Source organism: Ischnura elegans, chromosome 8 (assembly GCF_921293095.1).
Source record: "Ischnura elegans chromosome 8, ioIscEleg1.1, whole genome shotgun sequence".
Classification (NCBI taxonomy): Eukaryota; Metazoa; Arthropoda; class Insecta; order Odonata; family Coenagrionidae; genus Ischnura; species Ischnura elegans.
Window position 1 is genome coordinate 32,558,911 of NC_060253.1, and position 143,407 is coordinate 32,702,317.

The 143,407-nt window shown below is 37.7% G+C and overlaps 3 protein-coding genes and 2 long non-coding RNA genes across 11 annotated transcripts; 3 read left to right on the forward strand and 2 right to left on the reverse strand.

Moving 5' to 3' along the window:
* Positions 1-4,165: 4,165 nt before the first annotated feature.
* LOC124164298 (Golgi integral membrane protein 4-like) lies at positions 4,166-36,422 on the forward strand. Of its 4 annotated transcripts, none has more exons than XM_046541548.1 (11): positions 4,166-4,318; positions 4,523-4,737; positions 4,959-5,137; positions 5,309-5,467; positions 13,148-13,294; positions 15,697-15,900; positions 29,165-29,446; positions 31,041-31,262; positions 32,320-32,815; positions 34,933-35,027; positions 35,667-36,422. In XM_046541548.1, the coding sequence occupies exons 2-11, from the start codon at positions 4,557-4,559 to the stop codon at positions 35,703-35,705; spliced, it is 2,004 nt and encodes a 667-aa protein (XP_046397504.1). In that variant the 5' UTR covers positions 4,166-4,318; positions 4,523-4,556; the 3' UTR covers positions 35,706-36,422. The 4 variants fall into 4 exon arrangements, with proteins under 4 accessions (XP_046397504.1, XP_046397503.1, XP_046397506.1 ...); XM_046541547.1 differs by having other exon boundaries at positions 4,551-4,737; XM_046541550.1 differs by lacking the exon at positions 29,165-29,446 and having other exon boundaries at positions 4,551-4,737.
* On the reverse strand, positions 36,201-50,696 carry LOC124164300 (Y-box factor homolog). Of its 3 annotated transcripts, XM_046541551.1 has the most exons (9): positions 50,541-50,696; positions 49,547-49,610; positions 47,291-47,324; positions 46,970-47,192; positions 46,133-46,317; positions 45,178-45,519; positions 42,714-42,746; positions 42,344-42,403; positions 36,201-37,836 (listed from the first exon to the last, which is right to left on the reverse strand). In XM_046541551.1, exons 1-9 carry the CDS (start codon positions 50,599-50,601, stop codon positions 37,777-37,779), a joined length of 1,062 nt encoding a protein of 353 aa, XP_046397507.1. In that variant the 5' UTR covers positions 50,602-50,696; the 3' UTR covers positions 36,201-37,776. The 3 variants fall into 3 exon arrangements, with proteins under 3 accessions (XP_046397507.1, XP_046397508.1, XP_046397509.1); XM_046541552.1 differs by lacking the exon at positions 42,714-42,746; XM_046541553.1 differs by lacking the exon at positions 42,344-42,403.
* A 94-nt stretch (positions 50,697-50,790) lies between these two features.
* Positions 50,791-85,590, forward strand: LOC124164297 (mucin-17). Of its 2 annotated transcripts, XM_046541544.1 has the most exons (10): positions 50,791-52,264; positions 52,339-52,560; positions 52,898-52,997; positions 60,546-60,658; positions 60,924-61,054; positions 63,050-63,225; positions 64,458-64,803; positions 70,888-72,816; positions 80,934-81,047; positions 84,722-85,590. In XM_046541544.1, exons 1-10 carry the CDS (start codon positions 51,585-51,587, stop codon positions 84,820-84,822), a joined length of 3,912 nt encoding a protein of 1,303 aa, XP_046397500.1. In that variant the 5' UTR covers positions 50,791-51,584; the 3' UTR covers positions 84,823-85,590. The 2 variants fall into 2 exon arrangements, with proteins under 2 accessions (XP_046397500.1, XP_046397501.1); XM_046541545.1 differs by lacking the exon at positions 80,934-81,047.
* On the reverse strand, positions 54,212-55,468 carry LOC124164301. Its single transcript, XR_006866020.1, has 3 exons — positions 55,374-55,468; positions 55,053-55,275; positions 54,212-54,400 (listed from the first exon to the last, which is right to left on the reverse strand). It is a non-coding gene; the product is annotated as an uncharacterized LOC124164301 (long non-coding RNA).
* Positions 85,591-102,934: 17,344 nt separating the features above from the next.
* On the forward strand, positions 102,935-107,977 carry LOC124164225. The gene is made up of 3 exons (XR_006865987.1): positions 102,935-103,229; positions 106,328-106,751; positions 107,766-107,977. It is a non-coding gene; the product is annotated as an uncharacterized LOC124164225 (long non-coding RNA).
* The last annotated feature ends 35,430 nt before the right edge of the window (positions 107,978-143,407 follow it).

A 143,407-nucleotide genomic window follows, 5' to 3' on the forward strand; every position in this document is an offset into this window, starting at 1 on the left:
ACCAGACGAGTAGAAACACGATGAAAACCCGGAAATCGTGAGTGGATCTACTACTCATCGCGACATTGGTCTCATTCATCTCATAGTTTTTGTCCATGTAAATTTAAAATTTTACATTTAAACTTAACACTTTCTTCTTCCCTTATCGTACTCCGAAGTGATCAGTATCACAAGGCCATCTTAGAACGTCTGACAATCATTTATACGATTGCACACTTAAATAACGCAGCATAAGTTGCGGAAAAAAAACAACAAGAAACTGAAAGACACGGGTAGGATCGATGGCGGGGTTGTGGAGGAATGGCTAGCGAGAGGGGGTGGGAGTGACCCGGCGCATTAAAGAGGTGGGTTTTGCCCAGGCCATGGTGGGGATGTACCGTCAGTCTGAGAATCTACGAAAAATCGTAGGGATTTTCTTCTCCATTGGAAAAATTCTCCTTTCCTTAGAAACAACTAATTATGATCTCGCTAGCAGTGGCCCACGCCGCCCTAATGACGGCGCTGCGATTACCCTATCCTACTCCTTCCATCCCTATCCTCTCCCTGGAGGCGTCGTCGGACTCCCATCGCGGAGGCGCCTCCTATCTTTTTTCCTTCCTCTGTCCTTCCCCTCCACGCGAGCCCGCCCTGGCTACTCGTTTCCGCTGCCAGTCTGAGAATCTACGGAAAATCGTGGAGTTTTTCTTCTCCATAGGAAAATATTTCCTTGCCGTAGAAACATTAAATTATGGCTTTGCTATTAGTGGCCCAAGTCGCCCTAATGACGGCGTTGGTATTTTCCTATCCCCTTCCTTCCCACCCTACCCTCATCCCGGGGGCGCCGCGGGCCGCGGCGGGCTCCTAATCGCGGCGGCGCCTCTTTCCTTTTTCCTTCCCCTCCGAACCCCTCCCCGGGTGACTGGGGGTATCAGTTAAGGTACTGGATCCCAGCCCCGGTGGTCGTAACTTTCTAACGACCCACCCTGGGTTCTCATTCTTTACCAGTCTGAGAGATATCAGCAGAAAAATCTGTGGCGTATTTTTTTATTTGTAGAATATTCTTCCATTTCTGTTGGAACAGCAAAGCATGGTTTCGCTAATAGCAGCCCACCCCACCCTGATGACGCCGTGGCGTGGGGTTCCTTATCCCATGCCCTCCATCCCTATCCTATCCTTGGAGGCGTCGTAGGGCTCTCATCGCGGCGACGCTCCCTTTCCTTTTTTTCCTTCCTCTCCTGAGGGGTGCGAGTGAAAAGCGAAGGCTTACAGACCCGGCCCTCGAGAGAGTACCTAACCCCACGAGTCCGTCCAGGGTCCTCATTTCACCTGCCAGTCTGAGATTTCTCGGGAAGAATTGAAAGATTTTCCTTCTGCTTAGAAAAATCTGTCCCTTCCGTAGATACATCAAATCATGATTAGAGATGCGTGAAAATCGCAAATGCGACATAGATGCGATGACTGGACTTTTATGATATTTTTAATCAAATTTGCCTATTCGGTGGCAAAATTCGTGCATTTTGTGCCGAGCGCAGTTTAAATGCTCCGCCGACACTCAACGCTTGAAGCATGTGAGCGACTGGCCAGCTGCTAGTTTGCTGGCACCACTGGCACTATACGTGGCCGCGAACTACATGTGGGCGCGGGCAAGCTACACCTCCGCCACTATATGTCTTATTCCTTAATTTATTATTGTTCTACAACATAATTATTTAAAACATTCTGTATTTTGTCATACAACTGTGCTTCACTACATTTTATCGTCATCTACCTCATTATGAAAATAAAAAATAGACGCTACAAAATGAGGATGAACTGTTATTGAAAGTGCGATTTTCACGTATCTTTAATCATGATTACGATAGTAGTGGCCCTCGTCGCCCTAATGACGGTGAGGAATTTCCCTATCCCCAACCTTCCTACCCTATCCTCACCCCGGAGGCGTCGCGTCGGCGGGCTCCCTATCGCAGCAGCGCGGCGCTTCATTTCTTTCGTTCCTTTCTCTCCACACCCTTCCTCAGGATGATTACGCGTTTAAGTCTCGGACATAGATCCTGACCCTGGTGCGTTGTATCCTTCTAAGGATCCACCCTAGGTCCTCATCCGCTGCCAGTCTGAGAGGAGACCCGTGCTAATGCTTCTCCTCGAGCATTCGTGGGCGAAAGTAATGGGATATTGCTAAAGCTTTCAGCCTCTTAAGACGAATATGGCGTTGCCAAAATGTTTATTACAGATATAGCGTAGCCAGAAATTTCTTTCGGGAGGGGGTCCAAAACCAAGGGGAAATTTTTGAAAAACAGGGTAGAGGGTTTTAAACTAATTTTAACACAGTCACAATATATACACTAAAAGGTAAACCGTTTTTATCATTATGTATTAAGCAATATTAAGTAATGAGCATCATTCAAGTAATGGGTACATTCCTGCAGGGGCATTTAACATCAAATTTGGGGAGGGATTCATGACCTAGGTCCGGGGAGTATGGAATACTCCGCGGTAGAGAGGGAAGATCTTCAATGTAAAATATTTTTGCAGGGAGAGCTGTTCTCTATGATAAATGCACCTCAAATTTCTCTCTCGTTTGGGACTTGTAGCCATGTATTCGCATATGTACTCCTTCAAAATGATACAAAACTATTAAGCAATAAAAAATTAATAAATTTGATAAAATTTGGGGTGGGGTCATGACCTCTATGCCCAAAAATTGTTGCAACTAAGGTATTTTTATTTATTTAAAGTCTTAAATTTGTTCTACGCCAGAAGTGGCAATATGTAGATTGTAGCGTCCCGACATGAAATGGTAAAGCTAGCGCTTTTACTATATTGTTTCATGGCTGGCTGGAAAACTGTTACCTGTAAGTTCCCAATGTGTAGTAGCAAAATTTAGTTCGTCGTTAATATATTGATATTATAGTATATATAGTGTATATTTAGTGAAAGGGCAGTATCATGTTTAAAATTCCTATAAAATATGATAAATATCTAGAAAAGTGCCATTGAGTTCAGTTGAAGTTCGTCAAACATCTAAGGAAGTGAGCACCATTCCACTAATACAATGCGCCATTACGCGCCTACCAGCGTATGCACGCCCGCAAAACTTTCATGAAAAGCGGAGTTGCCCAACGGAGTTCGTAGGATAAATAAAATTGTTTTCTTTTCATTTATTGACGTACCCCGAGTAATTAGAGCAATGGACGACATTTTTCCGAAATAAAAACTGCCCCACGAAATAAGTATAGCATTAACTATTTTAATATCGCCATTTAATTATGCGGATTGTTCGCACACTTAAAAGTGAAGAACTATAATTGTTATACACTCAGAACTGTATGACAAGGGAATTAAATCTACTTAGATGAGGGATTCGCTGCATCTATGCAAAACTGATCAAAATGTTAATTACTAAAAAATCCTCATTGAGAAGGTTTCGATGCCTGGGCAGTTTCATGAAAAATGATTTCTCTACCGCAAACGTCTCCACATAAAAAGGATGAAGAGAAAACTTCGCTCGTGCAACAGTATAGTACACTCGACGAATCATATAGCAGTTTTTCAACATTTCAGATGCGAAAATGGCAATTGATATGATCGTAGTCGACTCTCTCAATATATGAGCATTGCCTTTGATATTCATATATTAGTACTAATAGGACATAGACTAGCAGCAACTATTCCAAGGAGTATTATTCTTTCATCTGTACTGTATCCATTGTTGGAGCCTGCGAGGGCAAAATGCAGTAAGTTTTTATAAAATATATTTCAACGTGCCTCATTACGACGACGTGCGGAACATACGCATTTGAAAATTAAAGACTTTCCAACTAGTACTGAAATGAGAGAGAGATACTTAGTCGTTACGACAAGAACTCACAACACGACTCAAGTGAAATAAAAATACAAAACTTGAGTAAACAAGGTTCATCTTCTGGATCTTCAGCGAGTCTATAATCTATACGTATTTGGATGAAGGTCGCAAACAAGGCAAATAATGGATGTAACATATGCATCGAAACGAAAACATGGCATGATATCTTTTAAGTAACTACCTCGTAGATTACACGCAACTAATGTATTCGTGGCAAGGTGAACGTCCCTCGTGCATTACCTCGATTCCTCGATTACCTCGATTACCTCCAATCTCCAAGCGACTGTCATCGGTGGTCATCGGTGAAAAAAATTGATTTCGCGGTGCGAAAGTCATTTGTTTACCCACCATTCCCGTATGACAACACATCGATATGTGAAACTGAGAGAGTTGTTAATTTTTTATTGCTGTGAGAAAAGTGTATTATTTGTGAACATCAATGCTGTATAACCTTAATGGAACCTTTGTCTTGACCACGTGAGTGTTTTATTAGTTAATTCTGTGGCTAATTTCTCTCACATACCTTTGTCCCAACTTCCATACTGTGTACATTTGTATAAACATCTTATTGCATTTACTATTCTTTGCTTTTGTAACGTAATGCTTACGGCGATGAATTTTGTATTTAAGCAAGTTTTTTATTTTAAATTGATATATTGTTTACTTCCTCTTATGCACCAGAATATGACATTTCTAGTTGCATTTTCAGGGCAAGATGAGCGCCCCTCGATTTGCCCGGGGCAGCAAGAGCCGAATTTTTCTTTACGTGGGCACAGTTTTAGCTTTCGTAGTTGGTGTGTGGGTAATTCATGAAACCCAAGTTCAACTGAGCGATAGTCGAAACGCAGCAATGAAATGCCAGCAGCAGCAAGAGTCATTGTCTGCGCAACTACAAGGTACATTTCATTGAATGAACTTCGTTTATTATAATTGAAGTCTCTGTAATATTATAATGTACGGCAAATTGGTGGTTGTAGAACCGTACTTTGAATTTCATTCACCATGCCAACGTGTCCAGCGGTCGAGTAAAGTTTGCCCAATTGTGTGCAATGTTCACCATGAACCTTTGATTGCTATTTTGATCCTTCTTTTCTCCTAATCTTTTCGTTTTTTTCAGTTATATTCGAATACAAGACGCGATTAGAGAAATCCCTGCAAGAGGAGAAAGCTCTCCATCGTAAGACAAGAGAAGAGTTAGAGTCACAAATAGACAATGAAAAGCAAGTGAGGGAAAAAGATGGAATTGAACAAGTTAACAAATTCACCTCTCTTCAACAGCAATATAAAATTCTTCAGGTAAATGCCCCTTCGAGAATACATTGTTGGTTACCATAGCCGGACCCTTGTCTTTTTATTGTAGAGGTAGACAAGTTATGTCACTAATATTGATCGTTCAGTAGTATATAGCATAACAAGTACACTGACATCGAGTATCGCCTAAGTTTTTGCGAAAATAATTGTTCATAGGGTCAGCATGAAGACTTGACGGAAGACTGCAATAAGGTTCGCCAAGCCCAAGTTGTTGCAGCCGGAGAACGTTCACGCCTTGAGTCAGAAGTGGCTGCTGCAAGGCAAGAACTGGAACAGGTGCAGGCTGTGCGTGACAAGGAAGTGGAAGCATTGAAGGTAATTTTAACGTCAATGCTTTGCGGTGGAACTTGTTCTTCATACACTAATTGGTTTTTGATTGAAAAAAAATACGGTGTGTATTTTGTGCATGTGCAATGCATCAAATTATTTTTAATTTTGAATGCAATTTCTTGTTGTATTAACGTAGGTGTAAATGAACTATTTACTAATAATGTTAGCACTGAGTGTATATTGTGTCATTTTTAATCAAGTAGTGGGCCACAAACTTATTTTGCAATGTATTAAATGAACTTTTTGATGGAATGAAAAGCTCTCAGGACTGCCCCCAGGTCAGAAGCTGTAATGCTACCAATGTTTCGATGTTGGATTTGCTTATCAAAATGTTGGTAGTGTTTGAGTTCGAAACCCTGTGGCTGTACCGTGAGCTTTTCGCACAGTCTCATTGTTGGGTAAGCACTCAACCCTTTTGGAATACGTAGCATAATTATTTTAAATTTTATTGTATAAGGAAAACTATGTAAAACTGGGCTTTGGTGATTTGCTTGCAAAATGAAAATGTAGATATGTCTGAGTTACTGTCACATTTGTATGACCTAGCTACCCTAGTTTGAGTAATTGTTAGTTATGATTACTTAGTTATGTCTACACATAATCCTGTGCATGAACTTGACGGGTTATTTAGGCTTTGTTAATGTCACTGCAAACTGTTTCATTTTTTAATTGTGAATTTAAAAAAAATGATGAAGCCCAAGGCAAAATAATTCTGTGTTATAGTTAAAATCATGCATATAAATCCAAACTGCTTGAAGTTAACTACAGTGGTCCTAATACATCATATAAGAAAGTACAAAAATCCTCAGAAGAAAAATTACTTGCCTAGAGCTGGACTTAAAACCAGTGGTCTTTGAATTGGAGCACTGTATGAAGTGGTTTAACCAGTTGAGTGACCCAAGTAATCTTCCTCACTGATAGAATTTTTGCATTTAATTTAAATCTGTGGGCTACTATGTAAAAGTACTACCCTAGTATATTTGCTGTCAGGTAGCACCCAACTCTTGTGTTTAAATCTCAGCATGTCACTGACACCATGGTTAATCTATAATCCTTGTAGTAACCTGTATTTCCTTGGAATCCCTTACCCCACACATGGAAAGCTAACATCCGTGCTCTCCTCCACCTCATTGAGACTTGCCCACACTAGACGTTTCACACCCACTTCTTCCAAAGTGATCAGCGATCATCCCCCTCACCTCATCTCTATGGGAAAACATGGTATTAATATGGAAACATCTACCCTTTCACAAATTACAAGTGAGGGATGATTTTCTCCAATTCCATTTTCATAGTATTACCCTTCTCACCATCTGTGGAGGATGAAGATACTGTCAACCCTTTACTGAGACCTTTCTATATTCATGCCCTTGCATTTTGATACCTACTCTGCACAAACGCTCATCAATCGCCCACTGAATCAAATCCACTTAACCTAGGAGCCCAACAATATGCATGCGCTCAGCTGGCAATAGCCGGAGCATTAACGCTCACCTCCGAATGAGCTCGCAGCATTGGAGGTGAGCGTTTATGCTATGGCTACTGCTAGGCGTTGGGCTCCTGGATGAACGGATTTGATTTGGTGGGCGATTGTTGAGCATTTGTGCAGTGGAGGTATCAATTTCCTTTTATATAATTGTCTCCTTGACCAAGACGAGAGAGCAGGAATCATTAAGTTTGCAATAAAATGGCAGTAACCTTAGGGATGGAGGCTTCATTCTCATTGCATGAAAGACATCCGAAGATGCTCCTTTCTAATTCTAACTTTGTGGACCACTCTTGATAACCAAGACAAAGTTCTTCGAGAAAATTATTAAGATTCCTTGTGAATTTTACCCATCATCTAATGAATAGGTACCCAGAACAGCAAGATAGCAAGCCCCTCCCTTAAATCTTACCAGCATTAGTGACTTAGAGGGATGGAAAATAACCTGTCTCACTATACCGCTTGTACGTTACCCAAAATACATATCATAAAATGATCTTTGATAGGGGAAATCAATGAGGAACAGTTAAAGAATCCAAGAATAATCCTGGAGAAGAGGATTAATTTTACTTGTGCTTGGGTTTAAGTGTGGAACTCAGGGTCACATATTTAGTTCTCTGCAGTAATATGGAGTCATTAAGAGTGGGTTTTCAGCTCCAGTTTTATGTCTGTTGGACGCATTCAGGGGGTAGTGAGCTCTCAGAGCTCTACCAAAACAGCTGTAAAAGCAATTCCCTCTGAGTGCAACTTCTATGTAGCTGTTTAGTGATAGCACTCACAAGGGGAGACCATGTACCTTGCTCCGCCTTTTTCAATGCCGTATTTTTTATGGCCTTCGGAATGGTGAACACATCTCTGAACTAGTAGTGGTTCTGTTGAGTGTGCCTTAGTTTGGCTGTAATTAATAAATTTTCATGCGGTACTTTTCACAAGCCGTATATATTTTCAAAATATCGCACCCCTGGCAGATGGGTCAGGTCAGTGGTAGCATTCGGTCCCACCCAGAGGGTCAGGATTCGGGACTTCGTCATGGCAGTATATTTTGTTGTCTTCATTAAGCATATTGGATGGACAAACATATTTTATAACAAACCCTTTTATATATCATGTGTATAGTTAATAATTTATATGCCTGATACTGTCATAAAGAAAAGAAGTTAATGGTTTTTATCACAACTAAATCATGAAATATAATCAGAACACCACTTGTAAATGGAAGGCTATGGAAATAACTTAACTTCACCTTCTCTCTAATCTACGTAGTTGCACTACAATTGGTATGCCATTAAATTGCTACTTGATGTGCTTGTCTGAAAACACTGAGTAACGATAATTAGGTGGGAAAATTGTGCTTAGTGTCAATATATTTAAGTTCATTTTTGGTGAATCATTTTGAAAATTTGCAATAGTCAAACACGGTTGATACCATCCTTGAATTATTCATCTTTAAATGAAAAAGATTTCTCAAATAAATATTTTGGCAAACATCTAACATGTTTCAAACAGACCAAAAAGCCAAGTTATACATAATACACTCCTTGCTACTTTTTTACTAATTTTAGTTGGTCACAACTTCAATTTGTTCAATCCTTGGGTTTCATAGGGTAAAAATAAAAATGTTTACGTCATAGACTCAAGTGGATTAAAAAGTTAAATTTCAATGCCTGATTCTTTAAATCCTCCTGTGTATCTTCAGATAGTAAATCTCTTAAGCAAGAGTTGCATTCTCTATATCACGAAGGGTTGCAAAGAGGAAAAGCAGTTTTAAGACTGATTTTCAAATGTTATTTGGTTTGCCTTCTGTTTATCTGGAAAAAAAGTGAATGAATTGATTTTGTTGAAAAATTTTCATAGATTTCAAATTTGCATTCACTACTTCCCTAAATTTTGCAAAAAAAATGTACAGGCTATAAATTGGAAAAAATGTGTATTTTTTATATTTTCATGAAAAACATTTCCCGAAAGAAATTTTGCTCTAAATTCTTTAAGTGGTATTCAGCAGCCAACAATACATATGTATAGGTATCAAAAATCATCTCTCCATCACAATTTCCCAGCTAAACCCAGTTTTTAGTCCTGTTGCTTGGAATACTTGTCATATGACTGTAGCAAAATGCCTTATGTGGCATACTATGTTTGGCATAATTTTCCATATATTCCTCCAAGGTCACCAAAAACCACAAAAAAAAGATGTCTTGGTAGCTTACCAGGATGAAATCTTCTTTTGAATTTTGGCTTCTCTGGTTCAAGTCTGTGCTAAAGTAAATGCGTTTTCCTCTGCAGAGTATAGCCACTTATAAATGTACTTTTTTTTACCTTACATTAATATTTGCATATAGGTATGGAAGTGAGAGACATTCTTAAAAGATAATTCAGTTTTAAATGTAGGTGTTTCCTCTGTTAGATGCCCTGGCAAAAGAAATATATGCTTATATTTATTTGTTTTTGGCATTATTTGTTATATAACACCTTTATGACCATAAGCCTCTGGATGATAAGTTTACCATGAAATTGGAATCTCTATTTGAAGTAGACATTGCTCTGTAATGTGTAGTAATGTGGTTTTGGGTGCTAAAGATTGGAAAGAGTAATGGAATTCAAAACCTGGAATCTAGTTGGCACTCAAGATAGCAATCAGGAAACTGGAGTTTGAGTATTGTGGGGATCTAGTGATAGCAAGGGATATTGGTTATAGCTGAAGTAGTTGCCTTTCTGTCCTAAAGATGTACTATATAAACTAGGGATGAGTCGATTCCACTTTTTTTCGATTCCGATTCCAATTTCGATTCCTTCAAATCGATTCCCGATTCTCGATTCCGATTCCATCGATTCTTACTCCTTATAGCAGGTGGGATTTTGATTTATCTGTGGTATTGCTGTCATTAAAATTTAAGAATTGAATGGAATAAAATAACTAGGGATGGACGGATCCAGGATTTTTGGAGCCAGATCTTTCGAATAGGATATTTTCGATTCCAAATGCATTTTCGAATTCCTGCCATTAAACAAAGTCATTATTCAAGTTTATTGTGGGTACATACAATCAATGGAATGCTTTTTAGATTTTCATACACATTTTTATATTTTTATAAATTAAAAATTATTTTATGGGCTTTCAAGTTGTTTTTTAAAAACATCTTTACATACTCAGAACCTAAACTGTTACGCTTGGGTTTGGAAATGAAAATAGGAAAAATCTTAGGATGAACCACTGACCAGTAGCGTAGTGAGAGGACCCCCCAAAATATAAAAACACAATTAATTTCCTTCATAAAAGGAAACAAAATATTAAAAATCATGAATTTACAAAAATGAAAAAAAATGAATCTCTGAAAAATGAAGTTTTTTCTATTATGAAGGGCGTTAAAATTAGTTTGAAAACCTCTCCTTTGTACCCTGTTGTTTAAAAATTTTCCCCCCTGGTTTTGGACCCCCCCTTAACAAAATTCCTGGCTACCCCCCTGCTATTGACTGAATTCAAATTTTCCTCACACGCGTTTCCCCCGAATTTTACTTTCTCATCGCATACGGACTTGTGTTTAATCCGAAAATGCTTTAGTATGGTGAGGTGGATTTAGCACATCCTCGCAATAATTTACGCCATAGTGCACGCACACTGCATTCATTGGTTTTCCTGTTAATGGAAATGTTTATACACAATGAAAGACATTTTTATTGGTGCATCATTAAATTAAATTGCAACTGCGCAATCAGCAACACAATTAAAAGTATTTAAAACGGTAATAACGTCACGTGCGACGAGGTGCTCAACCGCTCAGCATGAGGAAGGAGTGGGCAGCAAAAGCGTGTAAAGGAGAGGTGGAGGGGAAGGAGCAGTGGCGTAGCCAGGAATTTCAATTGGGGGGGGGGGGGATCCAAAACCATGGGGGAAAATTGTTGAAAAAACCGGGCACTAAATAATGGGTTTTAAACTAATTTTAACACTTTCCCAGAAAGTCACTCTCCTAGCATTTGTAGTCTAGAAACGGAGAATTGAAGCAGGTAGGCCAAAAAAGGTCAGTTGGTGAGACGAGGTAGGGATGAAACACGCTTCAATTGTTTTCGTGTGATTTGATATTTTCCTTAGAAGACAATGATTTTTGGTCCGTGTGATTTCGGATGCGAAAAAAAAACAACAGAGGCACGGGCTGATGGACGGCCGAGGGTGGTTTTCTGAAATCTGCGACATAGTTACTTTTGAAATGCTGAAAATCCTGGCCACGGCTGAAATTCTACTTGCAACCTCTGCGAGAGCTTTCAAACAAAACAGTTCATGAGTAGGACAAGAATCGCATGCGACGGCGCATTCGAAGAGAGAATCGGAAATCTTTCCACTCTTATGGGGCGTTACATTCACTGAAGCTATTATTTAAAATTTCCTATCCAGATCCGATGTCTTCCGCGACTTTGGATCCGATGAAGGGCAATATCCGCGGGTATTTGGATCCGAGGTATCCGATCCGACCATCCCTAAAAATAACAATAGCCGCGGTGGCTACATTCTCGTTTGGCCGCGGTGGCTAAACAATAATGTAGCGTTCATGGCGTCGATACATACCAGAGCAGCCTGGCGGGTGCGCGGTGGCGGCCGAACGCAACCTGTCGAGTCCGCCCGGAGGCCGCGGCGGCTTATGCCAAGCAAGTATAAACTTCCTCAAGGGTTGCATTGATGAAACTGGGCTATACAAACGCGAATGTGTCTAATTTTTTTATTATTGACGCAGGCGCGTGTTAGTCTAAAAAAGTTACGTATATAAAAAAACCGCTCTCAGCGCGTATTTATAAGAAACTTTTTTCACAGAAAAACTCGCTCTCTGCACGTTTTTATTATCATCAGACTTCAAATATCATTCGAAAGTAAAAAAATATATTTCGATCTATTATACTTTAAAATTGGTGGTCCAGATGAATTCTCCGAATGTGATTCATAATCGTAACAATTTGATTTGCCGTGACCAGCGGTTAATAAAAGAACGGGAAACGCATGCGTTGCTTCCCGATCCCGTGGTTCCCAATTTTTTTTCTCTGAGAGTTGCTCATGAACACGAGGTATTTCAGGGGTCGTCGGTTTGTCGCTCTTGGCGACATTTTCAGGTTTCCGAGGCCGCTTAGGTATGTTCGTCGCAGCACCCGCGTGCGGGGCGTATCCTTCGCGCGGGCAAGGCTGACACCGCGGCCGCTTAGGTGTGTGGCAGCATTTATGCCCCAAACTTATAGTCTATGCTCAAAACATTTGTCTTCCTGGAATCGATGGAATCGGAATCGACTTTAGGCGATCGATTCTCGATTCCGATTCCGTGCCCGAGAATCGGTGGAATCGAGAATCGACATTTGGAATCGACTCATCCCTAATATAAACACTTTCAATGTATTTATTGTACACAATTTTGATTAACCTTCTCATGTTGAATGGTGATCATAGTAGAGACAGTTTTCTTATGCCAAAGAGCAGATGTCAGCTGTAGTTGATAGAGGGGATGGGAAATGACCACTGCGTAATTGCAAACTTGGGTATGCCATTACCCCTTGAGAGCCTATGTAATGAGGGATTAGGCCCTTTCTTGGATGTTGGGGTCGCAGCCTCAACTCATTTTCTATAACTCTTGCACTATAAATTTTTGCTTAGTATTGAGTGTTTTTTATGAGTAGATATTTTACACATTAATTAAATATTTTAACAAAAAACTGACCTTTTTATTTTCTGGTGAGTTTCAAATTTAGAGAGTTAAAATATTAAGTAATGAAGCAAGGTAGAGCAGAGTTTAATTTTTACCCTTATTATCTGCTTGGGTCACAGTTTAGGACAGAAAAAAAACACCTGTTGGACCTGCTGTGAATGCACAAATTGGCATCCTGAATTTTGTGTCGGCTTCAATTGGCTACCTGAAGAATTCTTAGGCAACATTCCTTAAGTGTCCTCTATACATAAACACAGGGAAATATACCGACAGTTCACTGCTAGCCAGGATTAGGATAAATTATTTTTTAATTTAAGTCAGTTGTGTTCATCTCTTTTTGATCTTTTTTCAGATGTAACGCATGAAAATCTAGGCTCAGTACATTTACCATTAGATGTAAATAGTATCAATCATCTCTAGAAAATAAATATTCAGTCTTCTCTCCTAAATATCTGTCCTGTAATGAAGCTCTTCTATTTCTCTCTCCTTCTTTTTCAACAGACACAGTACCTTGAAGTTGTAACAGAGAATGACAGGTTGAGAAAGCAATACAGTGATATAGAATCGCAAGCGCAACATTCTGCTGCGGAAATGAACTACTTAAGAAAGCAGAATATTCAATTGCAAAGAGAATTGGGAGACGCACAAGTATGTAGATTAGGAGAATAGCTCAAATGTGTAACTTACTTGTGGAATATCTTGTTGTTACCAACTTGGCTGAATTGAGAAATAATTATTTATTATACTCTGTTTCATTCTATGTTCTCACTGTGATAAGAAATTTCGAATGGCAAAGAAAATTATCATATCTTGATTTCCAAAAACATTTTCCAAAAGCTTAATGACTCTTTTAATGCTTATGATGCAATGCTCATCATTAGGTATAAATAATTTTTGCATAAGATAATGTAATTTTTAATTGTTGGCTCCTTGAGCTGAGGCTTCTGTTGGCTCTTGTAGCTCATCCTAAGGTTTAATGATAATTCTTTGTTTTTTTTGTGTTGCATTCATCACACATACATATTACACTTTTTGGTCAAAATTAAAGTTGGCAATGGACTCAAATGTATGGTCTTTGGTAGTCATGCAGCAGTTGTTGAAGCCAATTTGGTAATTCTTTCCTTCATATTTTTTCTGTCTTGAATTTCTCATTTGAAATTCTGGGATTCCTGTGAAGTTTATTCCCTTCGTCTTTTTGTATCTCTTTTTTTGGAAATATTTTTGGTCAAACTTCTAACCTTAGAGTGTAATTAAAAACTGTAAATTATGTATTGTTAATAACGATGTCATGTCATTTATAACCTTACTAATCTATGCACATTAGCTTTTTATTGGCTTTAGTTCAGCTTCTATTTGCTCGAATTTACATTTAATAATAATGTCACTAAAAGAGTTCTAACTTAAAGCTATTGTTTGGTTTTATTTTGCGATCATAATTGAAGTGTTTTTATGGCATCACTGCATTTGCTTGAATGCACCCTGTGTGTTGGAGTTATGTATTATTACTATTTTATTAATTTGAAATAAACATTAATTTTATAAGTGACCTTACAATTAAAATATGTAAGGTTTCCATTTATGCTCTCTGAAAATTACATAAAAGTGTAATTATAGCCTGTTTTGGCGATAATTACCTTAGAATGAGATCAAAATTGATATGTACCCCTACCGAATGAATTTTTCTGAGCATTATTGTTCAGTTTATGTGCCTTATAAATGGTGTCACTTTTGATGCATTCTAGAATTATATGGTGTATTTTTCATAAAAAATAGAAAAATCATTTCGTTGGAAAAATGTCTTAGAAGAAGAAAGTGAATGTCATTGTATTGAGTGTTGTTTATTATCCATGTATATTTATGGAAAGTGTTGGCTGAAAAAGAAAGTATTTCTCTTGAAAATATGGAATTGAAAGTTAAATGTACAAAAACATTCCTGAAGGACCGAAATGCAAAGTAAACCAAGTATCCTGGCACTAATAAAAAGGGAAGGAAAGGAACAAGGAAATTAGGAATAGGAGAATTGAGAAATAGAAGTCTTGGCTAGTGTTTTTGGCATCCAAACTGGGTGGGCCAAAAATAAGTCGACGCGGCAATTACCCGAAACACAATTATCAATTTTTAAGTGTATTGTTTTTTTCTCTCTTTTTTGTTCATTTGTTTTGGTCAAGCTTGCAATGGTTTGGCACTGGGAATGGGATGGGTTCACCAACCCAGCAATGAGAGGGGATTTTTCATGTAATGTCAAGGTCTTTGTGCGTAGGGGACCTTGTCGTAAGCCGCAAAGATATTTTGTATTTAGTTTAGGAGCTTCTTTCTTTTGTGTTATTTTTGAAACATCAATGATTTTCCTTTCCTTCCTTATTCCTTGCCTTAATTGTTCTCTCTGACTAGAAGTGCCTTTAAATACTTATTGTGTCAGTAAGTTCTAAGAGAATCAGAAAAAAATAATTCCTTTCATTTCCTTCCAACTTCCCTGTCTAAGTATAAGTGGACCTCCACTTTCCTTTCACTGTATAGTTGCCCCCTTTAGTGTATCTCATTATCAAATTCAATCCACCCTGTGAGCTATTTTTTGCTATTTCATTCAGTGGGACTTACAGTACGAAACTGTTGAATGATGAGTTATAGCATCCTTTCTTGAGAATGGACATGTACTCTGCAGCTTCTGTTACACCTTATGAGATATCTGGAATATTCAAACAAAAGAGATCTACTATACCATTGTTTCAGGCCTTGGTTTTCTCTGCAAGCACATACTGTTATACTAATAGACAAGTACATTTAATCTCGCTTTTTCAGTGGCTAGAGTAACAGCTTGGACGAGCATAGTTTTGGTTTATCTATTAATTGAAGTAAAACGAGAGATTCCTCCCTCCCCACTGACTGCTATCAACTTTTGTGGCTGTGAAAGATGATGTGCTGAAGTATATGTTAGAAGAGTAAAATTTGTCCTACTTATTCTTATGACAATAAGCATATTTTAGTATTTTAAAATATTTTTATTTGTATGGTGACACAATATTATTATATTACATCCCTTTTCAATCTAGAGAGAGCTGGCTGCTCTCAAGAAGAAGACTGGAGATATGTCAGTGGGCATTGTGAACAAGAGGAATGTTGATGTCGTTGTGGTGGATGTCCCTTCCTCGAAGAAGGCAGTCAGCTCAAGTCCATCTGTGCCAGTTGCAGCTCCCAAGGCTGAAGAAGACATTGGCAAGAATGTTCTCCCCCAGCCAGGAGCTGCACCTCATCAGGTTGGTTAATGTGTTCGCATCAAACGGTGATTGTTTTTGTATGCCTCTGCATGTAAATGATTTTGTTCATGCATTGATTTTATTTTGACATTATTTATATTGTAACTACTATTGTTTTCTCTGGTTATATACTAAAACATGAAAGTTAAGAATGATTACTATCACTTATTTTGGCCTCTGTACTGTACTAATACTCCTTGCCTCATGGTTTTAAGTTTTCATTCGCCAAAACTTGTGCGTGTACCTTTGAACCTGCTGGCTAATGTGCCAAAGGCTGTTCTGTGAGAAAAAGAGCTCTTTTTTTAGGAAACTTAGGTGATATATTTATTGAAAATTTTGTATGGTCAACTTACGAAACTAGATGCATTTGTATGCCTTCTCAATGATAATAGATATGATTCCCAGCTTGGCTATGGTGCCCTCTTGAACTTTTGATTTGCTAATTCAGTACTTATCATATCTACACACTGTGTTGGTAAGTACATATATCAAACCAAGTGTAAACAGATTATTAGTGGTATCCCACTCATCTTGACGGATAAGGTTTTAATAGAAGTGCAATATTTTCCTCTGTCTTGGTCTTTTTTAGACTATCCAGACTTTTTTATTTGTATATTTAAATATTTTTATTCTCTTTTTTTTTACTTAAAATTAGTATGGGAACATTTTTTCTCATTTTTCTTTTGAAGAACAGGGGAATGTACTTGAGTATGGTAAACCATCTCTTCTGTCTATCAGTGTGCATGCTTGTACATAGTGGCTTGGGTGTCCTGGTTGCTTCATTAATTTTGTTTTTGCCATTGCTCAAGTTTTGTTGCCCCTGAGATGTTTTAATTGAACCCAAATCTAAGAAAACTTTGAACTGAGAGAATGTACCTGTTGTTTCCATTCCCTTTAATTTGTCTTGATATTTATGAAGTTTTTTACTTTTAGCTTTTGGGTTAAACTATTCAGTTGTACTTAAACTGTTGTTTTATGAATCTGTGGATGGAGGAATGAATGACTGTGAATTGATTAATTAGCAGTACTATAATATGCCTTATGCACTTTCAAGTTCCTGTGTGAATCCAGGATTTCATCATGGTGAGCTTTCAAATGTGGTGTCAGAAGGTGATTTTTTTTGAGGTCTTTGCTTGGAATTACTTCAGTAAATGCTTGAACTGAGCTAGCTTTTCCCTCATTAACAGCCTTGTCTGACCTACTGTGGTGCGTATGGTATCTTGCATATTTGCTGGAATCCCATCGCATGTGTTACTGGCCAAAACGTCCCACAGAGAGCATAAACCATCGAGACGATTCATCTCACCATCATACAGAGAATTAAAATTCTGAAGGCAAGCTGCATCCTCTTCTGAAAGAATTGGTGTTCTGCATTTGGGAGAGAGTTTTTTTATTTTCACTTCCTGAACATCTGGCGTAGTAAGAGACTTTTCAAATAATCGTTTCCCAAGAATAATGCGAAGGGCATCAGGAGTGCCTTTACTCAATTCAGCTGATTTCTTTAGTGGAGTTTTCTTCGTGCTGACTGGTTTTTCAACCAAACAAGTTGAGTGTGATTCTGACTCCCTACTTCCAAAGCTACCTTTACGTTTTGAAATCCAAGGACTGAGCTGAGCAGGGAAAATGATTGAATAGTCTGCATTCTGCACAGTTGCATTCTCATCGGGTGGTGTACCTTCCTCTTGAATCTTTGGTTGGAGATGAGGGTAGGAGTAACAGTAGATAAAGGACTACTATTTCCTTCCTGATAACCTAGGAGATGATCTTACACCAATACCTTGTTCAGGTAACAAAAATCTGGCACTCAACCTCACACTTGATCTGCTCCGGAGTGATTTTGGTGTGGCAATGGAATCCAAATAAAGTAGAGGTGAATTTGTTCTCTTGGGAGAATTTTAGTTCATTCTCAATTGTGCATTCTCTTTTGCCTCCTCAAGTTTTCTCCTTTGCTCTGCTAGGTATGCTTTGAAAGAAGATTTTCCTGCAGCTGGTTTCTTTGCTTTAACATTACTGCTCCCCACATTCCTTCTTCGAAATACTTCAGGCTGGACCTTCGCCTCTTTTGGCTCTTCACATACAATCCAATTATTCCATTCACAAATGATATATTGTAGCAGAGTTTGAAAGATAAGGGGACCAGTATTTTTCCAATTTTCTGATTTTGGAAAAAATAAGTGCAAAGTAGAGGAAATAGTGAGCATAAACTAGGCTATAATAGAAGCTATGTTATCTCCTTGATAATACAATTTTGTTATTATGTAATATTCCTTGGCTTTTTTTAGTATTACACATATGTATTGTTATTTAATTGGCCAATTGGAAGACTGAGCGATTGAAATACAAGTTTATGTTTAAGGAATTTGAATGAGACACTTGATTGAGAGGAATTGAGCTTTTAAAGAATGGGTGAGGAAGGGGTGGGAAGAGCCATGCCAATCACAAAGGCAAATCACAATCTACTGGTAAGGCAGGGAGGCACAAAAAGGGAATATCATGCGAAAAAATTCATCCACTTGAATGATCAGCCGCATGGAATATGGGGATGACAATCTACCGATGATGAGAGAGACAGAATACACCTGCTAGTAAAATGAAAACTAACCCTACCCTGGTGTCATGGTTCATAGTGTAGGCCACTGCCAGATCAGCCTATTTGCACTAAACCTCAACTGAATGATCTTTGGTTACCCCATAAAAGTCTTAACTCTCCCCATGTATTCACCCACACATCCAGTCTCACAGTTTTTCCGTCCCTCTCTCAGTCTAAGTAGTCTTTTTCTTTTCCAGTACGCACAATACCTCACTTAAATCCCATTAAGAAATTTAATGCTTGGTATTTGAAATTTTGATTGAATCACGTACAGCAGGCTCCCGATTATCCGGCTGCGGTTTATCCATGTTGCGGCTTGTCCGTGCGTGAGTTTTACACTTCTTCTAGGTTTTCCACGATCTTTATAAAACAATTAATTGGACGTAAAAGCACCAGAAGTTTTGCATTGTAATACAAGGCTACTCCAGGCTTATTATTTCCATTGGAATCCTCTCCGTAAAAGGAAATTTTTCTATTTACTTTTTGACAAGGAATGTTTAAAGTTTACTTGGACGTCTGCTCTTGCATGCGGACGACGATCAGCGGCGGCAAGAAACCCTTGATAGAATTTAGAGGACGAGCGTGCTGCGCCCGCTCCCAGTGGGCGTCCCCCGCTCTTTTCAATGCAGGTCAGGCACGTTTCTCATTTTAAAATGTAGAAAAAAAGGCAGGGTCTTATGTACAAATTTAATTGGAATTTTCATGTACAAATTGAGGTCAGAGGACCTCTTTAAACAAAACATTGGAAGTAATTACACTATCCTCTGTCAAACGCACATGATGACTCATACTTACGTGTCAACAGGAGACTTGAATGTGGAATCAGCCGCATTTTGATAAAAGTTATTTAAAGAATGCGAGATATTGTTGCAAATGAACAAATGTATCAGTTTGTCCGCCGTTAACATTAGAAAGATTTACTGTTTTTTGTTTTGTTTTTTTTAAATTATTTACAAACCAATTTTAGGAAATAAAAGCAATATTTAGGAAGTAAAATATGCCGTCGCATGTTCTCTGATGAATTCTGTGCATTTTGGTACCTCATTTGTAGAGTTTGGTTGCGTATAAGTTGAGAAAAAGGTATCTATACAGTAGAAATAATATAGAGGATTCTTCAATGGTTAAACAATTACTTAAATTAAGATAAATATTGTATACAGTCTATGATTCTATATTTCATATCGCAAATGCACAATTATTGCCGTGGCCTCGCATTCAGTTGAATACGGCCCAAAGGAACAGGATATTTCGTACCACTCAGACATATTAACGCCGTGACTAGTCAAGGTCAAACTGAAGAGAAAGGGAATAGCAGAAATGTAGGCAGCTGGGGAAGTGGAAGTAGAGATAGCATGATTCATAGCCAGGCACTCGCATGCGTAGACAAATTGCCAAAAGTCCTGGTTTTCTATAACTGCTGCTGTGCAATGAGGTGATCACGTACCCATTACCTACACGGAAGCTCCGCGTTCATGTTATATAAAAATCACGATGCACGATCGTGTTCAGTGATCACGGAATCGCGTCCCGCAACAGTTGCATACTGGGCAACTTGCGCGAGGCGCGACTACGCAGCGTGATGCCTGACATTGTAGTTTCCGACATCACACAGTGGTTTTGAAGCATTCGTGCAAACCAATTTTCTGAATCTATTATCTCACCGATATGGGTGCGTGGTTTTCGGAAACCAGGTATTACACGGCGCACTAGGAATACAAGTACAATCGCGTTATCACTGCTAAAAAGATTGCGGTCGGTAAAAGATAGTTGCGAATGATTCCTGAGAGCCACCTAAAACGACTGACAATATGTAAAAATAATAATAAATTGTTTGATTTAAATGGATTATGAAAATTTCATGAAATTACAGTGAAAGTTTGGATTATTTGTGTTTGCCAATTATTTGGGTCGCCTCTCCATATCATTAGCCCGCATAATCGGGAGTATGCTGTACCTCTAACTGGTGTGATAGTAATCCCTGGGACACCAAAGTGTGGCACTTCAAATACACTTATTCACCCGGCATAAACACTTGCTTTGCATTAGGCAATGTAGATTCATTGTAGTAGTTGTAACCTTCTGAATAAAAATCACCATGTAACCTAGGCATTATTATTTTATATAGTCTCTCAGCTTCATACTGATTCCAAAATTTTCTTTTAACGGAAACGTTGGAATGAGGATTTTACTTGTATTAGATCTTTCTAGCATTAGATTCACTTGAAATTTTCTTTGAAAAAGCAAGTGTTACACTGCAGAGAGCATCTATGACTCTAGCTTAAACAATATTTTGTCCAGGGACGGCAGTGGACATAATGTAAATCCGCTATAAACGATTGCCATTTACCTGAGTATAAATTCTTTCATGTGGACATTCTGGTACACCAATTATCTGATATTCAAGCAAACATCTTTGAATAAATAATATACACTAAATAATTCTTTAATGGCCCCTAGTCTGTCAGAAATTGGTGCTAAGATAATGAATTGCATTTTGCAAAAATTAGTTCATGCATTCAATTTTTCCATGACCCTCTCAAGTTGAACCTTTGATTTTCCTTTATTTGATTGAAACTGTAAGTTTTTTTACTCTGGTGAATATGTTTTTCTTAATATCTTCAATAAATCACAAAACTTTCATAGAGCAGGAATTTATACATACCATACGTTATAATAGCTGCAATCAAATAAAAATTCTACAATTTTTTGATTTTCAAGTTTCAGTTGACTGATTGGAATTCAACTTCATGTATTTTCTAAATAAATATCAATTATACTTCTTTAAATTTTACACTTTGGATATAATTTATGGAAACCTGTTTTCAGCTAATTAAATATACATGTATGTATATTTGTAATGTATTTTTTATGCTTCTGAAAGATCTCTGATTGAAAAATAAATCTTATTAATAGTAATGTTCAAGTCTGCCATGCTCCATAGTGTATTTTTTTAAAGATACACTCCCAGTTCTTCAGTTTATTCAAAATGTATGTTTAGTTGTTGTAGAAATATCTGAGTATGGACATCACTATAAGATTATATGATTAATGTGGAAATTGAGAATACCTACTCAGCCTCCTGAAAGAACAAATATTTCGTGGAATGTAGCATACTGTAATACGAAGGATCTTGCATTTGTTTCCTGCACAAAGTATACTCTGGATAATTAATCCTATTTCAGAAAATATCTTCAAAATGCAATTTCCATTTAGGCATTTAGGTATGTCAATACCTCCACTGCACAAAAGCTTAACAATCGCCCACTGAATGAAATCCACTTATCAAGGAGCCCAATAATATGCATATGCTCAGCTGGCAGTAGCCGGAGCACAAACGCTCACCTCCGAAGCTTGGAGCATTGGAGGTGAGCGTTTATACTCTGGCTTCTGCCAGCTGAGCAGATTCATATTGTCGAATGCCTAGATGAGCGGATTTGATTCGGTGAGCGATTGTTGAGCGTTTATGCAGTGGAGGTATCGATATATTACATAAGTTATGTAGTATTAATTGGGGTTCATGAAAATAGCAACTGATTGAACAATTTAATGTGAAGTGTAAATTGAAATATTTCTGCTCTTATTTGGTGCATTTTTGTGTTTCAATCTACAATTTTAACTACTTTTTGTATTTGAGTGGTGGTAAAGCTTGGAAACAACTTCTTTTGCTTTGGTATTTTGGACATATATGTTTGAGCATTTTACATTTTGTATTCAAAATATTGACTGTTATTGTTTCTTACATATTTTGATTTGAGTTTTTGCATGATTGCAATAACTGTGCAAATATTTTTAATGTCTTCCTCTTTGTGGTCAGTCATGGTGAGCTGTTGATCCACTGTTTTGCATGTTTGTTTCACGTAATGATGTCTCTGCTTGTTGTTTATGGGTCTGGCTTATCTTATTCACGTGCACAAACTTTACTGTATTTCCCACTGGTGGATAAATTAATGAATAAAAATTAATATAAAAATATTAAGGCAAGTATTTATTGCTACACTGTGGTCAATGTAATCCTTAATAAATTGAAAATGCATTACTGCAAAATGCACTGCTGTACTTCTATTTGTTTGTTAGCCTAAGTAGGATTGAATTTTTTGTGCACTGTTGGTAGTCTTATTAACATAGCCTTATCATTACTCCTCTTACCTGTTAAACTTTCTTCTTGTTGAAATAAAAGGTAGTTGCACTTTTCCATAATTATTTAATGAGTATAACGTGTTTTGGTGCATGGAGCCATCATCTGGTGCAAGACATCATGGTACAGAGCATCATACACCTTAAATAATGGTGGAAAAGTGCATCTACCTTTTACTTCAATACGTTGAACTTTCACTATATCACGCCTGAATCAGTGGAACTAACTTTCTTCTTTGGGCTAAAAAAAGAAAATAAATAATAAAAATGGAGCTATAGAGTGTGTTATAGTTCTCAAATTTTTAAGAGATTCAGCCATAATATCGAGCACGCATTAATGATGACTTTCAGTTTTTGAAAATAGTGTTTTATGAATTTGTACCATCTTGAATATTAGCAATAGTTGAGAATATTATGGTTAATTGAATCGAGCATAATTAAGGAGGTTGCCATATCAGCATTTCACTTAGAAAGCAAGAGAATATCTTGCTTGAAAGTAGTCAATACATTCAAGAGAGGATAAACTGTTGAAAAATAAATGTTATTATGTACTAGATAAATTGATTTAACCTTAAAACACGTAGCACGCCCTTATATGCAGTGCCCATGAGGGCACTACAACAGTGAACTGGAATTCAATCTTGCAGTGAAGGGTGATTGTTGGACATTTAAATCAAGAAAGCAAAGGCTAAATAATCATGAGATCTGAAACATTAATATTTCTAAGTGTGTCATTGTTGCTACGTTTGGAATTTTTTTTTACATCTGTGCATAGGGAGGAGAAAATGGTATTGAAAATCTGCATGCTGATTATTGGAATAGGAATTTTAATCAAAAGTTGACTGAACTTCATTCAAGTCTCACACTGACTGACATCTGACATCCATCAATTGTTAAAAGGAAAATAAGACCATTCAAGGGTATCAAAATGTATAAAAGAGTGTTAGGAAAAAATATGTTTTAATCCGGCATATGCATATCCTTGATTGCCATTGCATAGGTTTTGTGCATTTACTTATTGGTTAATGAAGTGAATTTGCATTAGATAGAAAAAATGAAATATTTCAGTACTGTGTGTCAAATTCAATATGAATTTTTGTAGGTAGTACGAAATATTGCACCTACTTAAGGTGTCATTAAAGTAGACCGCAGAATATTCTCAGAAATATAATTTGGTTTATGATATTTCAGTCTTCCTCTATATATGTAATCAGTCACAAAATTACAGTATAGCATGCCAGATAATGCCTTTAAATGATTGGTATTCTACCATTAAGTGATTATTAAAAGCAAAAAAATATCTCCATTCTAGTGCCTGTTATATTTAATCACTGCTCATTTTCTAGTTTTCCTTACTTTTCAAATAAAATTATTTCTGCTTAGGCTAATGAATTCGCTAACCAATTCTTATGGCTCACGAAAACTCAAAAATCATGAAAAATCTTGGTATTCTATTTTATGCTGTGAGGTTGGTTGGTGTACTGGTGCGTAAATGGAATGCAAGTAAGAAATTGGGCATTTTATGTACCTGTATGCATATTGTGATTTGTGTAGTTATTTTTACTAACTTGGAATGCATGGAGTTTGGAAACAGGAGCCCTTTCCACATCTAGTGCCAATGATTTTAAGCGGTCCGGTGAGTGTTGTTAAATTTTGAAAAGAGCTATCAATAAGTTGCAGCGTAAAGTGTACTTAGATGCCAAAAAGCTTTTTTATTTTAATGGTATCCATTAAAATAAAAAAAGCTTTTTGGCATCTAAGTAATTTTTTTACCCAAATGAATATTTTTTGTCTTAGCATGTGCGTAATTGATTCGAGATGGTTTTGACTCTGTTCACTTTATCTTTGCGGCTGAGTGGGTGTGGCTAAAGCAAGTGGGGTTGAGCGGAGGGAAAGTTTTCCGACGCTTGACTTTCCCTTGCCAAAGAGAAGACAGAAGAAGTGGCCCAACACTTCAGAAATTCAGGTGCTCTCAGATCTCCATTGTATTAACATTGTGAATCTGCTAGCAGTGTTGCCAAACTACCCACCCTCACTAGGTAGCTGATAAGGATGAGTCGGTTCTTAAATTTTTTCGGTTCTCGGTACCGGTCCGGTTCTTCCCCATCAGTTCTTGGTTCTCGATACTCGGTTCCAAGGATGAACTCTTATTATCTGAATTAATGGCAAATTCAATTGAATAACCACAAGATATGAATGAATAGAATTTCACGAAAGAAGTAAATTAGCGGAAAGCTCTGTAAAATAAACCTTAGATCATCTCCATAATTTTATTTGCCAAGTAAAAGAGTTTAAATAACACATTGTTAAAGAATGCATTATCGACCAATTTGTCTCATTACATCAGGCAGCCACTGGTTCTTCCTCCAGGTTTTGATTTAAAAAATTCATCATTTTACCCTGTCTGGATCCAATCTATTCTTTTTTCGGCAGAAATATTGCCTGCAGTACTACTACAGGCGTTCACTGTAAACAGTATTGGTAAGTGTTGATTTTGAAGGGCCGCGCAAATATGCTTGGAGCACAATTTACATACTGCATATCATCTGGATCAATAGGGAAACTCCCTCAACTTCTGGCGACATCATCCATTAATTTGTTGTAACTTGTGAGTCAGTTCAAAATATATTCTGTATATTGCGATGTAGCTTAAATTGTTACTTTAATTGACAACTTAGTCGTATGCTTCACTGTTACTGTTCTTATAACCTCAACAATAAACTTCTCAACATGCCAGTACAGTGACACCATGGATAAACTGAGCAGATATGAGCGATTCGACTCGTTTGAAGACATCCATAGAGACCAATGGAAAGTTAAAAGAACGGCACCGTACCGTAAACGGCGGCAAGTGAAAAGTCAGCTCATTTGAAAGCGGCTACGGAAATGTTACAATGTTGGCGAGAGCGACAAACTGACGAATCCTTAAATGCCCGTGTTAGTCAGCAACTCTCAAAAGAAAAAAACATGGATGCCATGCAATAGGAAAATGCGTTTTTAAATCTTTTTTTTCTTTCACTTTTGGGCCTTGAATACTCTGAATACTTTGGGTGCCGAATTCAAATCCTCGCGACCATTCCGAGCCGGTTCCAAAGTATCGACTTTATGCGATCGGTTCTCGACACCGGTTCCTCAGGCCTAGAACCAGCAGAACTGAGAACCTGAATTGACCCATCTCTAGTAGCTGACAGAGAGTATGAGGGTTCTGGGCGAACCCTTTGAAGGATACAACACACCGGGGCCGGGAACCAAGCCCGTGGCTTATACGCCTGATCTCCCGGGGAGGGGCTGGAGAGGAAGGAAAAAGGAAAAGAGGCGCCGCCACGATTGGAGCCCGTCGACGCCTCTGGGAAAGGGAAGGAGCGGAAGGGAGGGGACGAGGGAAAATCACCCCAACGCTATAGAAGCGAAGGGGGCCCTACTATTAGCAAAACCAAGCATACGCAATTAATGTGCCAGCGATTTTAGTGGGTTTTCCTGTAAGGAAGAAAAATCCATCGATCAAATCGCTAGATTCTAGTAGCTGTCAATGTCCTGGGCTGGGGTCACCCTCAATCTCCTCCGAATGAGTAGGTGCATATATTGTCTTGGCAGCGAGCCCAAATCAACTCTGGCCACCCGTGACTCACACATTTTCAGTGTAAAACTACGTCTACGGGCGTCTACGTACATTTGGCAACATTAAGTTTGCTTCTGACCACTCTCTCTTGGTACTACCCCAGCCCCAACAGCCCTCTGAGAGTGTCCGGGCTCTCATGAAAGGCACCCTCCCGCTCCTCCAATAGCCGCATCCGCTCACCTGCAAACATAAAATGAACAGGTAATATGTAGTGCCATGTTGTATCTAGAAACATTTTTCCAATACGAATTGAATTCTAAGTTTTTTTTTTTTACTTTTATCAAACTTAAAAGGAAGCTATGAAGGAAAAGGCTGATTTTTTATTAAATATTCTACTGCTTTTGAACGTTGCTAGGATATTTTTTTGTCTTATTTCATATATATGTGCAGTATAAAAACTGACATTACTCATTAAATTTATGTACATATTCACAAATTAATTAATTGTTTTTGCAGCATAAATGTAGCTGCTTGTGCGTTGTACTATATCCCGTATTTTGGCAAAAAAAAATATTTGCTGCGAGCATTCTTGCTCTTACCCCATTCATTTTTTCATTTTGGTGATATGAAATATAATATCTCAATAAGCTAACCTGTGCAGAATGGAAAAAGTGTAGTTGTGGTTTTCAATATGAAATTAGAGGTGATTGCATGAAAGTCTGCAATTAATATGGGATGAAAATAGAAAATAGGACGAATTGATGTTGTTCATATAAAAAATTAGGTATCTTTGATGGCAGTTAGTTTTTTTAATTATTTCTTTCATTGTGTGAAACTGTTATTTTTCCACGGTTCTTTTAGTGGCTCCAAAGAATGATTTTGTACTTTGTATTATAAGAGAAGAGATCGATGAAAACTATCTGTTGTAGTTTATTCATAATCATTTCATGGATATCCATATTGTATTGGCTTGAATTTAAGATTATTAGTGTAAGAAATTGTGGCTGATTCTAACTGTGCAACTTTTACCTGCTTTTGTGTGTGACCAAATCCTAACACTGTGGTCAAACAAAATTGCTCAGACCACAAATATTTGAACTGCACGACTAAACCCTGATATATGATTTGATCTTGGCCTAGAAAAAACTAGAAATTAGTTGAATTCTCATCATAATATTGCTTTTAAGTTATGATGCATGCTTAATTGCATATAATAAAATGATGTCTTAATGGGTGATTCCCAATCAAATATTTTCTTATTTTATTATCTGAAATATCATCGATAGTGATAAGAATTATTATTACAGCTGTTAAGATATGAATTAATCTGCTTAAGAAAAATGTCTCTTTGCCAGTGATGTAATGTAACTCGTTGTAGCCATGGCTCCATCCCAATTGTCCCAGCCAAAATGTTGCATATTATGCTGCAACAATCACCTACCAGCACAAGTCTATATTGTGAGGCCTCTTTGCCACAAAACATTAGATTTCTATGGATCTGGTGGTCTTGGGAATGCACATGAATAATCTTTGTGGTTGACTAAGGCTGCTTTTTAGAATTACATACTTAATTTCCCGCAAAATTTTCCTGGCTTTTTTATGGATAAACACAGACCTAATAAAATGTCTATAAAACATTCAATTTTTTAAATAATTTGCTGAAAATTTTACTGGGTTAAATATTCTCTTATTTCCTGAGTAGCACATATTTAAGAAGTTAGTAAAAAATTGTTTCAGTAAAATTATGGCATTTAATTAGGATTTAAAAGAGTCGCAGGGAAATACCAGTACTAAAGCAAAAGTTCTCCAGTGTTTCTGTGAGCAACGTTAACACTAAAGGAATAGAGGATTGTTTAAACAATGGCATGTTTTTACAGTAATCATGAAAATACCCCTCTCTGTCTGTTCTTCGGTGTCTTTCTTAATTCATGATGTATTGCTTCAAACTTTCCCCTTAGATAATGAGAACATATGACAATTGAGTGCTAGAAAAAATATTAAATCCCCAATTAGCTCTACTTTTCTATTTAAATTAATCAGTGAATTTTATATCTGAAATCACTTCAATTTTTGCTATCACATAACACTTGAGTGAACACAACAACATGAAAGCGATGAGAGGTGAGTTGAACATGAAAAGGACTTTCAGGTTTTATCAGGTGGAAGTCTAACATATTAACAGACTGGCAATTTTCATTCAAAATCTACTAATGCAACCGGTATCAATACGGTTTGAAAGTTGATGTGAAAATTATACAGATGAATATAAAAGTTGTGTTTTTAAAATTTGTGTCGAAAATTGCTGGGCTGCTTTATTAATATGTGGATTTTACTACTCAGGGTTACGGTTGTGGTTGTGAATGCCTTCGACATTTTCTGGTTCGAAAAGAGTTGCACAGCGAGTATCTGCCCAAAGGCCTTGTTACATATATGATGCATTAACATTATGAGTTAATGTCTAAATGCATGAATGTGTGAATGAATGCCAAAATTTACTGTATGACCACCCAACTTTACGAATGCAGGAACAAAAAATGGAACCTATTCTAATTTGGTTTATGCATTCAAAAATGTATGTTTCTGGTCCACCATGATTGTTCATGCATTTCGATACCTCATCTGCACAAACGCTCAACAATCGCCCATCGAATCAAATCCGCTCATCTAGTAGCCCAAAAATTCGAATCCGCTCAGCTGGCAGTAGGTGGAGCACAAACACTCGCCTCCGAAGCTTGGAGAATTGAAGATGAGTGGTTACGCTCTAGCTACTACCGGCTGAGCGGTTTCGTGTTGTTGGGCTCCTAGATGAGCGGATTTGATTTGGTGGGCAGTTGTTGAGCGTTTGTGAAGAGGAGGTATCGATTTAGACATTGACTAGTATGGGTTCATGGGTCGTGTACCTAAGACCTTAAGACTGTAGTGGTGTTATGACAGCATTTTGTTAACAACTCGCAACATGATGGACTTCTACTTCTGTGAAGGTGTCAAGCTCCACCACGCATGGTAGTCTTTTAATGCACTCAGCTACGCCTAAAGGAAAGCTTGCTGCTGATCCAGGGCAATCAAACAACGTAATTCCAGTTCCGCCACCACAGGGTGCTCAGCCGGGTGCAGGGCCTGAGGTGCAAGCCAGTGAGGGAGTCGATCGGGTTGATGCACAGCAGGGTGTTGTGCATGCCCCTGCCGATGGGGTGGGTGCCCGACCCCCTGACTCTCCTCACAGGCAAGAGCACGATAAGGAATTGGAGCATGAAGATGAGTTGGTACGTGCTGCCACTACCATTAGGTTTCCTGTGCTTCCACTTTTTTTTTTTTACTAAGTTTTAGATCAAAAATAGATGGAGTTTTCCTTTTTTATTTGGGTTAAAAATATTCTCTCATACTCTGCTATTGACAGAATAGCTATGAGAAAACTTCCCTTGGACCTGGAATTGAATCATGAAACTTCTGGCATTTCTGGTAACTGAGCAAAACACTTCACTGTCCTAGTTCTGTAATTACTGTGGCAATTTGTACTGTGATACATTTCACTTGGAATTAAAGAACTTTGGAAAAAAGTTGAGTGGGATACCTGGTGGCCCAGAAAGCCAAAGGTTTGTGGTTCAATTCCAATGTATTGTGGATTTCACAGCTGTTCATATGATAGGTTTGAAATATATCACATATTATTTATATTTGTGTGTACTATGCACTACAAAATAAATGGATGTGTGAATTGCTTAGGTCTGATACTTCATATATACTCTACCATGTTTGTTGATGGTAGGGCTGAAAAATTAATGTCAAAGCAAAATTTTGGTTATCAAGAAATTCCTTCACTTTTGGAATTTGCCCTTCTCATGATTTTCTAAAAATGATAAGCTTCCATATGACTTTGGTGAAATCTTACTTCTAAAATCTATGTAAATCAATGTAAAATGAATTGGGTGTGAACATACTTCTATGTGATAGTGTTTAATACCTTTTGAAATGTAGTCCTCTTATGCAATGGAGATGGTCTAACTTTTGATGTAGTAGATCACAAGTACATGATTTTAGAAGAAGGAGAATTATCACTGCTAAATTTAATGAACTCTAACTTTTGTAATCACCATTTAAATGATGTAATTGTTACTCTTACAATCACTGGAGGTTGGTGCCATTCTGGAGAAAATTTTGAAATAAGTCCTTTTTTCCCAATTTTTTTTATCAGCTGTAATGGGGAACAATTACTTAAGCATCCCAGAGAGCTTATTTGACATTGAATTTAGAAAGAGTGAATCCATATCGTAGTAACTATGTAGTGATATTCGTTGGCCATTAATGTGAATTGATAGAAATTTTTTGTTTCACATTTTTGTGAAATTATTGCATCCTCAGAGTAAATTTTAATGTTGTCAGTGATTTATTTGAGTTTAGGTTGTAGATATGTGATTGCTAAACTTAAAAACCTGCTTGCGTAACTTGTGGAGTGACTTTTTTAATGGCTTTGTGAGTTGCTTGTTATGTAGTAACTACTCAAGTTTGCTATTGCATGGTGATTAATTTATTAAAATGATTTATGCACAAAAATATTAATCTAAAGCTGGTTGTGATTATGGCTAATGTAATACTTATTTGCTGAAAAAATTCACATAACTTTATTTTCTTCTCATTTTACCATCCATTGATTTACCACCATCTTTTTCTTTTGTGGACTTTGTATAAAATTTTCTTTTTATCCTAAAAGCATAAAAATAGGTATGTAGAATTAATTTTTTTTTTTACTTGAAGCTGTTTTTTTTCCAATTGCTATGTATCATTCCTTGTTTGGACCAAGGTTAATTTTTCATTTCTTGATTGGTACATTTTAGTTTTTCTTATGATTGTACAATTCAGAAGGAGAAAGAGCTTGATCATCATATGGAAGTGGGTGATGGAGTTGGCGCAGCTCCTGATATAATGAAGCGCAGTGATGACAACCCAATGGACAACAAAGAGCATGCATACCAGTCCCACGGTGCTGGGATGCAGTGGGGTCTTGCACCCCCAGCTCCATATGAACAGCATCAGCAGGCAGTTGTACCCTTACCTTATGCTTTTGAGAACCATCTTCACCAGGTAAAGGTCTTAAAGGCTCTAAGAATACTGTAGCCATGTACTGTGAATGAAAAAAGCTTCCCAGCAAATTTCCCAAAAAATGGAGCGGTGCTACTAATGCTCTTGGACAATGTTTAACTTTCTCGTTTGTTATTCCAAAGGCCATGCAGATCAAGCTGGGCGACGTAGTAGCAAATGCATTCCTTTACTTTCAAGGAGATTACCGTATATGTCTGAATATAGTCTCCCCTTTTTTTCCAAAAATGCTCATTGTAAAAGTAAAGGGGGGACTATATTCAAATGCATTTTTTAAATTATTTCCTCAAACTGAAGTCTCAAAATTAAGGGGGGGGCGGACTATATTCAGAGAGGGACTATATTAGGAGAAATACGGTATGTCTTTTCAAATGCCAAAAAGAAATCATAGTTATTGAAATGTTATTGTTCTTTATTTTCCTTGAATTATAGAAATTACATAAGGCTAATAAAAAATATTGCAAAATACTTTGATCTTTAAGGTTGTGGAATTAAATAGCATCTAACAATAGAGGTCAAATTTCATTGGAAAGCGGTGCCACTCAATTTGCTGGGAAACTTTTTGTCTCTTTGGACTTACTTTGATGTTAATTTTACTAGTGTTTGCAGAAATCCCTTCTCAGGGTCAGGTGACTCCTGTATATAAACAAGTCCCAATTGATTTTAATCCCATGATGCCATCCATCTTGGATGAGAGTCCTCAAGAGAATTAAGTGAATGAGCAAGGTATCCTGTTCCCACTAAGCAACTTCATCACTGCAAACACAGCCATGATCTGCCATTACTCATTATTTTGAAAAAAATGTATTGAACTTTCATTTTTCATGGTGTTAAATCAAGAATAGTCATGAGGAAAATGTGTGCCTAATATAAATGTCATTTTACAGCAAACTGCAGCAGAAACTTACCATTCCCTAGAGTGTAACAGTGACAATACTTATAGACTAACCAGTGTAATTTTTAGTCATCAGTGACTTATTGGTGCTCAAAATCATGGCCAGTGTTTGATTGTTAATTTTAAAACATTACTATCTACTTTAAGGTGCAGCATAAACCATACAATTCAGACCTCCTGCAAAATAGTATATTACACCGTGATGCTGGTCATCAAAGGATGTACCGGCAGGAGCTTCCAAAGCTTCAGCCTCCCCTGGCCCTCCCACGAAGCCAGCATGACCCTAATTCAGTTCTTCAGCACCACCCACTGCCACTACCAAACCGGAAGTCAGTCGGTGGCTATGGTATGAAGGAAATGGAACGCCAACCAGTGGGAGAAGAAGGCGAGAGGGCAGAGGAAGAAGCAAATGTGGCCCGTCGGTGGCATATCAGAGATCCACAGCGACCAATGGGTGGACTGTTCCCATATCATGGTGGAGGGGGAGATTATGGTCGAGAAGAGGAGGGTGATGAGGGGGAGGTGGCTGAAGGAGGGAAAGCAAATGCCCGAGTGGCCAGGGGGCATTGGGGAGTTGGTGAGCACAAGGAAGCCCCAGCCAATGCACAGGAGGATTTACAGCTGGAAGAAGGAGATGAAGACGGTGAGGCTCTAAAGGCTTCTATACACGGTGGATGAAATAATGCGCTGTGTATGATGGAAAAATTAGCGAATGAACCTTCATGTGCATGATCATTCAATGAAAATTAGAACATGTTCTATTTTTAATTGCATGATCCTGTGAATGATATCATTCACCGTGTATAGCAGCCTTAAGGGAATATTTGTACTAAACATTAAAATTGTTGCCACTACTCAGAAAAGTTGCCATTAGTTCTTGATCCACATGTTTTTTTGGTATAGATTTTAGTTATATGCTCAGTATGACTACTTGATAATTTAACTTGTAGATGTGAGTCCCATAATTTAAACAGTTATTTACTTTTATCTCTCCCCCATTTTAATACGTAAATTAACCTAAACTGTAGGAAATTTTTCTTAACTGTTAATACCTATGTTCAGGTGGATGAATGTAAATTGCCGAGAGACAAGAGTGATTGCACACTTGTATCCATTTACCTGAGACATTTCATACTATAGAAAAACATCATTTTTCAGGAACACCCACTAAAACTATTCTGGGTTGAATGGGGTATTAGTTAGTGTGGCTCAATATTTTTTCTAACCTGGAAAGTTTGGTTAACCCTTTCACTGTGGAATGCGTGTGGTATACTGTTGTGAACGTACCTTAATGTTCTCCCTGGAAGCCCTTCATTTTTCTGCTGCATGGGACGAGTAGCATTTCGGAGAGTGAGCCACAGTGAAAGGGTTAATTTTCTGGTACTTACCTTATTTCAAGTGATTTATAAGATCAGAAAAGCAGTGGCAATGCATCTCCTTACTTTCGTCATCTTAATTTAGTGCCTTACGGCTTACTTTTTAATTGCAATCACCTAACATTTCATTAAACTGAATTAAAACAGTGATCATCTAACATCCTCAAAGGTAAATAAGCCATAGGCGGCTTCAAAATTTAAGACGAACTGGGAGACTCCATGGTCATATACTTAAGTAAATATGTAGCTTTTATCTGCCGTTCTTTTAGAAAGTGCATATATGCTTTTCACGCAACATGGGAAAAGGCAGCAGGGGCAATGGAGTAGGAAAACAAAAAGTAGTGAAAGACTTCATGGCGGCTCCAATGAAGGCTACTTAGAAATTATAGCTGGGTTGGAAGCTAGAAGGCTATTTCTGAATTCAGAGTACAATATGATCACTATTTTTCAATGTAGAGACTATTTAGAATATTTTGGAGACTACTAACTATACTAGGGCATCAGATGGAATTTAAATGGTGGAAGATTATTTTTCAACTGATTTTTAGTTTCCTAAAATTTTTTATTTTCTCAATCCTGGTCAGTAGGACCCTATCTTTGATTACAAACTTTAAGCCTCATAGAAATTGAAATATCAAGGTAGCATTGAATAGGCTAAAATATTCATGTACAGGAAAATGTAGGTATATATGTAGATGTTATCAGGGGTGTCATAGTGCCTAGTTAACCATAGTCACTAGTTAACCAAAGACATAATATTCAAATAACACTTTTATCAATTTTGTTGCTTCAAAATTTCTAATTCATACATTCGTAGCCAAAACAAAAAAATGTAATGAATGTAAATAACTTGTAATAAAAAAACTAATATTTCACGTGTAAAATAAGTTAAGGGAAGTGTGTTCCGGCAATGCTAATTTTGCAATGACGTCACTGATGATGATATTATAAAAAAAAATTGATAATTGAAAACTGAACAATAAATTTATAGTAGTAGATGAATGCTGAGAAGCAGAGTTAGGTGTTTTTAGAGTAAAATTTCCTCAAAATCTTACTTTTCAAGATAAAATTGTTGAACCAAATGGCAGATCTCCAGGACCTCTGATGAGGAATTTGTATTCTTTGGACTTTTTACAGGTTAAAAATGTCCTTTACACCATTTTCACTTGGTTTTTGTGAAGCCAGTATAATTTAATTTTCACATTCCATGGCATTCGTGATGTGTGATGTTTAAAATTTTATATTTGAAAGACCATATTATACACTCTTATCACTCCTTTGTTTATCTGCATATAAACCAAGCTGCAGTTTTCATGTGAAGACGTGAACAAATAATTGCATCTGTTCTTAAATATGGCATTCCTATCTTTTCGTGGTGAAACAGATGAGGATGTTGACCAAATTGACTATGGGGCCAATGAAGCAGCTGGTGCTAATGCTGGTGATAAGGAACCTAAACACCAGTCTTTGGACAAAATGGTAGGTACACTGATTCACATTTTTGTGGAAAATGCTTATTAATCTTGACATATGTAACTCGTAGATTACAGTGAAACATCTGCTTAAGGGTAGTTTTGTATTCCTCGGCAGGAAGAAATGTTTTAAAAGGTAAGAACCTTTTTAATATGGACACCTCTTTGGGGATTCTCTTATAGGGGAACCATTGGTCATTCCTCCTCAAATCAATCATTTCTCTCCAAGGGTCTCATGGAAAGTTTGTGTTGGTAGTTAACCTAACTCAGTAATCCAAATCCATTTTTAAGAGGTCGTAGAATTATTCTGTTACTGTTTTTAGAAGAACTATGATGTTGCAGATTGTGTAACGTACGCTTCTTTATTGCTATAAGGGACAGAGGGGGGCTTAATGCAGCATGGAAAAACTTTACCTTACAAAAAAAATACAGTTTAAATGTTTTTCTAGAGGTTATTCCAGCCTTCTAGTCGAGGAAAAATAAATTTTACTAAATACATTCAATTTAGCAAGTCCTCGAGATGTTCTGTAATTGGATGGCACCGCACCTTGAAATCAATTATTTTTGTAGAATTAAAGGTAATTTTTACTAAATATTGGCTGTAAGGATTAAATGTTATATGTACTACAAAATTTTACTATTTCAGGACAAGAAGCGTGAAAGTGTAATGGTGAACCCAAAGTGATTGATGAAAAACTATTGACGCACAGGTCTCGGCTACAAAATTGGTGAAAATGGTGATATTCTCATCACAGCTTGTGTTTATCCTACTGTGTAGGAATGTTCAGTGTAGTTTGTGTTGACTGTGTGTGTGAAAAAAAGGTTTTCTATTTATTGATGGTGAACAATGAGAGACACTTTTCTCACACAGACTTAATAACAAGAAAACCCACCGTGTGACAACACATTATTGAGGAAATGGAATTTTTTGTGTGGAACAAAAACTTTAATTTTCTGGTGAGGCATTTTTCTACATATTTAATTTTTCTGTTATAATTGAGTGTTGGTTGTAAGAACATCAGCTGTCAAGAATATCAGTCAGAATTGTGACTTGACCAAATTAAAAGACCAATGTAACATGGTCACACTTGAAAAAATCAATTTTTAATTGTTTTTATGTGTGTGGTGTGATTTCATGGGCTGAAGTACTAAACATCTTGGTATTAAATAAAAATAACTCTTTCCATTTTTTTGGCTTGTTTATTCAAAATGCACATGTTTTGTGAAAAAGTATTTTTTTGTACAAACGTGGCAGACTTGCCATTCCCATCCGTTCACTCATGCCTGAACAAATGTAACGGCAACCAATAAATACATCACTGACCCAAGTGAACCAAAAATGATGTTTCTTTACCTTTTTCTTTATTTCCTCAAGTGCTTTTAAAGCCAAAATGTCGGGTCTTCGAATACGAAAAAAAAAGTTTGCTGACCAGACACGCTAGTTGTTTAGAGATGTAAAATGAGTTTCTTTCAAGACTTTTTTAACCAACCCAATGAACGGGCACTACCAACCACGCAGCCTCCATCTGTCTCCTCCACCTCTGCCCACCCCTTATACTCAACCCTCCTGTCACCCCCTCCCACGTGTTGGTACGTTTTTCTCAAAAACACATGCATCGTTGGACAAGCATGGGGAACACTGTTGCCAGAAGAGCCAAACAAGACCTTGCCAGCACGCATTGCCACCGCTGCCATTCCACCCAAGCCAAATATTTTTCGCTTTTAAAATTGGTATGAGGTGCACGAAACATTCACATCTGATTCCACCACTTAATCAGGGAAATGATCGCGTGCGCATTGCCCGTCATGGCAGTCGGTGGCCTCATGCAGTGACATCTCGAGCCCATGAACTATCAACTAAAAAAAATCGCCAAGGGGCTCTCTTAATATGGCTACATGCTGGGCAGGACTTTCCTGCCAGTTGGCTTTCGGTACACAACATATTGGAAAAGAAAATTAGTATTACCTGCTCTCTCAAACCCCAGGCACAACAAAGTGCATGCGCTACCTATCCTGGGCCCACTTATAACCTCCCCTAATCCATTAAAACAACAAAACAGCACAGAGGAGTTTCATTACGAATAAACCTGGGAAAATTTTCAAGCCAAACACAAAGTTCAACACTTAACAAGAAAATAAACAATTCATCGGGTTCACTTCCCAGATCAAACAAAGTACCAAACGAAGCAATTAACATCAATCAATCAAATGCACCACATGCTCACTGGAAAATATAGCTTTCAAGAAGACTTAGTGCAACAAAAAAAACAGTTAAATCAAATTGTTTCCCCAAATTTTTAGAAGTATTGTCATTTTTTTGTCACCGTAACAAGTCCCATCTGATGTTTCATATCGAGCCTTGACGCTTTTTGGTATTTTTTGTGGTTTTTTTTCCCGTCCCTTCACGGCAGCCTAAGCAAAGCAATACCTAGAGAAGGCGGTGTCTTTCTCAGTTTTTGTTACCACTCTAGAAATCAGGTCTTTCATGCACTAAAACAAAATGATGTTAAGAAGAAAGATGGACTTGGACAACAGCTGGATCTACTAAAAAGGTTGTGTTAAATGAGACAGTGCTTCTCCTCCTTCCACAGAATCCCCCCAACTTGCTCCCCTCTCCGACCATTGCTACTCTCTCTCCCCACATTACTTCCACTCAAACCCACCCCACTTCAACTGCCCACGGCTCCCCTGTCCACTGCACCACCTCCGCCCACTTGAGGACTGGAGCAAGGGGAAGGGGGACCCTCAACCTCCCCTCAGGCACTGCTCTCGGCTGTCGTGGTGTTCTGCACCTCTTGCACTGGGGCCGCTTCCTCCTGCAAAAACACCAGTCGACAGGCAAACTTGAGAAATGAACCACCCATTTTGAGTACACAGCCAATTGAAATATTCTGTTATGCTTCAACAGCTAGATGCAAAGATATATGCACACACCCAACTGGAGTGATTCATGCCAGCATTGACAAACCATGAGCATACTATGTAGAACTTAGTCAACCATCCACTCACGCACGCCATCTAAAGTGAAATAAATTAATATTGTGATGGTAAAAGCTTAAGCAAGGCCCCTCCTTTCTCGTTTCATGTGAAATTTAGAAGATGAATAATATGATATTGGCTCAGCTGAAGATTTCATTCGGATTTCCACCAAATACAATTGATTTAGGGATTGATATAATAACAACAAAAACACTAGTATTATTAATACAAGCTGTATGTAAGAATCTGCATCCAGCTTTTGATTAGATATTGAAAACATACACAAGATATACTAATCATCCAGAAAGCCTACTTCATTAGAAACAATGGAGCTGTGGCATTTACGTAACCATATTATACAATTGCAATGCACACTGCTTAGCGGAAAATTACCGATCAGGCATGCAAGAAAAAACTTTTTTGCAGAAAACAGATTTCTATGCAACCGACGTGCATCATTGTCCCATGATATGATCAGGTACATCTCTAACTAAATGCTATTGTAGATATGAAATAGCAGTAAAGTCAAAAGGACCTGTTACATGGTACCTTAAGTTAATGCACTAATGTATGGGCATGACAATTCATCATGTAACCAGATAAATAAATGAAAAGATGATACAACCTGTTTGATCAGGGCATTCTTTCAAGTTCTACTCATTTAAAACTGTGTTTACGACGATGAACATGTATTAGTACCTCATGTATCCACACTTTGACAACATGATACTGAAATTATCAGTAATGCATCCAAATGAAGCATTCTAAATTATTTTACGGGGAAACCTCTATTACTTGGCATGCAAGCCTGTCAGTATTATTACTAAGAATCAAAAGCATAGACACATAGAGACTCTTAGCAAGAATGGTTCTAATCTAAAAACAGAAGATGGAAAAGTATTGAATAACACCTCTGATTCAAATACCATCCAACAATGCTGACTCCTCAACTTAAAACAACCCTTCCATCTAAAATGCTGATGACATATCCCAACCTAAGGGAAACTATTGCGCAACATAACATGCTTCAATGTTAGTGGTTGTTTTCGGGAATTTCTGCATAGGCAACATTTTCTTCCTTGACGCTTCACTCCTCCTACTAGGAACATTTTACAGATATCCTGAAAGACTTTCAAGTGACCGTAAGAGATAAGAAGAGATTAGTCAGCTTTGATGTCATGTCGTTGTTTACGAAAGTTCCTGTCCCTGATTCGGATGAAATTTAAAAAAGTCTTACAGGTGATGGACTTCCAGAGGACTACCCAAAATTTGTTGAATTCTGCCTTCGAAACAATTATTTCCTATACAATGGGGAAATAAATGAACAAAAAATGTGGCAAGCAATTTCTCCCGTAATAGCCAATTTATATATTGAGTTTTTTTTAGAAGAAGGCACTTGAGATGAGTGAAGAGAAACCATCGTGCTGGTAGAGATATGTAGATGACACTTAGTGATCTGGCCACATGGGAAAGAAAAACTTGGTGCATTCCACGAACATCTAAATACGGTACATCTAGATATCAAATTTAAAAAAGAACTTGAAGAAGGAGGTTGCCTCCCTTTCCTAGATGTCCTGGTTAAAAGAAAAATGGATGGAAGCCTAGGCCATTCAGAGTATAGAAAGAAGACCCACACGGATAGGTATTTAAATTCAACATCGCATCACCACTCACAACAAAAGGCCTGCATCATAAAAATGCTAACACACCCAGCCAAAATTGTGTGTGATGCAGAGCAAATCAGTGGTGAAATGTGACACCTTATGTGGGCACAGAGGTAATGGTTACAGTTTCTCTCTCATAAATAGAGCGATGAAAGAAAGACACCCGCTTCAAGATGACGACCACAAGGGGAAGAAGCCATCTATGCTAAACTTCCATACATCTCCGGGGTAACCGATAGAATCGCTAGAATCCTTCAAAATGGCAACAGCAAGACTCGCTTCTGCACGGTGATGAAAATTCAAAATATCCTACCTTCACCGAAGGATAGCCATCCTCCCCTTCAATCCATGGGAGTGTACGAGGTTCCCTGCTGCTGCAGCAGAAGCTACGTGGGACAGAGCAAGAGTTCTATCTCCTATAGGCTTAAAGAGCATGAAAAGAGCGTTGAAACTACAGTGGGACGCATTAGCGGTTGCTGAACATTACTCCTCCAGCCCTGGGCATAAAATAATGTTTAACCCTACACAGGTATTGGCGAAGATGGAAGAATATCATCCGCATCTTATACATGAATCCGTCGAGATAGCGAAAAGGCCAAACAACTTCAATAGGGAGGATGGATATAACCTCAGCTGCATAGAGAGAGTTCCTGACCCAATCTAATGACCAACGACTATCGCCTTCCATGAAAATTCAAAATTGGGTCAACAACGGGTTAACGAAACCTATACAAGCTCGGGACGAGAACGGTTTCCCTCCCATTCTCTTGATAACGCTCCCAGTAGGAGGAGTGAAATGTCAAGTAAGAAAATGTTACCACGCAGCAATTCCCAAAATCAACCACCAACATTGATAAAAGAAGCTGCGAAAATCTCCATACGAAAGACAAACAACATGCTCCACTTTCCACTCATAACAGACACCAAAACACCACTAAAAAAACACCCCTCCAACTCTATAGCATTGACATGAACATATTTTCTTTCACTTTATTCTACTTACTAGAAAATACCACTATTATGCCTAATTTAAAAATGTGTACCATGGTTATGCTCATTACTCATTTGAAAACTCATTTTCTAATGGTATGTTAAATAATAAATTTATAAACAATATGAAATGTTTTTAGTTTTCTGACCTGCCATAAAGATCTTTACACTAGGGATTTTAAAACCATGCCCACATATAGGGACTCACCCAGGCATTTAACTGAAGAAAGAGAAGTAGTAACTTCAGCTAAAACATTTTAAATGTGATTATTTTTCCAACAATTTAATTCCTTCCTTTTTTAATCAAGAGACGAATAATCATTTAAGCTCAATTATACACATTGACGAAAGTATGATAAATTTTTATTGACTTACGACAGAAGTTAAGTCTTCTTGGCTGGTCCATCAAACGAATCAGAATATACTTCCTTTGTTACAAAAAAAATCATCCACGTATCTGAATCTAATAACCAGTAAAAAAATTCCATAGCATATACCACGTATGAATACTGCCCAGAAATGAAAAAATTTAGGTGCTAAAACTGAGATCATTACCATGTAATAAATACACAAATGATGAAGAAATAACTGTCCAGCAACTCACTGAACTCTGCATAAAGGATGAGGATTTCAAATTCACCTACTTGCTGAATGAAGAAAAATCTAGTACCTACTCCAAAAACAAAATAAGTCGCTAAAAACAATCAGCATAGATATGCATCCAGGCCAGATAAAACATCCAATCCATTCAAAGATAAAATAAACTAATACATCAATGACACCCAATTTACATAAGACTTGTAAGCAAGCAAAAAAGAAGAACTCCATGCCCCTAAAACTTGAGCATAATAATTATTTAGAAATCACGTGTCATCAAGGTAGACCTAAAGTGAAATCCTGTAGCGATTTGCTCCAGAGACCTGCAAGCGGTCTCAAAAATGATCTCTCAGTGGCCGCCTCTGCTACAGTTTGCAAAAGATAGAAAGCACATATCCCGAATGCTACCTTCTTTTTACACTAACATTTAAGAGCCCCAGATTGCCTCAGAGACCAAGTCATAAGTTCCAAAGCACATACTCAAGAACAGCATTTGCTGTAGGGAAAACCTTTTCGCAGGCTCTTATACTTGCCACTGCCCCCAAGCTTCATACTAATGGGGTTGTTTGAGATAGCCAAATGCCAGCTAGAAATAGGAATGTCTGCCTCCTCAATCATGTTTTCTCCAAACATGAACTCAAGTTATCAAGGGGCCTGAATGGGAAGAATTCTGGTTTTACATTTTCTTGCAGACCTTAGGCTTTGGCTGCATGTGCTGGATGCTGGTAGCAATTATTCCGATTGGTTTCCATTTTGTGCGGTAGATTCCAATCGATAAGAAATGCAATTGGAATTTTTTGCGTTTGAAAATTTTCATTCTAGACATCTCTCCTAGTAAGCCATCAGAATAGAAAATTCCAAATGCAAAATATTCCACTAGCATTGCTTACTGATTTCAATCGCCCATTTGCAATGGAAACCAATTGTAATAGTTACAATTACTTTCAAGTAAATCTCCCCTATTATTTACAGCAATAGTGGCATGACCATTTGGTAAATAAGTTATTCTACAATTGTGGAAACCTAAAATAATACACTGCTTCTAAATACTAAGTCATGTAGTTTTGGGTGAAATAATTTCAAGAGTACTCACTTTAGCATTACTAGGAGGAGGAGGAGGAGGAGAGGCTGGAGCTGCTTCAGACTGCGCAGGCTGTAAGAAAGAAAACGTGCACCATTGTCAACATGCATCCATGTAGGGAAGGTTGCGGGGGTTCACAGATAGATAGATAGGTAGAAAGAAAATGCTCCCATGCCATAATGGGGCCATAAAATTAAATACAGTGATGGATGCAACTGGGAAATGACAAAAGAAACACCCAACTACTTTAACTAGGCTATATCAAGCATGACAGAAGAAACTGCCAAATACAATGTGCCATACTCTCAATTTTTTACTAACAATAAACTAAATATTACATATAGGTAAACTTTCTAAGTAAATTTACATATTTAATACTTGCCTTACTTTCCCATTCATATCCATCTCCATCACCCTTGAAAAAAGTAACATTTTCAAATTAAAAACAATCGATAGCCATAATCATATAGTTACTTCATGTCCAAGGGCAGATAAAGATAGCAACAAGTTCACCAGCATTTTCACTGGTTCAATTATTTGAAAACAAATCTGAAACCTTAAGGTTTGCTTGTCACTTATGGTTAGTAACTCAAAAAATAACCAATTTCAACGTTATTCAGCAAAAACTTCAGTGATGCTTTCAGTAAAACTTCAGCTGAAGGGGTGTTCATTAAAATCAGAACACTTCATGACATAATTATAATCTTGGACAAAAATCAATGCTTCCACCAAAGTTTCAATGTCTTCACCACAGTGGCCACAACAACCACAGCATTATTAGCTTGGAACAAATGTTATAATCAATTGTGCACAGGTCAATAAGATTCAATGCTAGCCATGCAATTCTAAATATTTGGCAAGATACACCTTATATTAGCCAAACAGTTTCCTTATGCCACCTACAGTAGTATGCAAGAACCTCGAAAATTCACAAAACAAATAGGTATATACAATAAATGGAACATAATTGCATAATTAGTTTGCAACCCAAAGCATACTGTCACCACAATAATACAAATTATTAAAATTACCGAGGTATTGTCTTAGAAATAAAATTACTTCAAAAAGCTATAAAAGGTGTTGATAGTATGTATATGCATTTCCAAAGGAAGCACCTAGAAAATTAAGAAATTATTTACCGACACCAGAAAGAAAGGTGTTGATATAGGCTTGCCATGCACAAGAATGTAAACAAATCAAAAAATGTGGAGGACAAAGGATAATCTTTCGCATAGCTAGCCATTAAAACCCAGATTTATAAGAAGAAGTTAGCCGCCTGAACTCAATTCCTCAGGCCAGTTATAACATTCATACCACCTTACTTCCAAACGCATAGTGGCACGAAGCCTGAAACCTAGTCTTTCCATCATTCCCTCCCAATGTTTTGTCCAGTACACTCCTAAATTTAACCCGAAAAAATTCATAACACTTCCACATTAGGTAGAAGGAAACTGCACAAACATGCTGCCTTGCCAAAAGGCTACCCTCACTCATGTACAAGGTTTTCACAATAACATGATTGAGTCTTAAACTGTGGCAAGGACTTCTTGAGCTTCTTATAAGCATATCATTTTCACATGTTAATTAATGAGCTTGGTACATGGCTAATCACTCATTCAATTAATTTTAAAATGGAACTGCAGCATTTAGATGTTCTATCCGCCTAACCACTACTAACCAAACCTCTAGGACTTTACTTTTTGTTACGTCAATAAGTTTGAACCTCTTTTTGAACCATACTTATCTTGGCCTCTCCGAAACATTACCGCAATGTCTCTTAAAAGCTTCCTCATAACAAAAAAATAAAAGACCAATAATCTCCGAATTAGGTCAGCCTCTGAAGTTTGGCATGCAATGTAATTCTCTCTCTGCACCCAAATGCTAACATATTACCCATTGAAGTTTCTCATGAATTTGGCTACACATGCATACAAAATATCTCTCACACATTCACAACCATTAATTAGGAGAAGTTTTGCAACTTTAAACCAGAATAGTGCAGCAAAACAGGTCTTTAATAAGCCTGTGTACAGGTTCCTCCACTATGTAACTGACTGAAGTAAAATCACTTTCCGGTCACTTTTGAAAATAATTGAAGGAGGAGCAGAGTTCAATTAAGAGCTAAAATCCCCAAGAAAAAATAAATTGATTTTAAGACATATCAGCCAAGATGAACTACAAGTGAAAAATATGTTAAATTTACTTTTCATAAATTAATAACAGAAAGAAATACCATGCCACTATAGTACCCAAGCCACCCACTGACTAAATTCCAGAGAAGATTGAAGTTTTCCTATCAATAATCACAAAACAACCTACCAGATTAATTTAACTATAAATGCATTAATTTTAATAGTAAGCAGGGTATCTGTAATTATGCTCTGTTAAAAAATAAAGACATTAAGGATTAATCATGCAAGAGTTAATAACAAAACTCCTATTATCTAACTAACCAAATTATGGTTAATGGAGTACAATTCAAGAGCAATTATGAACCAAGAACAAAAACAACCCAACCATTTTTCACAAAACTTAAGCTAAGTGATGAAAGTGCCAACAGTGCCACCTTCAATACATTAACTCTACGAATCTACATTACATAGCATCACAAAAAACCGTTATAGACAATGTAGACAGTGTTATATAGTGAAGATAATGAAATGAATGAAAATAGACCTAAGTTACATCCTACGATGTCAGTATTCAACACAGTATTAAATTAGCAAATGCAAATTTGGTCTGAAGACACCCAAATCACTAAAAATCATGTTAATTACCAAATAAAGCATGCAGTGTTTATCACATGCAATATAATACCTAAGCAAAACTGAGGAAATTTGAAATACCTTAGCCTTTTCACCATCACTCTGACCAGAACGAGCTGAGCCTCCGCCACGAGATCGGGGTACACGTCGCCTGTTATAGCGAGGCCTCCTGTTGCCACCGTCTGCACCAGCTCCACCTCGCCCACCCCCTTGCTGCCCAGAACCACCCCCTTCACCACCTTCCCACAGTTCATTTCCACTGGCATTCATGCCATCCTGGCTCCTGGGGCGACGGCCCCCACCACCACCACGGTAGTTGCGTCGCATGTACCGCCGTGGGGCACCACGCCCTCTCCCCGCAGTACCTCCACCTCGCCCACCTTCTCCTGCCTCTTGCCACTCACCACCTTCCCTTCCTTCACCCTGCAAGGAACAGTACAAGTTATTTTCTAGATACGGGAATAATACCTTCATTTCTTTAATTATTAGCACATGGAGGTCACAAATGTTTACTGCCAATAATAGTATAATCAAATACCCACTAAAATATCTTAAAAGCCTCAAAAAACTTGATTTTATCAGGTAGTCAATTCAATCCTGTAAATTCATCTATTTAGAGACACTGATGTAATACGATAACTCCCTAGATTAGCAGAAATCTGCAGAAGACGTGCAGTTACTGTCGGAAAAACAGGCACAATTACAGCATTACAGAGGTCAAAATTCAACCACCAAGGAGGAACTGCAGAAACAGTCTCCTCGCTTATCATGTGAAGGAGCCCATACCAACAGGCCAACTACATATTCAGTTACTGCCGTTAGGCCTGGTACAAACACATGGTGGACCTCCTGCGTGTACCAGGCCTAACTAACAAATAGGGATGGACTGGAACCAGAAATTACAAAAACAAATTCTGATACCATTACGAAAATTACTTTTGCAGGATCTAATACAAACTAAGCACTACAATTTCCTCCATTCAGGCTCACATGTGTTCCAAATAAACATGAAATCATTACAAGCAACCTAACTTACCCCTTCCTGTGGCTGACCCTCCCGATTAGGCATAGGTCTTCTGGGCCGATTGTAATAATTCTCTCGACGCGGTCGGATGCGCCTAGGTCCACCAGGGCCTCCAGCACCCCCCTCTCCAGCACCATCTTCACCTTTACCCTCACCACTTTCATAACCTCCCTGGTTGCCTCCATAACCATCATAGCCTAGGAATAAAAAATACAAAATAAGGTAAAAATGCTTGGACATCAAAAAACATGATACGCCAAGACAGCTTCCATTATTCATTCATAATAATTTTCAGACCTGCTTTCAACACAACTCTATTCATTAAACTAGTCACTATGAGGTTGGAAGGGTAAATGGTAGGCAAATAATCTAATCTACACCTAATGACCCTGTTCATTCAAAATGGGAGTTTAAATTCTAATCCATAATACCTTCCTTTAGACATGACAATCTTTAACCAATCACTATTACAAATGTTCTACGTGAAAACATGAAAAAAATTCTAGCAAAATTGCAGCATTACCACATGGAATTTGTAACAAAAGGCAAGAGTAGTAGAATAGACAATCGACCAAATCACCATAAATCATTCAGATGCAAACAATTAATAAAAACACTGGAAAAATAATGCCATCATGAAAAATTATGAGAGAGAAACACCAAATGTAAATATGTAAACACTCAAGCCATCCTTCAGGGAAATGAAGAGGAATAAATACTACTAAGTAATTTAACTATTGCAAAAGTTGATTGCAGGAATGAACTTTGATAGTAATCAACATGAAGACTACATGCACTTCCTATCATAGAGAAGAAAAAACAGCTTCACAAATAATTTTCACGGCTTACCCTCTCTAGGTCTTGGACGCAGACGACGACGAGGATAGTAAGTATTACGGAAATTGCGTCTCTTGTCTGCAGCGTAGGGTGAACCCTTCACAGGTTCCCCATCAGGGCCTGTGACATTTGCTGCCTCATTCCCCTTCTCTCCAACAACAACGTCAAACACTACTGTTTCTCCATCACCTACACTTCTTACGGCTTTCTTCGGGTTGTTCTTAGTAATGGCTGACTAATAAGGGAAGAAAAAAATTCATTAACAATACTGAGTGGGATCCTTAACAAAATCAACATTTTATGCACTCATATGCAGCAGCAAATTTAACTTACTTGATGGACAAATACGTCATCTTTGGTGTCATTTCTGAAAATAGAAAATTATGAAAATAAATTTCTAGGTGCACACTAATTGATTAACACATTAAAAATACACTTGCCAATAAAAACAGTTGCCACCATCAGCCTCATTAAAACTAATTCCATGTTTTCATATACTTCTTAAACAAGATAAAATTTGCAAAATAGCATGTTTCGTCTTCCACTCCATGAGATATTGGCGAGAAAAAAAAAGATGCAATTCTTAAAATTCTGAAAGCAATGAACTGCATATGAACAAAACCATGGCACCCCGAAAAAAATTTCATGTCTCACAAAACAACCTAATGTTTTACCACATTGAATAAAAGTGACTATGGTGAGTAGTTTCCTTATGCTATAATATATTATTTATTTCCAAAAATATCCGTGAAAATACTGATGATTACATTCCACCATATAAATATGAGGTCTGTTGGTACGACATTTTCTGGCAACCAGATAAGTTTCTGACACCAAATTTAATTTGCAACAAAAGACTGACCAAAGATATAAGATGGAATGGGTTAAGAATCTGTTAGACGATGACCACAAATGAGCATACAATGAAATACTCTACCTACTTCAATCCTAAATTGGTACAAATATTTAGTGAACTTTATGGTTTTCTCCACGGTGGCTGGTAGACCGGCAATTTTGTCACACGAGGTAAATAAATAAGCCTATTACAACTGCTGCTACCAAATACAAGGAGGGTAGTGGCATTAGCAGTCGTAAAGACCCAGTGTGGGTCTTCCTCACGTCTCCCCTAGGCGAATAAACACAAACCCCCTCCCACCTATACAAAGCCTGCAAGGTCAACGCTCCCGCGAGACAGGAGCGACTACCTACCCGACTCCTGCGCGATGGCGGCCCGCGAGCTAATCTTACACAGCGAGTCGGGGAGGCAGCGCAAGCAAGGGTGGAGGGGTAGTAGGCACGGACGGAGGGGCAGCTGGAGGGGTCGTGGAAGGCGAACTTGCGACCGAGGTTTAAATTCTAATGGCTGGGACTGAAGAACTTGAAAAGCTTCAGCAAGATGCCTCGGGAAACAAAAGAAAGCCTGGCGTAAATTCCACCATCGCTGAAACGCCAGGCCCTGAAGCGTACACGCGCGCAACAATTTCCGACGGCCTGAATATTTTCGCGGATAAGATCGATTTTCTAGACGGTGCAAGGCGGCTCGTGCAGAATTTGGGGAAGACGCCGTCGACGCGATTTCTGGGACGCCGTCGAACGATTTCTGGGACGGGGGTAGAAAATGAAAAACTAAAAGGATCAGTCACAATTTCAACGTACCGTCGCGTAAGAACCGTACACGTAACGGGCGCATTTTACGTGTAGGAAGTCTTCAAACAAATCTTCTGTACCCTCATGAACAATCCAATTCGATGTAAAGACTTCAAATAGGCATACAGTAATCAGCGAAGTCGCTAGAAAACATTGAAACCAGTCGGATACCACTAAGGATAACTTCAGAGAATATTTGAAGCCAGTTCTTGTCATTTAAGGCTGACAAAAAAAACCATCTTAAGGACCAAATGCAGGGTCTGCTCCGAATAACAAGCAATGAAACGGTACGAACTAAATATATGACTCTATTCGTAAGTAAAAGTGAAATTTTAGCACAAAACGGGGATGTTTCATGACATAATACTACTATCCATTGAGATGCTAATCGCGGCGCGCTTCCGGATGCATTTCGAAAAAAAACTGCTAAGCATTTATGCATCCCAATTAGCAACATCGATTCCGAAAGAAGCAGGGTTCACAGCTGTCCCGTGGCAATATCGCAGCACGTGCTGTGAAAAGGGAGATATACCAGCGTCGATAAACTTGAGGTCATCAGTTCCATAAACTTTGGCCGAGGCTCTTTGCCGTCACGCTGAGGCGGAATCAACACACGTTTAGTGGTGTCCGTACAGCTCTTCGGATACTTTTTGGCTGTACTTCCACTCCACCAGAACTATCGATCGGGAGTGCCTGCACGGGAGCAAGGCGAGGGAAGAGACGCCAAGCGACAGAACTACTCAACAAAGCATTTCCTGGGTTGGAAATATACTTGCGAACCACAGGGGGGGCAAGCTCGAAATTACCGCACCCTTACCGTAACACCCCGGAGAAAACCCTTGGAAAATAATTTGCGTCACGTCATAAAGAGTATCTTTCAACATTAAAAATGATGAAAAATTAACACACTTTCTTCTATTTGAACATATACGTTGAACTTACCTATTGATGAACCCGTACCCACTTTTAACGTTGAACCACTTCACGGTCCCGGTCACTTGGGTAGCTGCAAGAAAAATAACGCCGGATTAAAACTCCTTTTTATGCTAAAATCAACTTAACGTAGAAACACATATATACCTCAACTCGGCTAAAACACGCATCGCACACGATAGGAAGCTGCATCCAAAATAGTTGGCAGCATCCCAAAACTGCTAGGGAAGCAGAGAATGAAAACGCGAGGCTAGGAATGGCAGAAGGAAATTCTATAAATATAGCGACGGAGTCTTATAAACCGCGGAGTTCCGAAGCCTCATGGCACCAAACGAAATTCGGTGAAAATAACAATCGCTATTAATTATTTAAACAGAAAGACTCGCAGTGTAAAAAGATAAAACTATTCCGGGATTTAATCAGCAATAATTATAAGCACTGTAATGATAAAAAAATTAAGAACCATAGATAATAAACGAAGGCTGGCATAGTAACGGATAATAAATTATCCACTGTTAAACAAATGGGTGATACAAGAGCCGAACAAATATAATAAAATTATATAAATATCTTAGATGAGCGAAGATAATAAATCAATGAAAAAGCGAAAAAAATATCTATACAAAAGGTGTAGAATAATTACTATCCATGGGATTAGTTAGTTTATAAAATATTTACAGCTCAACTCCCTGGGCTCCATCATTCATGACGTCATAGAACATCCTCGCGGATGAACGGAGGCAGACGATACAAATTTGATTAAACGTATTAATCATGCCTTGAGGCCTTGCATGGGGAAGTATCCACGCATCTCACTTAGCAATAATAATTCCAAGGCATACTTTCCCAGCGAGATCGTTCAATATAACCATACTAACAATGAAATATACAGGAAGCGGACATGTGATGCCTAGACGCTCACGGCGTTGAAACATGGAGGCGTGAGTGGAAGGCGGCAATTAAGAAATTATGAGTTCTAATAAGGAAATGTACATGATCTCACCGATGATTTGCTTAAGTGGGGAAGCCTTTGGTTGTTCAGGCTGTTTCTCCGGGTCAGCCATGACGTTCCGGGTGGTGGAAAGGTGTTAAACACGCCGTACCGATGTTCTCCTTCCTTCCCTTAGCTTTGTTACTATCCTTCTCAACATGGCGCGGTGCGCTTCGATATAAAAGAACAGCGATGAAGCGCCCTGATTGGCTGAAAGCGCTGAACTAATATGGAGTCAAGTTGTTGTCCGACTTGGTGCAATATGTAATTTATTCATCACAAAGGTGTTTTATTTGGGTTAATAATTTTTGTTTGATTTAAGAATTTATTCAAGAACCATACATTGGAACCCTCAACAGGACTCTATAACCTATCCGATTAAATCAGTCTCCCCTGCGGCCAGCGGATCCCTATGAAATATAAACAACGATCAGAACGTAGACGACCCTGTTATTAAGTCATCATTTTGATTTCACCATAACACTCATACTACAAGTACCTAATGTAGAAGCCGCAAATACTGTGGGGAATGCTACATTTTCTAAGTAGATGTAAACCTTAGGTCTAGAAAAATTGAGCTGCTGTTACCTCCATTGTTTTCCTACTGCAGTTTCATTAATAACGTAGCGGTCCGCGGATAAAATTCAACATGTTAATTTTTGTGAGGATAGAGTTCCTTAAATCCATAACCATAAGCAAAACAGTCGTTCATTCACTAAACGATCGAGATCATACGCGGAGTACGAAAATATGACGAAAATTCACCGAACTGCCGGCTATTTGATACTCATTCATTCCTTGAGAAAGTATCGACATAAGTTACTAACATGATACCCCATCATGATATACATTACGGTAGCGCAAAATAAATGTCTCGTAAAGTGGATATGCCGACCAAATAGTTTCTATCCAGTTATTTTCCAATCGCCCTCAGACCTTTGCACGACGCTTGCCGATGCTCATTAAAAAAAACTGAAGCGGAAATGAGCGAGCAGGAAGCGCCTCCATGATCAGTTGAACGCGAAAATGTTTGAACATGGTTAACACTTAGAGAAAATGTCGCAAATAAAGCGCAGATTTGCGTCATTTTTTGTAGTATTTGCTGCTGTTGTAGTGTATCAATTTTCACTTATTCTTGCCGTCGCTATTTTAGTGGTTGCTGTGTTTTTGTATCAAGGCTTTCAGATGAGTGACTTGACAATCAATGTACCCAGTAGTTCCCGAGCTAACAGTTTGTTGTCTTCTCTCTATTCGTGGACGGAATCTGCCGTTTCATCCGTTGCGAAAAAGTGCAAAAACTTGACTGCGTCTGGGACGGAGAACAATGCTCGTTTACCGATACAGGGCCCCATTGGCTCTGGGAAGAAAAGCACCCAACATACTTACTCCCCCGGTTTTGATTGCGCTTCCTTTGGTAATAGAGAGAATATTTACCAGGGAACTAGTATTCATCAATCGCCCAAAGTGAGTGATAGTGCCCCCAGAGCAAGTCCTTCTTGCTCTTCAGTGGACACGTCTGAGTGGAACAGAAAAACACCAATTGCCAGTAGTGCAACTTTAAACAAGTCCCTTACTGCTACTAGCCGGTACGATAACGACAGTTTTTCACAAAGAAGTTCACCTTGGGGATATAGCCTTAGTCCTCAGCAGAGAAGTAGTGTTTCAAATACGAGAACCGTGACAGCTGCTCCGTCACCCTTGTCAGCTTCTTCAAGATACAACAGTAGAGATGCAGCGTAATTATCTAAATGTTCTTGTACTTATTGATATATTTATGGTATTGCATTTTGATCGTTCATTTTTGTTGCAGACTCTTTGTGGACGTGAATAGCCCCGGATTTAGTTCCCGCTTATTGAAGTACCATTCAGAAGCAGCCATTCATCAGCCTCAGTACACACGCCCTGGACAGCTCCCTCTTGTCCATCTCAGCTCTTCTCCATTGCCTACGCTCAGTGCTCGTAACAGCCAGAAAGTCAGATCTCCGGTCCGAGTAAGAATAGCTCCACCGACTTACGATTCACCGGAGTCTCGGTAAGAGCAAAGAATGGTTCAACAGGTGATGATTCCTCGCTATTTTCATTGTACCAGTAACACAAGTATTAGCTTATTCGTCGAAATCGCATTTTTAATTCGTTACATATAGCATAAGTACCATAGTTTTTGACTTTATAATACATTTGTGTGTGTACTGTGCACACTAATTTTGTCAGTTTGGCTCTCTAAAACGTTTCAATAATAGCCTATCTCCTTATCAATTATAATTCATTATTCAAGGACTCGTTTATATTTTTAGTGATTCAGTGCGCCTCTATCAGCATATGTTTGTCTATGCATCGTCTTCAATGATACTTTTACTCTTTAATTACAGTCTCTTTGCCAGACCTGAGAAACAGCCTCTGCCGGAGCAACAATCGAAATCAGTCATTGAAGTATTGAAGGAGATTTCAAGGAAACGTATTCATACAGAAGTAAGGATTTATCTTTGTATATAAGCAAACTTGCTTTTTCATATTTAAAGTTGGAAGTGAATGCTGCTGAGGTGAACATTGCCATTGATGTCCACTGAATAGGGTCCACATCAACTCAACCATTGCCTTAATTTTTCAGATTTCAATGTATATTTTTTTAACTCTGCCACGATAAATTTAAAATATTACACCATACTTTCTAAAATTGAGTTCATTTTGCACTATGTATCACCCAAGGAAAAATCTTTCTGCTCTTGAAATTTATGAAACAAACCATTTTTGTATTCCTATAAAATCCAAGTAGCCAGAAAATATCATGAAACTTAGAAATTCAATTACATATTGGTAGATGTAAGCTTTTTTTACCATCAGCGCTGGATCCAGGAGAGGGACAAGGGGGCTAGGTGGGTCTGAACAAAATTACCATTTTATCTAGTGTAAAGTGGATACCCAAGGCTATTGCCGCCTTGCCCCTCTCTGGATCTGCCTCTGGATGCAAGAATATATATATATATTTTCCGGAGAACTGTTATTTTTCAAGATTGTGCATTGCTATGAATGTAAAGCTGACGGTTTGGAGATTAACTCTGTGATGCCTCCTGTGATAATTAATGTAACATTTTCTCTCATTCAGTTTTTTATTATTTTTATTTTACTATTAAACTTGGCAGATTTTGCGATATTACTTAACATTTTTCATAGTGAAAAATTAGAGAGGAGCTACCATCAATTTAGTACTGCTAACTATTATCCAATCCTTTAATCCTTTTGCTGCTTTGCACATAAGCGGTAGGATAGCATGGTAGGCTGCTGTGAATTTACCTTTTTGTATCTCCAGAATCAAGGTGAAACTGTGGGGATGGTCTGCCCTTTACCTGTAGCATTGTTCTTGTGGTTCCAACCACACCTTCCCTGTGGGTGGAACTGCAGAAACAGTCTCCTCGCTTATCATGTGAAGGAGCCCATACCAACAGGCCAACTACATATTCAGTTACTGCCGTTAGGCCTGGTACAAACACATGGTGGACCTCCTGCGTGTACCAGGCCTAACTAACAAATAGGGATGGACTGGAACCAGAAATTACAAAAACAAATTCTGATACCATTACGAAAATTACTTTTGCAGGATCTAATACAAACTAAGCACTACAATTTCCTCCATTCAGGCTCACATGTGTTCCAAATAAACATGAAATCATTACAAGCAACCTAACTTACCCCTTCCTGTGGCTGACCCTCCCGATTAGGCATAGGTCTTCTGGGCCGATTGTAATAATTCTCTCGACGCGGTCGGATGCGCCTAGGTCCACCAGGGCCTCCAGCACCCCCCTCTCCAGCACCATCTTCACCTTTACCCTCACCACTTTCATAACCTCCCTGGTTGCCTCCATAACCATCATAGCCTAGGAATAAAAAATACAAAATAAGGTAAAAATGCTTGGACATCAAAAAACATGATACGCCAAGACAGCTTCCATTATTCATTCATAATAATTTTCAGACCTGCTTTCAACACAACTCTATTCATTAAACTAGTCACTATGAGGTTGGAAGGGTAAATGGTAGGCAAATAATCTAATCTACACCTAATGACCCTGTTCATTCAAAATGGGAGTTTAAATTCTAATCCATAATACCTTCCTTTAGACATGACAATCTTTAACCAATCACTATTACAAATGTTCTACGTGAAAACATGAAAAAAATTCTAGCAAAATTGCAGCATTACCACATGGAATTTGTAACAAAAGGCAAGAGTAGTAGAATAGACAATCGACCAAATCACCATAAATCATTCAGATGCAAACAATTAATAAAAACACTGGAAAAATAATGCCATCATGAAAAATTATGAGAGAGAAACACCAAATGTAAATATGTAAACACTCAAGCCATCCTTCAGGGAAATGAAGAGGAATAAATACTACTAAGTAATTTAACTATTGCAAAAGTTGATTGCAGGAATGAACTTTGATAGTAATCAACATGAAGACTACATGCACTTCCTATCATAGAGAAGAAAAAACAGCTTCACAAATAATTTTCACGGCTTACCCTCTCTAGGTCTTGGACGCAGACGACGACGAGGATAGTAAGTATTACGGAAATTGCGTCTCTTGTCTGCAGCGTAGGGTGAACCCTTCACAGGTTCCCCATCAGGGCCTGTGACATTTGCTGCCTCATTCCCCTTCTCTCCAACAACAACGTCAAACACTACTGTTTCTCCATCACCTACACTTCTTACGGCTTTCTTCGGGTTGTTCTTAGTAATGGCTGACTAATAAGGGAAGAAAAAAATTCATTAACAATACTGAGTGGGATCCTTAACAAAATCAACATTTTATGCACTCATATGCAGCAGCAAATTTAACTTACTTGATGGACAAATACGTCATCTTTGGTGTCATTTCTGAAAATAGAAAATTATGAAAATAAATTTCTAGGTGCACACTAATTGATTAACACATTAAAAATACACTTGCCAATAAAAACAGTTGCCACCATCAGCCTCATTAAAACTAATTCCATGTTTTCATATACTTCTTAAACAAGATAAAATTTGCAAAATAGCATGTTTCGTCTTCCACTCCATGAGATATTGGCGAGAAAAAAAAAGGTCTATTATATTGGTAGATGTAAGCTCTTGAAATTTATGAAACAAACCATTTTTGTATTCCTATAAAATCCAAGTAGCCAGAAAATATCATGAAACTTAGAAATTCAATTACATATTGGTAGATGTAAGCTTTTTTTACCATCAGCGCTGGATCCAGGAGAGGGACAAGGGGGCTAGGTGGGTCTGAACAAAATTACCATTTTATCTAGTGTAAAGTGGATACCCAAGGCTATTGCCGCCTTGCCCCTCTCTGGATCTGCCTCTGGATGCAAGAATATATATATATATTTTCCGGAGAACTGTTATTTTTCAAGATTGTGCATTGCTATGAATGTAAAGCTGACGGTTTGGAGATTAACTCTGTGATGCCTCCTGTGATAATTAATGTAACATTTTCTCTCATTCAGTTTTTTATTATTTTTATTTTACTATTAAACTTGGCAGATTTTGCGATATTACTTAACATTTTTCATAGTGAAAAATTAGAGAGGAGCTACCATCAATTTAGTACTGCTAACTATTATCCAATCCTTTAATCCTTTTGCTGCTTTGCACATAAGCGGTAGGATAGCATGGTAGGCTGCTGTGAATTTACCTTTTTGTATCTCCAGAATCAAGGTGAAACTGTGGGGATGGTCTGCCCTTTACCTGTAGCATTGTTCTTGTGGTTCCAACCACACCTTCCCTGTGGGTGGTATAGGTTAGATTCCCTATTCAGGCTAAAATTTTCTCCCATAGATCAATAGTATAATAATATATATATTTTTCTTCCAAGCATGTGCATACATATATTATTAACATTCATAGAAGCAAGATAGCCTATAAGGCAAAAAGCCTGTTGTTAAGCTAACTTCAAAAACTCTTAAATGCCGAAATGGAAACATAAAACCAGAAATACTCATTACCTAATGAAAACATAAGAAATTTTGTGCACATTAAAAAATTTTCAAAATTAATGTGACTGTAGGCTGTACAATAGGTAATAATGTAGAATGAATAACACACATGAAATTAAGGTGAAAGGTGATTGCCCCCTAAACCTCTTTTCCTACTTTGAGTGATTGAGTACTATTCTATCGACATGATACCTTCGCTATTGTATAAAAGTCTCTATCTAAATTGACATAAATTGGAATAAATGACAAGTTTTACTTGTTGTGATTAATTAAATGTATTATTTTTGGGGAAAAACAGTCACAACAAAAGAATTCTAGCCAGATTACTAGTCTAATGTGACTTTTAAAACCAAGATATATGCTGGTGTAAAGTAATAAATTAAATAATAATAATGACAAAAACATGACCCATCGGAGGGTATCACCAGCGGCGAGTTGGGGGAACTAGAACGACTCATATGCTTAGCGAAAGGAAGGGGGGCTGTGAAAGGATGGGAGGGTAGGTGGCGTGGTGGGGAGGGAGAGTGTTCTCTGGCTGTCTGGGAACTCTTGCAGCGAGGCACTGCAGAGAATACAGATAGGAGCAAGGGATGAGCGTGTAAGATCATGAAATTTAACGAAGTCTTTTTTCTTAGAAAGAAACGTGCGAGCTAAGTGATTAGTGCATTTTAAGTTACCAGTCTTCTCCTCTTGTTTGTGTCCAATGGTAATAACACAGGCCTGCATTTTTACGGTTTCATCATATTTTTCAAGTTCTGTTGATAGAGTAATATATATTTTTGTGTGCTGAATCAGAAAACTCTTATTTTTATTAGATTGAGTCAGAACTTTTTTTTTTTTTTCCCATCTGTCAATTTCTAAACTGTCGTATATGGAATGAAATCAAATATATTAGTCGCACAATAACATGTGTACTACTGTGTAAACTACAATCTAATGTGCATATAGGTACATACTTTTTCTTATTATTGCATGTAATCCTTATTACTTTCATCCCTGGATATATCAGTGGAAATTATATTAATGCTATTGTGCTAATTCAAGCAAATTTATGCTGTTTTAGTGGAAACTTCTCATCACTTTTTGGGTGCGGTCTTATGTAAGAACTAGTGATTTGTTGATAAATCGATAAATAAAAGTGAAAGAATCATGATTAACAAAGTTAAATGATGTCGGAAATGCATCATATTTGGACTCATATTTTTTGTAATTGGTGCACATTCCTATTCTTGAAATCAAACGGAGGTAAAACACAATTTGCAGAAAGTTATTGGTTGTCAGCGAAGAACAAAGTATATATGTGACTCATGCTATCAGCATGTTTAAAAAATTGGGGATCAGGAAGGCAGGTGGCGTGAGAGGAGGGGAGCTGGGAAGGAGAGGGGAAGAAGCTATTCGAAAGAAAACACTTCCCATTGTTCTTAGATAACTTGAAACTTGAGCTCGACCTCAGCGAAATTTTCTCTGGCTAATGAACTGCTGGCTCTAAACAATCCTACTCCCCATTCCACTTCCATTTTTATTTTTTCACGGGGAAACCTCTTCCTTGCTGAAATGCTTAAAAAATGTCAAAAATACTCCGTGTTTGGTGTCATTTTCTTTTGAATTTGTACTCTATACGAATATTTCAATCCAATCGGGATACCTCTTTGCTAATTGCAATAATTGCAATAATTTGCTGAAAGTCTTGGTGAGACACTTTTTGGCCCAATAGGTGACTCATTTTTTTGGAAACTGGGAGCTTTGAAGAAGGTTAGCTGAGAAAGGTCAGTTGGCAAGAAAGGGGGAGGGATGAAACACGTTTCTATTATTCTTGTGTAACTTGATACAGTGCCAACCTCGATATAACGACACCCCACGGTGCACTAATAAACACTCGCTATAGCGAATTGTCGCTTTACCGGAGGTGGAGCAAATAATAGCCAATATACCTCTTGCGAACAGATATACAGGAACAGGAGTGGTGCGGCGACAGATAAACATCTATCCGATAAACGTAAGCATAAATCCAGACGAAAGGCGATGTTTTTTTGCATCACTAAATTTCCTTACTCAAATAACGACTAACTATTCAAACAATTTATATGCGCCGCACTGAATAAAAATCATGCAAAGCATTGTTTCGTCAATCATTATATTTATCGAACGACAGTTTACCACATAAATTTGAGACTGAGCACTCCATTAACTTCATTTCAAACAGATCGCTAGCAATTACAGAGGTTAAGGAGTCTTGATGAAAGTCTTCCGGCGGTGAAACCCTCGCTATGGCGAGAGCCAACACCGAAAGGGTCTCGTAAAAACGAATTTTTCAACACTCTTATTATAGGGTCAATTGACGGTGCATCGGCTATCTCTCGTAATAGCGGGGGTGTCGCTATAGCCCGTACTCCCTTTAACGAGGTTCCACTGTATTTTATTTCTAAGGATCTATGGTCTTTGTAACATGAAACGTGCGCGAGAAACCTGAGGGGTGCCAGAGGCTTGTTGGGGGGCTATGGAGGGTAGGGAAATGTTAGAGGGGTGGGCTGAGGACTGATGGGTGGGGGATTGTGGATTATGGGAAATGTGGGACGTAGTTACCATTCTACGGTGCTGAGCTTCTCCCGTAGTTCCATCTCTTGGTGAAGATTCAGACTGTTCCCGTCATGTTTAGCCTTAAGCATAATATGCATACAAATGCATATACACACCCTTAAAAACTACGTTTCAATATCATCAAAATTTTGTATCCATTTTTTTATCAGCCTTAAGTATTCACCCAAACAAATTGTTTCTTTAATCGTATTGGGTAATGTATTAAGCAATTTTGGCCCCATGTGCGTCGTTTACAGTGTTAAATTAAGTTTCGGCATAGGGATCCAGAAACCTCTATGGAAATTAACAAACTTATTACACTTTTCTCAGACTATTTTGGATGGCTCTTGGGAGTTTTGGCATGGCTTTCTGGAATGTTTTCCATTATTAAGGGCTGTTTTCATGCCATGGTGAAGGGATGATATGTACCAATTTTCATCAAAATATGAGTCTGTGGGTTTCTTATTCATTCATTCATGGCATTGCAGTTCTAAGATTGGAGATCTACAGCCCCTCCATTCCTCCTTTTCCCAGCTAATTCTTTCTCTTCCCTGATGTTCTAATGCCTTGTATTCTTCTTAACTTCTCCCGAGTAAGTTTCCACACTTTTTCATCAATTATATACTTCTAAATGCAATTGCTATGTCTTTTGAAATGGCCTTTCCACCAGGTCCTTAAGTGGCATTTGGTGTTTCATGGTTCCATTTCTTCCTATATTCTTTTGTACACCTTCTCGTTTCTCACCCTACATATCCTTGTAATCTTCAGCACATGCCACCAGCACCAGATCTTGAAGGCTTCAAGTAATTTTTGGGCAGATTTTTTCAATGATCATAGCCTCTGATCCATAGAGTGCTCAAAACCTCATTCTAGTGAATAAAATCAATGGTTTACTTTGTTGAAGTTTGTAATTATAAAAAAGTAATTCACCGAAAATTTATGAAAAATAAGTCAGCTTGTTTCTGTCTTTTAATTTCATTGTGTAGGGTACAATCTTATGATCTTTCTACTGAGAAGATGAAACCCAATAAAGTTTTTTAAATCTATTGTTGGGAAAGAGCTTAGTGTTTTATTTTAACCTTTTTTTTTTGGTTTAACACGTTGCGTACGGATGGCGAGAATTCTCGACATTTTTTTTCCTGAACGTTCTGGACGGATGACGAAGATTCTCTTCATTTAGGCGCATCAACCTAAACAATTTTAAAGCGTATCGCAAGCGAATACGTATTGTATGCTTTAAAATTGTTTAGGTTGATGCGCCTAAATGACGAGAAACTTCGTCATCCGTCCGGAACGTTCGCGAAAAAAATGACGAGAATTCTCACCATCATTACACCACGTGTTAAGTGGCTTTTGAGTGAAATAATCAGTCATTATTGGTATTGTTCCATGAGTTACTTTACATCAAAGTTTTTTAGTACAATTACACTACATGCATGATTATTTTTTTTTGTCCAGGATGGCGGAAGTGATGCGAAAAGACATCATCCCCAGAGTGACTCTTCATCGTCCTCATCATCTTCCTCAACCCCTGCCATGGTCAATGGGGTACTTTTAGAGCCAGGACCAACGTAAGTGTGCATTTAGGCCTCTTATGGCTAAAAAATCCATTGATTTTCAATGGGAAGGAAGAGAAAAGATAAAGTGGTCTTTGTGCACAGACTGGATCATTCAAATGTTATTCATTATCAAATGTCTGCTGTTAATTTTTCAAGTGCAATTTCAATTTTTATGTTTTATTCCACAACACCTGTCTTGTTGATTTGCTTTTATTTTGCATCCCATTGTCAATATGGAAATCAATTAAATGTTTTGCTTTATTCGTTTTCAATTTAGGGGTAAAAGACCAAGAGAGGAAGATTCTCCAAAACTCCAAAAGCCTTCTGTCAAAAGGACCCGGAATAATGAAATCTACAGTTCCCTCAGCTCCAGTCGGAACATAAATGTTGGAACTAAAAGAAAAGCTGGTATGTATCAATGGAAGTTGTAGCATGGTGTATGGAAATGTACAGTTGGTCATAAGTCATTATCTAGGCTCTATCTTAGGTTGGTCACTCTAATTGAAAGCATGGTTTTTCATGGAATTTCAAAGAAAATGAAGATAAGTCCGAAGAAATCATCTTTGTTATAATATAATTCAATTGGTGATATTTTCTCATTGCCTTACACAAAAACTCTCATATGCTTTGTTTTTGGTGAAAGTCAACGACTGTAATATTATTATAATTTTTGGTTTTTTCCCGGCGAACAATTGCAGTGAAGTTTTCTCGGGTTTCGCACCGGGTCAGGTCCTCCATTTCTCCTTCCAACAATGGGCGAGTTGCCCATTGAAACGTTGGAAGGAGAAATGGAGGACCTGACCCGGTGCGAAACCCGAGAAAACTTCACTGTAATATTATTGTAATGACATCTTGTTTAACCTTGCAAATTCAGGACACTTATGAAGTCTCCTCAGTCAGTTAATGAGATAGGCTGTCACAATCATTCGTACCTTTGTTGGTGTAAAAACTAAGCCAGGTAGGATTCAAACCTGCGATCTATAGGTTAGCAAATGAGGATTTAACCATGTCACTATCAAGTCTGGTGGGGCAAATTTCTTGGGATTGAGTTCAATTATAGATTGTTCACCAATTTATGTAGGTTTTCATACAACCACCCTGGCCTGTTCACCTTCCCAATTTTCAGTATTTTCTTCTTCAGTTTGGAATAAGGCCCATTCCTCTTCATTCTCTCTATGGACTATGTTCCCTTCCTCTTCCATGCTTACCCAACATCCTGCCTTGTGGTAAGGTTTTCAACATCCCATCAGCCTTTAGTACACTTTACGTTCATTAATTTTAGATGGTGGTCCAAATCCCCTTGGCTGTTTGGAAGCTGCACAAGATTTTTAAACTTTTCGTTATCCTCTTGTCTGTCATTTTCATGTGTGCTGTGCATATAGCATAGACATCAGGACCAAGAGTTTTGCTTTGTATTATCGGAACTTCATATTATCATGCTTCGTAAAATTGAGAGTTTACTGTGTTCCCATCTGTTTACTGTTTCCATCAAGTGTATTTCCATTCACTCTCTTCACTTTTGCAGAATTTAAGTTCCGTATGTTTATGCACCAGATTTTTTGTTCATGATGCTTCCCCAATTATTTCCTCTAGCTGTTCATATACCCCATCTATTTCCCTTTCCTAATGACTGCTTGTCGACTGTATTTTCTGTCCGCACATACAGTGGGAGATGAACACACATGGAGGATTATTGGCAATATGGGAAAGAGAAAGGGAGTAGACTACATGCTCAAAATTTTTTTGTCTAGATGGTTTAATTTTCAGCATCTAACTCCAATGAAGATGCTTAGACTATATGCTAATAAACAAATCACTGGAGAGGATAGAGGAAAAACTCGGAGCCACCAAATAGAGCTTCTGGGCCCATATTTAACTGCCTACTTTGCAAATATAAGAAATGGTTTCAGGTTTGACATTTTGGTTGTCAATGATATTCATAATGAATCACAGTGGCAATACTCCATTCTTAATTGAATGCCAACTGACCCTAGTTTTGGTAGCCCATCAAGACTCAGAAAATAGCCTCAAGCTACCAAAATCTGGGCTGGTTGGTATTTAATTAAGAATGGAGTATTATTACTGTGTTTCATCACGGATGCCCATTGGCCAATACTAGCTTTGTGTTCACACCTCCTGTCTCTGTACATTATTTGAGTTGAAAAGAAGGAAGCCATTTATTTTTTAGGCATATACTACCATAAGTTTACAGTGATTAAAATCTTTTGGGATAGTCTACTGTGTCAGTGTGTGGGTGGCCTCAATGTTTCCCACATGATGTTAGTCTCTTTCACTTGGCAATCTAGTTATTACTCTGTTTTAACTGTTTAATTTTAGTTAGTATCATCAGTTAACATTATTTTGTTACATTCATTATACCCTTAAATTGTGTTTTACTCATAGCTGACAGCTGGTCAAGGTGCAGCACTCCAGCTCCAATTGGAAAGCATTTGAAGAAGAGCCCACACATTGCCAGTAATGTGTCAGATAATGATGATAACAGAAGTATTGAAGAACACACCCCTCAAAGAGAGCCGTCACCCTTACCCAAGCCTGCACCTGAAAGAAAATCACCACTGGTTAGTAAAAAATTGAAATTCATAGTTTAAGCCATCAGCCGGCTTCTAGCTGGAGTTGATGTTTGAATTATGTTGGGTGTTTCAAGGATTTTGTTCAGTTTAGTTTCTATTTCAAGGGATAGAATTAGTTTGGTATGCATCAAAAATTATTTGGACTACCTCTTTCCTCCATAAGATCTCTATTTCATTTCAAGACTCAACTGGACTCGGCAAAGTCCTATTGTATCATTGTCAAAATAAACAAAATATTTTTATCTCTTGTTAACATGCTCTTGAAACAGGTTCATAACATTAACAAAATGAATAACGAACACAGAGCGAAAATAACAAAACAAATAAGGCATGAAATCTTGAAATTCTATCATTCACAAGTATTAACACTCCCCTCTCCTATTGATATTTTCATAAATATGAAACATTGAGAAAGAAATTAATGAACTGTCTAAATACCTTTACAGTAACCCAAAATATGCTTAAGCTATCTACTTGAGCTACCAACTTATACGAGTCACAACCTCAGGGGAAGTATGCATACACAAGAGCGCACATTGACTTCTGCTCATGAGGCAAAATGTCCCACATCAGGTTATCTGCGACCCACCTATTCCTTTGCCTGTGTCGAAGAAGCTCATTGGGTGATTGTTTACATTATTCACAATTTGGTTTGTTTTTGCACAATTACTTTGAAAGGAGATCTGCCAAATTTCTTTAGTGCAATTAATACTAAATTCAGCAAAATAATCCTTTTAAGATTCTGAGGAAGAACATAGAGTTCCACTGCACAATTTCTTGTTCTGTATGATAGTCTTACATTTTTTGCAATCTTTATGACACATGATTGTTGCCGCACTCAACTAAAGGTTTGGGAAGTGTATGACTTAGTCCAATACCTATCTGAAATGAAGGCAATAACCATGTCTTTGACTCAATAAGTTTTACTATTTCTAAAACATGTGATTGATTGTTATCTAAAGAAATTCTATTTTGGATCATACTTTTCAATATAACTGCAGCTCCCACCCTTATGACAGCTTATCCAATAATGAACCTTCCATGAGGTAGTGTTTTTAACATTATACACATCCATATGATCACTGAGTTGACAAAATTTCTGAGTAATGACATATCATGTTTACATTATTTGCAATGTCTAAATTACCCACTCCACTCATTTTTCCATCTTGAACCCTTGCTTTTTTAGTAATGTAAGTACTTCCTGATTGTGTTTTCAGATGGTGGGGCAAACTCCCTCCCCAAGTGTAAACATAGCAAGGTCAGTGGATGCTCAGTCCTCATCCCACCATTCCTTGGAGAGTATCAATGAAACAGCAGAATCATCCAAAAGCCAGTTAGCAAGAAGCCAACATCATGGCCGGCTTTTTGTCAAAGCATTTTCTCGTGGAATTGCCAGCGAGACTGAAGGCATGAAAGATTCTAGAAAAAATGGAGGCACAAAGCCGTGGAAGACACAACGAACAATTGATGCTGATGCTATTACTGGTGAAGACATTGTGGGTCAAGACATGGAAATTGGAAGCAGGAGATTGAATTCTATGTTTTCTGTTCTCGAGTCCAAAGGTGAGAAAATTATTTTGCTTTTTATGTTTAATTCTACAACCTTTACTTCATCTGTAATTGAAGTCCAAGATCTTACGTTAATGTAATGTGTAAATATTGGCCTGAATGTTTAAAGATGTTAAGATTTCCATGAAATGTATATTTTGTATATTCGCGGACAATGCCATTTTTTTTATCAACAGAAAAAAGTATCTATGTATTTTTTTTGTAGCCAAGGGTTTGTTTGTGGTTACTTGGTTGTGTCTCTTTAAAAATGGTTGAAGAATAAAACTTGAAGTAGATAGTTGATCCTGTTTTTTCTCCGGACTAACTGTCGAAGCTTTCATAGTGGCACGAAGATTTCGTCCACTGGTTACCGAAACAAATATTTTTTGTCAGGTTATGGGCCCAGTAGGCATAAGTGTGGAGAATTAAACGTGTTGGTGAAGAAGACTATCGTTTGAGCAAACGGTGATAAACTTCGAGTACAAATCAACCAGAGTCTGGCTTGGAATAACTCGTCGAACTCGTAAAAAGAAAAAGAGAGGAACGATGTCCGGACGGCGGCAAAATCAAATGATGGATAGCGAGTCAGCCCAGGGGCAGTTACCTGTGGCTGATAAACTTGAAGGGCCGAACTATTACGAGTGGACACTAGGAATGAAGGGGTTATTCTTAAAAGCTCAATGCATTGAAGCTATCAAAGGTTTTGAAGAGTGGACGATAGAAGAGAACGGTGTGTTAGTCGCGGCAGATCCGCCGGATTATGAGGTGAAACGGAGGAAAAGGCTGGACAACACATGTCTGGGACTCATCTATTGTAACGTTCAGAAGACTTTTCTGGAGCATGTGGACGCCTGCGATAATGCTAAGGCAGCGTGGGAAGCGTTGGAGACCATGTGCACGAGTTACGGCCGCTCTGAGCTATGCAGCTTCAATCGAGCTATGTGGAACACACAAAAGACTAAGGAGATGAGTATTCATCAATATGTTGCCATAATAAACGATTATCGCAGGAAAATCAAGAAATGTGGTATGGAAATTGATGATGATATGCTAGCTAATGTATATCTAAACGGCCTTCCATCTGACTGGAAGTTTTTTGTCCAGAGTTATCGGAAAGGGAAATTAGTCTCAAGAGAAGTATTGGGTGACATGCTTGTGGAAGAGCAGAAGATGCTATGCATGTCAAGAGAAAAGAAAGAGCTCAAATCTGAAGATAATAGCGATGCACATCAAGTTTACAAGGTCACAAAGGAATCAGAGTTTTCTGAGCATGGGGTGAATAGGTTTAAAGGGAAAGGAAAGAACAAAGGTAAAGGTGGAAGGAAAAGCCATCCTCCCATCTGTTATGTATGTGGAACAGAGGGACATCTATCTTTCCAGTGCCCTGATAAGAAACAAAATCCTATTGAGAAGAATCAGAATTTTGAATCTGTGAAGAAGGGGCGAGCTTCTGTCATCACAAGAGGATATAAAGCATTGTGTACTCACCAAGAGAAAAGTATAGGAGGTGGGGGATTATGGATACTGGACGGTGGAGCATCAGACCACATGACCAATAGAAAAGATTTATTCATAAATCTTTGTCCCATAACTGGTCAAGTTGTTGTGGGTGATGGATATGCTTTGGAAGTCAAAGGAATTGGCACCATAAAATTGGAGATCTCCACTGAATGTGGTGGCTTTACTATAGACTTCTCAGATGTACTGTACATCCCTGATTTGAAAGATAATTTGCTTTCACAAGGAGTATTGGACAAGAAGGGAATGATGTTCTCATGTTATCAAGGGGTGAACGAGATATCAGATGAAGGAGAAGTTTTCTTAAAGGCATTTCTCGTAAATAATTTATATTACATCACTACAGTAGGAGGAGTCAGCATTGAAGATGTCAAGATTATTTCTGAGACAAAGAAAGCATCCATAGTATCTACCATAATATGGCATGATAGACTGGGGCATCTAAATGAAGATGATATGAAGAGAATTCCTTTGGATAAAAAATGTGGAATTAACCATTTTGATTGTGATACTTGTAATGCTGGGAAAATGAAAAGGTTAAAATTTCCTAACATAGGTGGAGAAGATACATGCAAGGTCTTGGATAGAATCCATTCTGATGTGGCAGGTCCATTTACACCCAAGACTTTCAATGGAGCTAAGTACTTTGTCACATTTATTGATGATTTTACAAGGTATTCTATGGTCTACTTATTGAAAAAGAAGTCAGAAGTATTTGAAAATTTCAAGAAATTTCAACGTAGAGTGGAATGCCTGCACGATAGGAAAATTAAGGAATTCCAGAGTGACAATGGTGGAGAATACACAGATAAAAAATTCTCAGTACACCTGGAAGAATGTGGAATCTTACATCGTTTCTCAGTGGCATATACTCCACAGAAAAATGGGCTATCTGAGAGGTACAACGAAACTATTCTGAATACAACGAGATGTTTACTGATAAAATCTGGTCTTCATAAAAGATTTTGGGGAGAAGCTCTCATGACTGCTGTACATCTCAGAAATTTGTCTCCTACTTCTGCACGAAATAGCAATATTCCAATGAGTTTGTGGAAAGGACGGGAACTAAAAGAGATAGATTATAACTATCTAAGAGTTAAAGAGATAGATTATAACTATCTAAGAGTTTTTGGATGCCAGGCATGGGCATGGCAGCCAAGAGAGACAAGAGATGGAAAATTGAGTCCCAGAGGAGAAGAAAGCATCATGTTAGGATATGAAGAGGGCATCAAAGGATATCGACTTTGGAGTCTGAAAAAGAAGAAAGTAATAATCAGCAGAGATGTCAGGTTCAACGAATCAAAATTTCCTTTCAAGATGAGCCGAGATGATATCAAGATTCCCGATCTAGACAGCGATGGCGAACCTGATCCAGGAGAAGACATTGTGGAACAAGGCTATGTTTTCACAGGCGATGGAAAAGCTGAGGAGACTAAATCAAACCAAATTTCATCACACCCGGTGGTGATCCCAGGTCTGACTCCAGTGGTCCCAGATTCAGTTTCAGGGGGAGCAGTGCCTGAGATACCAGAGGAGGCAGCGCCTCGTGTTGCAGTTTTGGAGGATGACGTTGAACAGCCTGTCTTGGTGGTCTACCCCACAGTTACTAATTTAGAGGTACCAGTGACAAACCTTGACCCTGGTGAGGTCGCAGGTGAGGTACCAAGCCAGTCCATTCCAAGGAGGTCAAAGCGTGTTAGGAAGCCAACATCTTGTCAAAGCTGCAACTATGCTCATGCAAGTATTGAGTGTACTTCCATTCCAGGGACAGTAACAGAGGCTTTAAATAGTAAAGATTCTGAGTTTTGGAAACAGGCAATGCAAGAAGAAGTAAAAGTTTTGTCAGACCAAGGAACATGGGAAATAGTGCCAAGACCAGAGGGATTAAATATTGTAGGTTCAAAATGGGTGTTTGCTTTGAAACGTAATGATAAAGGGGAAATTATAAAGTTCAAGGCAAGGTTAGTTGCTCAGGGATATGGTCAAATTCATGGAGTTGATTACCATGACACATTTAGTCCTGTTATTCAAAAGAAAAGTCTGAGGCTTCTTATAGCTATTGCTGTTGAGACAGATTTAGAAATGGATCAGTTGGATATTGTAGGGGCATATTTAAACAGTAAATTAGAAGAGGATGTGTACATGGAGATACCAAAATATCTCGGAGAGAATATAACGGTTGATAGAAAGTTTTATGTATGTAAGTTAAACAAGAGTATATACGGTTTAAAGCAATCAGGTAGAAATTGGTATTTGCATCTAAGCTCAATTTTGTCTGTGTATGGATTAAAACAGTGTTTAAGTGATCCATGTATTTTTAGCATGTCTGACCTTAAAGTAGGGGTTTATGTTGATGATATGTTGCTTGTCGGAACGAAGGACAAGATATCACAGTTTAAGAGTTATCTAGGTAAGCATGTAGGAGTCAAGGATCTTGGTTCAGCCCATAATATTTTGTCCATAAGAATACAGAGACCTGAAAGAAGTGTGGTATATATTGATCAGGAGAATTATATAAAATATATGTTGGAAGAATTCGAGATGCAAGATTGTCATGGGGTGAATACTCCTTTACCAGTAGATTTTCAAGAGAGAGATGTCGAAAACCAAATAAGCAATTATTTGTATCGAAAAGCAATAGGCTGTTTGTTGCATTTGTCTGGAAATACAAGACCAGACATTTCCTATGCTGTGTGTATTTTAAGTCAGTATATGGAGGAGCCATGTCAAACTGATTGGAAAAATGTCAAGCATATGTTTAGATTTTTATCTAAGACTAGAGGTTATGCTTTATGTTATCAAAAATGTCAAAGTAAAATTAACGCATACTCTGATGCAGACTGGGCAGGCAGTAAAGGTTATTGTAAGTCCATTACAGGATATCATATTTCTTTAGCAGGGGCTCCATTTATCTGGCGAGCAAGGAAGCAAAAATGCATGGCAACCTCATCAACTCATGCAGAGTTTATTGCATTGTATGAGTGTGTAACTGAAATAGTATGGTTATCAGAGTTGTTAATAGAAATTAATCAAGGATGTTTAATGCCTAAACCTTGTGTTATTTATTGTGATAATGAGAGTTCCATTGCCATTGCCAAAAATGATGTTATAACTGAAGGAAACAAACATTTCTTTGTTAAATACCATTTCATCATGGAACAAGTCAAAGAAAAAATGGTGTATTTTATATATGTACCATCAGACAAGAATACTGCGGATATATTTACTAAAAGACTGCCAGGGACAAGAATCAAAGTGTTATCAAAGATGATAGGACTTAAGGATCTGTACAATAGAATTTAAGATGTTTGAATATTTTATAATTATAATGTCTTGTGTTGTTTGGTACTCATTCAGAGATTGAAGGTGAAATGATTATTGCATTTTCAAAAAACAGGTATTGTCCGAGGGGGAGTGTTAAGATTTCCATGAAATGTATATTTTGTATATTCGCGGACAATGCCATTTTTTTTATCAACAGAAAAAAGTATCTATGTATTTTTTTTGTAGCCAAGGGTTTGTTTGTGGTTACTTGGTTGTGTCTCTTTAAAAATGGTTGAAGAATAAAACTTGAAGTAGATAGTTGATCCTGTTTTTTCTCCGGACTAACTGTCGAAGCTTTCATAGTGGCACGAAGATTTCGTCCACTGGTTACCGAAACAAATATTTTTTGTCAAAAGAAACATTTTTAGGGTCCCTTTGAAATTATTGCCATAATGATACTTAATTTCTTTGAATTGATCCCCTTCCATTAGTCCCAAATCTTCAGTTGAAAAGGTTGCTTCTATATCCGTCTCTGCTTCTACTTCCTCCATTGCCTTTCCTCAACTGGTCACGGTGTAAACAATATCTTGGAAACTTGGCTCATTTTTGTCTGCATCTGACTGATTCTTGTACTGCATGCCAGAAAAATGTACTTACTACGTTGCATAAGCTCGATATTTCTTTATTTTCCTTTGATACCAGGGAAATCTATTTAATATTTGTTTCTAATCCTCCTTTTGTGTTCCCTGGATCCCTTGTTGACTACCGTAGACATTTGGGCTGCCTTTTCCACAGTAGGACAATCAACTACCTATGCTTCATAACATACATCGCCCTGTGGAATGCTCAATAATTGTGTCCCATGTGACCACATAACAAAGGTGCCAAACTATTAAAAATAATATAATTTCATGGCACGATCTCATTTTGCCACGTCCATCCTGGGTCTACCGCCTGTTGTTCTGAGTAATTTCCATCTTCCAGTCTTTCCATCCCATACAAGATTTGGTAATGGACACAAAATTAAACAATTTGCCTTCACAATTACTATGTTAGTAATGGTTTTGTTTTCTAACTAATCACCCTTCGCCTTAAAAAAACATTACTTTTCCTTGGTACTGAGGTCATGATTTGAAACTATTTTGAATGTACTTTAGAAACTTTGTATTTTCCAATTCTCGGTGCATTTAGTGTAGACTTTTTGTCTGGACCGTCAGTTTTACTTAGTATTATCTAAATTTTGTATAATCCTGCCTAGTAAAATTTGAGGGTGAATTGTATTTCTGTTAACTTTCATTGCCCTTATTATTTTTTCAGGGCCCACGCCCAATGACCAACCTAAAGGGGATGTGGTTGATGGTGGACCATCAAAAGTTGATGCTTCAAAACTTTCATCAAATACTACAGAATCGGAAAAGAATGGATTGACCGCAGGCCTGGCAGCAAAAACTCTTCCTACTCCTAGCCAAGTGGAACAGCCACTCCCTACTTCCACTCCTGCTAGCTCCAGTGAGAATGTTTCAGAGGGGCCTGCCAAAGAAGTCCCTTCTGCATCAAAGTCTCAGCCAACCCCCACACCAACTTTTGGATCTCTCCAAAATCCTTTGCCAAGCTCAAACCCTCCGTTTGTGGAAAAAGAAAAGAGTAGTCCTACCCCTCCGACGACTCAGCCACCGCCTGCTGTGAATTTTTCCTCTGGGTCCTCAGTCCCAGCAACCTCCAGCACTTCCTTGCCATTTACAAGTATCACACCGACTTCAAACGCCAGTGTTTTAACCCAACCTTCGACCACTTCCTCCCCTACTACAGCCACAGAGACTCTATCCCGAGCCATCACTTCTGCTGCAACCACCATACCCTCTGGCATATTTGGTTCTCCATCTACTGCCACGTTCACTGTGCCGCAGCAGTCTGAAAAACCGCCTGCAACCACAGCATCAACTTTTACCTTTGGTGCCAGTACAACAACAGGTGTTTCATCAACAGCAGTTTCGAGTTCTGGTTTTGGCTTGCCTTCTTATCCTACCACGAGTACTCCTGCTGTGACGACTCAGTCACTGCCCAGTGTTACACCATCCTTTGGTGTGCTGTCACGGAGCTCGTCCACTACTGTTCCCACCAGTGTCACAGACACTAAGTCTAATGCCCCAACTTCAACCAGTGGGGGATTTTCATTCGGTGCTTCTTCCTCTGTGGTTTCACAAGCACCCTCACTCGGAGGGTTTTCAATGCCAAAAACTACTGCTTCCTCTGGTATCTCTTTTGGGGTGAGTAGCAGTGCCCCCTCCATTTCCACCTTTGTCCCCGCGTCCACTGTGTCATCATCCCAAAATGCACCCTCAGCAGTCACAACTACAACAGATTCGTCTGCTCCGAAACCATTTGGTTTTGGAGCTAGTACCCAGCAAGACTCAACTCAGACTAGCAGTGCTACCTCCTCCACTGGTGGGTTCAACTTTCAGTTTGGCTCCAGTGCTTCATCGACCCTCGCAGCACCCAAACCCCAGGACTCTTCCTCTGGGTTCAAGTTCTCGTTTGGTGCGAGCAAGGGGGAGGGAGGATTATCTACCCCCCAACAAAGCACGAATCCCATTGCAAAGCCTCCTGCATTTGGTGAAGGGTTTGCGTTTGGAGCTACACCCACAAATACGAGCAATGTGGAGCCCAAACCCATGGCTTTTGGCACGCCCACCAGCCTGACTCCGACAATGACGGCACCCTCTGCTGCCCCTCCTCCCTCTGGGGGATTCAACTTCACAGCCAATGCCGATGCCTCTTCGTCCACCCTCAAGCCTTCTTTTGGGTTTGGAACGAGCAACGTGGGTGGTGCTACGACGGGCTCTGTGCTGGGGTCATCAGGGGGTGGCTTTAATTTTGGGGCGAAACCTGCCGATCCCCCCTCCGTGGCCCCTGCTCAGGCAGCTCCTAGTTTGGGATCGCCATTCCAGTTTGGTGCAAATTCTCAAGTGATGCCATCATCCTCCACGCTGCAGCCTCAGGCTCAAACAGTAAACAGTCCTTTCTCTATTGGGGGAGCAACAGAACAGAAGCCACCAGCTCTCAGTGGTGGATTTTCATTTGGAAGTACACCCTCTTCCAACCTCCAGCAAAGTGCTCCTGCGTTTGGTCAGTCCTCAGGTCCAAGCTTTGGTTCACCTTCAATTAACCCATTGCAGAGTCAACAACCTGCTCCTGCCCCGTCCCTATTTCAGTTTGGTTCTGGGGGAAGTAACATGTCTCAACCAGGTAAGTATTCTAATATTATCACTGTATCATTGATTATGTAATTATGTTTTGTGACCTGATTCCCTATGTCTGTATTCCCTGTTTCTGTGTTTTTGAATCATTAAGAGTTGCAGTGATATTTTTTATCTGTAGTTAAATCAGACTTGGTGTTTGTGAAGTTGTTTTATTTATCTTAGTTTTAATCATGTTTAGATCATGTGGTAAATTCCTGGACCATTCCTAAGTATATAGTTAATTCAATTTAGCTGATTCCTCATCTTTTACCTTTAGCTAGTATGTATTCTGCATATAGTATGAGTAATTCCAAATCTATTCAATCACAGATTTTTGAGCATTCTCAGATTTCTGTGAAAATTGATTTGATGAACATATTTTAAAATATTAGGCTGAATTTCAATATTTTATTTAGAACTGAATTTTCAGATTTTAATAATGAAAGTTGTCTGTGCTCAATTTTTCAATCAAAAATTCATCTTCATTTAGTAATTTGTCTTGGTCTGTGCACAAGGTCAATGACTGCCAACGTGATGGAAAACAATTTGCTTCCTGTTTAATGAACAAATTGGTGCAGAGCCAGAACAGAATTCTTTAATATTATTCTCCAAGAAAAACGTTTACATAGAAATCATATATTATTCATCTATTTGTAGAAAATACTAGCTCTATTTCATAAAATGCCTCTTAACTTGTGTTCCAATTAAGATGAAGTATAAATTTAAACACTGTTATAAAGGTCATAAATTGACCTATCGAAGGATATTCTACTAAGACTTCTATCGATGGAATAAAGCTTTACTATCATTCCTTGCAACTTTTAAACTTAAATATCTTAAAACAATCATCTCAGATTTTCATGAAAAAATTTTTTTGCTGAATTTATTCTTGATTCAAATGAAAAAGCTGTCCTGGGCCTACAGTGGGAGAACAGTGCAATATAATTGGGAATATTGTGCATCGTGAACTTTTGCTAGATAGGTATTGGAGCATGACATGCAATACTTGTTATCTGAAAGACAAGGTTTTTTCATGCATTTAATTAGCAAATTATATTACAATTTTGCCGTTATGTAAGAATTGATGTTTTAATTAACACATTCAGTGTGGAACACGCTAATTGACATGGTCCCATCCAAGTCGAGATATGGAGCATGTCAATTGATGTGCTCCATACAGCTTTCATACCAGCTATCATACCGTATCATACACAGGTGTATGATACGGTATGATAGGTCTACATACCGTATATGTCTGAGTATAGTCCCCTTTTTTTTTCCAAAAATGCCCATGGTAAAAGTAAAGGGGGGGACAATATTCAAATGCATTTTTTAAACTTTTCCCGAAACTGAAGCTTCAAAATTAGGGGGGGGGGCTATATTCGGAGAAACACAGTATTTCTTCTCTTTCACATCTTGCTTTACCTATTCCATATATTTTGTGCGAGGTCTTCCTTTTCCGTTCTTGCCATCCACTTGTCCCTCTATGATTGTCTTCATCAGGCCATCATGTCTCAAGATGTGGCCTATAAGGTTGTTCTATCTTCTTATTTAGGTTTTCATGAGGCTTCTCTTCTGTACTACTCTTCTTAGGACTTCCTCATTACTAACTTGGTCCATCCATTTGATCCTCATTGTTCTTCTGTAGCACTACATTTCGAAGGCCTCAATCCTTGTTTTCTCCACTGCTGTCTTGCCCATGCCTCACTTCCGTACAGGAGCATACTCCAAATCTAGCTTCTTATAAATTGTTTCCTTACTTCCATATTTAAGTTTCCCACTGTTAGTAGGTCTCTCTTTTGGTGGAATGCTCTCTTCGCTTGGGCTTCTGCCGATACTTTCTTTCTTGCTTCACCCGTCGCTCGTGATCCTGTTTCCCAAATAACAGAATTCATCCACCTCCACCAGTTTGTGCTTCCCTTTTTTAATGTTAGTATTGGCTTCTTCTCTTCTGCTTCATATTACATAACATTTTGGTTTTCTTTGTGTTTATTTTCAGTTGATATTTACCCATTAGCCCACCCATATTAACTAGAATATTTTTCAAATCCTTCTCTGTTTCTGCTATGATGGCTATGTCATCGTCAAATCTTAGCATTCCACGAAAATGAAAAGGAGACTTCGTTGCTTTCCACAGATTTATTTCGTCCGTACGGCATGTTTCGACCATAGAGGTCATTATCAAGTACAAAGATTTGGAATTTTAAGCAAACATATATACTCTTGAAGGGATTGGGGGAAAGAGTGGAAGGAGTGGGTGTCAGGAGGTCATGTACTTAGCATCCCAATTTTTTCTCCACGGTTATTCACTCCCGAAGCCTTTTCTTTGATTCCATTAATTGATATAAACGTTGAAAATTACGGGTGACAAATTACAGCCCTATCTCACTCCTTTGCTAATTCTTGCTTCTGTACAGCTTGGCCCTGATTTTATCACCGCTACTCGGTTTTTGTATAAACTGTGGATAATTCTTCTGCCATCGTAGAGAACTCCAATTTCTTTTAAGATTCCTGGCATTGTGTTCCTGTCAGATCATGGGGAATCGTGATACTGATTTCTTTTAAGATTCCAAGCAATGTGTTCCAATCTACATTGTCAAATGCCTTCTCTAAGTCCACAAATGCAACAAACGTTGGATTGTTCTTTTCCATTCTCTTCTGTATGAGCACTCTAAGAGCCAATATTGCTTCCCTTGCGCCTATGCTTTTTCTGAATCCATTTTGATCCTCTTCCAGATACTCTACTGCTCTTCGTTCTATTCTTCTATAGATGATCCTTGTCAGTATCTTTGACGCATGGGTAGTCAGGCTCATGGTCTTAAAATCTTCAAAGTTCTCTACTCTTTTCCTCTTAGGAATTGGAATTATTATTTTCCTCTCAAAGTCCTTTGGTATCTCACCTTTTGAATACATTTCACTAATGAATTTATACAGCTGGTTCAACATATTTTCACCTGCATTTTCAATTAGCTCTGCAGGACTATCATCAATTCCAGATGATTCATTTATCCAAAGGTCTCTTACAGCTGACAGAAATAATTGCGAAGTATTGGAGTAAAGTTTTCATGTCAAGGATTTTTCAAGTGACCATTGTGAATGTTCTAGGCACCTGCTCTTTAAATGAAAGACAGGTTTACTTTGTGTAATCAGTTTTCCATATGTAGTGTGGATAAACAAAGTAATTGAACGATTCAGAGGTAGAATTTTGCTGCTTTAGTGTCAAAATTGAAGCACATATATGGGTTGCATTAATCAATCATCTCGTGCTATGAATAAGGTCCATCTGTTGCTCAGGTAACTAATATAAATACTGCCAGCTGAGATTCATGCACCTACTTGAAACATCCATCTTAACTTAGTTTTGCCACTATTACACTAGCTATTTATTCAGTGAAGTGGTAATATCCCGTTTCGATTTCAATAATAATGTACTACTTGATTTTATTATATTTTTGCATGTCATTGTTTTCTATTATAACTTTACCAATAATGCTAAAGTACGTAGTGGCATTGGTTTACCTTAGCTATTGTAGATTGCAGTATTTTTTTATTTGTATTTTCATTTGTGTTATTCATAATAACTGACCAAGTATGTAATGGTGTTTTTTTGTAGATTAGCTAAGTAAAATTTGTAGTGGGTTGATACATTTCAGAACCCATTAACTGCAGTAATAGCTCAATTTTTCATTGAATTGTGATGTTTTTGTTTAAAGTAATGCAGTGTGTAAGTCCTCTGGTATGCTCTGCCAATGATGATTTTTGGATTTCCATTAATGTTGACTGGCCGAGTATCTGCATAAACTATCTTATACTATTTCTAGGTGCCACCAATTTTGGTATTTGAAAGCTACAGTAAAACCTCCATATAATGAATTGCCTGGGACCAAAAAATTGGTGAATTCCTTCTAACAGGGCTCAGAAATTCTGATCTGGAGGTAACAATATAGCTTCTGGAGAAATATGTCACCAAGGCATTTTCTAAGACAAAGAAATACATGAAAATTTCTTCCAATGAGGATTAAATGCCTTGAAAATATATAGTGTTACAGGATTGATTTCGTATGCCTTCTGAGGAGAGTACAAAAATGAAATCGTCAGTTCATAACCTCCTCTTGCAGATTGGTCCAGATAAATATATTTACATATTATTTTATTACGTATACCAGATTAAATTATATAAGCATAGAGGTGGAACAAGCCTCAATGTGTACGGTCACTTACAAAAGTCGGTCCCCATAGCCAGCGTGAGCAACTGTTTTCCGCTGAGCTCAAATGTCTAGAATTATATATGCTCTTTTTGCTTTGAATTTGGCAGTTTGAATTAACATCCACTAATGTCTTGCTGAGGTATTCTTCACCATCCTAAATTCCTTGTGATTCTCCATAACCCTGAAAGACCTCTGGATAAAGCATTACTCCCAGTAGGTGTTTATTACTCTGATATGTAATCAGTTTGGCATGTGTCTACCGAGACGTATTAGTGTTGTAATGCATATTTAAGAAAGGAATGAATTATTTTCAGTCTGAAGGAGGATTCCAAGATTAAAGTGTATGATAATTCTTTACATAATGTCCATTATACATGATTACTGAATCATATAATCCAATAATTTATATTGCTCTGTTTTAAAATTAGGGTATAGAGGAGGGGGTGTAGTAGACAAAAAGGAAAATGAACCGCTATATTGCTACTGGCAAATGTATTGAAACATTTTTCACAAGATGATATGGAGTTTAAAAATATTGGAGTACTATCTTCACAGTCTGCTGAAAATGATACTTGTATTATTTGGGCTGTATTCGGTTTCCTGGCGACCTTAGAACGACTAAGATGTTTCTCTTTCTTCTTTGTGCTGTGCGGAACTTGAAAAACATAAAACTTGTAAATTCTTCTAGGCTTTCATTGGAAGAGGAATGTTTTGGCCATGGGAGGGGGTCACATGGGATTTCTTTCTCTGGAATCATGGTTAGGCCTCTTGATGTGGGTGGAATAGTAAAATTGCACCATTAACTCAACCGGATCAAGTCAAATTGACTCCTAGTGGACATGGAATGCAAAAGCAATGCATGAAGGTTGATTTAAAAAAATTACATGGACAACTGCGCCAGTCTGGTGGACCTACTTATGAAAGTGACTATTTGTAGAGGTATATCATGTATAATCTCTATGTATAGGTTTAAATTTATGAAAGTAGGCTATTATCCATGCATTAACTACATGAAGAGCCCTGGACTGTGACTATGGCATTATAATATGGAGGTTTCTGTGAAATTTTTCTTAATGGAAGTTTGTTTTATGGGGGTTTTACTGTATATCTTGTTCATGTTTAGTTTTGAATGGCAGTATGCTTACAAGGGATTGTTTATGATTAGTGATTTTTTAAGAACTTATAATGCACATGCAAAGTAATTTTCAGAGAAGAAAACAAGAAAAAAATGCATACAATGATTGAAAGAAATTTGAATATCGTTGAAGTCTCTGCAGTACCATAAAAATAATTTTTATGCCTAGCACAAGATATTGGGACTCCAGTTATTGGACATGTTTCTTTCCTTTTCATTTTTTAAAAGCTGTTGTGTAAAAATCAGTTTCATGATTATATTTTTATGGTTGACATCTAGACCATCATGTTTTTAGGCCCAGATAGGTATTTTATCATGCTTTATGCATGGGCTGAGCAATTATTTGAGGCTGACACCTGTAGATAGCATGCTCTAGAGTGTACTCATGGTGTGGCTTGATCAGTTTGTAATTTACTGGCAGTAGTTTTTTATTTTGTAGCGTTTGCTGTGTAAGTACAGTGGTGTTCAATTCATTGGGTTTTTACACAAAGACCAAGACTTGCCACACCCAGGTAGAGTGGGATATTTTTTACCTGGGAAAGTTTTAAATGGCTCTGCTTTACTTTATTTTTCTTATTGCTGTTTACACCGGCTGATGAAGCCATTATTCTTTGAGGTAACAGAAAGAAATATGGTGCTTGCGGCTCATAGCTTATTTCTCATGGTGAATCAACAGTAGAAATGCATACTGTGAAAACTATCACCATCTATACCCGTACCATATATATGCATCAATTGATAAATAATTTTCATCAATATTTGTTTACCTTTTCTCTCATAAAAACCTCATCTTACCACAATAGTGTTTATTACAATTTCATCTTCATGAGATAACGGACATAGTCAAGTGTCTAGCTTGGAAAATTTCAGGTTGAAAATATTTTCTTTAATCTTTATGCTGCTGCTTCAAGAAAGTTTAGTTTTTAGGTTTTTATATTATCTAAGAGGGCATAGTAAGTAGCTAGTTGTCAATGTTTTACATTACTATAAGAGATACCCTCTTTCCTTCCTGCCTGTCACTGCCCACTATTGGTTTTGTAGAAATGGAAGAGCTACTTATGAAAAATTATCTTTAAGAGAAATTAATAATAAGTTGAAATCCATGCTGATCGTGAAAATCATAAGTTGCTCTATCGTGCAAAAAATCCACAGAGAAAATATCATTCCCCTTGACCAGGACCTTTCGTACCCGGGTCTCCCGATTTCGAGACGAGTGCTTTAGCCAGTTAAGCTACCGAATTGTTATTCTCCTCTGAGGAAATTTGAGGACTATACCGGACAAGGTGGAATGGACTACTGAGCATACGATGCGACCAGTAGTCCAGTCTTGTGCAGAGCACATTCTCAGAGGGGAATGACACCTTAACAGGTTCAGCACCACGTCAGTCACAATGAGTGAAACATGTACTTTGTCTCCACGTCGCTTCGGTCATTATGACCGAAGAATGAGCCCTTCTTTTGGCCGCTCATAGCACGCCGTCAGTCACAGCTACCTCGGCGATGCGTATATGACGTGCCCGACGCGGTGTGCATAGCTGAATGCACACGAAAACTCAAATGGAAAGGATCTAAGTATTAAAACAAAAGAAAATAGAATAACACGTCGGTGCAATGGGCGAATTCGTCTATGAGTCCACGTCAGGGAACGTGTTAACACATTCAATGCGGAGCACATCAATTGACATGGTCCCTTTCAAGCTGAGATATGGAGCACGTGAATGACGGTCTCCGCTGGTCGGGCCGGGAGCCCTTTCTCCACCTCTGTACGTGACTAATATCCACTTCCGAGTTTTCCGATCGTGTGTATAGCCTTCAGCAAGCTTTCCTCTTTCGAACTGTGTGCGCCGTTTGTAAAAAGCAGTATTTGAATGGAAGTTATGGCGCAGAAGCCTCCCTCTATTTTTCTCTCTTATTTTTACTGCCAATTTTGACGACTGTAATGAAAATCGGGCCCATATTGAATGCGTCTGGCTAAAGCACTCGACCGGATATCGGGAGATCCAAGTTTGAATCCCGGTCAAGGCGAATGATTTTTTTCTCTGTGGATTTTTCGCACTATTTTTGCATTGCGGGTGACTCTGTAAAGTTATCACCATGACTATTCCCGGTGTACTTAAATTTATTGATCTATCCTTTGAATATCATTCTTAAATAATATGAAGCTGTACTGGAACATGCCATTAAATGGAATTCAGTCTTTATGGTAAAGCTGTAGGACTTTTAGTTTTTTTTTATGAAGGAGATAATTTACTTTCAGAGTTAAAGTATGCATCTTCTTGCTTCCATTCCAGGAATTGATTTTACTCTTCTTTGAGAGTCTAAATGTGTCTAAATCAGGAGTAGGCTAATTGCTACCCAATGCAAAATTTTTGTGGCTTGTCAATGCAGTGATAAATATTCACCATGAAGCAAGATTTCCCTCTTAGGTGCAGCTGAAAATTCACCAAGCTTGACAAGTTTTTTTGCATTTACTTAAATGCGATGAGTATGCAGCATACATCCCCATGAAAAGCTGATTTTTTTAGCCTCCTTACTATCGAATGTGAAAAAATGCTGAGTAATTTCATTGTTTTGCCGTTAAATTGTCAATTTCCTTCCCGCCCAACCTAGCTATCAGTAACTCATACCGTAAGACACTTTGCCATGTTTGCCATTATGTTCTCCATGACCCTGGGGTAATAATTTAAAGAATTGAGCACCACTGTATTTGTTGTAGACTAGAGTAAATGTTAATTTTTTGGTTTCTTCTCTTCTGGACTCTGCTAACCCTTTCTTCATTAGGTATCTCCTCAGGGGGCTTTAACTTTGGGGGAGCGACAGCTCCCGCAGCTCCTCCGTCTGGCTTTAACTTCAATCCGACGGGGCCTTCAGCCACCACTCCATTCCAGTTTGGTGGTAAGGGATAAAATACACGCCTTGTACCAAACTTCCATCTGGAAGCATGCGTAATTGTTGTTGACTGAGTGTAGCGAAAGCATATATGAACTACCTTTGCATGATTATCATATGTTATTATCTGCTAAATTAGTTTTCGATCTTGTTGTGATTGAAATAATATTTGATGACAAGAAGGAAGTTGATTCTAAAAGTGTTCATATGTGGACTTTTGAAAATCTCAATGATGCTCTAAATTTCAAGATTAATGTTGTACTGTGTTATAAGAGGCCTTGGAACGTTTTGCAAATTTTGTTGAACGTTGAATATTTTCTATAATTTTAGACCTGACTTTTTCCATTTTTATTACCGATATGATCAGTGGTCAGAACTGCTGAAAACAACTCTTCTTGAATTGCATACTAGTACTGTTTCTTGCTGCTGATATCATTTCAATTTCTTTCGTTTAATTTTGATATCCACCCCAGATATGTTAATTAGCTTGAAAATTCATGCTGGAAGTATTTCTTATGAGCATGCATGCATTAAACTTGTCCCTTTAAGGAACTATAGGTTCTAAATCATCACAGCAATGCGCTAATACAATTTTTGGCTATATATTTGCCAGATGTTTACTAAATGAAATTTCACTGAAGTCTTTGCATTAGCTATATTATTTGTAGCTCATTTTTATCGGTTACAATTAAGATGTTCCTTCGTATTGGAATAGATTCTCATTCCATTACATCTACTTATCAGTGTATATTTTATGTATATGTATTTATAAACGTTATGTTTTTACAGTAAGCATTTAACCCTTTGCTCTCCAACATCGAGTCCCGCTTGACAATATTTTCATGGCCCTTATATGGGTTTTTAAACTACTCCTGCCTGTTCCTATCTTATTTCTCAATTGACAGTAGTCCACGTGTTGCAGCATGCTGCACTCTATTATATATTTGTATTTTTCTTTGTGAGGGAACTTCATTTTCATGTTTCTATGGTAAAATTGTCGTGTATTTCAGTGGAAGTGATTTTTAATTGGGCAGGACAGGCATTTGGTGCTGGAGTGCTGAAGGATAATCTAGCAATGTTGGTACCTTAAACATTCCAGATTAAGGATTTTTCTGGACTGTTGGGGATGCGATTATGATAGGTATTAGCTGAAATCGGAAATAGAATGAAAAGTTTAAGAAATATAATTCAATATGCTTTTTTGCAAGTGAAATCTAAAGAAAATATTGTAATGGTGTGTGAATTGAAATGGGAAGGCTGAAAATCAGATCACTGGATCTGCATTTATGAGGGTGGTTTTTTTTTCAACCTTTGATGGGTCATGAACAGAAGATTAAGTGATTGATTAAAAATTATTTTATTGGTAAATAATGAGCTCACTTGGGGTGTCCTTTCAACGCAATGGCCTCGGCGATTGAGGAATTGGTTGTGCCTGAGGACAAGCTGTACTATACCTCCTTCATAGGATGTTGCCGCCAATGATTTCAAATGCATCTTGCCTTTATTCTTAAGCTCATCGTTCGTTTGAAAACGCTTCCCCTCCTAGTCTCATCTTCATTTCAGCATAAAGATGGAAGTCACAAGTCACTAGGTTGGCATTGCACGGCCGGAGATCAAGTGTGTCCCATTGAAATTGCCCAAGGAGCGGTTGGGCTGCATCAGCGCTGAGATGACGAGCATTGTCATGGATCAGAACACTTCCAGAAGTCAGCATGTCTACTCTTTTGTTTAGAATGGGAATGGGCGTAATGTTTTACATTGTTTCATACTCTAGCCACACTGCATTGAAAAATTCTCTTTTATCGGCATCAAGGTCAAGACATGTCAATGCTGAAGTCAATGCACGAGTTTTCTGGCTGTCGCTCCGCAGTACACACTTGGTGGGAGAATCAATTTAGGCAGTGTAGTTAACGAGATTGTTACTAAGCTTGTAACTAACAACTGATGATGAGAAATGACTTGAGCGTGTGGTGTCGAGGATGCGCAGCTGTCCTATCCGTTTAGTATCCACCTGACGCTTGTATGGTGTTTTTGCTAAGCGGTTGCAAATTAAAAAAAAAATGCCCTCATATTTTGAATTGTACATAAAAATTATTCATTGCTTCTGAAGTAAGGAAGAAAGTGTGTGCCATAGGTGTTCATGTCAATAGGTTCTGGTCAATTATAGTGTATGCTTCAGAGCTGGGTTCATTATCTTTGGGAATAGAATTAACCATGGGGAAGTTTCACTTTGCACATGAGACCCAGAAGTGATTTTTCTATTCATCATTTTGGGAAAAAGTGTAGCTCGTGACCATCAAATGTTGCAATTTCACTTTTAACTAGGGATGGGATGTTGGAATAGTCGAATCACCGAAAATCTCAAATAATGACCTTTTTATACTATACTATATTCGATGGCACGAAGTTATCAATTATTCTAATTTCAAATGCACAGCACAGGTCATCCGTGATTCAATTTTAATCCCTAGACAGTGGTTGGGTTTTACATGAAGGTTCGCACTTTTGGTTGGTTCAATTCTTTGATAATATCTTTGCGAAAACTTATCATTGAAAATAAGCATATCAATATGTATAATTCTGATGGCTACACGAGAACAACACTAAGAAGAATGTATGTATACCTTCAAATGCACGCGACAAGGCTATTCTTTTTCTGACTCCCTTTTGCATGATCAAATTTACGTTTTACATATTCTAATTTTAAAGTTACTCTCAATTTTATATTTAATTTTATATATATAGATTTTAGGTTTTCAAAGAATGCAGTAAAGCAGTATTAAAAAATATAACCTTCAATATGCTTATAAGAAAAAACAAAAGCATTGCGGTACTTAATACTTGCAAGTTTGCTGTAATCATGGGTGACAGTTGTGTCAGGATTTGGGAGCCGTATTGAAGTAGAATGACTTGCGCAGTGTTCACCATTTTTTTATTTCAATTTTAATTAAAAAAAAATTGGTGGAAAAAAAGTAAATTCTGTTATGCAGTACTTGATATTTGAGTGAGGTCTTTAAAAAAAATTAAGTATTCGTATTCGAAAAAAATGCTATTTGACCCATCTCTACTTTTAACGTTAAGGTAATTGAATGCAAGGTGGGTTAACATCATGGACATATTTATTTAGGCATACCTCTGTCTTACGGTATTTATGCAGCACTTGCACTATGCTACTTGTGCATTGTTATATTGGGTGAAATTACTCGTAGGATATTAACATTATTGAGAAAGGACAAGAATATCTCTTGGAAATATATTAATGAATATCTGTGCAATTGACGTGAATGATGAATTTTATTTCACGAAAACCTGAACAGAAAGTTGATACCACTATTAAAATACTGCATTCAAGTGAGTCATAATCAAATAGATCTTATAGTGCACAGAGAAGATCGCAACTTATTGTTAAAGATAGCAGATTGGTGTGGTAAAATTGTTTATCTGTATGATTTTGTTCTTTCCTGGCATATAATACTGATGAAATGTCCTCGGATAATCTACTGAGTGAGTTCCTTGTAGGCCTACAAGCTACTCTGCCTGTGGATAACCTTAGAGTATTTCTCCTTGTGTATCAATATTTCGGTGTATTTTCAATATTAAGTAAAGCTCTGAATTTGATGGAAATATGTTTTGCAGTTGAATTTTTGTGTTTTTAATGCTGAATTTACTTTCAATCGCAGCCAATCCAATGCAACCAGGCATGGGCGCACCAGCAATGTTCAGTATCGGATCAGGCTCTACCGCTCCTCGTTCAAGGCCAAGAAATCGCCGGCAGAAATGAGTAAAGGATCACTCCTCCTTGAAATTTTTCAGGAGCTAAAGTATGGTGATACAAAGAATATGTAATTGGCAATGATGCTAAAGGAATAGAAAAAATTGAAGTCATTGCTGGGGAAAGGATGATCTTTTTTGGTGGTTGAACATTTACCGTGCCAGTGGTCTTGTGAGCAGTTGGTTGAAAATTTAAGGCATGCAATCACCAAGAAAAGTGGTTTGTGTCACAGTAGAGCTTCAAGAACCTTTTCTCCATAATGGTCTGAAATAATCTCTACTTTGTTACCCAGACAATGTGATGGACCATTTTATTGGAGACTATATATGGTCTGTCACTTTTAGGTGTGACTTCTTTTATTGTGCATGAATGTTTGGGGTAAATAATTTTAGTTTTTATGGTTGTGTTTGCAATTGACTTTTGAATGTTGGATCAATAAGCCATCAGGAAGATACTTGAAGAAAATGGTACTCTAAGTTGCATATGTGAGGCTGAGTGTGCTGCTAAGTATACTCATAGCTACAATTGTGAAGTGCTTGTATGAAAGGTGTCAGATGTTGTCTTAATGTGTTTCATCGGCAATGTACAAATCTTGTGTGTGTTGGGAAATTGCTTCCTGTGAGATGAAAGCAGTGATGTTATTGATTTTTTAATAAATATTTGTATTTCATTATCATCGTTTGACTGTTACTTTTATTGAAATTATGTGTATTCAATGTTTTTGCAATATTCATTCATACAAGCTGTGAGGTTTTTAAAATAAAAGTGGAAGTAAAATGTAGCTTTTTATTTGATCGCACCTAAGTCCACTTAAGTGGTAAATTACGTATATTGTGTTAGTTAGTATTTGCTAACTACGTTGTAAAGTGACAATCGTTTTTTCTGTACTTCATCTTCTTTGTTAAAGCTTTATTGATCTTCATCTAACACTTGTACACTAATTTTTGTTCATCAAGGGATATCATCTATGAAGGATATTGTATTATAGCCCAAGCAGCAGATGATATCCATCAGACATCTAAATAAAGTTGATGCACAGCCAAAATACATTGTTATTACATAATGTGAATAGTTCAAGTCAAAATCGATAAACACAGAGACACAAAAAAGAAACACTCACATTGGATAAATAAACTCGAAGCTATCGAAGCACTTCAGGCTTCTTCCTCAGCTGAAGTATGAATGGTGAGGAAAGGAGAGGGTTGGAAAAGGGAAAAGAGGGGTAAGGGGAGAGGTGTATGGGGAGGGGGAGTTAGGAATAGAAGTTAGGATGGGACGTTCATACCCAGAAAGCTATCGGCTTGAAAGTGCCAAATGCAAGCCAATTCGAGGGTGTGGAGGTTGAGGGCGGAGTCGGTGGGAGGGAGGGAGGCAATAATGGATACTTTGTAGCATTGATTGAAAATGGAGTCATGTGAAAGACATTGTGTAGGAACTGGTAGAGAGGAGTGGGGGGACGATGGACAATAATGGATATTTTTACAACGTTACATAGATATCATACTTCTAACATTTAATACTGGTTGTAAAAATAATGTTACGTAGATATCCAAGTTGTAATATCTGTGATATTAAAAAATGGTAATTACTATTAGTATTCATAGGCAGTATATATTCTGTTGAATAGAATTAGAATTGAAGGGCATTAATGTTTTATTTGTATGTCTGGGGATTACCAAAAACTGCGGTAAGTACACCCGTTATCTATTCGTTAGATATGATTTTACACTTTCCCGGGGAACAGAGTATTTAAACTTTTCTAGGGTTTCCACACGATGGGTACGATATTTGAAGAATGCTGATGTTTTGGGTTTTGACTCGTTGGTAGACTTGAGAATGGGTGACAAGTCGGAACCTAAAATGTGTGCACTCTTTGAATATCTTACCCGTGCGGAAAACCGAGAAAAGTTGAAATATACCCATTAGACGTGATAATGTGTGAGAGATGTGGTAATATGAACCTCTATGTGCATTGTTGGACATCACTGAAACGTTGTTTGGTGAGTCTTATTCGAGAAATTAGACTGATATCCTTACAACATGAAATGGATGAACATAGATATTGCATTGTTGTCTTATGTTAATGCCAACAATGTTTTCTGGATTTTTTTGGGGTGTTGACTGCTGCTTGGGAGTGTTGCAGTAGTATTTACACCATGAGCGTTTTTTTTGTACTCATTGATATCCTTCTTGATGTTGATTTTAAATGGGAATGGTTATAGCAATATCCCTGTCTTACACCCCTTTCTTTCTTAATTCACCCATGCCTTGCTAAACACAATTTTTATTAGTGCAAATTCCTTCATTGGGGAAACATCCCAATGCTGCTTAGCCTAATCAAATAACACTTTATGGTGTTTGCTGAGATTTTGGAAACTTTTTTTGGGTTTGCAAATTGCAAACCAGTTACCGATGGTGACCAGTAGCTGTTATCGGAATGCTTATTTATCCAACCTTAAGCTTCCTGATAAGTGGACGAGTGGAGGATCAGATCTCTGTTCAAAATTACAGTGAGAACCATAAGAAATCACCGTATGAGCATTTTTATCTGGCAGCCAGTGGCTTAGCCAGGAATTTCATTAGGGGGTGTCCATAAACCAGGGGTAAAAATTGTTGAAAAAGGATACTAAATAGAGGGTTTTGCAGTAATTTTAACTCTTCATAATCGAAAAAAAAACTCATTGGTTTAAGAAATATTTTGAAAATTCACGATTTTTCAATATTTTATTTTCTTTTATGAAGGAAAATAATTGTTTTTATATTTGGAGGGGGGGAGTAGGGGTTCCGGACCACTTGTACTCCCCCCTCCCCCCGGTTACGCCACTGCTGGCAGGCGATAAGCTTGGGTCGTCTAGTCTTGTTTTTGCCTGACTAAAGATACCTCTAAGTATGAGGAGAGGCCTTCTTACGAAGCAATAGGTTCCCTGTACTGAAATGATCAATGAATTTTATTCTCAGCATGGAGATTCAAGCCTCAAATCTCGCATATTTTTGCCCCTGTGACGTTAGATTTGAAAAAGAGCATTTTCGAAGCCGGCCATTAGTGTTATATGTAATATAAGGAAGATTGCTCGTAACTGGTACCATTAGAATTTGTTTACGTTTTTCCTCGCAGCTTTGGTGGTTGTTGACTGTCAATTGAACGGCTGGCTGGTCGTAATGCACCCACTTCGGTTATCCTCTTTTTGCTGAGAACCACGCCAGGCAATGACAAAACAGAGCATTGGAAGAAGGGTGAGTATCGTTCCCCAACAGCAATAGCTCAAGTTAACTTGGGCAACTTGCAGAGATACCTCCTTGTATGCAGGGATGCCGACTTGCAAAAAATATTTGGGGGGCCCAAACCGGGGATCTTGCCCCGTGAAATTTTATAAGTAGTGAGTTTTAAGTTTTTTAAGCATTTTAGAAGAGTCATATGATCAACATTGGAACCCTGATAACTCGAATCTCGAAATCTGGACACTCCGGGGAAAATCGACAAACCTCACACATTTTTCCTCACACGCATAACGATTTTTTGAGGGGGCCCGAGCCCCCTCAGGCCCCATGGAGTCGGCGCCACTGCTTATATGTTATTCTCGCCGTGGAGATACAAACCTCAAAAAATGGACATTTTTCGAAGTCGGCTATTTGTGTCGCATGATAATCCGGAGGTAGGCTAGAAAATGGTATCATAGAATTTTTTTACGTTTTTGCGTCGCCTTCTGCAGCTTTCGGGCTTGTTGACTGTCGACTTTAACGGCTGGGTATTGGTAATGCACCCCTCACGCTTTGCCTCCCTCCGCTGGATACCAATGGTGAACACGGCATATTGGAGTATGGTGAGTAGTCGTCCGCTAACAACAACAGCTAAAGTCAAGCGAGGTAACATGCAGGGATGCTACCGTACTCATTTTTCTCGCCGTGGTGATAAAGGTCTCAAATTTAGGCCCCCCATGTACAACTACTACTCTCTAAAGACGGCATCTTCGAAGCTCTGAGAGTCGTATTATATATCATGATGTATTATCGCAAATTCTAATATTGCTAATGCTGCATGTATTTATCACAGCAGTCTTTGATCCTTTCGTTTCAAAATATTCTACATAAATAAAAGAGGATGTCTCCTCACCTGTCCGCTGTAAATTTCAACACAACTTAGGTGAATCTCAGGCTCTCAAACCCCGTCGTGATAATTTCAGCTACGCCTGACGCGTTCTTCGCGTAGCTTTCTCATTACCATTTGTTACGTCACATCATACGACTTCTGTAGTTGGATATCCTGCTGGGTAGTCACACCTCTTTACCAAATCAAAAGGAAAACATAACTCAAAGGATACCACACTTACTATTAAACCTCTCGGTTCAAACTTTTTGCTGGGATATGAGTTCACAAGCGGGTATAAGCTGATCCCGTGCGCTGTGTTTGGAAATCGTTTTTTCCATGTTTTTGGTGTTCAGTATGCCTAAAAATCCTGCTATGTGACCATGAATTTCAAGTTTCAAGTTTACCACTTCTCTGGGTACTGTCTTTCCAGAGGTAAGCCGGCTGGCCTGCTAGTTTAGCATATTAATATGCATAGCAGTATTGCTGTAAAATTCGGAAAAAAATTATTTTTTGCCGCGTATTTATTTGCATTTAATGTAAAGTAACTTAAGGTTAAATTTGAAGCTATTTTGACGGCAGTTAATAGATGAAGTAACTACTTTTTAATGTGTTTGCGGAGGGTGAAATTTATTTTCATTGCTGCCATTTCTAAGCAATTCACTTACCCACCAGCTGTTTTTAAGTTGCTTAAATGCCCATTATCCGCTATCATCTGATATGTACTTACCTTTTAAATGGAGAAAATTAAAAAATCTGACAGTTATCTTCACGCTTCACCTGGTAAGAATAAAAGATTAAACTTTGTAAGGTTCACGAATATATTTAAAATAGCACGAAGGACCACTAAAGTATAAAAAAATCCTATTCTTGAAAAACCAAGCATAGGGTGATATTTATAAGAAATATATTAGTGAACCTTGCATTATATATTCCTTTATTTTCCATTAAAAAAAAATCAATTGCCAAAAAAGGATTTTCATTGAGATAGAAAAGGTCCTTCAGCTTCAAGCAAAACAGCTTTCTTATGTTGATATTGTATAAAATAATAATCAGCAATAAATATCCTGAATAAACCCATTGCCGTCAACTGTTGCCATATGGCCACATCTTACCATGCTGAGAATATGAGGCTATTGAAGAAAACCCACACTACTTTTTGCTGTCGAATTTTCATATATATTTGATTGAAGATTGCAATTAATTATTCCACTCATATGTTCATTTTTGAAGCCAGTGGAAATAGAAAAAAAATTACGCCGCGAAGCGGAAATTCAATATGAAAGCCTGCTGTCTGTAAGTTATTTACAAGTATCATAAAAATAAACAGGAAAACATCAAAAAGACTATTTAAAAATTCTTTTATCCAAATATTAGCTTGCCCTGAAGGTTCATCCTTTCTATGAGAATAACTAAAATGGTAAACTAAGAAATAAAATGGTAAACTTCAACACAATTTTATTTACTTCAGTACCGACCCGGTTTCGACAAGTAGTGTCATTATCAATGTACAAATTTGGATTTCCTCGTTCCATATATACCGTCCAGCAAGAGAAGGGTGCGGTGGAAACGATAGCAAGGGAGGGAGGAGACAGATTGACTAAACAGATGGATAAGAGGGAAGGTAGGGGGGACGAGGGATTACGTAAAGGCAGTGAATGGGGGAGGTAGGAAGAGAAGTAATAGCAACCAGGAAAGGAGCGGGTGTTGGTGTAGGTCAGAAATTAAAAATATCTATGTATTCACAGAGCGGGGAGGAATGGTCAGGGTTAAAAGAGGCGATTTAGCAGAAAACACTTCATCGTTACAAAGATTATGCGGGCTATTAACAATTTCAAATTTATCGTAAAAGTCCAGCTTTTTTCCTTTGTCTATACAATGTAAAATATCAAAATCAAAGTTACTAAAATGTTTGCAATAGTTAAAATATTTAGCAAAACATGATTTTTCATCATCATTAATAAAACTGTTCCTGTGTTCAAGGCTCAACGTAACCAAAACAAAAAACTTGGAATAAAATGTAAATAATAACTTGTAGTAAAAAACAGTAATATTTCACTTTTAAAAAAAGTTAAGGAAAGTGCGTTAACGGCACTGCTAATTTTGCCATGACGTCACTTTTCATAGTCGTTCACATATTCATTGTTCTAACCACTCCCCTTCGCATTAGAAAAATTTGGTGCCTTCCGGTGAATAGATTTCGTGGAGAGTTCTCGGGATCGCCACAGGGTTCCTGACCCGGCTGAGGTCAGGACTCTTAACGCTCCCCTTTTCATTTCTTATTTGAAACGAGTTGAGTATAAATAAGCGTATAAGTTTTACGTATATACTATAAGTTTTCATCAGCAGTAACTCATTTAGAGTAGCAGATATACCTCCAGCGTGATAAAAGTGGCGCATGTATTCTCCTTGGTACTCCAATAAAATCACTTAATTTCCATATGCTTCAATCGCTTACATTGTAAATTTCTATTCTCACCAGATGCAAGGTCTTCATATTTTATTTGCAGCTTGACTTTATTTATTTCTCTCAACATTTACACCGTAGGATAAAGATCAAGTATGAATATCCAAGTCCTCCCGTCGGGATTTAAAGGCGAAGGATTAATGAAAACACGACGCAGTTAAGTGAAAATATATTTTATTTGAGTAATCAATTTACATGGATTGATTTCAGTTTTATTTGTGTTTGAGAAATTGTTTTGTTCCTTCATTTCTTCAGCGCATTCCATGCCCAGCCCAGGAGGCCATGCTGTCGGCTCGTTATCCTGTTTAATGTGGGGATTCCCCTTCCGGTACCCTCCGGTTCCGGTCAGGCCTAAACCACGCACTCCCGAGGTCAGAGTAGGGCTGTGACCCTCCTCTGGCCCCGTTCATCCTCATTCACTCCACAGCTTGCAGGTCGAGGTACCACTCGCGAAAGATGTCCTCTACTATAAGAGGTCACCTCGAGCCAGCAAGCTGCGCTCGAAAGACCCATATGCCGGGTCTACACTAGTAACTTAAGTGACTACTTAAGTTGGCTCTGTACTTAAGTTGGTAGTGTAGGTGTCACCAGCTTCATTTAAGTACACCTCCACTTAAGTCATCTTAGAACCCAACTTAAATTGCGTAGGCAACTGTTTCCGCACGGTTGAAGCTCTTCATGTGTTGTAAATTGCACATAAATACCCATCTCACATCATCCCGTTGATTATGTTCTAAGTTGTGCTGTATTGTATGATGTGGTTATTGAGCGTTCTATTTCGTTAGTTAATTTCTAGTGTTGGGGAAATTAATTCAACGAATTTATTTTGTAGTGTTTCTCATCTTATTGTTGGTTTTATTTCTGTGAAAACTAATTGCTATGCCTGTTGCTCACGGTGAAACTCGATTTATAAAACTTAGAAACGTTTTAAGGAATTTTAAGACTGACAATGAGACGACGGCAGAGGATCCGGTAAAACAGTTTATTTTCCATGGTGTCATAATCGAAAATAACGTAAACGAATGCACTCAGTAACTTCCCACACACTGTTATTGAAACTATTGCATAGGGCTTTAATGTTAGTCCTAGGGATGCCGAGGGAGATAAGATGTGGCGATTTCATTGGACGTGGGAGGAATTAATGGTTGAAATTGAACATCAATGGTTTTAATAAAGCAGTGGAATTTGACTAGCAATAAGTGTTTTTGTTTACGTTATGAATATGTCATTCCACGAAGTCACGCTCAGTAATTCTAAATTCCTCTGGCTCCATCACCTCTCGCCATATAGCGTTCCCTCAGGAACTGAAATCGGTCTTTCCTTTTAACCTTCTGAATCCAAAATGGTTAATTCACGGAGTTTGGAAGTTTATTTCAAATAACAGTCGCTTTGGATCAAAGAATCACTAATTGCTCTCCTAGACATTCATCTGTCAACATAACTGTTTCCCGATATAGACAATCACGGTGCTGAAGTCGACTTAAAGCTCAAGTGTAGCTACCGCACCACATTTAAGATTATATTTAAGTGAAGTCACTTAAGTTAAGTGTGTAGTGTAGACAAGGCAATAGCCCCCATCAACCAGTGGCTGAAGGTGGCGATGGGACCCCAAGCCCTCACCACTGCCATCGTGGGAAAACCCACCGTGGGTTGGTGGGTAGCCCAGGGCCCGGCCCCTTGCCCCCACCTTTGATTCGGCCCTGCGTTAGCTACAATATAAGCGAGTCTACTTGTCGAGTAAGAAGTCATAGACAAAATATGCCTGCATTCCGAGGTGGTATGGATCTATCCCTGGGTAAGATAGACCATCTAAATGATACGTTAAGCCTGTGAAGATGCCGTGACTCGGCGAAGGAAGGTCGCCAACAATTACCTAAGCCTCCCGTCACCCTGGGGAGAGGGCAACAGCTCTTCCTCATGTGAGTGAAGATGGAGACCACATTGATCAGTACAGCGACACTCATTTTACTGCAGGCGTGGTAACATATGTATACTTTAACGGCTGCAGTACTGCAATGGGGAGGCCAAGGGGGAACTACTACCGTATTATCCCGAGCAGTCGCAGGCTTGATGGCCTGATGGCGCAGAAGGACAGGTGGATGGGAAGGAGACGGCCCCGAATGAGTCAATTAGGACAAGTTGTAAAGGATCTAAAAGAGAAGAAATACGTCGCTATGAAAATGTTTGCGGGTAGGAGAGTGAGTGGAATTGAGAACGGTGTCAAACCATTACTAGCTATTATGAGTAGTCATGATGAATCCTTGAAAACACTATTAGGAATTTATCTACAGCAATTAGCTACTACTTCTACGAATATGTATGTTCTTCACTGTGGATATTTGACCGTCCCCTGAGAATTCTATCCGATTATCTCGTTTCTTTTTTCGTTTAATTCCATTATGTTCATAACTTAGTTGTCATCTATCTTCAGGCATTTCTTGGCATATTCTAACTCATTTATGAATTACTCATTACGCTAACATTTCGTGTTCTATTACTAACTAGTAATTTTATTTGTATATTAGCATGTTCATGTCTATACAGTAGTATCTGGTCTGACCGCGCGTCCTTATCCCGTGTTCTTGGCCTGAATCCAGCTATCGAACGCGTGTCTGATTAAGGTTAGGACGATAAGCTCGCAGTTGCTCTAATCCGTCCTTCTGGAAATAGAGTAATAGATAAAATAGTATGGGTTGGTCAAAACTCACACCCCGCCGAACACCTTTGCGGAAATTGCACCAAAATTCCGCGTACACGTGGACAAGCTTAAAAGTGGAGTGGGGAAAATAGACGTTTTCACTTTCCCTCTCCCCTTCCACAATTTCAGCCTTGCCAGTTCCTTGGATGCAATCGGCTAAACTCCGAACTCTTTTGGTAAATCCTTATTTCTCGTCGCAGAGCCCCGATCGAAAGACATAATTAATCGCTCCACAGAAAGGAGTACGATTGGTGTATTTATTTAACTTTAAGTAATGGACTTAGTGATGCAAAAATGAACTTCCTCAGCTGATATCGGCTGGGGTAACCTCCCGCAGTGACGGCCTTCTTCCGAGAACCCAGATTATCTCTCTGAGCGCGAGGCAGGGTCGGGAAAAGTGTCTTGCTCGAGTGAGGCTAGGATCCGCTCCACCTGGATCCAAGGGGGCCCCACCAAACGAAAAAAATGCTACAATTTGTATGGAAATGGTATGAAACATGAACCAGTTTTTTCTCTGCTACCCACAAGTGCCAGAAAAGGAAATTCAGTTCCATATTTCGTCCAGATGTGACCTGACTAATTTCAGATCTGATGTCAACTGGGAGCTGATGTGAAATAAATTGATTGGAAAGCCTCTATAATGTACATGGTCCATTCCATTCTTATTCATGCAGGATATGTGGGGTCACTATATTCGATATTTCTAAAAAAATAAATGTACGAATATATGAGTGCTATATACACATGAGTGCTAAGCCACACTATGTACATATTTTTCCCTTCCGAAGTCAATATTTTAAATGAAATCGCAGCAATAAAAGCAAACAAAAATGGCCATTCTGGCAAGGTAGTGTAAATTCTGTTCTCGTAGGTTTATTATTTGGAGAATAAAAATGCTCAAATGTTGAAAATTTCTCTCTTTTGATTTGATTCTATACTATTCTCATTAATTGGTAAGAATGATGTTAGTTAGGAAAAAATTCAATGCAATCTATTGCAATTAAAAAAAAATAAAATTTACGTCAAATTTTAAAATTTTTCTGGCACCATCAAAAGTGGAATATTGTCATTAAAAATTACGAAGAAAGCGGAGAAATGAAATTTTGGCATGAAAAAAAAGAGGCAATATCTCAAAAAATGTATCTTCAATATATACCAAAATCGGCTAAAATATCAGTCGAAATTGAGGCAATGTGATCAGTATGGGAATTATTTATCTACAAATAATTAATGATTTTTTAAAAAGTTTGCAGGATACGCTATAGCCAAGCTGGCACATAGGTAATGACTATTGGCAATGCTTGACGGAGTCATATATCTGAGGTAGAGACTATAAATCTGGTTTATTGCCTGCAGAGATCTTTTATTTAGTTTCATATGTATTTATTTTAGTAATTTATTTTAGTAATTTATTTTAGTAATTTATTTTAGTAATTTATTTTCAAAATTATTCATTGTAGTCATTTCTTTAGTTTAAAATGATTGTTATAAATTAAATTTTACAATAAAAAAAACAAATCCTAATTCCCCGTCGTCATTGAACGTGTTAGTCTTCATTAAAGCTCGTCAATTTTCTTGGAATTATTATTAATAGACTTGAATTTTATTATTATTATAATTTGCAAATTGACTGTTTTCCTCTGTCTCATCGGAATGGCCATATTTGTTTCCAAATTGCTGTAACATATTGAAATATTGACTAAGATAGCTTTAGATGGCCAATTTTTAAGTCATTCACATTTTCCTACTAAAGATACCATTTTGAGGAACATCCACGTTTGTGACTCAGCAGTTATTGTAAGGGGCTACACCAATTCGTTTGGAATGGTCCAAGAGCACTGGTAATAATATCCTGGGAGTTATGCTTCCAGAAATTCAGGTAGGTTTGCCTGCGAAATTCTTTCCAGGGGTGCCAATAATAGAAGACTGATGGACACTAGACTAGCCATATGAGTTATCTCGTCCTTAACCTTCCGCCAGACGCAATATTTGAACTGCTGAGTTGCCTGATTGGCAAATATGAGAGCATGACTCAGTTGTACATTTAAAGTTTAAAACAACATTGCTAGTGTGGTTTAACACTTCAATGATGTCTTACGTGCTATGCATAGACCCCTTTACACGCCGTCTAACGCCCCTGAACCGATTTAGCAGGGTGTTATTTAAAGTGGGACCTTTAGGCCAGGGGTCTTGAAACGTTTTTAATGCACGGGGCAAACATCTACAGTGGAACTTGGTTATAACGGCATCGGCTGTAACGTCAACTCGGGTTTAACGTCACATTTTATACAGACCAGCCAAAATTGGACATTTTATGCTGTACGAAAACCCGTTTATATCGTCAACAAATATTGCGACGCTCGGGTATAGCGTAAACAATTTTGCGATTCTTAGGTTGCAAAAATTGTAGTGTGATTGTATTATGTCCCAAAGTTCATAGAAACCATGTGTAGAAACATCAAAAGCAAAAATAGGTCACAAACTGGACGTTGAGCAGGTGACGGGATGCAACTCTTTTGTTTAATTGGTGTCTGGAGGGAGCGGGGGTTGTCCCGCAAACCTGGGTCTTATCCCTTCCCACCCCTACATTCTACAAGGTCACTGACACAGGCACACTGTATTGTATTGCTTGTTTCGTTACTTACGGTAGATCATCTGTCACATCACTACGTACCTCCGTGTGAGCATCGCGTATGTTGACAGTTGTTTTATACGTCGTTAGTTGTGTTTTGTTTGTGCAATGTCAAGTTGTGGCGTCACTCAGATTTAAGGCTGCTTTTTTTATAACGTCACTGTAACGTTAAAAATCTTCTGGTCCCTTTGATGACGTTATAACCTAGTTCCACTGTATTTCACATCGTCAGGAGGGCCACAATGCTCCACGTCACTTTACTGCCACATCAATAACATAAAAAAACATAATTTCAAAGTGCAGTATACTCTTTATCGATTAAAAAGTTCAATAACTCAAAGCGATTTTTGACGAGTGTGTCGATATATATTTCATATTTTGTGAAGCGATACAATATTTTCTTTAGACCCTAGGGGCCGTAAGAAATTTGCCGGAGGGCCGCGGGTTGAAGACCCTTGCTTTAGGCTTTTAAGTATTGAATCATGTCATTTATTTTTGCATGTCAAATTCTATCAGATCAGGGTTAATTATTTTGCTAATAGGGTGGTTTCCTTTTATTTTTTTATTGCCTAAATCGAAAGATTATTACTCCCGGAGTACGCATTCCACACTTTTTAATTTTTAAATGGCGATATCTATTTTTCGCGATTAAATGAAAAGTGAAAATTTTCAAGCGCGCGAAAACGCGACGGCTAAGTAAGAATGCCGGGAAAAGCCCGCGTGACGTCATTCTGGTTCCCGCTGCCGCAAAGTGAGGTGACCTTGGGGCAAGGACGTGTGCGCCGCTAGGCGTAGGCTGCTGATGCAGGCTGCTAGCAGGTAGCGCTTGGCTTAATTATGGAATATTAATACCTTATCAAACGAAGGAAACTTTCCGACCATAGCCAGTTTTAATAGGTGATTATTAAGACATGTTTCCCTGAAGTCTGTGCCTCATGCATGCATTGGTAATCTCAGACGATGTAAAACTCCTATCTACTCGTATAGAAACTAGGTCCCTATGACGTCACGTGGAGTGGCATCGTATGGGCGCCAAACTGGCCTTTTTCAAATGCGGTTGAAATCGACCATTGCCATTCGTCTGAACTGGGATTTCTAAAACCAAATAATTTGTATATAATGAATACACTAATGGTGGGTAACGAATCGCAATCAAAGCCTTTCGTTTTCTTTTATGAAGGAAACTGCCCTATTATGCTAAGTAATCCGCCACCGATTTGTCGGCACAAATGCGAAAAGCGGAAAGGCTGCATAGAGCGAGGCAAAACTAACAGCTACTATTAGTGTCAAGGTTCTATGCCACCTAGTGATGCGGAGAAATTAAAAAATCGCAGTTCCAGTTAGATTCATTGCGCCCGACGAAAGGTTTAAGAGGATCAGCCTAGTAGTGTCAAAGTATCTGCCACTACTACCCCTTACCCACTCCATACGGTCATATCCATAGCAGGGAGCACACATGACATATTTGTGTTCCCTGAAAAAACAAGGCCTTATCAAGAGTGTTGTTATCAAATGAAGAAGGGAAAGATAGGTGCTATTTAGAAGTCATGAGGCCATACCTTGAATAAGCTGCCAGTATAGGGGTTCCGGCGCAGAAACACTATTAGGGAACTTAAAAAAACACAAAGGAAAGCTCCAAGATTCGTCAAAAGCTCCGAAAATAACCTAAAATTAAAAAAGTGATTGTGTATAATAAGAGGCCTAAACTACAAAACGATATGATAAATTGGGATAGGTGAAATAGCTTGACTACAAAAGTTTTTTTTGAAAATGAATTCGGTTTAAAAATCAATAGGTGCATCAATATCTGACAAAGATTCTTGATGATAATGATTGTTTTTCGGAAATCTACGCCGTAAATAGTTTATAGTGAAAGTAGCTTGTTAGCGTAAAATGGTGAAACTTTAATATTTAGAAAACAGGGATATATTGGCCGGAGTCCATCCTGAAAGTATTCTTGTCAATCAGTGTTTTGTTGATCATTTATATCCCCATTCTCGTTCTGTTGTTTTGACTTCCCGATGTGGAGTAATTATCTGCGATAGTTTTTCGATATATTCTATGCTTCACAAATATCGCTGATTGGGACAGCAATTAATAATAATTTTATCGTTTGCCGAGGACTATGATGAGGTGTCAGACAACCACGATACACTGACAGTGCGTTCTTCGAAACATAGATATGAAAACAATGTTTACTTAATATAAATCCAAAGACAAACCAGGATGAAAAAGAGTAGGATATCTTATGATACATAAGTGGCAACAGAATCTGAAAATTTAGTAGCATTCCAGACAAATTACACGTAGAAGCAAATACAAAATTAATATTCAAGACGCTGTGAAAATGCTGGTATAAATTAAAGTTACTGTATCTATTGATTTTTAAAAAGTATATTTAAATACATTATTACGATTGAACAAATTCGCTTGCAATAAAACATTGCTATTTAAAAAGTGATTCCGTAGGAGGCATTTCTCGCATGGTAGTATCTCCGTGAACAACAATGGCAAGGCGCCCGCGAGGGCATTGACAATTGGTACCTTGGATACCAGTAAAATACTTCCGACAGGTATAGCGAATTGAAGACGAGCGCAGCGAGTTAAAAGCAAAAACTAGAAACGACTTGGATTGTGAATAGCTACTGGAAAACATTTCCCAGGTAATTTCACCAGAGGTTACGAAGCCAAGAAAAGAAGAAAGAGGAGATTGGAAAGATAACAAAGGAACCCTGTGCCCATATCATTATACCGGGGATTACGAAACCATTACCCGATTTAAAAATCGACGGAACTTCTAACCACGACGCCACAAACGCATTTAACAAGCCATGGGGGCCTGTTTGTGTAAGTACTGAAATGTTTTTATGTTATTTTGTTTTCGCCACGAGAGATTTATTTGCAATCATAATAAAAAACGTGGAAATGAAGTAAAGTATCCTCATATACGTGAAGTAAACTTCATTTATATTTCTCCAATAGGAGAAAATGTATGGCCCAATCATGAATTTTAGCCCAACATACCAAACCTGATATATTTTAATATTTAATTAATTTACAGAAAACCAAGCGTTGCGTTGCCGGATCGGTTATCTTGAAAATTAGATTGCCCAATTCATCATAATAGGATATTAACGGTTTTGATCCAAGTATTATTTATGACTCTATTTATGGGTGTGGGAGAATGTAATTAATGGGGAGTTATAAATGCTAAAGTAAAAGTAGGAATGCGAAATAAAGAATTGGAAAAAAAATTGTACGATTGGATATCCGGCCTTAAATACACCATTTTAAAGTAGGATGGATATCAAAAGTATGAAATTAATAATAAATATATCATATACAGTAGATTCCGTTTAATGGGTCCATCGGTTACTTAGGGCAGCCGCTTAATTGGGGCATATCTTGAAGAACAGAACCCAGTAGAGGAATATCCCAGAGTATTCTCCGCTTAATTGGCACAGCATGCCACTTTATTGGGCCATGAGTCGGCGACATAGACTCGCGGCGATATTAATTTATTTTTGCTTTCAGAATACTATTTTTAAATATTTTTCTCCTTTGATTTACTCTAATTTTTCACAAATGCTCGTATTCTTGCCCAATTTTGAAAGCTCTTGTTGTTATACTATCCGCAAGAGGATAGGACTTTTCTTTAATAGGACTTATTGTTAGTAAAAGACATTCATTCAATGTCGTCCGAGGCTGTGAAAAATATTTTTAACTAAATTGTTATAATTCTTAAAAATGATAATAAATTAACTAAACTCGCTGATTTATTAATCAAATTAATAGTTTAATGAACTTATGATGCATTATAAACATTCTTTAGTCTTCTTTCCATCATTTCAACGTTTGTTTATGCCAATATACAGGATCGTTCGCCTAATTGGGGCAAAGTGCACAAGTCCCCATATGTCCCAATTAACCGGAATCTACTGTATTTCAAAAATACATTTAAAAAAATTATATTTTTATAAATTAGGTAATGAAAATTTTAAAGCTATCTTTTTTGTTTTTCAACTAACATTGCTATACACCACTTAATGAAATAAGTCTGCTGTAGTTGCCCTCCAACGGGCAATAGAGCGGTTACATGCATTTAAAAGGTTCATTCTTGTATACCTAATTTCCAAAATATTTTCACGAAAACATTAGTTCTATATTTTTACAAATTTCAGCTTATTAAAAATGTTGTCACGTTTTATATTTCACAAACAAATCGGGAGCGCCGACACGTACACCCGCACGCCACTCTTTTATCAACCATACTCGTGTATTTTCTCTTTTGCCGTTCACAACAATCTTCGCGTCCACCATCACTTGCCTCATTGTTCCTCTCCCACCAATAGGGTGGTTTCCTATTATTTTTTTATTGGCTAAATCGAAAGATTATTACTCCTGGAGTACGTATTTCACGCTTTGAGATTTTTTTACCGACGATTTATATTTTTCGCGATTAAATATGAAGTGAAAAATTTCAATCGCTCGAAAACGCGACGGCTAAGTATGAATGCTGGGAAAACCCCGTGTGACGTCATTCTGGTTCCCGCTTTCAACGTGTGAGGTGACCTTGGGGCGAGACTTTGAGCGCTGATACGATGCAGGATGCTAGCAAGTAGTGGAGTACCCAGGTAGCGCTTGGCTTAAATAAGGATTATTAATACCCTATCAAATGAAGAAAACTTTCCGACCTTGAGCAGTTTTACCAGGTTATTATTAGGACATGTTTCCCTGTGCTCTGTGCCTCTTGCATTCATTGGTAATCTCAGACGATGTAAAACTCCTATCTACTCTCGTATAGAAACTAAGTTCCTGTGACGTCACGTGGAGTGGCATCGCATGGGCGCCAAACTAGCCTTTTCAAATGCGGTTAAAATTGAGCATTGCCATTCGTCTGAACTGGGATTTTTAAAACCAAATAATATGTATATCATGAATACACTAATGGTGGGTAACGAATCGCAATCAAAGCCTTTCGTTTTCTTTGATGAAGGAAACTACCCTATTGTCACATCCACATTCAACTAACATAAAACTCGAAATTAATTGTTACATTAGCCCCATTTAAAAAAATGATTTAAGGGGCTAAAAGCATTTTCTTTTAAAAGCCTTCGAAACTCAACTCTCTTTTTTTTAAACAAAGCAACTATAAAAAATTTGGTTACCATGCCCTAATCTACATTTTACAATCGAAGCCCCAACGCCTTTGACTTTGACCTTTCCTTATTTTTTATATTGAATTAATGAATAGAGACAGGGGTGCCGACTTACAAAAAATATTGGGGGGGCCCAAACCGGGGACGTTGCCCGGGTAAATTTTATAAGTAGTGAATTTTAGGTTTTTAAGCATTTTAGAAGAGTCATATGATCAACATTAGAACCCTGATCACTCGAATCTCGATATCTGGACACTTAGGGGAAGATCGACAAGCCTGAAACATTTTTCCTCACATCTGTCACGAACTTTTGGGGGGGCCCGGGCCCACTCAGGCCCCATGGAGTCGGCGCCACTGAATAGAGACTAGTACAAGAATATTAAATTGGAAATTTTAAAATTATTAGTAAAATTCTGCACACTAAACTACCACAGAACACATTTGGAACATTAACTATGAAAATAAATTAACACTTTTCTTTCCTAAGCTCATTTGACTTTATACTGCCCCCCTTTCATTTATTACTCTCCTTCATTTACCTGACTCATTTATTCTAATATCACATTCATACCACTTGGTGCACAAAATTCACTCCCCCTTCTTCAAAATAAATCCCCACTTGTTCACAATATCACTTCATTCTTGTACTCGTCACTCCCATTTTACTATTCTCATTCTCACCACGTATGCAAACATCAATTAGATAGGTCCCTCTTTACAATGTAATCATACTGCCTCTCTGTTTATCCTTTCAGTATAAATGAATAAGCTATGCCTCACTTTAATTCTACTGTTTGTAGTTCCACGGCGCTCAGCTTATCCTCGCGTAACAATGTATTACATCGTTCCTGCTTTCTCCCCACTGAAGTTACGTCCATTCCGCGTTCTCCTTCTGTCGCTTGAGCCCACTGCTAGTAGGGCCCGCCCGCCTTTGTGACGGTGCGGGATTCCTCGTCCCTTCCTTCCTTCCCTATCCCCTCCCCGGAGGCGTCGTCGGGCTCTCATCGCGGCGGCGCCTCCTTCCTTGTTCCTTCGCGTCCTTCCCCTTCTGGGTGCAGAGGAGAAAAAATCTAGCGCTTACAGTCCCTGCCCCAGGAGTGTATCCCCGCGACCCCGCCCTAGGGTTTCGTTTCCATTGTCGCTGTCCCTCAGTATGTGCAGTATGTGGTTGTTCACGGTGTCGTGTGTCTCGGTGGTTGTTTCCTCACTCTGTTTTTTGAAATTGCTTATGTGGTATGCTCCTCTTATTGCGCCTGTAGTGTGTTGTTCGATGATGCACGTCGTTGCTCCTTTAAACTCCTTGATGACATATGGCCCTTCGAAGAGCGGAAAGGAAACCTTGGTATATTCCTCTATCCTTGTGTGATACCGGGCAGGTGAGTAAAAGTCATGGTATTAGTATCATGAGTAAAAGTATTTTCTCCCTCTCATTGAATGCTGTCAGTTTCCATTTGTTTCACCGTTTCGCCCTCTCGGCCCTTTATTTTCCTTTTTTTATTATATTCTGTTTTATTCTCTCTATCATTTCCGGTGTATTCTGCGTCTCTTCTTGGATTCCGATCCCCAATCATTCATCCCATATTCTTTCCGGCCAGTATCCCAGCTGCGGCTCCGCCGGTTATATTCCTGTCGTATTATAATGTGAATCGTTCATACACGTCTCAGCCACCTTCAACCATTTCACCCATGTCGAGTGTGCTTCGCTGCAGAATATCCGGAGAAACATCTTCATCGTGCGGTGATATCTCTCCACTTGGTTGCCCTGCGGGTGTCGGATGCCACAAAATACTGGTTTTATGCCTTTACCCGCTAGTTTCGTTGACCACATTGGGCTAATAAATTATGTCCCGCGATCCCTCAAAATCCGCCTGTACGTTCTCATGTCTGGTAGATGATGCTCGAAAATCATCCTAGCTATGACTTTTTGTCATGGCTTTTCTAATTAGGTACAACATGATATATTTTGTGAAAGCGCCCGTTACAGTCAGTATGAATCTATGGCCGTATTGACCCTTGGGTAATGGTCCGACGATGTCGATGTATAAAAGGTCGTTTCTTCCTTTCGGTACTACGTACTGCGTTTCCGCATACGTGGCACAAATCGGTGCTTTGCATAACTGACACGTCGTACATCCAGAAATGATTTTTAGTACGATTCGGAGTAGTTTAGGGAATGCAAATTGCTCATTTAACATCCTGTATATTTTCTCTGCTCCCAGATGACCATACATGTGGTACGTTTCTCTTACTAAGCGCCCCAACACCTCTTTCGGAACATAGAATTTCTATTTACCATACTCTAAATTTATGAGCCCTTTATTCGTGAGTCGGTATCTTTCTCCTTCATTAGAATCTGTCTCAATTTTCTCTATGATCTTCCTAATCTCAGGGTCTCTTCTATGATACGCCTCCAAATTTCATAGCTCTCCTTCCAATTCCTCAGATGGCCTATCGGCGAGAATCATTGCAATAATCGTTCTTCAGATGGGAATTCCTCCCTTCTCATTAAATCATAACACCCATAAAAATCGAAATTAATTGTCATAATGTTGAAGTGTAAAAGTGAAGAACAAACAGTGAATAATAGTCCTGGTGCAAATTATTTACCGAGATATAAATATTTGATCATAGACTTTAAGTTTTTGATTTGAATATATAATAAGTTTGGATACATGTTAGGTAAATAGAGACATTTTGCTGGTCAAAATCCTCGATTTATTGCTTTAGAGATATGCATTTTACTTATACTTAATCTTTATAAACTTCCTAGTATCGTCCATAGTCAAGGTTCATGCGAACCAATTTATTTTTCCTTACTTTTCCCGAATTTCCATCCGACCATTTTAAATTCCCTTACTCAATGACTATATCAAAGGAATGGCAGAAAACATTTGGCATTTTTTTGGAAGACTGGAGTAAGGTAGAACGTTTACCGTGGTTAAGTACTGGTGGTAATGTAAGAAATAAAAACTATCAGCGCCAGCTGGTATTACTCCGTACCGCCCAGCAAGGACGACAACAAAACGAACACCTAAAATCTGATGCTTTCCCGGCGAATATATTCAAAAAAGGCTATTCGTGCTTCCAGCCGGGTGGTCTCCCTCCATTCTGCCGTCGCTTCGCCACCATTAGCCCTGAGGATGGAACCCGACTTGTGTTCCGAAACGTCGGCAGAACGGAGGGAGACCACCCGGCTGGAAGCCCGAATAGCCTTTTTTTGAAAACGAACACCTCTCTTCTCAAAAGCAAAACAATCTTTTTGCAGCGCCTAAGTAGTTTTTCCTCATCATATTGAAATTTCCCTTCTAATTACATGGCTGGCAGTCCCGATTTCTATTTCTCTGACATTTTCATGATTTCCTTCGACCCGAAATTTACGTTCAGAATATATCAAATTCATCACTGCTCAATGCTATTCCTTTTTATTGCAAACATTGAAGAAAGTTGACTGTATTGCACTTATCACTGCGCCGCTGATATTTGCGAAAACCGACTGAAATGCTTAAGGAAGTGGAGATAGGAATCAGCGAGATAGGATGAAATGGAGATTTCATTATGAGATGGAATTGGGCCTCCTCTACGAAGTCTCCTTGCCTTAAGTATTTACACTTACGTGTTGTCTCCGTCATTGGGTACAGGAAGGAGTAGAGTAGGTGTGATAGGGAGTCGAGTGGTGATGTTTGTCAGAATAAAATGTAACAACGTACGTCTAATGTTGAGGCGGGAATCCCTATTGAAATACGCTACGGAGATATTGCCGGCTTGATTCATTTGACGGTGTGTATTCTAACTAATTGCCCATAATTTTTTTTTAATGAGCATACAGTCCGAGTACGGCATCGTCTTAAATAATTACTTTGCTATGTTGAATAACACCCTCAAATATTTCACGACGAAATTTAGGTATGTGTTGTACGGGGGTGAAAATATCCTAATTAAGTTTCTTCATTTATCATTGGCCTAATGAAACATCCGATTATTTTTTAAGGAATGTGAGTTTAAGCCATGTACGCAAAATTAGAAGATGAAACAGTTTGTACCTCCTCATTTTTTTCAATGCAGGTTGATGGCAGAGAAAAGGCAGGTAGCCAGCCTGTGAATGACGATAATTAGAACACGGTCAATGAATCTTTGAGACATCAGGGAAATTTTGGGAATATGTTGACTAATCCATTTGGGTTTAGGTTGATAACGACACCGAATTCTCTAAAACGCACCGATAAAAATGCATGAGGGGAATGAATAGTCAAAAACTGTTTCAAAACATTCACTATATTATCCTATTGATTCAAAATCGATCACACGCCATAACGATGACGGTTTTGATTTCATCTGGTTATGCGTTCATATTTTCGCTAATGAGCCGAAAGAGACTTAAGGGTATACTGGAATCCTAGGCTTACTGTACCGCACGATTAATTTATTACTAATCATTTCTTTAAACCGGAATTATTTGGTTTCCTTTTGATTTCAGGTTGTTTCGGCAAGTCGAAGAAGGATGAAGGGGATGGAACTATCTGTGACCCCTCACCCACCGATATTCCAACAAACCCTTCAATATCCGCATCTGCTCCTTCTCTGCTGGAAACAACCGAAGCATCACGGCCGAAAAATAAACCAAAAAGATCGGCGTCTTGTGAGGGATTGCCCCTTAGAAATACATACCCCATGTTCATCGGGGAGATCGATAAAAAATTCTCCAGTACGCCTCTAATAATCAAGTATGACACCCATCACTCGACCAGCAAAATTTTCGGTTCTTCTCCAAATTTACGTTCCGACTACCAGATAACATTACCTCAAATTTCCATCACAAAATCATTACCTAAATTACAAGGAAGCATTTTGGACCTCGGAGAAGAGTTCATATTTAGATATTGGTGCCCACTCTACGCAAGGTGAGTACTTTATTTTTCGTGCGTTTTCCCATTCATCGATCAAATATCAGCAATCATCCCATGATATTTAACTTCTATTTGTCACTTAACTCTTTAATTAAGATCTTAAGTATGTTTCCCAAGCTGGTAGTGCAAACTTAAACTTCAAAGACAAGGTTACATGTTGATTTTTTTTTACGACAATCATGAAGTTTTGGAGACAAAAACACAAATGTTAAGTACACGATGCTGAAATAAATGCTACATTATAGCCGTATTAGATGTGCCTAAAGCCATTTGAAAACAGAGAATTTTTGCCGGGTAAAAACAACAATTGTTCAGGCAGATGATTTATTTTTTAATTTATGAAATATAAGCCAAAATGAGAGATGTTTTTCTTACACTCATGCATCTATTTGATTTTTCCTTTCAAATGATGCATAGGGTCCCGATATACAAAAAAAAACTCCTTAGTAGGTTGTGAGGTTAATTATTTCTCGAGCACTACCAGTTAACTCTAATCGGTTGCACTGCCATTCTTCACTACCACTTGACAGTCATATCTCTATGAGGAAAATCCATTCCTTAAAACCTGACAAAAAGGTGGAATATTTTTGTGAATTAAAATGACGGTGCTGAATATAATTTCACTTAAATAATAGTTCACTTAAATGATCTCACCCTGTGAAAAGTGAAATCTAATATGTAGAATTACTCTATTAAGAATATAATTAGCTTCAAAACGTGCATGATACATACAAAAATGAAGATGACCATTCATTTCAGTAATAATCGGAGAATAGGAATATTCAAAGGTTTTTTACTCAAGCAATACAGAAGTGGATATTTGTGTAACGTTGAATTTATAAAAATTTAGAAAAAATATAGATTGCATCCGTCCGTCTCTCTTTACCGTCTTTTCGCATTCTGCCAAAAATATTATTAAGCACATGATGTTTTTACCTGGCGTATTATTCTTTGCTCTATAGATAGATGCGAATCACAGCAATTGACTCATTAATTTTTTCATTCAAGCGGGGAATGGATACATGACACCACCTGCATATAGGTAGACGAAGGAGTCACCTTTGTGTCGTCGTAGAAGAGGGAACGCAGCGGCCAGAGGAATGCATTTTAGACGAAGAACCGGAAGAGGAGGACCAAAATTAACAGTTGCTATTATTTATTGCATTATATATGTATTCCTCTTAATAGCCATAAAATTCCTTGTTTTAATAAATACCATTCTGACATGAGTGAGAGTGTTTTCTTTCTTTGTAGGAATATGATATCTCTATGTTGACTCTTAGTTTTTTTAGGGTGACTTGCGGTCTGAGAAACTACTGTTTTGAAAATTATGAAAATTGAGAATGTCTAATTCTCAAAATATTTTAATTCAATTTACTTTTTCATTGTTTTCAAATGAGAGTATATGGAAACATAAATTTAGTATTAATATCGTGAATTTATGGAAAAAAGGCAACTGGATATGTTTAATTATCCGAGAAACCTCAGGTTTATAAGCTGTAAAATCAATGGATATTAAACTGGTGAATATAATAATACTAAAAGTATTAGCTATATCATTCCTTATTAATTATAAAATTTAAGAAAAAACAATATAGCATTAAAATGACCAACTTATTCTACAATTTTCATTAGATAATTCACTCAGGTTTCGAGAAATATTGCGATAAAATGGTCACTCAAGTCAATGCTCAAGTCGCTCTTAATGTAGACGATATTCTGTCTGGAAATAACACTCAGGTCATTCTAAAAATTTGAAATTTGTTAGGTAACATAAAGAATAGCCATGAAACAGAGGGAAACCCTGGAACCGACAAGAATATGGAACGAACAATGGCTAAATACCAGCTGCAAATCAATTAAAAAATAAGTAAGGTATTAGTAAACAACAAACAGTGAAGGCCAGGAGAAACATATAACTTTGAAAACGAAACTTGGAAATTGAAAGGGTTTTTCTACTAGCCGTCTCATGCCCAAATTATTATTTTTTCTAAATAAAATATATTCTGTGGTAAAATTTGTCTATTTTACCTCTCTCAAGGTACATAACTTTTTCCTCTTCAAGCTGCATAATATTTTGCTTGAAAGGAGATATTATGACCAATGTTACGGCTTTTGCATAGATGTAATTTAATTTCTATTCACTATTGCTGTATCAATTTTAGGTTGAGCGTTGTCTTTAGCTGATAATAATACATACATTTTATTTTCAATGTATCACTTGGAAGTATTTTTTTAAATATCGAACATAAGTGCACTACGCACTTCGTTAAAAAACATCTTAAGCGCAGATGATTTACACAATGTACATTAATCTCATTTTTCAACCATATCTGTCACATCGTCGAAACTACTGAAGCCTGCGTCTTGAATTGTTTTAAAATTTCGGCAAAAAAATTTCGCACGTCCTTAGAGATGGAGACACCCAGTACTTGGTAAAACCTTTTTCTTTAATTTCTATGTGTAATGTTATATTTGAATACGTGCTAAATACCCTTTATACCACATTACAAAAATACAAATGACTACATGAAGCAACATTTCAATTGGAATCCCCGCCAAAAATATTTTCCAGTAAGTTACTGTAATATTTGGCAGCAGCAACGCACGGAAATTTTCGCCGGGAAACTCAGAGATGTATTTTTGAATTCAGAGTCTCTGTCAACATCGCTGGGCATAATCATGACGAACGTGATAGCGCTCGCCGATCGAATGACGAGGCATCATATTCATACCAGTGTTGGTAAAAGTACTGAGAAAAGTTCAATTACAGTTTCTTCTTACAAAAGTAATTACGACTATTTAGAACAACTACACCATACAATGTCTAGTGTTCAAGTAGCTTATACCTCTACTAGGATGAAACTTTAATATTTAGAAAACAGGGATATATTGGCCGGAGTCTTTCCTAAAAAATTCCTTGTCAGCCAACACTTCGTTGATCATTTCTATCACCATTCTCGTTATGTTGTTTGTGGAATTTCGTCGGCTTTCCATTGGTGAGTTAATATTTGCGATAGTTTTTCGATGCAATGTATCATTTACAAACATCGCTGATTGGGACCGCAATTTTCAATAATATATTTTGTCGGGGACGATAATCAGGCGTCAGGCAGCTGTTATACATTGACAGTGTGTTCTTCTAATCATATATACGAAACAATGTTTGTTGTATCTAATTATAAAGAAAAACCAAGAATTAAAAGGAGTAGGCAATCGTAGCATACATAAATGAAAATAAAATATAATAATTTAATGGCACTTCAGTGAAATTCCTCACATAGGAAAATGCACAATTGATATTTTAGAAACTGTGAAAATGCTAATCTCTGCTTTTAGGAAGCTAAGTAGTTTTTCAAAGAAAATTTAAGTAAATTATTGTAATTATATATATTCGCTTGTATTCAAGCATTGAATGATACCAAGGTTTTTTTCTCGTCGTCGTACCTCCGTGAAGAACAATGGTAAGGCGACAATATTGACGTTATTGTTCGCGACAATATTGGCAATTGGTACCTTGGATACCAGTAAAATATTTCCGACAGGTATAACGAATTGAAGACGAGCGTGTAGTGAATTTAGCAAAAGCAGTAAGCGACACGGATTGTGAATAGATCCTGGAAATCTTTTCCCAGGTAATTTGACCGGAGGTTACGACGCAAAGAAAAGAAGAAAGAGGAGATTTGGAAAGATAATATACGAACCCTGCACCCAGATCATTATACCAGGGATTACGGAGCCAGAACACGGAACTTCTAACCACGAAGTCACTACGCATTTAACAAGCCATGGAGGCCTGTTTATGTAAGTACTGAAATGTTTTTTATGGAAATATTATTTTGTTTTCGCCACTGGGGATTTATTTGTAATTATGATAAAAATTATCGTGTAGAAGTCAAACATCCACATAGAAGTAAAATAAGCTCCATTTAAGCCGTACTAATACGAGGAAATTTATGAGTGAATATCTTGATTCCATGATTCTGGCGCCTGCTTCAAACCATAGAGAACCTTATGCAACTTACAGACCATATTAGGTATGCCTTCCACTCCTTCAGGAACAGACATGTATAGTTCCTCCTTGAGTTCTCCATGTAGAAAAGCATTAGCAACATCCATTGTTCTAGAATAAGTCCAAGTTCGTTGGCCACAACCAGCAGAACCCTCACTGTTGCAAGGCGAGCCACTGCACTGGTGCGTATGTTTCCTCATAGTCGTATCTTTTCCTCTGAGAGCATCCTTTAATTACGAGTCTAGCCTTGTACTTTCCAATGATTCCATCCTTATCCCTCTTCAATTTGAAAACCCAATTACTAGCATTAGCCTTTCTTCCAGGGGGTAAATCAGTGTAAATCCAAGTCTTGTTTTCCTTTATTGAATTACGTTCTTCCTTGATAGCTTGATACCAGAATTCCATGTCTTCACGTTCCGCAATGTCCTTTCCGGTACATTGTCTACACAATTTTCAGCACTAAGTGCAAGAGCAGCATAATCGTGAAGATATTTTGGTATCTTATTTTTACTGGTAGACCGTCGTAGAGTTTCCGTTCCAGTTTATTAACTTGAGTTTCATTTTCAACTTCCTCTTCATCGCAGGTCAGTTCTGGTGTAGGAAATTCATTGTGATTCCCATCATTTGATATGACGTTTTCATCTGAAAGTTCTGCGATCCAGTCCTCACTTGATGTATTTTCAAATTCAAACTTTCGTTCATAGAAAACAACATTTTTCCCTGTAACAATTTTTCTTTCTTCCGGACACCATAACCTATATCCGTTGGGGCAGGCCAGGTAAAAATATTTGGTCTGTAACTGAGCTGAAACAGGTCTGGAACGGGGGTGGAGCTAAAGGTCTGGAACTGGGAAGAAATTGAAACATTGCTCCAGACTATTTTGGTCTGCAACTGGTCTGGACAACGGGTGGGTAAACTGGTCTGGACCCAGGTATAGCTTGGTCTTTAACTGGTCTGTACTGCTCGACGCCCTGCTCTGTAACTGGTGTGTTCTCAGGGGGACTATGTGGTCTGGAACTAATCTGTTATAGTGACTAGTTGGTTTATACTACTTAACCGTAGACTCAGGATAACTAAAAGATCAGTCAATCTCATTGATCTGACTGGTTCAGTTCAGCTAGTAAGGAAAAGGGAACAGCCTAAACAAATATATCTGAGAAGCATACTGAAGGCATTTCCCAGCCAGCCAAATATGAAAGACAGAGATAAAGGCATACTGGATAGCAGTAATCTTCAATTGTTACAATAGCATTCTTAGATAATCAATTTAATACATTGTAAATTTTGAAAAGCGATGATACATCTCTATGGATGCCTTCGGCTGTAAGGGGCAAGAAAGTTAAGTAATTCTTATTACAATCAAAAGCTCAGAGTTGATGTATCTCCAGATTATGCCAGTATGAGTGCAAATGGAATTCTGAATTTAACAAATGTCAACCCGATCGTAAGATATTCATTGTACTCACACTTGGCAACTGCATTTCAGCTGTTAACTCCCGTCAAAGTTCTAAGTTGATAAACATGTTAGCATATGACTTTTGACAAACCATCAATAACATATCCCCTGCAACAGAAAATTTTGGATTTGTATGGAGGTGGATGATTTTCTATACAATAAAATAAATCCATACAGGCAATTTAACATTTATTGATGTACTCAAGACATTCTCTAGTACTAGTAACACAGTAAAAATGTATTGTAGTACTTAGAGAAAACGTCTAGTGTCCATCGCCATCAATCCTGGAAAATGAGAATTGTAACATTTAATAACCAGCTAAGTAATAAGTACTTAAAGTAACTTAAAATTGTTCTACACATTCTCTAATATGGTTATTCAATTTCAAGAAAAACCCTTCATGCACGCATAAATTTATAGTGAGACTAATAATTTTATGCCATGAAGAGCTGCAAACAATGTGGTTTCTAACGCGAGAACAGTAACTTGCAATATTTCAACTTAATCGATCTGAATGAATTGTATTTTCACAATACAAGTTAAGCCAAAGATCAAGCTAAATTGTAATCACAGTGAGAACGTAGTAATAAATAATCTTATATAACTATTGGGTTGAAAGAAGTAGTTCATTAATTGCATAAGTCCTAACAATTGTTGATACACAAGTTCGTTGATTTACTATCGATTGCAAAAATATGTTCCATGTACTTACATTAAAATAGTCAGCGCAGCAGAGATGGGTGATGCTGACTGACTGATTCTTTAAATCTCTACGTGCTGCAAGGAGCCACTTTTTCCGGAAATCCGGTAAATAAAAACTTTATCCGGCGTTGATTTCATTGTGATAGTATGCAATTGGCATGAAACATTATTTTTTTCTATTCCTTTTTGGAAGTCTTCACTTTGAAAAACGTTATATTTTCCTCATCCATACGTTCTTAAACATACAGTTGCTTGTAAAATACGGTTTTAAGGAACAGATTAATTCACAAAGTCGGAAAATGCTGTATCTGCGAGTTTAAACAAAATTCCTGTACCAATGGCTGTTAGGTCACATGTTATAGAAGATGGCCGCCGGTTGCTTTGGCGCAAGTTTCAAAATACGATTTTTAATACGTTATAAGTACGTTATACAATGGGAAAAAATCGTAACTCAAATTTTTAATCCGCAAAATATGTATTTACCGCAGTTACTACGCTCTTTTACGGAACTAAATTTCTCTGGAGCAGGTGCACCTGCTTCTTATAGGTGCGAGGTGTACCTTCACGAAGATACCTGAGGGACTTTTCAGATATTTTCCTCTTCAACAAATGCGTTAATTTTAATGGGTTACTGAAATGATGCATTACGTTCACCTTATTACCATTTTATACACGGTGTTCTGAATTGGGATCCATTTGAATTTGCGGGGGCAAATAGATACTTAAGTATATTATTTTATGCTTTCATAGCCCAAATAAAGTGTGTAAGCGCTACTAGCTGGAAGATATTAAATTTTTCTTATAATCAGCTCATTAACTGCACCCCTCTCCTACAGAAATGCTATGCAATTTTTTGAAAGAAGCAGGTATGCAAGTATGTAACATGTAAGTGTAGATGTTTGGTGAGTGAAGGAGATCTAAGGAAAGGTAGTGCCATGGAAGAATCCTTCTTCCATGGTAGAGCTACCCTTGCCTTCCCCTCCCTGGAATGTAGAGCATGGGTTGATGGAGGGTTACTACACACCATGGAGGGTACTACCCTTCATTTACCCTATGTCCACCCACCATGGAGGAGTTCATTTTTATTACAGAGGAAGTTGCGGGCAAAAAGTTTTGCCTGAAATTGGTAAATACATTGGAATTAGAATAAACCATTGCAAATTATTTTATTGACTGCTAACTACTTTCCAAAACCCTATTTGATATTTCAACCTTCATTGCTTGTGCATTAATTTATAAGTAATATTTATTTTTACCTCGTATATTCATTTTTTACTATCTTACCCAGCTTGCTTAAATGCTTAAAGTTTGCATCATAAATTGAGACTAATATCATAAGTACTTCTGATATTAGTCTCAATTTATGATGCAGCCCTTTCTAATGCCTTCCAAATAACGAAACTCTCCATAAGCCATGATTGTGGGCAGTGGGTACCTTGGAACCCATGTGAAATTCATCTATGAAATAACAAATATAAAATTGTAACCCTTCTTGAAAAAAAATTAATGTACATTAAAAAATGACCACTCCATAGCCCAGGATTCCTGATTCCATTAAGTATCAATGCCTGATATATATTATAATAATTTCACTGTTACAAATAAATTTAAGAGCAATTGCAGATGACCAAATAAAATATCAGATCTCATGTCACTTCAGAATCCATACCAGTTGACTCACTTGGAATTTTTCCAGAATAGTTCCAGACCAGTTGAAACTCATAGTATATTTCAGGATAGTTACAGAATAGATCCAGACTAGATACAGGCCATCGAAAATTACAGTACATACAGTACAGTTACAGGCAGTTGATCCAGATCAGTTACACACCATCGAATATTACCGCTCAGTTACAGACCAGAATTCCAGACTAGTTACAGACCATTTTCCTTTGCCTCTCTGAAATCCAGACCAGTCCAGATCTGTTACAGACCAGTTACAGATCAGTTACAGAACAAAATTTAGCCTTTCAGACAAGTTACAGACCAGATCCAGATTAGTTACAGAGCAACTATTTTTACCTCGCGGGGTGGAAAACCCGAGGGCGGGCTCGCGGGGTTACTCTCCTGGGCCGATGTTTGAAGCTATAAGCTTATCACCTCAGCACCACAGAAGGGGGAGCACAGGAAGGAAAAATGAAGGATGCGCCGCCGCGATAGGAGCCCGACGACGCCTCCTGGGACGGGTTAGGGAAGGAAGGGATGGGACTGGGAATCCCGCACCGTCACAATGGCGGGCGGGTCCCACCACTAGCGAAACCAGGTCGCGATGGCGATACGAAGGCCAACTTATCTTTGAAACATAACTTCCAGGTTTATTTAAAACCACTATTTTGTACTGAATGAGTCATTGAACCTATCTTAAATTGAGAAGAGAAATTATACTAGACTCGAAGAAAAAATCGAAGATAAAAAATAAATTGCAGTGATTCTCATTTCTAAAAATTTTGTATGAAAAAGGCATTTTATAAGAATCAGCTAATACGCCACGATTCTGTAGACATATGTGAATGTACTTTCTAAGATTAAGATGGCTATATACATGTATCACCAATTATCAGTGTGAGGCAGTTCACACATTTTTTATTACGATCATTGGGGATAGAATTTGAAAAATAAAAAGAGCCACATTTTTCCATTTTTTCGTTTATCGATCTGCAGTCAACTTTTCGAGCTATTCAGAGGAATTAAAAGACGAAAAACCTTAGCCATTGACGGATAACCTTTTGTAGTCCAATTTTTTGAAATTCAAGCGTTCTGGCTCAAATTAATTTTTATGAAATAAGAAAAAATTTACAGGATTGATTGTCGACCTTATAAATTTTCTAATTACAACGTTTAAAGTACAATTCCACTGCTTTAATATTATTCATGTTCAATGTAAGAGTTCATTCTTTGAAAAATTTCTGTGTGTGATATCTCTTGAAACATTTCCCATGCATAGTCGAAGCACCTTGAAATGTCGAGCTGAACTCGACGTTCGATCTAATGGTAGCACTAGGACTGCCGAGCCATCATCGACGTTAGACCGCAAAGGCTTAAGTTGATATCGACCCAGATCTCGGAACAAAATACAGTAGAAAAGCACACGAAAAAATGACTACATCAGAGTGCGTTACTAAAATTGTCACACTATATTCTTATTGACTCAAAATCGATCAAGCACCATTCCAATAAAGGCTTTGATTTCATCAGGTTCTCCGCTCATGTTTTCGCTAATCCGCCGCAATAGAGATAAGGGTACTGGAATCCTAGGCTTACTGTACCGCACGGTTAATTTATTTTAAATTATTTCTTGAAACAGGAATTAATTGTGTAGCATAATGTAAACAAGCCACCATGTTGTTTGTTGAGATAATTTGAAATTAACAACGGTAGTGATGAGGCAAGAATGGGTAGTTAGGGACGCGGAGAGAAAATACACAAGCGGGTTAGGCATGGGCGGTACTTGAAAAAGTACCGGTATTTTTGTGATGAGTATTAAAAAGCAATAATAGTACTCTACCGGTAGTACCGGCGAAAAAATACCGGTATACCGATACTTTCATAATTGATAAAATATGTAAATAAGTTGAAATTTAACGCTTGTCATACCCTAATTGTCCGGTATTTCGGCAAATTGGCGTAACATACAGAAGGAATGCACTGGAAAAATCATTAACTGGATTTTTTTACGAAATTTTATCTGAAAAATACATGGGAGGCTAGATTCTAAAACAGTGAGAAGAATGATAGCGATTAAGTTTTTAAAGGCAATGGTTTTGGTGCATATCATTAAATTTTGTGTTTTCCTGGCGTATATGAAGTGTGAAGTTCTCTCGGGAACTTTATCAGATGAATTATTTCCTAAAGCCACACGTTTTTTTCGCACTCGAGAGTCGAGACCAACATTAGAACGTCATCTACCGAGACCTTATAATGAAAAGTCTTCTTATTCACAGAGCTTACGTTGTCAGTCTGAGATTACTTAGAAATAGCTCCTCTAATATTAAGACATTTAATTTTATGATTTTACACAGCAAGAATCGGTGCTAGTTATGCCTAAAATACTGCGATCGAATAAAATTTGACGTGTAGGTCACTGTTCCATTTATTTCAGAGAAAGAAATACATATGTGGAGTTCGATAACTTTGACTTTTCTTGCCTTATTTGAGTAAATAAATATCTTCTATATCGATAATGATAACACTCGTATCGAACTCACAGTTTTGTAAAAGTACCGTAAAATGATGAGAAAAAGAAGGAACAAAGGAAGGATGACACATCTTAATAATTAAGAAGCAAAATTAATTTGTTCTTTTGGTGGTGCAATTGATTGGTTGTATGTAAAAAAACGAGAAACGGATGAACATTTTTAATGCATTAAAAAAGTTGATGACTATTGTAAACAAGATTAAACTTGATAGAAATGCCTATATCATGATAGCATCGCTATTTTTCAGTCTCTTCCTACATTGATCAACTGTATTAGTGCTTATACCATCATTTAAATTAAAATAAACAGATGGTACTATTTTTAGTGTGCTTAAATACAAGTTGTGCACTTATTGCATAAGTCTGCATCTACATTTTCTTGTCTCTTGTTATGACTTCTTGAGAAATATCCTTGGCGTTAATTAAATAAACACTTCTTGCTGAAAGCAATTTGTAAATTGATGTTTATTTCTTGGAAATGACCTACTTCGCCTGATATATTATCAAGAACCCTACATGTAGGGCGATGTAGGGTTCTTGTATATTATCAACACTCAATTGTTTAAGTAGCTGGGTACGCTGGGTAGGTAGTTGATTGATAACACATAAGATGGCAGCGCCGTCGAAATACCAGTATTTCTAGTACCGGTACTCCGGTAGTACCGCTAAAAAAATACTGGCCGGTACTACCGAAGTAGAAAAAAAAGTACTCGGTACTACCGAATACCGGTATTTTTTGCCCATGCCTAAAGCGGGTGTCGTTGTGTTGAGAGAGCTACGTATAAGACGTGTTTTAGAAGATCGGCAGAATAAAAGAAAGAGAGGACGCAAAGAAAAAGGAGGCGCCCAAAAGAGAGAGAGAACCGATACAAGGAAGGACGCGTGATCGAGAGACAGGGATCGCAGAGGAGGATATCAGGCAGAGAGTGGAGTTATGGAGTACTGTACTATCCGGCAGTGTTTGAGTGGAGACGCGAGCAGTGAACCCGATAAGTAGACTTGAATGATTATAAACAATACACAAGGGGAAGAGTTAAAAGCCCAATGGAATATAATTGGAAGTTATGCAATCTGTTTGTTATAATGATCGATTGTAAATTGGGCCCAATTAGTCTTATTTCTTGATATTCTGAATATAAAAGTGTAAAAGTGATATTTTGTGCATGTTATTTTATAATTAAGTGTGTTTTTATACCGTAAGATAACACGAAACCAAATAAATAGTAGGTGAGTAGTGTTACGTAATTTGATTGTGTTACAATTGGTATCCTTTTGTTTTCAGGCTGTTTCGGCAAGTCGAAGAAGGAGGAAGGGGATGGAACTACCCACACAGCACATCGTTGCCAGAGGACGTCCGCTGCGCGTCCGTCGCGTCCTCTCAGTGTCCGCGGATTTTCAGGACAGCCAGAGGACATCCGCCGGCTGTCCTGGCCATCCGTCCGCACACTGTCCTATCTCGGATGTCCAGCGGACGTCCAGCTAGTGTCCCATTACGCAGGGTTTGGGAGTTTTGGTTTCCTCTTAAAATACTCACCTCCTCAAGGAGGAACTCCGAGAGAAAGTCTCGTGATCCTCCTCCGAGTAGGGAGTATAGGAGAAGGGAGAAAGAAAAAAAACTCTCTCTCGTTTCTGAAGCCAGAATACTTCCTCCCGATCGAGGAAGAGGAAATGTTTCGTGGAGGAAGAGATATTTTGAGGATTATTTTAGGTAACCAAATGTAATCCTCTTGTTGGAGTGTGGACTCGGAGGAAATTATAAACTATTTAACGAAAAAAAAATTGACATTTTTACCGCTTCTATAGTTTAAGAACAACAAATGTACGCTATTTTTAAGTTTTATATTGTTTATAACAATTAATTAAGTTTAAACAAAGTTAGCAACAATTTAAGTAACATTTACGAGCGTTAAAAATTTCTACATGCCTCACGGGTTAAACAACAACAATTGAACGAACAATTGAACTCTCTACATTATTTATAACAATTTTTAAAGTTTAAATAAATTTAGCAACAATTTTAGAAACTTTCAAAAAATTAAAAATTTCCGCATGTTGTACGGTTGAGAAGCGTTGGATGAACAATAAACCCGTACTTTTCATGATTATAAAAATTACTTAAATTTAAACAAATTTAGCAACTTTTACAAAAATTAACAACAGGAATAATGGAATTTATCGATTTTTACTGAAATTTTATATTATGTACCAATGTCCTGCGGACGTCGCGTAGCCGTCTCGGGGACATTCCATTCCTACAGGTTAAATGAACTCTTTCAACTTATTGATTAATTAATATTTACTCTCTAGGGATTAAAAAATCTCAGAGGCGATTGATTGGAAAGTATTTTAATGAAACATAACGCTTTAAATTCATTTTAATTTTTAATGGTAAGAATTCTCCTAAAATTATCACGGCATCGATGGCCTCATTCCCAGATTAGAAATTGTAATTGTCCAATTTAAGGATAGGCAAGTAGAAGAAGTAGTAGAAGATAGAAGGTAAGTACTGCCGTACCTTTACTTTATATCGAAATTCTAGTTTTTTTGGTGGCGAACGAATTTTGAATCTACCGCTACCATGGTTCTCCACATTCCTCCGTTCCTCCTTTCCAACAGAGGAACTGGAACGGAACACCGGAGACAGCATGGTGGTTTGGCGGTTACAAAGATGCTGCTGCAAGTAAGTTTGATGTGACTTCTAAATAATTTTTTCTTGGCGTTCACTGGCGGCAGTATGGTGTTTCCGCATGCTCCTTATATTTCTTATAACTCAGCCTGTAACATCTCGAGGAAAAATATGGCTCTGCTTGGAACAACATTACCGTCTTGGTAAAACCGTTACTTGGCAACTAAAGGTAGCGTCTTTTTCCGTTGTTCATGGTGAAATTTTCGCTTTTGTTCCTTGTTTACATGATATAATTTAAAGTGGAAGTTCTTGTACTATAGTCTCTGTACGCGAGAACGTATAGGAAATAATGTAAGTGCTAGCGCATAAAATAGAACCTGTTATTTTGATAGCGTAGGCTACGGCTGAATTTGTTGGAAGTCCCAACGGTCCGTTTGGTTCCGTTCCTAAATCAAATCAAGTAGGGTTCTTGGCAATAAATATAACTAGGAATTGTACTTACGTGTAACCGGGGGATTTTGCAACACGCATGTATGATTAATAGGTTTCACGTAAATTATTAATTCTTTGAAATCGGACTACACCGTGTGATTTCTTTCGATATGTATAGTTACGCACGCATCGAAAAAGAACAATAATGTTATGATAGGATAACCACCAATGTTTAGCCTTTTTACAAAAAGTTTTTATACTCTTTATATGTTTGATGGAACTAGGTTAATAATTAAAAACTTTAGGTCCTAAATAAATAAATGATCTATTATGTCAGTAAAGATAAGTCTTAGGGGTTGAAAAATTACAATGCCGACGTAACTTTTATAGCGTTTATTATATTTTTTCTGCCAAACTTTGCTAACCTAATAAAATATAAACTAATTTAACTACAAACTAAGTAACTGTGCTATTAGTCATCCATGCATTTAATTTAGTGGAAACTATAGGACGACTGTAAGAAATTCGGGATGAATCTAAACAAGGTCTAATTGTAAGTGATATATTGTGTAAACAAACCTTAAGGCTATGTTTTATGGTTCATTTATTTGCTCAAACTGCTGCATGAAATCTTATACCCAGAAAATAGAACTTGTGCATCTTTTCGTACAGCCATCGGTACACATTTTGGTGTAGAGTATCGTGAACCTGATATATTTACCTGGAGGCATTTACTGACTATAGCTTTCATGTAGTGGAGTTGAATAAAAATAGTTCATCTGTATTTTTATTTATTTCCTATCTCTATTTATAAGTTTGTATGTCTCTCTTCTTATAATTGTCTGTATACTTATTTGTCTTCATTCTTTACAGATGTTGCATTAAACCAGGACGATACAGCCACCAATTCTAGTGTGGAAGTTACAGTGAAGAGTTGGCTGGAACATGCTTAAGCGAGGCATGTGAGAGAGGTGTAAGTATTCGTTTGATTATTATATAGGTTTGAGCAAGGAGGAATAATTTTGGTCTGGATACTTTTTTGGCAAGTTGCTCCTGTAAAGGGAGCTCATATAAAGTAAATTTAAATAATTATTAAACATCTTGTAATACAAGGTTCACCCTTCCATGCTAAAGGTAGAGAAAATAGTATTGTTATGTATTATTTTCAGATGCAGATTCCACTACCAAGTAATTCAAACATTTGAAAACAATTTTTGTTCTGCATATGGGAGGTATAATTACCAAAAACGTGGTTGAAAAGGATCTCATGCTCTATAAAAGTTCGATGTATAGCACCTGTAGAACTTAAGAATGGGATAACTTATTCAACAGGGATAGTAGTTGCACAGTACTACAGAAGCTACTATTTTCTAGTAGCTCTAGCTAACTAAGATGTTTTGAAGTAGGTGTTTTTGTAGGAGCTATAGAAATTTCAGTAGCTCACAGCAGGCCTTAGCTGCTATTCCCCTGTTATGTCTCTGTCGAAATGTGAATATTGCCAGTGAGCTAGGTTGTCACTTTTGCCTTGATACCAGACTACATTAGAAGATCTATTTTAATTATTAAGATTGGAAGAATTCGGAGATCTAAATCATGGAATGGCCTTAACTACAGCAAGTTTTTGCTAGTTTTTCAAAGTTTCTATTTTTTTAAGTTGCATCTCGGCCAATGCAGCTAAGTGGTTTGTGTGCCAAATCAGTGTGGCTGTTTTCACACTAATCCCAAGAGATCTAGTTCACTTAAACTTCCTCCTTTAAATTTTCTAGTTTCCTTTACTCCTATATCATATTCAGCTCTTCTGCATTAGTCTTCCTTAGCTCCAGCTTATGTAACACTTTTCTTCACCTCCACAATTCACTCTAGTGTAGTCATAATCTTCAAGGGGAGACCAATTGTTCAGAAATATTATCCTCCATTTGAATGCTTTTTCCAATATCTTTTTCGAGACCTCTACTAAGCTGTCTGGCAAGGATGGATCAAAGAATTTTTTTCTAGATGGTGCACCAGGGTCTAACAGGCAACAGTCTTCTCATATTTGGGATTAAAATCTAGTTCAACAATTGTTCTATGAAAAATGTTCTTAATCATAATATATACATTACTAACACATTAATAATTTTACTCAAAATCTTTTCTTATTTAAGAACAAGAAAAAGTCAAAGAAAAGTTTGTAAAATGTATTCAGCCTGTAATGGACAGGTTTCCTAATTTTGAAACCTTAAGAATGTTAAACATGTGACTAATAAGACTGTAGCGTCCTGTCTTATGTAATCTGCTTGTTACGTACAAGATACAATTTCTTGCTACAATGAAATGTTTATATACTTCATTATTACAGGAGCAGTGCAGGAGAGCAAGACAGCCCCTGAAAAGGATGTGGAGGTTGCCATCCAAAGCTGGCTAAGGCACGCCAAGGAGAGGTTACAGGGGAAGAAGAAAGTTAAATAAATCGTATGTAGTTTCTGGCATTGTACTGTTTTAAGAAGCCAAATAAATATTGTGCATGAAATTGATGCCTTATTTATTTAAATTCTTGTCTGGACCTATTATTTATTAGTATCGAACAAAATGCAATCCTAACCTAAACGTGTCCTGAAGGTGTCCAGAGCGGACAATTTCAGGTCGTCCATAGGCCACCTTTTTTACTGACATGCGGACTTGCAGCGGACATCATTTTGTATGAATTCGGCTGTCCGTAGGATGTCCATAGGCCACTTGGCGGACAATCACCGGATGTCCGAAAGGTGTCCGTGTGCTGTGTGGGTATCTGTGACCCCTCACCCTCCGAAGTTCGAACTCACCCTTCAATCTCCGCATCTGCTCCCTCTCTGCTGGAAACAATTAAAGCATCACGGCCGAAAAATAAACCAAAAAGATCGGCTTCTTGTTAGGGATTACCGATCTGACATCTGTGGTACAAGCTGGTAGTGCAATCTTAAACTTCCAATTTAAGGTTAAAACTCCAATTTGAACACTTATATATGCTAATAACTTCAGGCTTTACTTTGTGAAACCTCTCCATATTGGAAGTAAGGAAATAAAACTTTGTAAGGTTCACCGTTATTTAATTATGGCTGCCCCTTTTTTCCTTTACCCCCCTCTCACTATTCCATTCCGTGTTTAACCCTCACCCCCGCCCTTTCAACCAGTCCTTTTCTTTTCCGATAGATGTCCTCACTGTCACTTGTGTACTTTGTGTATAAATGTATGATGCATGCAAGATCAGTCACCTGACGATGTAACCAAGTTACGAAACCCGGGTCGTGCCCAAAATTAAATAACAGTGAACCTTACAAAGTTTTATTTCCTTACTTATATATGCATTTGAATATGCCTTACAAATGGAGCGTCGGGTCTCAATGTGCGGAAATAAATTCTTGGAAAGTTTTGGGGGTTAAACTTTCGCATTTCCTTATGTTAACTCTAAGCGCATGCACAACTATACTTCACCATAACTCGAAAATTGTATCTCTTAGGAATTCCTTTATCTAATTATTAAAATTTGGCAAAAAAGGCACAATCTTCTTCACCAATGAAAATTACCGTGGTGAATATAATTTCAATTAATAAGTAATTCACTATAATTAGCTCACTTTATGATACCCATAAATTTCCTTTGAGAAAATAATTTTTCTAATGCGTAGTATTACTTCTATATAACAAATATGAGAAGCCTCAAATATGCATGATACTGCCAAAAATAAAGATTACGGTTTACCTCAGTTATATTATGAGAATAGGAATATTCGATGATTTTGTTCTTACGCAACACGAAATGCTTATATGGAGTTTAATTAAGAAAGTAATCGGTGAAAAAGTCTAGATTGTATTGGTACATTAATCTTTTGCGCCTTTTCGCCTGCCGCAAAAAATATTACTAAGCACATTGTTCACTGCCTTGTGCATTTTTCTTTGCTTTACAAAATTCAGGACAATTGAATCATATTTTTTTCATTTAAGCGGGGAATGGATACAAGATACCATCAGAAAATAGTTAGACGAAGGTGTCGCCCTTGCACTATCGTAGAAGAGGTATCGCAGCGGCCAGTACGATGAATACTAGACAAAGGAGAGGAGATTCAAAATTAATCATTTTCATGTACTCCACACAATAGCCACAAAATTACTTGTTTAAATAACTACCATTTCGACGAGAATGATGGAATTTCTTTCTTTGCAGAAATATGATACATCCATGTTGCCTGTTAGGTTTGTTTAAGTTAACCGGTGATTTGCGGTCTGAGACACTGCTGGGTTTTTAAAATCATGAAAATTAAGAATTTCAAGGTTTCAAAACATAATTATTAAAGTTATGTTCTCATTGTTTTCAAATTATAATATGAAGAAACTGAAATTTATCATTTTTATAGAGAATTTTTGGAAAAAAGGTAACAGGTTTAGCGATCTGAGAAACCTCAGGTCAATAAGCATTAAAATCAATAGATGTTACAGAGATAGACATAATTCCAAAAGTTGTAGGAAAGCCATTCCTAATTATCGCTCAAATATAAAAATAAAGAATTCCTCATTGAAAGTATCAAGTCTTTCTTCAATTCGCATTCATTAATTTACTTAGGTTTCGATAAAATTGATGGTTTGATGCGTAACTTTTTGAAAGCGATTCATTATGAAAAATTAAAAAGGAGAAAATTTATGCTTTCACATGAAATTTTTATTCACATATTTACACGACCATGGTTCCAACGTAAGACATCATCATTACGATGTAGAGAGTTCACCTGATGATGACGTCTTACGCTGAAACCATGGTCGTTTAAATGTGTGAATATATATTTCATGTGAAAGCACAAAGTTTCTTTTTTTTCATTTTTCATACTTAAGTTTCGATAAATATTGCCGTAAAATGGCTGCTCAAGTCGATGCTCAAGGCGCCCTCAAGGTAGATGATATCTAGAAATAACATCAAGATAATTCTATAAATTTGAAAATTGTTATGTAATAAAAACAGTAGATCTGGAGGAGTTTGAAGAAATCCCTGGAACGGGCAATGGCCAGGCATCAACTGCAAATCAATCAAATGAAAAGCAATATAGTTGCAATGCAGCAAATAGAGAGAGCCAGAACAAACATTTTACAGGGAAAACGAAAACTTGGAGAGATGAAAGAGTTTCGCTAATAAGACTTTTCATTCCCAAAATATGATAATTTCCAATGAAAATGTAATCCATGTCTATCTGTCTACTTTTACCTCTCACAAGCTGCAACGTCTTACTTAAGTTTCGATAAAATTGATGGTTTGAGGCGATGTATAAATTTTATTGGAATTTATTTCAATCAAATGTTCGTATCTTCAACAAGAAATCCGCCATTAACCAACGAAAAATTTACAAGTGACGTACACGTTCCATTTTGCTTGACATTTTGATCAAAACTACGTCTTTTGAATTCATGTTAATTATTTTATAAATATTTAATATAACATAATTCACTGTCACTTTACCAATTTTTGGATAAGTGTTGCTACAAATAATGTGGACAGAAAATGTATAAATTTTATTGGAAGTTTTTTTTTTATATATTAAAAACAAACATAGGTGCACCATGCACTTCGTTAAAATCACCTTGTGTAGCAGATAATTTACACAATGTACATCTGGCTCATATTTCAACCATTTCTAGGACATCGTCGAAACCACTGAAACCTGCGTCATCAATTGGTTTCATGTAAATTATTACGGAAAAAACTTTTCGTCCATATTTCGTCCAAAGAAGGAAATATCGTGAGCAATTAAGACCTCCACCAATTTCTTAAGGCCACCACGGTATACAGCCTTACATAGCCTTTCCACCCTTACATAGATAACTTAATGAAAAAAACAAGATTTACAAAAAATAAAAATAAATTAATTGCACCTAATCATAAAACAACCATGTACCAAAATTCATTTTATATTAATTCATGTCATGTATGGAATTCGATTCCTCAAGAGTTAAAAAATATCTCAACAATCAATAATTTCAAAAAGTCTTTGTTTTCCTTTTATTTTTATGATACCTGAATTATATAAGCGTCCGCAACTTGCAATTTATGGGTTTGTACGTTTTTTGTATGGTTTTTGATTTTGTTTCATGTTTTTGGAAATCTGTATAAAGGTGGTTGTTTGAGTTGGTTGTTTGAGTGTTTCATGATTTCTTCTTTTTTTATTTTAACCTTCTCAGTCTGAGTGTTTATGATTATGTATGTGTATGATTATTTATTTAGGCTCCAAAGGAAAGGATTCCTAGAGCCAATAAAGTTTATTTATTTATATACACGGTGAATGTTCATGCAATCATTCACGGCATCATGCGAGCAAAATTAGAACTTGTTCTATTTTTCATTGAATGATCATGCAATTTTCATTGCATGACGGTTCATTCGCAAAATTTTGTCGTTATACACGGCGAATGATCCCATTCGCATGATCATTCAGCATGATTATTTGCATGATCATTCACCGTGTATGGCGGCATTTATACCGGCTATCTTAAGCTTGATTACCAGCCTCTAAATTGAATTATGATTAACTAATAACTTCAGGCTTTACTTTGTGAAACCTCTCCATATTGGAAGTAAGGAAATAAAACTTTGTAAGGTTCACTGTTATTTAATTATGGGCACGGCCGGGGCCCCGGTTTCGTAACTTGGTTACATCGTCAGGTGACTGATCTTGCATGCATCATACATTTATACAAAAAGTACACAAGTGACAGTGAGGACATCTATCGGAAAGGAAAAGGACTGGTTGAAAGAGCGGGAGTGAGGGTTAAACACGGAATGGAATAGGGAGAGGTGGGGGGGGGGGGAGGGCGAAAAAGGGGCAGCTTTGATTTGGGACGAGGATTTTTCCTGTGAGGATAGGTATCTGACCAGCCAGGGGAGGGCGGGGTTAAAGTGGGTGAGGAGACGAGAGCTAAAGAAGGTGGCGGTGTTGGGGCAGAAAGAGAGGATTAGCGGGGTACATTGAGTTTTCTAAATCACAATGGAAGGTCGTTGAGTCCAGCTGTGGAAGGTGCTGGTATGGAATTATGATTTACAAAATTTGATATATTAAATCATTTTGATATCAGAAGCTTTCATCATAAAATAAGTCATTAGTACTGGAATGCATAATTAACTCATTAAAATAGTTGAATTCACGATGAATAATCGGGTCTCATGAATTTAAGAGTTATTTCCTGTCGTTGATTCACCAGACAACTTCTTATAGGTTACGGACACGAGGAAAACTACATAACAAGGGATTTCATTAGTATCAATGAAAATTTAAGAAGGGCGATAAGCTAAGTGAACACATGCATGTTCCCCGTGGCCAGGAGGGAATTGAGGGGTTACCGAGAACTCAGTAGACCGTCCAAACTCACTTGCAGGACCTAACTAGTGTGTTAATTAGAAAAGCAGTGACTAACCAATTACCCTACGGAAGACAATTTTAATTCCCCCAAATTAATATTTAATTCAAAATATGAATTTTGAATAAAGTTATGTTGCACATAAATCCTAAATCCTACGCGAACATTACACCCATGGCGATTAAAAGCAAACAAATTAGAGATTGAATTAAAATAGTTTATTTTCAATTGGAAAGGAAATAAGAACATAGAACTTTTGCATTACGTTCGGAATCGGTTGATAGGAGAGTTCCGCGTTGATTAAAAAAAATACTTTCAGAGTAGAAAGAAAAATACTTCCAGAGGGTTATCAAACGATTGGAAATTACTTTGACCCTAAATGATGAAACGTACTTAAATATAATGCTACAACAATGGCGGATACAGATGGGGGGCGCGCCCCCCTCCCCTTTGCGGGGCCACCCGTATTGCCAAGCATAGCAGAACGGCAATTGTAACTTTTTTTATGTCATAAGATGGCATTGTCTTGAATATATGTATTATCACTTTAATTAAAAAGTTCTGAAGCTCTGCATGTGACTCGATAAAAGTAAAGGTAACTCAGATATCTTTTGCGCCCCCCCTTGAGTTTTATCCGGTGTATCCGCTACTGTGCGACAAATTGTGCACAGCGCCTCAGCTGGAGAGTCAAGCCCGAACTTTGAACACATAGAGGTGTTCGCTCTTGATTAATTAAAGTATACCGGGACTAGCCACGGTAATACCTTAATGGAGTCACCCGCAATGCCAAATTGTACGAAAATTCCACAGAGGAAAAAAACCATTCGCCTTGACCAGAATTCGAAACCGGATTCGTCGACTTCCGGTCGAGAGCTTTTGCCAGCTATTTAAGCTACCGAGGCGTCATTCTCCTTTGTGGGAATTTGTGGACTCTACAATTTTCGGACAATTTGTGCATTGCGGGTGACTCGGTAAAATTATTACTGTGGATAGTCCCGGTACAGTTTAATCGTTAACTTAAAACTCAACTTCGCGAACCTACCATCTTTAAGAGCTCTCTATTTAAATTCTCTTTTGGTTCTACTTTATTTTCAAAGCTTCTTTCAAAACTAGATCGAACGGTAAAGGTCATCTTATGATACTCCTGTAGTAGTTAGCTGTGCCTCAGATGTTCACAATATGAGCACATTTTAGTTTAACGAAAATTCCATTGACTTGGTTTCTCGGAGGACTAACGTGTCCAATGGAGGAATATGCTACGCATAATTTCCGCGAATTTCCGCATAAATGCTACGTAGCTGCTGAAATTAGGAACGGGAGGTCAGCGCCAAACTTATCGCAGAGTAAAGCTCATCACATCCTCAATTCCCAGAAATTGCTTATCAGGTCGCGAAGTTTTTCCTTGTATTCCCGAGCAATCGTAAAAAAGCTACGATTAGCATGTGAGTCAACGTAATAATTTGAATGAAGTATTACTAACGATGGCGCAAAATTATGTCTAATTCGAGGAAAATTCCACCGTCCTGGAGGTCGGTCGAGGAAAATAACTGAATTTTAATTCTGATCTGACGTAATGCAATTTAAATACCAACAATCACGTGCGTAACATCCGTGAAAATGCATAACCGACCAAATAATTTATTATTTAATTTTAAATATTAAATGGGAGCTAATTATATCCGGTGAAACATTTAAAGGGTTGCGTCACTTTGTTTGCTTCGTTTTTGCCTTATTTATTCAGCATGTAAGTAACCTCAATGTACGATTTCATTAACACACACTCACACACTATGATATCGAACATCGTGAAACTCAATTAGCCCTTAAAATGAAGGCAATTTACTTCTGGGTAACGAATATTCAAATATAGTCCGGCCAATTCGTTATACAATTATTTGAATTTCCAACATTAGAAATGAGTTAAAATTATTCTTACAGAAAGTATGACACAAATACACTGCAAACTAATTTAAAAAACCTAAGGTCTCCGCTGATTGACTGACTTTTTAACGGCCAAATGTCTTAACCAAATAGTCTTACTAAACAGAAAATTTTGTAAATTCTTCTTTGCAAATTTATTTTAACGAATATCAACAGTGTATGCTATTTTACTAGGTTTAATTTTAGTTAAAATAAAATTGAGATACTATGGCTAGTGAGAAGGATGGTTAATTTCTCACCTACCCAATCCCAGGTTTGTTCACGAAAAAGAGTTCGTAGGGCAGTTTATTTTCTTTCTGTTTACTTCTTCTATTGCTAAAAGACTTCAAATGCTCATATTTTTTTAAGGCCGTGCATGGATGTGACAGTGTTACATATGGAAAATAAGTAAAATGGAAAGATACAAACTGGAAGGGATTGCAAATGTGGACTCAGAGGAAATTGACGAAAACAAGCCGGATTGCAAAAAAAGAAATGGTTGGACATTTTATGTCGTAAAAGAAAGAGAACGCTTCAAGGGCAATTGGGGAAAGGAGAATTCAAATGACTTTTCATGCCCCAACACAGAAGACAGTTGGATCGTAGACTATATGAAAAAATTTCCGAATGAGAAAGAGTTCGAAAAAAATAAAGTGACTCGTATATTACCAATTTTAAATCCTCCATTTACTTATCGACCTGTTCGCGGCGATAAATCATCAGCCTTAACCCTAGACAAGTTGATGACGTCAAGAACTCGTGCCGATCGGGTCAATGCCTGTTAGCAACTCCTCGGCCTTATGCAAGGGCCTCAAGTTGTTCGCTTTTTATTATTGAGCTGTTATTTCCCTCAATGAGTGGTTCTCTGTGAAAGAGTGATTGAAACAGAACTAATGATGTCATGAACTCATGAAAAGTGGGCGTCATCTTTCGCGTTTTCCGTTTTTAAAATTATATGGACATAAAAAATGAGTTTTATAAACCGCGAAAAAGGTAGGTGGATGACGTGGAAGAAGGCAAAACAAACATTGGAGAAAGGCGATGGCGACCCCTTGCTGTCGAGAAGGACACCCGGAGGTCAGTGATTAAGGAGGAACACGATCTTTAATGGCGGTGAGAGCATATCCATTAAAATCTCACGTGGGGGATAGGGTGGAGTCCTGGCAAGTATCATGAATTTTTCCGCAAGAAACAGAGTAAAATTGTGATCGTGGTAATCTTAAATACTAGTCTTAACTAGTATTAAATGAAAATAATAAAGCAATCAATAACAAATCCAACGCAATGACCATAGATTAACATATTTACACTCAAAATACGCATTTCGAATAATGTGACGTGAGATTAGAGGGAGTGGGTCGAGCCAAATCTCACGATATATCACCAAGGAGGAAAGGGGGGGGGGGTCGAAAAATCGCAAAATCACCACGTAATTGATGGAAGCCCCCCAATTCCAGTTGGTAAGGTAAGTAAGCTATCAAGAGAATGGCTGCGCGGAGAAGATTTATTTTTCGTCATCATTTATCTTTCCCTTCAAACTTCCGAATTCTTTAAACGAATTGCGACTTCGGGTCGGAGTGAACGATGCTATTCTATGCACCTACACGCATTGAAAGAGAGCCAATCTTACATATAAAAATGAATCGCAAAATGTGTTGGTAAGCGCATAACTCAACAACGCCTGGACCAATTTGGCCAATTCTTTTTTTTAAATGTTCGTTGAAGTCCAAGGATGGTTCTTACGGCGAGAAAAAATCGAATAATTGCCGGGAAAACCCTAAAAACAGCCCTTTTCTTTTTCACATACAAACGTTTTCTAATCTAAAATAAAAGAAAGTCGAAAATCGTGTTAGTTAGAACACTTATAACTCGAGAACGGCTGCACCAATGTCAATGAGATTTGGTTCTTTGGATTCGTCTCAGGCGGGGTTAACATATAGGCCATTAAAAAAAGGATAATTTCACACAAAAAATTCATCTCTTTCATATGGACATGCTTTTAGGAGTTATAGTAACACAACAATTGATAAGTCGGTTAAAACTACAAATAAAATAATTTGTTCTGTTTTTACCACTTCAATGACTTAATTTCGTAACAAAATAACATTTTAATTACTACATATATTCAAAATATTAATTAAATTAAAAAAAATTAATTCGAGCTAATTGTAAGCCCAGCCGTGGCCCAGCTCGAGTTGACACTTCACTACCGTGTTTGTAAACAAATCTCCAAGCAATTGTTGACAAACGGTAATGTCCGTGTTCCTGTCGACGAATCGAGTAGTTTTAACTCATTTCCTTGGAATTATTGCAAATTATTTTCAGCGGAAGGTGAGCTCATCAACAAAGCGTTCCAGAATATGATTGATCACCAAAAGAATCAAAGATGGTTTATTTAGCGAGCAAGAACGAAGATGTGGATGACTAAAACGAGGTAAATTCAAATAGTTCGTACTCTGCATTGGTTCGAATCTTTTAAATGTGTTACAAACGAAGACGAAATCACCAACTATCTATCTGAATATTTTAAGTCCTTGGACGTACCTGGCTTACCAAGGCACGATTCACAGAAAAAATGTAGTTTCTGTGTTCATGATCTTTCGAAGCATAAACCAACCATAGCTATCCAACGGAACGTGTTTGGTGATTAAAAAAATTGGTAATGAATGTGATTCACGTAACTTTACTCAAAGGAATTTCAAAGGTGAGGAAGTCCTCATTCCGAAGATTCCATGATCTCAATTCATATGCCCTTATGAGCTTAAACGTATTCAATTTCCAATTCATGTTACATTCGTGATAACGATTAAAAATCGCATGGTCAGTCTTTCAGTTTTTGTGTTGTTTGTGCTCATGTGCTAATGAAAACCCATGATTTTCTCATGGTCAATTTAACGTGCTATGTTCACGAGTCGATAAACCATCCTCTCTATTTCTTCCTTCACTTCAAGTGCGTAGCTAGGATGGGGGTTTTGGGCGCAGCTAATACTACGGGTCTGTAGGGTATAGAAAACTCGCTAAGGTAAGCGGGAAGTGTGGGGGCACTTCCCCCAGACATTTTTTAAGATAAATGGTTCAAAATAGTGGGTTTTGCGGCTGTGTGAATAGTTAAATATGTTTTGTTTGTTAGTCATCCGTCCCCCTAATATTAATAACAAAATCTTTCATAAAAAAACTCTCTTAAGCTCTTGGGGGGGGGGGGGGGTTTATCCCCAAAACCTCCCCTCGCTGCGTCACTGCTTTGCTTCGCTATATTTATTTAGCTTCATCCGCTTCATCTTGCGCCTGATAACAAAGCCAAAAGTGTTGTTTATCAGAAGGTGCTTGACGCAAGACATTAAACCCGAATGTGTAGGGCTCACCGTGGTGCGTTTACGCATGCAGTACGTTTACGCATTGCATTTTTTCCAAACAGAGATACTAAAACTGGCGCGCCTTAAGTCATTTAATGGGAATGCTGCTTCATAGGGGCTTTTCTTTCACGATTTTGAGCATCAGTTAAGCGTCAGTCTGGGGTTGTGTCAACCTGCCCCCTGAATGGGCCAAGTGTATGCAACAGACTTGGACCTAAAAACATTTTTTACAGCTAATAGCGCTAATAGCCAACAACTGAATGCGTATAATTTTTATTTCATGAACTGCTTCATTAAACCACAATGCCCAAAATTTTTTAAGCTAAAACGTAAGAAAATTTATTGAAAAAGATCCGCGTAAACGTGCTTCGATCCACCATGTGTAGATTCAAAAAAGAAAATATCTTTCTGACAAGCAATTTTGGTACTCATTTACGTAGTTTTATTGAATTTGTATCCTTATTTTATTATAATAAATTAAACTTGGTTAAAAACGATACAGCCGCTCTTGATTTATAACTGGTGTAAGTAAACTGTAAGTTCATTGATTGTTAGGCGGTACGAAGTTCGCCGGGTCAGCTAGTATTAAATATATTTGCAATACGTATAAATGTTATTCAATTACCGTTTCTGAGATGGATAGCTATTACTTATACCACTTCTTTTTTTCATGAAGCGACCCGGGTTTCGATAAATAATCTTCATCATTAGGATTTAATTATTATGTACTTATCTTAGAATTTTAACCTTCGTTACGTTACGGAAGAAGAGATGAATTTTGAAACAAAGGCCAGAATAAGGGCAAATAATAGTTAAATAAATATACAAAATAAAATAAAGAAAATAATAAAAAGGGAAAGTAATAGTTGTCCATCCAAGAGACAGGGAAGTGAAATACAGTAGATTCCGGTTAATTGGGATATATGGGGTCTTGTGCACTTTGCCCTTATAAAGCGGCTGCCCCAATTAGGCGTACTATTTTGTACTATTGTTTTCAAAAGTATGTAGACACCCACGAGCCCCACTTAAATGATGTGGTAGGGTCGGTAAAAACTTGGAAGGTTGGCACATGAGGTAGCCTGCATCTCTCACCATTACGCCGACAAGAGCCGACGAGGACGGACGCGGGGGCGACCGGGATAGCGAGACAGGAGTCAAACTACAGGCGCAATGGCCCAAGCGGATAGGAAGCTCACGTCCACGCTCATTTTGGGCCTTCGGTGTGTTTTCTTGCGAGCTCCGTGGCGAGGATTTCCTCTCTTCAGATTCATATTTGGACTCACCGTTGTAACGTAAGACGATTAATTTTCATAACCTTTTTTATTTACTTCAATTCTCTCCACAATACTCCACAAAACCTCTCCTTTTCACATCTCTCTCAACAATCCCTCTCCCCAAACAAACCCTTCACTACCAAAATAACAACTTCAAAAAATCAGACGTTACACCGTGTTGTGTCTGTGGCTCCGTAGTTGAGTAGGAATACTTCACGCGCACTGAAGTGAAGAAAGATTCGAATATGAACCAATTGTATTTTTTTATTTTGTGGAAGATCAATTGATAACATCAACATAATATATAGTTTAGTCAATGTTGATCACTAACGGCGCCAAGGTTTGTAAAAAAGAAGTCCAGGTGTGAGCCAATGAAGTGATTTGTTTTGAATACGTAGAGCAGCCCATTTTTTGTGCTATTTAATTACATCAACCACCAGATTGTGGTGATATTTAGCCATTCTCTTTTCATAGAAAACCTTCAAATGCATTTTTGAATGCCTTCCACGCGCTTTTTTGTGGAGCTCTTGTGGTCAAAATTCCGAATTCTTCAGCGCATCTTAAAAAAAATCTGTGGCCCAATACAAAATCCTTCTATTGTCTGCTTTTTACTGATTTTTAGGACATTTGTTTCAAATAAGTAAAAACTGCACCATTTTTACACATATCTTTTACAAAATTTTTAAAAAGCCCTAATTTAATACTTAGAGGAGGCAAAATAATATTTTTAGGATCGTAAAAAATGATGAAAGGACTTTTTTGAATCCAGTAACGAGTGCTTGCGTTATGGCCAATCTTTTTTACATATTCTGGTAAGATTCTTTCATGTCAATTCCATGACCTAATGCTTTCGAGGGGAGTTCAATTCTATTATGTTAGAAAACAGCCTTTAAACTGTCGTTAAAGGAATCAATGAGCCAAATCATCTGTGCTGTATTCAAAACTAAGAGTATCCATAACGGGGAAAACATCATTGCAAAAATTAAGATTGTTTTCATGAGAAAAAATTATTTAAATTCGTCATTGATATAAATAACATAAATATATGACCGGATGGATATCATCCATTTCTTCAACGGACGAAAAGGACAAATTACAACCTCTGCCTCTTCCCCTGCTTATTTCCACTCTTTGAATAAATTTGCTTAGAAATGTGTTAAGGCGGATTGAGTCATTGATTGAGGCGGATTGAGGATTAAAAAAAAATTAGTCGCTAAAAAAATTCGTTGTTAATTTTTTTATTGAGTCAACTGTATCTATTATGTTGATGTTATCAGTTGACCTTTCACAAAATAAATAAAATACAATTGACTCAGATTCGAATCCCCCCCTTAACTACAGTGCATCAAATGCGCGTGAAGTAATCCTACTCAACTACGGAGCCACAGACACATTCCGTGTTCACAGTAAGTCTAAATATGAATCTGAAGAGAGGGAATCCTCGCCACGGAGCTGGCAAGAAAACTCCGACGGCCCAACCTGTGCGTGGACGTGAGTTTCCTCAGTGCATTCTATCTGCTAGGGCATTTGAGCCTGTAGTTTGACTCCTGTCTCGCTATCCCGATCGCCCCCGCGTCCGGCCTCGTCGGCTATTGCTGGCGTACTGGTGAGAGATGCATGTGCCAACCTTCCAAGTTTTTACCGACCCTACCACATCATTTAAGTGGGGCTCGTGGGTGTCTAGATACTTTTGAAAACGATAGTACATGGACATAAAAACTTTTAAATTACATATGAAGACTAAAGAATGTCTAAAATGCAACATAAGTTTATTAAACAATCAATTTGATGAATAAATCAGCGAGTTTTGTTAATTTATTATCATTTTTAAGAATTATAACATTTTTGTTAAAAATATTTTTCACAGCCTCTGGCGACGCTGAATGAATGTCTTTTACTAAGTCCTATTAAAGAAAAGTCCTATACTCTTGCGGATAGTATAAAAACAAGAGCTTTCAAAATAGGGCAAGAATAGGACTATTTGTGAAAAATAAGAGTAAATCAAAGGAGAAAAATATAAAAAATAGTATTCTTAAACAAAACATTTTAATTTCGTCGCGAGTATAGAGTCTATGTCACCGATTCATGGCCCAATAAAGCGGCATGCTGTACCAAATAAGCGAAGAATACTCTGGGATATTCCTCTATTGGGTTCTGTTCTTCAAGATCTGCCCCAAGTAACCGGTGGACCCATTAAACGGAATCTACAGTATACAACACAGTTCAAAATGAGTTAGTGAATTTTATTATTAAATTGTTCACAAATACATATTTCACAAGGGAAATTTTGTGGTTAGGAGACCATGAGGACGCCCGATTCCTGCTCTCTTCTGATATATGAAGTATTTGTGGGTTAAATTTTTCTCGGGATATGCAGGAAACTGATCTCCGAGGAAATTCCATGAACAATTCATTTCAAATTGTTCGCTGGGATATCAGGATATCATATAAAATGAAATGGACTTCAAATCATATTCTCAGAAGCAGGCAGTAGTTACGAAGAGACGCGCGCCTATTGAGAGAATGCGTTCACTTCAGAAGATGATGCTAAGAATGTAAACACTGCAGTAAGGAAGCACTTAAACAGAACTTGCATTCGGAGAATGCCTCTTTATGGTAGCGTGCCATGGACGATGACATCAGCAGGGATGTCAGGTTTGGAGGCGTTCTAAATGTGTTGTTTGAGAAGAATGATGAAGATAAACTGGACAGATCGTGTTAGTACAGTGGAAGCCTTGGAAGAATTGGAGAAAAATCTTTCGAAGACCTTGAAAAGAAGACAGGAGAATAACAAACGCCATTTCTCGAGACAGGATGGTGTGGTGAAGAAAATCATCAATGGCCGCGAGTGAAAGGGATGAATGGCAAAAGGGGGCCTTGGATGAGATACGAAGAGTAGGAGAAGAATGTAAAACAGAAGAATTATGAAAGTGTTAAAAATGAGCTGATATGAAAAATGGGTGTAGAGCTGCGTCAAACTAATCTTCGCATTGATGACTGTTGTTGATGATGATTAAACAAGGAAAGCAAAAATAGCTTCATGAAATCGATCCGATTTGAAGAGGACAAGCCATATTTATTTAAACCAAAATGGCCTAATAAAAAACACGAATTGCGAATGAGAAGAATACAGTTTCCTATAACTCCTTCATTTTCAGTTGTTTAGGCGTGTTACTTCTTCGGGTAAAAGCTTCCCTCTCTTTAAAGGCGACTTGCCTAGCATCAATGGGAAGCGTGGCGGCCATTGGACGGAGATAAGTTTGATACACGAAGAATACATTTTTCTCATCTTCAACAAGGATTTTAAATAAGCACGAAAAATAGCTTGCATAGTCAGAAAAGGTTGAGTATAAGGGGCAATGGTGAATATAATCTGGTGGGACAGTAGACCCAAAAAGTGAAGAGTGTTAAATGTAATTCGACTTATTTTTGCCTAGCTGTCTTGATTTCGTGTAGTTCTAATTCCTAGGCTAAAAATTTACCCCAATCAATCCTTTATTTTAATGCCTCAAACCACCTCTGAAAAAGGCAAATTTAACCGGTGCTTTTCCTGATTTTGGTACCTTGATATCAGCCTTCTTTGTCAAAATATTGATCCGGACTACAGATCGAAGGGCTCTGGGTTCAAACCCCGGGTAAAGCCACGAGAATAAACTAAAATGGTAAACTTCCACAAAATTTTATTTGATTCAGTACCGACCCGGTTTCGACGCGTAGTGTCATTATCAAGGTACAAATTTGTCTTTCCTCGTTCTATTTATACCGTCCAGTAAGAGAAGTGTAGGGTGGAAAGGATAGCAAGGGAGGGGGGAGACAGTTTGATTAAAAAGATGGGAAAGCTAAATTTGTACCTTGATAATGACACTACGTGTCGAGACTGGGTCGGTACTGAAGTAAATAAAATTGTGTGGAAGTTTACCATTTTAGTTTATTCTCATGGATATAAAACATTTCCACCAGGCATCGCCGGACATTGTGAATTATGCCCGGGTAAAGCCTTTGAAACAGAGATGGCAAGTGAAACGAAATGAAAATATTTCGTTTCTACCCGGAGCGAAACGAAAATATGAGGTCTGGTTTTAGTTTCGTTCCCGCACGAAATTAAAATCACCATGGAGTTTAGTTTCGACCTGGGACGAAACTTTACTCCCGGGAACGAAACAACATTAATCGAAACTCCGCTGGTCATAGTTAAGTTTCGATCCCAGAAGTTGAGTGGAGGGAGATTAGAGGGAATAGTTTCGATCCATTACGTTTGACATGCGTGTAGAGAGGTTAAAACGTCGAGCTTAAAAATCGAATGGCCTTTTTGCGTTTACAGTTGTCCTGTTAGTGGTAAAAATATGAGTGCCCCATGCATCTAATGGCGGTAGGCCGAACCTCTATTTCATTCAACCATACTTCGTACTCGGTGCAGAGGCGGATACAGATAGGGGGCGCAGGGGGCGCGCGCCCCCCCCTTGCGGGTCCACATGTATTGCCGAACATTGCAAAACCACAATTGTAACTTTTTTATATCATAAGATGGCATTGTCTTTTACATGTTTATAATCACTTTAAATAAAATTGCGTGGGAGGGGAGAGGGATTCTTGTGACTTGATCATCTTTTATTACGATAAAATTAAAGACAATTCAAGATATGTTGCGCCCCCCCCTTGAGTTTTTTCTGTATCCGCCACTGACTCGGTGTGTGGGTTGAAAACCGTTCGAAGGTGAAGCACGTGGTCCCTTCGGTGCGAAACATTGTCTGTGTTTCGTTTCGTTCCAGAGTTTTAGTTTATTTCCTAAGCGAAGTAGTTTTGACTCCGATTTCGTTTCGACCCTGAGTTTAGCTCCCCAGGTTTAATTCTTTTTTGTTTCATTTCCAGATTTCGCTGCCGTGAACGTAACTATTGAAATTTTACTGGTTTCTACTTTCGTTCCGATTCACTTACCATCCCTGCTTTGGATTGCCCCTTTAAATAATTACTTGATGCTAAGGGAAAGAAACTAGTCCTCTACCATGATTGTGCGAATTCAAGGTTGGGTTTCACGATAATTTGCCTCTTACGAGTTAATGTCAAACTGCATGAGCGATTTTGGTGGACCAAAACAGTGACGGATACAGATGGGGGGGCGCGCGCCCCCCTTTTGCGGGGCCACCCGTATTGACAAGCATAGCAGAACGGCACTTGTAAATTTTTTATGTCATAAGATGGCATTGTCTTGAATATGTGTATTATCACTTTAATTAAAAATTTCTGAAGCTCTGCATGTGACGCGATTATTTTTTATTACTATAAAAGTAAAGGTTTCTCAAGATATCTTTTGCGCCCCCCCCCCCCCCTTGAGCTTTCTCTGTACCCGCTACTGGACCGAAACGGGACATATACAAATAAATGAACCTAATTATAACAGGTTCTATTTCCTGTTCGTGATTTCAAAAAATTTGGATTGTCAGTCGAATATAGCTAAGTTTCAATCCCAGGTAAAGATATTGAATTTCCCCTTTAAAAAATATTTGTCATGCATGATACGTAAATGCATACAATCTCACATTCATGCATTTAGGCACGTAGTACGAATTGATATATCGTGTAACCAGGCGTTTACACATCTTTGACTCGGTAGGGGGTGAGCCATGCCCTCACATATCAAAACCAACCTTCGGTTTCATACTTATATATCGCTAACTCATACTTAGATATCGCTTCACACACCTGAAAATGCTAAGTCCCCCGTGACTGAAAACTATTTCGACCACTATCTAAGTGTCTTCATAGCAATAATTTGGCAACGCAATTCCATTTTATTTAAATAAAATAGTTAGAGCATACCATAAAAAAGATATGAAATTACTTTTGGCTGAATAGGGACTCTCCATCTCCATCATTTATAATTTAACTTTTACGTACGTTAGTTAGTTCGGGACTTCCTCTTCGTTGAGTTACAGCAATTATTTTCAATCACAGAAACACTGTAAGATACCCTCATGACCTAATTAATGCCGCACTACTGTGTTAAATATTCTCCCTTTTTCATAGTACTATTAGCTCTAGCTCTAATATTCAAATTGCATAAAGTTGAAAATCGGTTTTTCCAGAGCAAAAATGTGGAAATATTACTCACCATCAAGGTGCAAGAAAAGCAATAATAATCGGCGCATCTTCAACTACATCAGCCCACGCATTGTACAATTTTTTTAGACTTAAAATGTCACTAATGGGTCTCGTAGTTTTTGCGTTCTACAGATTAAAACTTCCATCAGCAGGAAAATACTTCCATGGTCTCTTCAAAAGCTCAAAATCTACTTCAGACGCTTTTTTAATTTTACTATGTTTAATAAATCAATTAGGATTCGTGAAGCATTACTCTATTGAGTGCGTCTATATTAGGATGTTCAGATTTTTAAGAGTACCTACTTATACTGATAAGATTTTGAGACGAGCAATTGTTGCTAAAAATATAGCAACATTCAAAGTGTAACTAAAGGGTCATCACGGGGACATGTATTGCGTAAAAATTGTTTTTTTTTTAGGGCTTTTTAAAAATTTTGTGGTACTAAGTATTTTGTTTTGCATTTTGGTTTATGTATATTATTGTGTAATAACTTTATGTTACCACCCGACTTTCATGGTCGACTTGTAACCAATTATTTAATAATAATAATCACGATGCCATCACGTTTTGTGGACAAGGCCTCCGTAAGCTGTAGAATGATTCTATACTTAACATACACCGAAAGACCCAAGGCACGCTAGTTTTTACTCCGTGTAGAAATTTCTCCCTTTTTATAGTGTTATTAGCTCTACTACCAGCAAATTTACGAAAACAATTGAAAATTTGTCTGTATTGCGTAAAGTTGAGGGTAAAATTTGGTTCATTTAAGATCACAATCTAAAGATTCTTCAGTACCAATACTTGAATTACTTCTTCACTTTTAAATAACCGAGAGAGAATAATGGCAAATTATTTACAACTGTTATTAGACTTTAAACTGCTCGGTCTTTGATGTGTTTCTAAGATCGCTTACTGCTATCTAGGGGTATCCATACACCAGACTTGAAACAGGCAGAAATATATGTACTCTGTTTCAAAATATTTTATCATGGATTCATCGCATCTCCGTTCGGCTTTGGTAGCAAAATTGCCGGCGAAAACGTGCATGATTGTACAGTAAGAGGCTGATACCTCCTCATTATTTGACTGTAATTTCGCAGAAAAGCATCAAAGCAGATAAGATACCTCATTTTTCAAAAGATATTATCGCTACCAGTATCATCATTATCACCTCTCCTTTAAATAAAAAGCATATTACTTGAGATGTGATATCCAAAATGTCTTCAGATATAACCTTAGACGCCTTCAAATGTGTCACAAATTTTGTTTGCCATTTTTCAAATAATTTTAAAACATCTGCACTGGGTTTCTATTACCTGGTGCAGAGGATTTCTGCAAAAATCTCGTAGAGGAGACAAACCTTTCATCGGGAATGTTTGCCTCTAGCCCTTGAGTCGCTGTTTGATATCACTGCGACGAAACACGAATCAATGCTGCATATGTGCAACAAGATGGCTTAGAATCAATGAATGCGTCCGTCTTGTTTAGCTGACTGACTTTAGCCGAATTGCATGCAAAGATTTACCTATGTTGGAAACATTGACCTAATTTCGGGATGAACCTGTCCTTTTTACAGAGGGACTGATCTTTGAAGGCCTTGAAAAGTTTATTTCGTCACCTTGTTCAACTCATTTTTTGGTTACTCGATCACTTTATTTTACGATTTCTTGTAGCGCATCACATTTTCACTAAATATTTTCCAGCTGATAATAATTTAAACCAATTTTTTGAAAGAATTTTCAAATATACTTAATGCAGACATGCCTGACTCGCTAAAACGAATATGAAAGGATTTTTCTCACAGAACCAAATTATTTCATGCGCATCTATAAACATACAATTAGCCATCTTTTTACTAAAAATAATTTACACCATTAATTCAGGCCTAAATCAACTTTCAACGGTTGGAGAAAATACAACAATAACGTATGTAGGTATGCTAATAACCTTCAACACTCTGTTTCACCCAAATAAACCACTAAATATTCTAAAACGTGATGTAAGAGTAAAAACAATGTAATTTTGACTCCAAACCAACATTATACACCTTATATTTATATAAATTAAATAAATTTCAACACCTTTTGACAAAAAGTTTCGATACCTATAGCCTCCTGTGATAGGCAAGGGTGCTTTTATGGGCACTATAGTATACTATCTCAAAAATCCTCCTCCCTACGGACGATATCTATACTCGAATGGATGCACTGAATATAAGAAAATTCATAATAAGGATAAGATCTAATTCATTGCAAATAATTGAATATAAGTAATAAATAACTGTTACTTACCGAGGACACTTCAGCGACATTCCTCTACGGTGAAATCAATGACGGCACATAGCGCCATACTATTTATTGACTAGAAGTTAATTACTGTGGCCACAAACAAATAAAAAACCATTATATTATGATGAAAAATAATATCAGGCATGGAAAATCGTGCGAAAATTGTTACAGATTTTTCGACCGTTTCTTTAGACCATTGTAACTGTTTTACACATGGGTACACAAGCCGTGAAGGGTAAAATATTTTTCTTGAGGAAATTTAAAATTGTAAGTATTAATAATATATATTAGCACAAATTCACAAATAATCTGCCAAAAAGAAAGAGCCAAGGTTATATAAATGAAAATCGAAGAGAAGAATATCCATTATTTCTTCACGAATGGAACGTTTTTAACACGTTTTTTCACTAGTAGAAAATAACGAAAGTCCAGGAAATTAAGGCCATATATATCTCACGGTTACTACAGAAGAATTTTCCAGAAAGTAGCTATAAACTGAAAGTTGTAAGCATAATCTCAGCTGGTGAATATCCGATCAGTTAATCGTATGAAAAAATCTTACATAAGTATTTTACAGCAAATTGACATTTCCTTTTACATGAGGTCGAATATAAAAAAATCGGCGATATAAATTCAAGAATCGCCTAAGGGATAAAAATAATGGTTATAAACTTTTCCAATAATATATAGCCTAATATAGCAAATAATATTCGTCGTATAAAAAAGGTAGTTGATTTTTCGTAAACTGAAAATAAATGTACTAAAGACGAATGCCGATTAGCCTTTGGTGGGAAGGGCTGGCGCTTCGTAATTAATTCGTACAAAGGTAAAAATGCACGATAATTATGGGATTAACAACATTAATATAATTTTGTGCATGACTGCGTAATTAGAAAAAAGCAAGGGCTCATTCAGTTACTTTTGGTCCCATAGTAATG

Excerpts from the sequence above, each read along its gene's own strand:
- LOC124164298 (XM_046541548.1), top strand. The coding sequence starts at position 4,557 with ATGAGCGCCCCTCGATTTGCCCGGGGCAGCAAGAGCCGAATTTTTCTT. Across the intron at positions 31,263-32,319 it reads TTGAGAACCATCTTCACCAG|GTGCAGCATAAACCATACAA; the intron begins GTAAAGGTCTTA and ends ATCTACTTTAAG. Across the intron at positions 35,028-35,666 it reads ACCAGTCTTTGGACAAAATG|GACAAGAAGCGTGAAAGTGT; the intron begins GTAGGTACACTG and ends TTACTATTTCAG.
- LOC124164300 (XM_046541551.1), bottom strand. The coding sequence starts at position 50,601 with ATGGCTGACCCGGAGAAACAGCCTGAACAACCAAAGGCTTCCCCACTT. Across the intron at positions 47,193-47,290 it reads ATGACGTATTTGTCCATCAA|TCAGCCATTACTAAGAACAA; the intron begins GTAAGTTAAATT and ends TTCCCTTATTAG. Across the intron at positions 42,747-45,177 it reads GTGATGGTGAAAAGGCTAAG|GGTGATGGAGATGGATATGA; the intron begins GTATTTCAAATT and ends ACTTTTTTCAAG.
- LOC124164297 (XM_046541544.1), top strand. The coding sequence starts at position 51,585 with ATGTCGCAAATAAAGCGCAGATTTGCGTCATTTTTTGTAGTATTTGCT. Across the intron at positions 60,659-60,923 it reads CTTTTAGAGCCAGGACCAAC|GGGTAAAAGACCAAGAGAGG; the intron begins GTAAGTGTGCAT and ends TTTTCAATTTAG. Across the intron at positions 81,048-84,721 it reads CACTCCATTCCAGTTTGGTG|CCAATCCAATGCAACCAGGC; the intron begins GTAAGGGATAAA and ends TTTCAATCGCAG.